The sequence below is a fragment of the Centroberyx gerrardi genome, chromosome 14 (assembly GCF_048128805.1).
Source record: "Centroberyx gerrardi isolate f3 chromosome 14, fCenGer3.hap1.cur.20231027, whole genome shotgun sequence".
NCBI lineage: Eukaryota > Metazoa > Chordata > Actinopteri > Beryciformes > Berycidae > Centroberyx > Centroberyx gerrardi.
In genome coordinates this window covers 14,444,145-14,559,683 of record NC_136010.1, presented here as the reverse complement: position 1 = coordinate 14,559,683, position 115,539 = coordinate 14,444,145, and the positions used below count along the sequence as shown (strand labels likewise).

Below are 115,539 nucleotides of genomic sequence, written 5' to 3'. Positions count from 1 at the left end.
AATGGTGCAGTTGCTCTCTGACAGACACAAATCAGCCCTGGTCCTTGTAAGCAGAGAGACTTAGGAAAACCAGATGGCCTTCCATACTCCACTCGCGCTCCACAGACCCTCCACTTTACCTCTCAGTCCACTGTCACTGGAAATTTAGTGACAATTTAGTGATTGCTAGGCGGAAATAAGTCCATTACTTTCACAAGGAATGGTGTACAACTTGTAAACGATTTGTTCATTTTGAACTTCAATCTTTTTGATTAATCTAATAACAATTCCTCTGTGACTTACGAATGAGGGATTGAACAAATCTTAACAAAGTACTGCAAGAAACCAGCATATAATCAGGCATTGTTTGGAATTAAAAACACAGTCACATTCATGACCTTTCAAAAGAGAGCATTAGGCGATTGTATGAGATGAATCAAAAGATTTGCTCACTCTACTTTTTAGCTCAAATGCATCAGCTCCCAAAAAAGAGGCAAACTTGACATAATTTTTCTTAAATAGAAATCTAGCTGCTGAGTGACAAACTCTGAAACAATCCTGTCCAAAATTGCAGTTCTCCATTTACTATTATGGGAAATAGTAGGCTTTGAAAAGCGCAACCACCTAGAAAGCTACACAGGGACTAATAAAACCAGTAGTTTAATATAAATCTACTTACTGGCTGGGTGTGTTGTGTGTCCAGGGTCCATCACTGAGTAGAAGCTCTATCCAAGGTAATGACAGTGGGGTTGCACTAAAGCAGAGACCTGGGATCAAATAGGAAGAGAAATACTGAAGAGGACTGCACTGGAGAGTAAATACATCAGTACTGTGTGCCTCTGGTAAAAAGCTTGAGCGAGCCCATGGAATAAGCATGAAGGTATTTTTTATGGATGATGAATGATGAATATGATAGATGGGGGCTTCGGGTCAAGGGAGCTGGGACTGGGTCAAGGACAAGGGCATGGGCATCAAGGACTTACCATTCATTCACACTGCGAGAAACTTGTTTGATGGGTTGCTCTATTCGGAAGAATTGTGGGTGGTGTGAGAGGCCCTGATTGAATCTATATAGTGGTCCTGTGCAGCTATTAAGTTTTGAACAGGCCAATCATGTATTTTCTGCTGCTGTGGTATTGCCTTTCATAACATAACACTGTTTTATCCTGGAGAAGTTTGTATCAAGTCAACTCCTTGAAGTTCAATCTGTAGTCTTTCAAATAGAAGTTGTAGAAAACTGGCAAGCTTTTAATGGCTATAATCAACATTTGTCAGGCGGAACTGTTGTTCATGAAACTAAATCACATCAGTAAGGGAACTTGTTGACATCCGATGATGGCGACAAGTCCAGCTGTCGCCAACTTTTCTCTGCCAACAAGCTTGTTGACTGTCCACACATCGGCTGAGTTTTTCTGTTCGCTCAGGAAATAAATGGGCTGCCAGTGACTTGTTGATCATGTTACTCATAGCGTGAATGCACAGCTAGATGTTAGGGGCACTATGGTATGGCACAATGTCAGAGGTGACAGTTATTAGGACAATCTTTCCCCATGACCCATGTGAAACCCATGCTATAGGCTTCCGTATTCTAAAGCAATACTTTTGCTATATGTGTGTGTGTGTCTATTCCCTCGAGGATCACACCCAATCCAGGCTTGGCCTTCTTGTCCTGGGAGGAATTCCTGTCTTTATTAATGTGAGATTTGTTTGGCTAGTACTGTGCCATATGAAGGATTACGCTGCTAGACAAAAGAGTCTGTCTAAACCTCCCTGGGCCTATAGCTCTCCTTTAAACCAACATGCTCTAGCTCCCATGCTTAGACTGTACTGGACATTATTGATTTATTGACATTGATTCACCCATCAGGCATGATTACATTCCATACAATATTATGGCAACAGTCCTTTTGCCCTTTTTTCAAAGCCGAGTGAGAGACTTGGAGGCTCCATGTAAAGCCGTGTATGCGTACATGTGCGTGTTCGCGCATGCATAGGATTTATCCCGAGTGTGATGAAATGCCCATAGGGGATGTAGAGACTAGAGGCACTGGCAGCAGCTGTTGTGTGTTTGGTATGTGATCCATGCAATGGGGTGGTATGTAACCTTCGCTGTGTCATTAAAACACTTTTCAGGACTGACAGCAAGAGGCTCAGGGCAAAATTGAGGGGTAGAGGTCACTGTGGGGCTTCCGACACTATAATTAGTGAGTGTGTATGTGTGCATTTGTGTGATTTCATTCTTAGAAGGACAGATACAAACACAATGACATACTGCAGATGCACAAGCGAATGCACATTGTGTTGTTTCACAGTATTTAACTAATGGTAGCTAGTTTTCAATACCCATGCTTGGAGCAGGGCTTATGCATGGGGGGTAGGCATTCATGCCCTAGGTGGCCTCTCTAATAGGCCTGCCAAGCTGCCTCGAAGTTGGCAGTGATTTGAGTGCATGGGCATGATTAATATGAAGTCAAACTACTTGTTTTCACACATGACTACCGCTGTGTTGTGTTCAAAGACCTCTGTTAAGGTATAGGGCCATGGGATATCTGGGTTTCCCTGTAATCAAATACAGGGTAGCATTCAAGACTGTGAGGAGTGTGTGTGTGTGTGTGTGTGTGTGTGTGTGTGCGTGTGTGTGTGTAAGAGTAAAAAAAAAAAAATCCACATTACCACGCACTTCAAGCTTTCCAAGTGCAATAGGCAGCCCCAGCTGTGTGCAAATGTGTGTGTGTGTGTGTGTGTGTGTGTGTGTGTGTGTGAGAGAGAGAGAGAGAGACTGTTCATGTCTCAGACTCGTCAAGAAAGTATGTGCAAAAGGTTGCTGTGTGGATGTTCCCTCTGATCTCTAAGTGCAACAGTTGAGCCAGAGAGCCTCTTACTTCTCCAAGCTCGCCAGCTCAATGGCCACGTTATGTTCTCATGCTGTCATGCTCTCAAAACACACAAGCGCACACACACACACACACAAACCTACCAGTCTTGAATGCTACCCTGTATTACAGGGGAACCTAGATATCCCGTGGCCCAATACCTTAACAGAGGAGAGACCCCTAACACACACACACGCACACGCACACACACACACACACACACACACACACACACACACACACACACACAATGGCACCATGTGAGTGTACCTCCACCCTCCAGATCTCTCCCTACTCTTCCTCTGTTCTGACCCTGGGGCAGAGGCTATGAAATGAGATTATGATGTGTGAAATGAGGGCCCTGCTCCCTTCTTACCATGGGCCAGGCAGGACAAATCAGGGTTAAAGACAGACGATAGATGGAGGTGAGTGATAGCTGGAGGGTAGCGCTGCACAGGAGGGTGGAATACTGGACTAAACTCCTACACATCATTGCATACACATCGTTGTATCCCGCCTGCAGGGGGAAAAGGCTCAGGCAGGTGGAGAGAGTGTGCTTGCTTTGACCACGCGGAGCACCACGGGTGCATCCCATACAGACGAGGTGTAACAGCCTTCTCCGACTTGGGCTGCTTTCATAAATGATCCCAGCTTGAACAAACATTCATCCGGGCGTGAAGTGTGATCCTCACCTCCTAACCTGCAATTCTTCCTCTCGCTTGCAGCCCTCCGCCACGTCTGTCTGACTCTGCTGAGATGGCATTCCCTGCATACCTCCACTCTGACGGCCCCAGACCTGACGGGGGCAGAAGCACGGGGCACAAGGCCACAACAGGGAGCGGATGTATGCGTATTAACTCAAATCTCCAATGACAACCCCATTTTCCCGTTATTGCAGATTAATCTTTCCCAGGCTCTGGAAGGCAGGGATATGGGTTGAGCTGCTGGGGGGGAGGAGGGTGGGAGGAGGTGGGGGCTATTTGAGCAAGAGGGTGCAACCCTGGTCTACTGTGACCTCTAACTTCCTGATGTGAGGCTCAGGCGAGCTCAGTAGAGACCGGCCTCCTCTGACGGAGTAATTAGCGTGAACAATAACGCACAATTGGTTACAGTTGGATTAGCTTGAACTCATCTAATAAGGCATGCAATGCACCAAGTGGCTCAGTGAAGCGCTCAGGTTGAGGGGAATGATACACACTCTTTGATGTTTTAATGAAAGGCATCTCTCTCTTCTCAGCTCACTGGCTGTTTGACCGCCATATGCACTACAGCTGATGATAGAGGTATTGAGTTTCTGGAACAATAGGACAGCGATGAATGACCAAACCTTTAAGAAAAGAGACTTTTCACCACATATTTTACTTTATTGCATTTCTCGTTTCATTCTTTATTTTTTTACTGATCATTTTTTGCCCTTTCTCTCTTTAATGTCATCAAAATATCTCTGTTTCTCTCCTTTTCTTCAGCACAGATTGTGTCTACACCAGCATCTCTCTGTTCGTCCTCCACTCCCCTCCACACTCCCCACTGATGCACAGTGTACAATGCACTTCATTGTAATGTTCTGTTGTGCTTTTCTATATGAAGGGTTTTGCAAACTTTTTTCATGTCTAGGACCCACAAATAGAAACACGTTAGTCCACAGATGCCCATGTGATGGAGTTTAATCCCTGGGACCCCCACCTGAATAGAGTTTGCAGGCACACTTTATTTGTCCAGTGCTGATACTCAACCTTCTCTCAAGTGACTATAATGTATAAATAAAAAGTCTACTGAGTTTCAGATTACATAAAAGTGTGAATAGTAGTCTATAGATTTTCAGTGTCAGGGTTAGGGTTTAGATTAGATTAGATTAGATTTAGATTTATTTCGAACATGTTAAAAAGACAAAAAAATAATAAATATATATATATATACACATACGTAAGAAAACAAAACAAGAATAACCAATAAAATTAACAATCCTAGGGTTGGGTTTAGGGTTGAAATTAGGGTTAGGGTTACATAGTCTGTAGATGAGATGCATCAGATAGGCAAGTGACACTTTGTTGAACACCTACTTTTTGTCAGTTCAATATCAATATTGGACTATCCAATAAAGTCTTACTGAGTTTCAATGTTACATATGATTTAGTTTAGAACTATATCTCTACCGTAAAACTGAGAAAACCTGAGTGCAAGTGAATTAAATATTAGTTAAATTTAACTATTACTATTTTTTTTCCCACTTTTTGAGACCCACTCAAATCTCTTCAAAGCCCCCAGGAGGGACCCTCTTAAGGAAATACTGCTACAATGAACTGTACTACACTTTATTTTACTGCACTATGCTGTACAGTGCTGTACTAAACTGAAATTATAGTACTGTATTTTATTGCGGGCTGGACATGAATGATGAGGTGATCACGTTGACTGTACACACACATTCACATCGCCAAAGCCTCCAGTGGCAATTTGGGCTGTTTACTGCCTAACATGCTGATTGATTGCAGCTCTCTCAGTGTTTACTGTTGTGGAGCTGACTCAGGCATTATAAACACAAAGGAGTGGACTCCAGACTTCTACAAACTCGCCTCTGGTGAGTATTCAATTTGCTGCACAGCCATGTCTTCATCTCCTGACCAGCATCCAACAAACTGAAGCCTCCCTCCCCTCTCTCCTCTCTCCAGTCCCCCTCCCCGAATGCCTGAACGGAATGCACTTGATTCATTTCAAATGTCTTGCATTTCCAACTTTGTATTTCCAACTTTTCTTTACTGCATCCTATTAGCATGTAAAGCAATGAATGTGCCTCCAGAACTTAAGTTACAGATTTATCATAAAGTCTCTATACTTCTTCATCCAGTTTGCTTCTCAGATAATTTCAACAGTTTCAGCCAATAACAATACACAGCAAAGTGGGGTAGACAGTCCAAAGAAAAAAACACAAGTGTCCCAGTTTAACATTAAATCCCTGTGCAGAGATTTAATTCCTAGCAGTGGGGGAATGCCAAGGGGCAAAAGGAGCATGCCAACCTGGGCCACGGGAGCTCTTTCCTGGGGAAATGACTGTTCCTGGCCCTTCTGGCTCTCTGTCTGGCTGGATCAGGAGTGTATCACCAGTTCCACATGCTGTCTCTATTCACTGAGCTCCTTCAAACGCCAACTCAAAACCTTTAATCTTTTTAACTTAGCTTGTATTTAACACTGCCTTTTACCCTTTACAGTGTTTTTTATTCTTTTGTTCTATTGTTTGCTTGTCATTTTATGAGTCGATCATTTTAGAATTGCTGTTGTCATTGGCATGGAGGGTCATTCCTATGCTGGACTATTTTTGATTTTGAAAGTTTAAAGGTCCCATATTTTGTGTAAGTTTGTGTGGTGTCATGTACCAAAAACACTCTCAATCTGTTTTTATACATTCATTTTCCAGCATCTCTCTGAGCCTTACCAAGAACAAGCTGTTTCTGTTGGTGTATCTTTAAGGCTCATTAATATTAAAGACCCTCTGTTCTGATTGGCTAACCGTTTCAAGAGTGAAATGTGAGACACCGCAGCCCGGCAGCTACAGGTAGGGAAAACTCTCCGGTAATAAACAATGACAACCGCTCAACCGCTTTGAAAAAAACATTTTGTTAGCCTATTATTTCTTACAAAAATGACGAAGCTTTGTGACGCCACAAAGTTATGGAAGTCCAAAGAGCTCGTTTAGAGGCTCGATTTTCTAATATGGATTGTGTGGATTTAGTTGCCGACCGTGCGTTTTGATACTTTCACGATGTTTAGATAGCACATCTAACTCCTTTATAATCAAAGAGGCAAGGGAATTCCTGTTTTACACGATATGGGACCTTTAATGTAATTTTGATGTAATGAAATGGTTTTAATTAATTAACTGTTTTTAATCCATTTATTGTTTTAATCAATCTATTTTATCTTTCTATATTTCTATGTATGAATGGTACTATATAAATAAACTTATTATTATTATTTCATGCTACCTCAGGTCTGCATGCCCTTCCCTGAACAAAGAACATCGCCTTTGTAGAGTGTGAATTGTAGCCTGTATGTTAGTGGATGCATTCATATATACAGGGACAAAAAGTGAATGAGGTAACAAGGGATTGAGAACCATTTTATTTCCAAGTTTTACAGACATCAAAGTCATACCAATTATACAATGAGACAGAGATCCTGCCCTGATATACAGGAATGAGCTCCTTACCTTGATTACTTTACCCTAGTGGAAAAACACAACAATTTAATGTACAATTACAGCATGCACTGTACAATTACAGGGTCAGGTCATGTGGTCCAATGCAGAGGCAAGACCAAGTCAAAAAGTCTTAACCCCCAGTGGAATGAACCAACCAAGGAGTTATACTGTACACAGCCAGGACCGTTTAATTAGAGCAGGGGTGTCAGGGGAGGACAAGCCTCTATTACCTCTGATTGGTCAGGGTGAAATTATTTCCATTCCTCCATCAATTAAGTTCAATGGTAGAACACCCATCTGTTTGTGGTTACAGTGCCTGGCTCTGAAATGGATTCTGCCCTCCACTATAGTTCTTTTATTTTAATGCCGAATGGGCGTCATTACGGTCGGAGAATTTTGCAATCCATGCTTTGGGAATTTAAAGCGGCATACAGTGTGTGTGTGTGTGTGTGTGTGTGCTCTTAACTGAGAGTAGATTCCCATCCATTTGGCGGTTTGAAGAGAAACTGGCCCCTTCAGCAATGCTGTGTGAGATTTCATCAGTGATTATGTTGTTTGCCATGCTTTATTTTCACACAGAGCATTCAATAGTGAGTTTCTGGTCAGAAGGATATTATCCATCTAGTTAATCAGGTTTATGAAAGCAGGATTATGATATTAATACTGGAACTGAAAGGATTATGAAGAGATTGTGAGGAGATGTGTCAAGATAACAGCATTTTACTATGGCAAGGACAAGCTTACTGCTGCCTTTAGTCCAATGTGCTTGAGTGATGAAAGAGACACAGAGCAACAAATCTTAGAGGACAACTGGAGCTCTGTGAGCACAAAAACTCTGTACTAAGAGAAAAAAAAATAAATTGTTCTTTTATTTGGTCCCTTGATACCTTACACACAGTTTAATGCACAGAAGGTTCCTGTCGATCTCGCAGTTCGGAGAGTAGAGTAAGAAGGGTGAATGAGTGCACGATGCTGAGCGCCCTGACTCACTGGATTGAACATGTTTCGAATTCTTGAGCGCTCTCCAGGAGCGATGGCTTTCATTGTTATGATCAGAACCATAAACATATTGTTGTGTGCGACATCAGCTTGGCCCACGGGGACTTTGACTTTGCATTTGGGAATAATTTGTTGTGGAGCATTCAGTCATTGTGGGAGAATTCCATCAATGCTACTTTTATATTCTCACTAATGTTTGCATGCAGGTATGTTAATGACTTGACATGACGTGTGTATCTTTTCATGTACGAGGGAGAGTGCAAACAGTATTACAGAATGAAGCCATTACCAAGCCCATTTGGAGAAGATCTAAACCTACGTAACACGCTGCATGTGCCAGTTGGATGCACACACCCATTCAGCAGATATCACAACACATATGACCACGTTAACGGTTTGCGCACACACACGCCCCCTCATTCTTCAGCTTTTGATTTGTGGATCCTGCATACGGCAGTCATATTGACTGGGAGGGAGAGAGGGATACTGCAGGGCTGTTATGATGTGCTTGGCCAGTAGCCCCTGTGAGGAGGAGTTGTGTGGTTCTGTGGAAGTGACCAGAGATTTTCAGTGATTTTCATTTCCAGGCTGCCTTTTTCATGTGGCTCCAGAGCTTATGTAACAGCCTGGCCAGTGGCTGCTGTTACATCAGCACCAACAGGACAGCGATGTCCTTGGAATTGCAAGCACAGCTGAAGTCACTCTGAACAACACACAGAGGGGCATTACAGAGCCTAAATGGCGCTTGACTGTTTTCTAGCACTATTTGGAGCCATCATTGATAGGTGGGCTTCATTTCAATGGGCTTCCATCTCCATCAGATAGGCCCAAAGTTGCAAAAACCTAAAGTGATGGGATTGGCTAGGATGGTGATTGGCTGATGATGGACTGGATGCAACGCGCTGGTGGAAAGTAGAACTTCCTTGGCACAGGCCTTGAGTGAGGTTAATCTATAATATGGGGAAGCCAGGACAGCATCTGGCTCTTGTTTGACCACCAGGCCATAGAGCCAGCCTGTATCTCAGACCCATAGTACCTCTGTTTGGCTGTTTAGTTCAAAGTTTACCTCTCTATTGCCCTTCTAAACAGCCAGCTGTGTCAATAGATGTGAGTGTTTATGTAAGACAGCTATCAGTCTTTGTTACCCTGCCAACGGAGTTGGACGGGGGTTATGTTTTCGCCCCTTTCTGTTTGTTTGTCTGTTAGAAGGATATCTCAAAAAGTTATGAATGGATTTGCATGGAACTTTGTGGAAAGGTTGGTCATGGGGCAAGGAAGAGCTGTTTAACTTGTCATACCAATTTGCCAAAGGGGGGCGTGGTGGTGGGCGTAGCTTCTCACTAAAAGGCATATAACTTCTGAATAGATTCACGTAACACCATGGAAATTTGCGTGCCTATCAGCAGACATAAGAAGAGACAAACCCCCCATTAGTGGCCCAATCAAACAACATGGGGGCACCAGAGAGCTCATTTCCGGTTTAGACATAGCCGCACTGCCAATTTTTCCAAAACTTGGCACAGTGGTAGAAGGGCAGTCCTAATGACTACTGAACGAATATAGAGCTGATTGGCCATGTGGTGTTGTGATAATCAGCTAAAATTATTTAGCTTAAGTGGCAAGAAGTCTCATTTCAGGTCAAGTCAGGAAAATGTGTGCACCTCCTGATAAAATGAAACAAGTTAGTAACGGGGCATGGAAGAAATTAACTTTTGGTGAAAATCCGACATGTGGAACTGGTATATCTTGCAAGTTGCATAGTGTTGGCGGAGGTATGCGCTCTACTGAGTGCCATCTAGTGAGAGAATGTGTCATTCAAACATTTGTTAGCCAAACTGCTTGATAAATATGAGTAGAAATCTCTCCAGTGGATACTGCAATTGACTAAGCCCAACACCAGCAAATGTTTATAACAATAGTCACAGTCCAGTTGTGAAATAGGCTGCAGATTGAGGTTCTCACCTAGAGTTATGTCAGCTTTCCCCTCACACCCCTCTATGAACTCAGCTCTGCAACTGATCCTTTCATTACAACAACTGAAAGCAAGGTCAGCCCACTCTGTCAAATTAACCAATGATAAACTGGGGCTCAACCTGAAAAAAGGCCTCACTAACTATTATTTGTTGCCCATATATCTGACTCCACGTCAGTGTTGCCCCGAAACCCACCACAACAATGAAACCCGCCCTTACCTCCATACAGAGACAAACCAGATGTATGGCCAGCATTTCTCATCATAACCTTGCCAATGTGCTCCCTCCCTCCTTTGTGAGACAAGGAGATTTACAGTGTGTGTGCACTCAATAAGACCTCCATTACCCTGGGGTAGACACCACTCTAGTGACTGTGACTCTAAACACACTAACAGGCTCGCAGCCTCTCCATCTACACACACGTGCACATGCAGCCCCCCTCCCCAAATACACACACACATATGCTCAAGCTGTTCCCGATTGCACTGAGATCTTGGGAATACCTGCTTGGATAATTGGAAATTTCTCTTGGCGAGAGGCCATACAGAGCCAGGAATACTGGATCATTATTCCTCATTTCATTGCCTCTGCCTTGATGGATCAACTTAACCTTGGACACCAAAAACAGAGATGGGAGAGAGCCGTGCTCAGCCAGGCGGTCACTGTTACACCATAGCAACTGGAGGAGCTGTATGGAACACAACAGAGGAGTGGCGCTCAATTGTCCGTCAACAAGGCGAGTTACAATGGATGGCCTCTAACAAAGCATTTGTAGATAGATGGGAAAGAGAGAGAAAGGTGATCGAGAATGAAAGAGAGATAAATTGAAAATGAAGACCAAAGAAAGAGGAAAGACAAAAGAAAAGGTTTATAGCGTTGAATACCACAGGTGGTGAAGGGAGAGGTTAAGCGATTGAAAGAGGGAGGAACTGAGGACTTACACGGCCCGAGAGTAAGTCACAGTGTGGGAAAGACATAATGCAGACAAAGACGGATGTGTAAACCCCAGGGACAGAGAGAGAGAGAAACCAGTGGCTAAACTAACAGTCAATAATCAGGTCAAAGGTCAAATCACTGACAGGACCTTGGTGGTCCAAAACAGAGATGAAGCGGTCTTGAGAGGTCAGTTGTATTTGTAGGGGAATCCAATGTGTCACTTTGCATTAGTGCATAATTCAGAAAATTTGTTTTGCATGTATATGGACCCATTGATGAGGAAAGGAGTGGCTGGCAGGAGAAAAAAAAAATGTTTAGCTGAATGGGTCACGAGCTGTTTGTGAGTCAGTGAGCTGTGTGACAGTGAGTCTAACAGCCCCACTGCGGGACAGACCTCCACCTGCGACTTGGAACTGGATGGTTTCAAAAGCGGAGGACAACTCTGACCAAACTCCAGGCAAACACGAGAGACAGAGACAAAGAGGGTAGTAAAGAGACACTGAAATGGAGATTTCTAGGAAGGAAAGGGAGGCAGAAGGGAAGGAAGTGGGGCTGGGGTTTGGGGAGCTCGCTGTCACCGTACAGGAACCACTTTGGAATTCTGGAATTCCAAGATTCCAGGCTTCCCACAGCGGCCTGGGACCTAGGAGCAGGGATCAGGTCGTCTGGAAGTGACAGGACGGTGCAAAGCCGGCTTCCTGAGAGGATGTGCCTCTACAGAAAGGGGGAAAGTGATTTGTGTCTGGAAACTCCGGCTGTTTTATTCTCTGCACAGTTTATATCCTTCTCTCATCTTTGTTTCTGTCCTCCATCCAACTTGAGCAGTTGATCTCTGTCTGTTTCCCTCTGTGTCTCTGTGTCTCTCTCTCTCTAATGAGGGTTTGTCACAGTTTGAAAAATTACCCAGGGTTTTTTTTAGCGAGGCTGCCATTGTGTTGGGTGGTCTCGTGAGTGACAGCTAAGCAGACAAAGGCCTGCTTCAACAGGACCATAAACATACAAAGGGATGGCTGTAGCTTTGTCATTGTCACAAGTAACTTATATGCACTTCCAGCGTGCTGTTTACTCTCTCAAAGCAATGAGTCATTATTGGACAACATCCAGTCTGACTGATTTCTGATTTTTTGGAAAACATACTCATGCTGGTGTGTCCATAAACACAGGCAGTCAGTCAGGCAGACAGGCAGATGTACACACATACTCACACACACACACACACACACACACACTGCTCATACAAAACTGCAATTTGAGAATGACACATGACATTAATGGACCATGACCAAGGGAAAGCTGCAAAACTGGAAGGCGGGCCAGAGCACAAAGCAGTTTGGGAACCGCTGGGAGTGAAAGGGCAGAAAGGGGTCAGCACAAAAACAAACACAACTGTTTTTTTCCTAGCTCCTCTGGGAAAAAGGTACTGGTGCATTGTTCTGATTGCCTCTATGTTCCAATGCTCTCATTCCCTATTTCCCATTAGATGCTATTGATCAGGAAACAGCTCCATGAGTAACCGTGAACAAAAGGAATGCTGCAAATACAGGTTTGCTGTAGTAAAGTTGCAAAATCGACCTCTCTCTTGTTTGTAGTGAGGAAAATCAAACAGTGCATATGTACTACAAAGCCTGAGTTGAGCAGGTGCCCCACAATACCAACATTTCAAACATATGGAAGCAGTATGTGAAAGAAACGTTTTCGGTTTGTTGGCCAGACATGAGACAGATGCAAAAGGAGGGATGAAATTCGAAACACTAATCTAACTGTAAATTCAGAGTGCAGTTTGCTGGTTGTAAAAGGTGCATATAGTCAGGCTTGGACACCCTCAGATGGAATAGTTGTTCATATTTCACACATGACTCTGCTGTTAGGTACCAGCAAGGCATTTGACAGGGTTTTATAGATGAGGTTTGCAAGCACACTGGTGTGATGTATTACATTACATACAACAGCAAAAAATGTGTATCAGACTTCATACAGCTTGATTCAACTCTGTGTGCGTGTGGGAGTATGTTTGTGTGGTTAGGGGGGAGGGTGTGTGTGTATGTGTGTGTGTGTGTGTGTGTGAGAGAGAGAGAGAGAGAGAGAGAGAGAGACCATGTACTGGAGAAACAGGGTGTTTTGCTCCATTTTCCCAGGGTGGGTCCTGATTTCTGGCAGGGATGATGAATATTGTTCTCTTGATTAAAAAAAAAAAAAAAAAAAAAAAGAGCAACATCAGAATCTCTGGCTGCCCACAGCTTAAACCTCTGTCTTTTGAAAGAATACATAAGTGTCCACACACACCCCATCTCTTTAATATCACATATAGCTGACTTTCATCGTTGTCCTCTCCCCTTCACAGTGCAACCTGTTGGCTCAGAACACCTTTGAGATTCCAGAGCAAAAATAATAACATTAGCATAGCAAGAGATTTTAATCAAATTATGGGCAAAGTCAGCACCATTTGAAACTCTTTCCCCGCAAAACAAATGTTCAGTGACATGGCTTAACAATGACATTATCCATTTTGACATTTGGTGGCAGTTTGGAGTTTCAGCCATAGCAGGTGCCAGGTGCCCTGAGGCAGGTGTGTTTGGAGTTCAATAGCATAAACATGCCAGAGGGCAGACATTCAGAAATGCTTGTCAGGTGATTTTCTAACACATTTTTTACTCATTTCGCTTCTCATCTGAAAAGGCCAAGCGTAAAGGGATTACAGGGTACAGACATGTCCAAATATCCCCATCATCACCATAGGCTCCAGGTGTCAGGCCAAGTTAATATCAGCGCCCCCCACCAAACACATCTGTCCCCCTGCATTAAGCTCCAAATCTAACCCCAGGCTTCCCAGGCCCAGGTCAGGCCACACCTGGCTTAACCTGTCCACAGATGTCTACTCTGTTTGGGAGAGGGAGGAGGACTGCTGAAGGCTGCTGAAAAGTAGGATTGAACTTATTCATTGGCTGAGTCCCAATGTTTGATTCCATTTTCTAGTATCCTCAAGCTACTGTCTGAGGAAATTATGAGGAAAAAGTGTTTGCTAAGTGGCTGCTCTTTGAACTGTGATGTATGCATGTATACAAATTACAATTCACTTTTTCAAGAGCGAGCCTTTAAAAAAAATTATCACCAAACCCTCGACTCGTTAATTACTGCTAGTGTTTGCGGGTGCCTCGAGGCATTCAAGAATATTATTATTATTATACTATTTAGAGTACTGAAGTTGTGTAAGATTCTTGCCTCTCTCTCCATGAGTGATTGGGCCTATTCCTCATTTACAACCTCCTTTGCACAAAACCAGAGACAAGCATGGGAAAATAATTAGCTCATACATACTGGAAGTGTTGTATTGCACTACGGGGTACTGTGTTGTACAAAGACATTCTGTTTTGTAGTCAAACACAGCACCAATGATGCACATACACACTCAAGGCCTGCTATAACTGAAGCTCAAACCCACATTACTCTCAGCAAACACACACACGGCACCACATCTCTCTCCTTTAGCCTATGACAACAATTCTCTGACGCTGGCACTCAGGTCGTATTTTCATAGTTGCCTATTGCTCCCCCCCTTCACCTTCATTCTGGCTTAGATGGACCCATAGATCAAACAACTGGTATAATCCACTCAAACCCCAAAACACACAACCTGGATCAGTTTCTAAAGGGCAATATCATCCCGCTCCTACCTTCGTCCTCATTCCTATATGTGGGCACTGCGGATGAGTTTAGAGCTCAGGACCGGTCGGATCCCATCCACGGACCACATCTCCTGATCTGCTGGGGCCTGATGGGTTCCAGCTGCCCCCCCTTTCTCCTCTCTCCTGGGTCCAATGCGTCCCAGATGTCTCCTGCTGCCTGGCTGGACAGACTCGCAGCTGGCTAGGACCAGAGGGAGAGACAGAGAGAGAGAGAGAGACACAGAGGAAGAAAGAGTGAAAGAATCCAAGGCTAGATAGCTTAGACTGTCTGTCATATTCTACACTAAATAGCTATCTATTTTAAAAGCAGATGAAATACAAAATACACTATTGTACACACTCTGGCAGATAAGCAGCAGTGATTGTTGTATACTTCCCAGTGCCAAACATCTTTCACGAACAAGGAATATAGTGTACACAACACTGTATAACTACTCTGTTTTATGAGATAGGAATCCGTCATGGTTATTGCCTCATGTAACCCATAGACGTGCGCACACACTCGCACATGCACACACACACACACACACACACACACACACACACACCGACATGGGATTCCGTTTCTTCTCCTGCCCATCACTGTTGCTTTCCCCTTGTTGTTGCTCTTTCACTTGCTTTATTTCCCAATACAGAAAGTACAGTAGGCAATTGTGTTTTAGTGGTTGCTATCATTGTCCTTGGGAAAACATTTCATTAGCTGTTACTGCCATGGTTTCTCCAGCAAGCAGAGCAGAGAGGGACCTGAGAGCCAGCAGCTGCCTGCTTCCAGAGTCCTGTCACACCGGCACTCCCTCACTAACCCAAAACCGCTTCTCCTCTGTGTCGCATAAAACTCCTGCATGTGCTGCATAACCTGCACACCCACTCACCTACACACACACACACACACACACACACACAGAGACACACACAGTCAGGCAGGAAAGCAGGCTTTTAGTCAACCTCTGTCCCATGTGCTTTTGTCTGGAACAGTCTATTAAATTGTGGAACACACCTTTAAATTGGTCTCTTGGCAATGATACCTAATGCGCATTTCATTGAATGTTTTGACATGTTGTTGTTTTATTTATTGCACCAGTCATAAGGAAGTTCTCGTCAGACAACATTTTCCATTAGAGAAGGCAGATGTGTGTGTATGTGTATGATCACGCAATAATATGTGGGTGCAGGAGTCGGGGTTGCGTGGTGTCAAAACTAATAAACTTGGCCCTAAACAGCATATGTGTCTGCCAGTAAAGTCCAGTAAACAGCCACTCAGAGAGAGAAGGAATACAGTTTTGGGTTCCAAAGTTCTGAACACATCCAAAATGTAAAATGTTCATAGGCTTCTGCAGGAAGCCATGAAAACAAAATATAAGCTGCTCCCTCCATCCTAGAGTGGAGAGCTCGGGGGACCAGTTAAAACTTTGATCCAGTGTTGGTGCAACAGCAGTAAAGGGGAAATACTCTCTCCCAGCTATTCACACCACAGCTTTTAAGGTTCTTCCGAGGCTTTCTGATCACCACCGTTTTACAACAATGCATACTTCGCTCGTTGGATCATGTGTTTGGGCATTGAGGAGATGGTGGTATTCACGTGCGTTTGACTGAACCATGTCGGTCCTCCCTGGGAGCTCATATGGTCTTTTAACAGGAGACATTTGATGTCAGAGGCCCTGTCAAAACAGATGGCCCTTCAATTACTTTTCCCAAATCAACTTCAGGACCAGAGATGGCAACACGTGGAAGTTGCTAATGACATGTTGACATAAAAGTAATGAAGAGGAATGCATTTCTGCTGCCGTTATTCCTAAAACAGATTTGTTTATGGCCACATTTTGGCATACTTTATGAACTATCACATTTCAATGGCTTTTGTTTGCTTATAGGTTTAAGTCAATTATTGTAAGGAATCCTGACAATGGGAAGAGTTTCTAAACCTTTTTTAAAATGTCAAATATAAAGTTTTCCCATTCCGTTGGGCAATAATCAGGGACAGAACCAACACAGAGAATCATTCATCTTTTGCCTAGAGCCAAATTATTTACTTATGATATCAATCAGTTGGAGCTTTTTCATAACACTCTTTCTGCTCTATCTCTAAATCACAATCGCTCCCTCTTAACCTCTCACACTGACTACTGATCAATCAGTACCAGTTTTTGAAGTCATCCATGCAGAGTCGTATCTCAGTGGAGGAAATGCATTACCTGGTCATGGGTAATGATTTAGCAGAAATGTTAAAACATTTTAATCAAGCTTGAAAACCAAGTGCATGGAAAGCAAAACACAAATAATCCATATTGCTACAGTATATCAAGTTAGAAATAATTTAAGTTTCAATTGCTTATCAGCTGAGGCAAAAAAAAGGGAAATAGAAACAGAAAGAAGCGGAGAGAAGGAGGTGGAATGCGGGAGAATGTTTTGTGATGTACAGATTCCTGGGATCACATGTAGCTGTAAGCAGCAGCTACATGTGTGAAAGAGCTCTTTGTCTGCAGCCCAGGTTCCTGGGTTCAGCTAATCAAATGGATTAGAGATGGCTTTGAAGGTCCGCCCATCTGAATTGGCCATCCGCACAAAAACAAACACACTGTAGTGGCTGCAGCCGTCGACTTTCACCAAGGTGCCTGGTTTGTGTTTGTGCATGTTTGCGTCTGTCTGCATACCAGTGTGCTTGACCCTTTGTGTTCCGATGGGTGTACTGTATACGGGCGTCCATGTGCATGTGTGTGTGTTATTGAAGATGAACAAGCAGCAAGGTTATCTTATGGTAGCAAATATACCAAATGTGTCCTTCAAATGTCTATAAAGCTAAACAGATTAGTAAGATTCCTTATCATTAGCACTTTGAGAAAGGAGGCAGTTCTGACAGATGCGTACAAGGTGCTGCTCCCTCTCTGATCCCTCACTCCAGTGCTTCAGTCCAATTTGTTGTCTGTATCGGTTTCTGGCATTTTAATAAGACCCAGATCTCATTATTCTCTCTCTTCCGATCTTTTCAAGTGGAGCATCTGCTTCTATTGCGATGTCAAACCTAATCAGGGTGTATTATGCACAGCTAAATGATGTGCACTCAAAATGTTGCAGGACATGTTTCTGCTTTATTTATGTGAATAACAATGAGGCTAAATCAATGAAATACTTGGAACTATACCATCCCCAAACAAACAAGTAAATAAACAGATACGTACATAGTTGAGGTTTGACGTTACAAGTTTTTTTTTTTTTAAGAAAGCCGCAAAAAAAATCCAAGAGGGTTACTCCAGGGTGACACCACCTAGAACACTTTGGGAACCAAGAGGTCAGAGCACAACAATGTGTCGATGGAGACAGGCTCTGCCTTATCAGTGAGGATACAGACATGTAACACTGCTCCCGATCCCAAGGCTTGATTACTCACCTCTCCCAAACTGGGAAACACTAGCACTTTCCACTTCATCCACTCTGTGTGCATGTGTGTGTGTGTGTGTGTGTTTGTATGTTCTTTCCACTGTGCTGAGGAGTTTCCACTGAGTGTTTGGTTAAAAGAAGGAAAGGTCACATGATGTTGGCTCTTTGCAGGACTCAATTTTCTCTCGTGTATCAATCACGGAGTCACAGATCCCTTTATCTCCCTGTTCCTCACATGCTGAACCACAAACACAAACACACACACGCGCACACACACACACACACACACACACACACACACACACACACACACACAAACACCACTCAACAGCTGGAGCTCCCAGGTGGCCAGCTAACTGCCTGGAAGTGATAAAGTTGTGAGGCCCACAGAGACAGTCAGAGGAGGAAAAATAAGCTTTGTCATCCAAGAGATGGTCTGATACAGCAGCACGTATCAACCCCCCCCCCCCCACCCCTCTTCTCTGTGTAGCCCCAATGGAGCTCAAACAATCATGATCCACACACGCACAGAGACACACACATACACACTTTCCCCCAATAAGAAATGACAAGTCGGGATCTGTTTACTAACACTAGCTTCAGCTCTCACATGGCTACAAATTGGATAAGATGAAGACGAATGTATGATACTGTGTGTGTGTGTGTGTGTGTGTGTGTGTGGGTGTGTGTCCATGTGACTTACAGATAAAAAGGTAAAAGCGGAACTTTCACACCCTATCTTCCATCTGAATGAAAAGCATATCATTGAAGACAACAACAACAACATAACTGTTATCAGCAACAACAACGATGGCAAAATCCTTACTTGTCTTTACATTATTATCAGCTGAAGAAGCAACTGGCTACTGTGTCTGTGTCCAATCAACCACATTGTTGATTTTCTGAGCTTTGTGCAGTGGAATAATTCATGGTTGATTGCAAGTTGCTGATTTCTGCTGTGTTTATTTCCAGTATATGATGCAAGATCACCGTAATGAAACCCGGCAGACACCAAGATACACTCTCTCACTTTCACTGTCCTTTCCTCTCCTTATTATTGCATCAGGAAATGTAAACGTGTCAACCTTCCTTTCTCCCTGATTTTCTGTGTGTGTGCGTGTGTATGTGTGTGCGTATCTGGTCCACAGATGTGACTAGTGGCTGTTGAGGAGTTATCTCATCTTTAAAGCTGTGTGATGGATGCCTGTGAACCTAAAAGAGCGCAGGGAGTAAATACAGACCTAACTAGATAATTGTATCAGGGTCCGATAGTATTGTCCTGGCTCTATCTGTGTCCCCGTTTGACCATGATGGCCCTTCTGGAGAATGTGACCATGTGAACTCTCTGGAGGAATACTGCATTGCATTACGATTATGCGAAGTTTTGTTGGAAAGGAGAGGAGAGGAGAGGAGAGGGTTAGGGTTTGAATATGATAAAAGGGAGAAAACAATGAGTGAATATAGTCTGAGGTCCTCTAATCTGGAAAAATGTGTCTCACTACCTCCAGATGGCTGTAATGACAAAAGAGTTAAGTTCTAAATTGAAGATTGGCCGTCTGGCGTCTCCCAGTCCAGCTCTGTCCCCTCTGAGGCAGAATGATGGCTGAGGACTTAAGCTCCTGTTCTTGGCTTAAATGGACCCTTCAGCATCCATGGAGATAATGCTAGTGCGATGATACTAATAGACAAACATGTAGATAATGGGGAAGTACACAAGAGCGTATTACAGAGAGAGAGAGAGAGAGAAAGAAAGAGAAAGAGATGTGATTGACATGACCATACAGCCACACAGCACTAGATATGCGAAACGTGACAAACATACACACACACACACGCATGCACTCACTGACAGACAGTCGGTGGTGGGCTTTGGGGGCCTTTGGAGGCGCCAGATGGGACATTCTGCAGTAATTGAGGTAATTTGTAGAGGCATTCGGCGATACTGACGCAGAACTTTGGGTTAGAATCCAAACTGAGAGCGCCGAGAGCCTTTATAATACCATCAGTATTATAAAGGCTGTCACTCTCGAGCCAATTCTCTGTGTATTCTCCATGGCTTCCATTGAACTTCATATCCCCTCCTCATTCATCTCACTCTGTATCGTCTCCCTCTGTTTTCGTTCCACAATTGAGAACAGTGCCAAAGTATTCTGTTACCGCTGGCTTTGTCTTCAGTCCTCGTTATCAAAGATGTCACTAATCCTATGGATGTTCAGAACCATGCCTCTTCTGCTACTAATTCTACCGATTATACCACTAAAGCTGCTCTCGCTCTCTCTCTCTCTCTGGCTGGTGTCCCTGTGGTCCCAGTGGCTCCCAGGGCCCCGCTGCATCCAGCTGGCATGGCTGAGGGAAGTGGGACAGCTGGGATCCTTGACCACCCGGATTACACCAACCCACTCACCATCATCAACAGCCCATCAAGACAAGGAGTTTTCCACTTCAAAACCTCACGGAAATCGCTCGCTCCAAGTTCCCAGCCATCACTCCAATTGTTGTTTCATACTTGGATACAAAAGCTGAGCCACTTCCCAAATCCTTAACTTTCTATAATCACCTCCTCCAGCGACCGAGCGGGTTAGATGTATCACTGATTTGACTGTTCGACTCCATACCTGGCCCTGAGGAGTGAGAGAAGAAGTGTCCTTTTTGATGCTCTTTGATATATGAGGATGTTTAGACTAAGCGCTAGTTCTGGCATTCAGGCTATGTATTCTCTGTGGATATGGCTCTCTCTGTGATCACAGCATGGCTATGGACCTAATCAAAATCAAAAACAGGAAAAGGCTTTCAACGATAACACGCTATTCCAAATCTTAATTTGAGAAGCATGCGGCATAAAATAAATGTAATCTATTGACACTGATAGTTCCCAAAAGTTTGTGTTGGAACCAAGCACTCCTCAGTTAACCATCTGAGTATGAGTTGTGTAAGTAGCAAGGAAGTGTCTAGATTTCGGTCAAAGTATGAATTTGGAGTAGGAACGAAAGGGAAAGTTCAGTGATATTCTGTGAAACCTTCCAAAGTTGTTTGTCCGTCATTGACGACACATCAGAGAGAGAATCAGACTGAGAGCTGTAGAGCAAGAATGTTCCCATCATGTATGTTGTTATTGTTGCTGATTGTCTTTAATTATCTTTCCACCAACACACAAAGTCATCCTGCACACACTCGGCCACTATCCAATCGTGTATCCATAGACTCTCATTAGGTTTGCTGTCCTGCCTTGTCCCCGCTAGTCACACATGGGCAGAGGGCATGGATGAGGTGACCCCGGGCCCCTGTTTGGCATGGCTAGGGGCCTCTCTGTGCAGACTAGCAGACTCCTGCCTTTGTTGGGCGCTGCCCTGTGAGAAAGCCTAACGGCCAGGGTCTGAATGTTGACCCTACGCGCTAATGGTAAACACCAGCCAAATGCCAAACAAACAAAAGCAAAACGAGCAAAGAGCCACTATACTGTCTCTGTAATGAGCCTCTCTCTCTTTCTTTCTCCTTCACTCTATCTCCTCATGTCCTCTGGAAAGCCTCAGTGGTTAATGTACTAATATAACATCGGAACATGAAGTGAGAGGCCAGCACCAGCAGCAACCCAGAGTTCATTCAGATGTCTGATGGAAATCCAACTCAGCTTTGTTTACATATTCGTTCGGGATCATTTGGCTCCAAACCATTCCATTTTCTTGTCCATGTACGTTTTTTTTTCCCCCTCTTTCATTTATTTCTGAGAGCTTTGGGAGCTATTTGGACATGAACCCGTGGCTTTCCTTTCTGCCCGTTTATACCCTCGAAAGGACTCCCAAAACACACACACACACACATAAACACACACACACACACACACCGATGGGTATGTGGTTCCATGAGTTCAGCATCAGCAGCTGCTATGGTGGTTAAGAGTCTATGGCTTTGCCTTTGCCTGTATTCTTGCTGAAGGACAGTGCCAACCTCTCATCTCATCTCACACATACAACACTGATGACACACACACACACACACATACACATACACACTCACCAGTGCCAGCCCAACCAAGCCAAATCCTGGTTATGAGGTAGTCTGTGGCAGGACTCCATTAGCTTTGGCCCAGCGAGGGTCACTGTGTTCCAGCCTCGACAAGCAACATTGGTTCACTAACCTCTGGAGCTGTGACCTGACTAATGCCTTGTGGATTTTCACTGATCGACTGGAGTAACCACACTCTTTCTACATTCCAGTGTTCTCCTGTAACCGAGACTAATCCTGTAAGCTCTAATAGATATTATCACTTTAAACTGAAAGGCACACTCCATTTAATTAAACCCGGCTGCTCTGATCCTACAGCCAAGTAGCGGTCTGTTTAAGAGCAGAGACATTCAGTATGCATGTATTTCTTTTCATGGTGCAATTAATTACGAGACAAGTACAAGTCTACAGGTGTTAACCAAGTGATTGTTCGTTACTAATGATAATTGAACAACATACTGTGAGGTTCTCCATTTCCTCTGTCTGTCTCTGTCTGTCTTTAACATTCTGTCTCTCTCTCTTACTCAACTCTTCTGAGCTCTGTGCCTGTTGTTGCCCATTCAGAACTTTTAACTGGATCTTGCCTTTCTTTCTCCCAGTGTTTTCCGTTAGATGGCTGTGCCTGCTGTTTTTAAGCTCTGCTTTTCATTGGCTTTATGAGACCAACTGTAAATTCCTGAAAGCCTTGTGTCTCACAATGCGCTCTATCCAGTTTTCTCTTCACCCCCACCAAACCCCTCCCTCTCTCATCTTACAGTAACTGCCTGGCAAGCACTTGCCCTGGCACACCTTTTACACTCTCTGTTTGGCTTGTGAAACCTGCACTACTAATTATGAGGTGGTCATTATTGAGTGTAGAGCTGATGAGTGGTGTACTGGTGTTGTCTGTCTTCCCCATCAAGCCATGTGTTTCCATGTCAGAGGTTCAATGTGGTTCAATGTGACACAGCAGAAAGACAACAAAAAGACTACTGAGCATCTTTTATATGATTTTGCCACAAAGTAGAAATGAGATAAGCAGGTATTTTTCTCTTCAAAAATACAAAGATTTGATGGAGTGAAAGGTTAAATAGGAACGGGACAGAGAATTGAACTATTAGGAAGTGGTGCTGTCACAACTTCAGCATATGATGTGGTTCTGGAGATCTGCCACAAGAAAGCGCAGGAAAAAGACAGATGTGTTGAGTTGTTAACAGAGTTTAATGGTTGTACTGGTGATCATGGTTTTGTTGGAGTAGGATAAGCCTCACACTGGAGGAAGGAGCTGAGCAAAGAGGTGTGTGTGTGTGTATGTGTGTGTTTGTGGCATGAGTGCATTAGTATGTGCGCAGTGGGGATGGAATTGAGGAAATGCAGAAGAGTGGAGCCAGACACAGTGACAGAGAAAATGGAATAATATAGCGAGGTAGAGAGAGTGTGTGTTTGCGATAGCTGGCTGAGGGAGGCTCTTTAGACATCTGTTAATGATTTTGCAGATGTGTGTTGGGGACAGAGGGGGGCTAGTTTCACTGTAACAACAGAAGCTGCATTGTGCTTTGTCTAATTTGGGTGCATTTTGTTCTCTTTTGTGACCCAGGGGCTGCAAGCGTTGGCTCGCAATGCTCACTGAATTGTTACCATCACACAGTGTCATATCTGCATGCAAGGTAGTACACACACACACACACACACACACACACACACACACACAGACAGACAGTATCCCCTCACAATAGTGGCAATGTCAGTAATGTCTCTGGTATGTCCTGTAACTCTTTGAACTTGCTGCCACACCCTCAGTCTAACAGACAGGAGTCAAAGGTCAGTGCTGTAGTCTCTTAACAGGAGTGTATGACATGAACTTAGAGGTTTGGTCAAGAGTAGCCATTGTCAAAAGTCGTGGGGTAGACATTTGACTTGAAACAAAAAAAGGTTAGACTTCTACTGAATGCTATCCTAGGCCATGAGGACATACAGGACCCAAACAAAGCCATAGTTATGAGAGACCTGAGTCAAAGCTCTGTATTTTCAGTCGGGTTTTTAGTATGTAAAAAATGCCACACTTACTATGGTTCACTTGAACCATAGGAAGAGGCTTTGAATGGCATTCCTCTGTCTGTCAATGAACCCACTGAAATCTGCTACTCTCTCTGCCCCCATGAAAGAGAGAGGAGGGGAACGAGAAAGAGTAAATGAAAGAGGTATAGAAAGAGAGAGGGAGGGAGAAGAAAAGAATGGGGTAGAGGGGGGGAAAGAATGTCCTAGACGGGGATGGTGGAGGGAGCGGAGGAGAGGAGGGAGGGTTTGGGGGAGGAATGAGGCTGAGCAGTTGAAGGGTTGAAGGGTTTGGGTCTGATAGCTTGATGTGCATCAGTGATCCCAGTCCTCTCCCAGTCCATACACACTCTCCTCCCCCCCCCATTCTCACTCTGGCATTCAGCGGCACTTTCCCACTGGGTAGGTCAAAGCCCCATTAAGAGAGTATTTTGTTGCTATATTGTGTTTGTTGTGGGGATAGTAAGCGGAGAGGGCAGCTTGGCAATAGAGAGAATGGGGACTTGCTTCAGCGGTCTTCCTCTCTACCAATTCAGGCTCAGATAGTTCCCACTCGAGTTGTCAATACTAACACACACACTCACTATCTGCCTATCTGCACTGAGGCTTTGAAACGCGTCTAGACCGAGTCAATTTGTGTGTCGATCTGGCAAGTTAGTACTTTCTATTTCAGCATATAATGGCACTATAGAAACAAGTTAATTAGGCTTATTCTGGAAATAGAGAGAGAGAAGTAGTGAAGAATTATGATATTCTGACGTGGTCTATAGCAGCTTGTTCATGAATGTATGGTTTTATATCGCAAATCGATTTTATTGAGAAAAGATACAAGATTCCAGCCAAAACTCAAGAAGCAGTGACACAATTTGTATTTGCTAGGATCTTAGGGACTGTGGAGTGTCTTCCTTAAACTTCATGGTGTAATGTTAAAGAAAATAAATATGTTAATGTTTGGGGTATCATTTCAATTTAGCACAATTTATATGTTTAAAACACAAAGTACTTATGGCTGGCTAATTATGCTTATGTGTGGGTTTGTGTGTTTGTGTCCGAGCGTGCACGTGCATGTGCTCGCATGTGCACACACATCTGCTGATGTTATGCTCTGGTGTTTATTGGCACAGGTGCATGCTTCGGTACAGTCCAGGACTTTGAAGATACCAGACCAGGAAGTCAGGAGAAATAGGAGGGGTCTTGATGAAAGAGAAGCCGAGGACCAGAGAAAGGTGGAGGTGTATGTTTTACATACACCAGATGGAATCTACAAGTGGTTTTAATATCCATGGCTAATCAACATATTGGACTTATTCTGACAGTAAAATTTTGAACATAAATTTATGACTCCAGACATTTCTAACAATAGCTATGGAGTACAGTTCCCTTACCAACAGCAGTAACAGCAGTTGTGTCGTGTTCTCTCTACAGTCATTAGTGTGTCCAATAGTGTTTCTGTTCAGACAGTAGCTCTGCTGTTTGACCCCCATACTGTGAAACCTCCTAATTGCGGTTTAAGAGTTAAGGGAAACAGATGCAGCAATTACACTCCTGTTGGGTTTAGGTAGAGGAAGAGTCCGGGAGTCTGCGGAGCCAGGCTGGGATCTCTGCAATGGCAGCTCGAAAAGCCCCATTAGAACATGCAATACATGAGCTGGGCTTTAATCAAAATCACATAACAGCTTTTTAAATTCAGTTTTCCTTCTGGTAGGGTAGTATTTTTGGTACTCAGGCTTTGTTCTTCACAAGTCTTGAAATGTAGCCTGAAACCTCTCAGTTTGGGTCTCTTGCAACATGGTGACTGGCACCAGGACGGGATTGGGCGTGACACAGGAAGCCCTATTTTAGGTCTTGGTCTGTGTCGGATGGTGCTGTTTGAATAAGAGGACAGAAATACCCAAACACCAGAGTCAGGAAACGGTCCACAATGACTCTGAATGGACATTTATACTGCACAGTCTCTAATCTGTAACGCACGTCAATGGGATGCGTCATATTAATGCCAACTTTAAAAGTCCATGATTCATGGTGTGTGTGTGTGTGTGTGTGGTGTCGGTGGCATGCATGCAGTCGTGTGTGTGCATGTGTTTGTACTTGCGTATGTCTGCCTGCAATTACACTGTATCTGTCCATTTGTTTGAGTGCGCAGATCTAAGGTTAACATCCTAAGATTAAGGACTGTGATTGCAATCTATGCTGAGTCTGAGCGCTTGTTAGCCTCTGGTGGACATAAACAAGGATGCAGTAACTTAAGCTGCATCATTCACTGGAAAACAATGATGTCATTTCACAGACCCAATACTTTTTTATCCGTTTTTCTTTCCCACTCTGCTGGAGTCTCCGGATCGCGGTCTCTTTGCGGTGAGGTTTAACATAGCAATGGCTGCTGGCACCAGCCAGTGTGGCCTTTGCTGAGTTTCCTGGTTTTCTTTTATACCTAATTGCTCACCACATATGTGACAAATGACGCCAGATGCCACAAGGGAGAGAAATCCAGCTCTCTAAGATTTATGAGCTCCAGGGAAATAGTGGGCCTTATTTATAGAAGCCTTTTTACTAGACCTGGCCCCAGGGAGTGGAGAGTGGCTGGACCTAGTGCCAATACAGACTGTGGCACGTGGGATCCATTAGGCATACTGGGATAATTCACTCAGGTGTGGAGAGCAGGTTGTCCCGTGTGTGTGTGTGTGTGTGTGTGTGTGTGTGTATGTGTGTGTGTGTGTGAGAAGAGAAGAGAAGAGAAGAGAAGAGAAGAGAAGAGAAGAGATACACAAGAAACGCTACAATGGTTCATTCTACTCACAAACACACAGATACACACACACACACACACACACACACACACGTACACGCACCTGCATCCCCCACATAGATGTCAGAGCAACCACCAGCAAGGCTTCGTAATCTGCCAAATTACACTTTCAGCCCTTTTCTGCCTGTGGCATGTGTGCTGCTGAGTCTGTTCTTTGAAACTCCTCTCAGTGGTTGGATTGCCGCTCTCGGAAAGTGGACATCCTTATTCCTCCATATATCCATTACCCTTCATTTGTCCTCCCTGTTTCCTTGTTTCCTTATTTCCTGTAAGAGTGACCTGAAGTTAAACCTCTAGCTGTCCTGTTTGTCATTGTCAGGAAGAGAGAGGAACACAAGCCCCCCCCCCCCTCTTTGTTCACAGACAGACCAATAGACCAACAGACTGACCAACTGGACATGCAGTATTTTCACAAGAGACAGTGTCACCAATTTACTGATCTGACCTGTGCTGCTGTTTCACATGAACAGCCTAATTGTGGCTCGGAGGCTGGTGAGCCTCAGCCTGGTGCGGCGTTTGAACTGAAGTGCGGCGTGTTTGATGCTGCTCCTCATGCCTCCTCCATCCTGTCTCAGCTCCCTCAGGTATGCAGGCCAGGGATTCTTGGCAATCGCAGCTTCAGACTGCAGCCCAGATGAGACCCACTTTACTACATGTCTGCCTCCCTCCCTGCACTCACAGGAAATTGAGAGAGAAAAAAAAAAGAAAAGAATCAGGGCTCAAACTCAGAGACATGATTTGACTATTTTGATTTGGAGTTTACTGTATGTGAACTCAGTTGACTGGGTTCTCCAGTAGAAGTTGAATGAAAAATGGGGGGAAAAGTGTTAATTATCCCATTCCATTTCTACTTACTTGATGAGGAGTGAAGTGAAGTGATGACTTGTGCTGCTCACAGATCACTCAGCATCCCATTTGTCCTGTGAATGCTCAGAAACTCATGAATCTAGCTCATAAATGTCACTGAAAGCAGGCTGCTGAAGTATTTTCAGGGATAGGAACGGTAGAAAATGTTTGTCTGTGTGTGTGTGTGTGTGTGTGTGTGTGTGTGTGTTTGTGTGTGTGTGTGTGTGTGTGTGTGTGTGTTTTGGGAGTCCTGAGTGGGTGGTGGGGGGACAGACAGAAAGACAGATGACAAGCAGCAATGTTATTTCCACTGGAGTGATAAAAGCCTTCATCGCGGTCCTAGATCACAGCGTGGTAAAGGCTCCCCCTCGGCCCCCAGCTCCTGCCAAATCCTCTTCTTCTTCTCTTCTTTGTTCTTCTCCTCTGTCAGTAGTGTTTATAAATCATAAACTCAACACACAGGCAGACTAGGAGGAGCGCTGAGCTCCACGGACAGGCATTCACAATGCTCCCTGTGCATCTTTATGTGTGTGTGTATGTGTGTGTGTGTGTGTGTGTGTGTGTGTGTGTGTTTGTGTGTCTGTGTCTGTGTCTGTGTGTGCATATGTGCTTCCATGCGTGTGTGTGGAAGTAACAAATTATATTTATTCTTGTTAGTGTAATTTGAAGTATTTTTTAAGTCAATAATTTTACTAAATTTAAATTTTGGATCAGAAACTGGCCAATGCAACTTGCACTTGCATCAAATGTTAATGTAGCCTAATGTTAAGTTGTAAAAACTGTAAATGTTTTAATTGAACCACAATATAGCTAAAAAGCCACCCATCCAACTGCAAAATTGTTGGTTTGCTAGCTTGTTGGAAAGCTAATAGCAAAAGAAACTACAATGTTAATGTTACTGAATGAAGGGAATGGGCATCTTCAGTTGTTTTTAATCAAATAAAATAATGATATGAATTTTAAAATAATATTTTTCGAATGCTCAAAATAGTCTCCAAAACATGCAATATCAAAAGTGCATTGTAGAGTCAACAATAGTCAAAGTTGTGGGAGGAGAGAGTCATGCACCCGTAATTTTTGTTATTTTGTTTTTACTCTTATGTGGACTGCCACACACTCTCCTAACTTTTCCCACAGCAACCTTTTCTGGATGATTGAGGCTGGCTGGGGTTTCCCTTGGGTGGTTGATGAGAGCAGGAAAGTGAGTGGGTAAGGGGAAGATGGAGTTGGTGAGTGAGGGATAGGATGAATGGGTTAGGGAAAGTCCGTGAATGTCATTACATCCACAGCAGCTCCCGGCCCTCACCTCATGGCCTTGGCCTGTTGAGATCTACAGGTCTGAAAACACTGAGGATGCTAGTGATGAAAAGAGAGATGGTCTGTACAGAAACCTCCATGAAAACATCCTTTAACTGTTGTGCTGATTTACTTGGTCGATACATTTTATTTTGTAAAAGGTTATTTTCAATTAAAATAATGTAGTTTACTGTCCTCTTGTCCTTTTTGCATTGCATGGGAAAGATCATATGTAACACAGATTTTTGTCATATTATATGGAACAATTTTTTAAGTAAAAAAAAGTAAAGAATACACATGATTTTACTGAACTAATGGCACATTGTAAGCAAAGAAACTCATTTTTGTTTTCAGATATTTTTTCAGCCTTTGAGCTCCTTTTTGTATACTTATCTATTCCAGCAGTCAAAAAGAAAACTGCAGGTAGCAGAGCTTTTACTTACCGTGCTCCTTTTCTTTGGAATGGTCTCCCTGCTGCGATGAGAGAGCAAAGTCTATTAATGTCTTGAAGTCAAGGCTTAAAACCTTTTTTTTTCACTATAATTTGGCCAATTTAGCTTTGCACAATTACTGAGAGTGACTCAGTCTCCTCATACAGTAAGGTTAGACTAGTTAGTTAGCACTAGTTCAGGTTCCTGACAATGGTAATTTAGTTTGTGTCATGTTTTCAGGGTCTGTGTGCACCTGTTCATTCATGTTAGTCTGTGTCTGTTTGTGTGAGTGGGAGTAAGTGAATGAGTTTGTCTGCCTTGTGTATGGGTGTGCCTCCTATCTCTTTTCATTTCAGATTGTGGCTGCAGCTGGGCAGAGTCGGTGTCCTTCATGGTGCCTGACTCTTCCTCCCTCCTTGCCTCCGGTGGTAGTTGTTGTCCATGGTGACCGAGAAGGCATTGACACCCTGCACCGCGTGTCCTTCCTATGATGACCTTGATGACGGTAATGACGATGGTGACCGAGTTGGTGTTGATGCTCTGTGACAGATCCGGACATTCCCCCCAAGCGTTCTTAATGTGTTTATTCTGTGTATTTTCTTTATGTTCAATTTTGTTGTCAGTATTTAATCTTTGCTTGCTCACTCTGAACGCCTGACCGTCCTGGAAGGGGGATCCCTCTCTCTGAAGCTCTTCCCAGGGTTTCTTACATTTTCCCCCCAATTAAGTTTTTGTGAGAGTTTTTCCTCGTTCTCACTGAGGCTCTAAGGTTGGGGGGGAGTGTTGTTTTCATTTATCGTTTGAATTTATTGTTTTATATTGTGGGCGTTGTGAAGCCCTTTGAGTCTGTAACTGTGATTAAAGGCTATAAATTTAAATCGTGGACACTGGTGTGAGAAGATCGCCAAACGCAGATCAGATTTTCTGAATTCCTATCGAAATTGTGGTCTAGATGCTAGAAGATTTTTAGAGCTTTATTTATGTCATGAGAACATCTTTGACTTCATTGCTAAGTGTAAATGCACCAAATGTCCATGACATTGAGAATGTATATGCATAAATTAAGTGCCATTCAGCTATATAGGCTACAATTTGTATTATTGGGTGTTTGAAAACAGAATAAAGTGGGAAACCTGTAGGCTGACTAAATGACTTTGTGAAAGCTTCCCTATTCATTCCCATGGGCCCATTCAGTTGTGGGATGGTTGTCACTGAATCCATGGCTTACTGATGAGGTTTGGACCTTGGCAGCCAAACTTTACCTCCTTCATTCAGGCTCACTCCTAGGCTATTTTAGTATCTATAGATCAGCTATTTCTGTTTTCTATCTGGGAATCCCTCTCTCTCTCTCTCTGCATTGAGACAGCATTGACCAAGAACCTTTGATTTGAGCGCTTTCTGTTTGTGGAGACCAGAAGTGAGTGGCTGGGTGGTTGGAGTTTTGTTTTTGGACCAAAGCTCTAAAGGGCTTTTCAGCTGAAGGCTCTCTATAGACAGGCCAGGGGAAACCTGTTGGCATCAGTCGTTGGAGCTGTGGACTAGTGAAAGCTTATTGTGACTCTTGGTGCCAGGTCTCATTGTAAAGTGTGGGTTTGGACTGTGTCCGAGTGTTTCAGAGGGCGGTGACACTGGTACCGTTCACAGTTAACACACTACAGAATCAGCTTAGAGAGCGAGCCAAGCCGGGGCTGCGGAGCTACACCGGTCAGCCTAAAGAATTAAATCCCTCTATTATGATGGAGTGATGAAGGAGGAAGGGGCGAGGTGGGGGCGGGTGTAGGTGGGCGTCTGGGGGGCCGGGATGGAGAGAAACTGGGTGACGGGTGGGGTGGAGGGGACTGAGCAATGAGGACCGAGGAGCTTTTGGCCGGATGAGTGATGCTCAAGGATATGGGCAAGGAAAGGCAATGATGGCTTTAGTATTGTGAATTTATGATGCACTTAAGTGTTGACCTCACGTGAACCATAGACAACCCAATGTGTGTGGGAAAAGCACACACTCAAACACACACACACAAGTAAGGACACACACACACATACACATACACGCACAGACACACAAACACCACACACAAACTTGTTAGAGTGATAGGCCCATTCCTGTTGTTTGACCTCAAACCACAGTAAAGAGAACAAACAAAGGAATACAAGGCTGTCATTGTGTGTTCCAGTCTCCACCATAGATAAGGGAAGGATAACACCAGTGGTTATCAGTAATAAAACTCAAGTCTACTTGATTTATTCCCCCCAGAGTGTGATAACCTAATCTGAAGTGATTTGAAGGACTTGAACTAACATCGGTGTGTGAGTTTTTAGTTGCCCTTCCTGGTGCACACTGGAAGTAAAGACACAAAAAAGTGTGAGACACCTATTCTCTGAGTTATGGCTTAGCCTTCTTCCACCCTATCACCCACTTAAACCACAGCAAGAACCCTAAACCCGTTGACCTGGAGCGGGCCAAATGCTGTGGAACCCTGTTTCAAGTCTGTCCAAATAACAATGATCCTTCTTCATCATGTGTGTCTGTTTTGCTGCTGGAGAGAATTCAGAGAGAGCGGAGAGAGAGTGAGGTAAAGACCACATCTCACACACACATGGAGAAAGTTATGCCCGTTCACACAGCCTGCAGTGCTATCATAAGACAAATCAGCTCGGGGTGGTATTCTCTCAGCAAACACACACAACCTGTACATACCAGTCTGAGCCCTGGATACCGGCCGGCTGAGGACCAATAATATTTAGCCTCAGAATATATTCATTTCATATATTTGCTTGTGTTGTAGCAGCGAGTAGCATTTAATCTTTTCTTGCTTAAGGCTGGTAATGAAATGATCAGCGGTGATTTATTTGTGAACTGTTGGGGCATTTTTAATAATTCTATTTGCTGCAATTTTATCCAAGTAAAAAAAAAAAATCTGGGCATCCAAAACCTGCATAGGCGTCAGTGCATAACCAGTCACTGTAAGGTATAATAAAAAGGAACACCTTACAGTTTATACTGCACTGCAAAATTGGATCAACAGTACTTTATGGCCTAATTCATATTAAAATTCAGCATTGCCAATGCTAACATCGGCCGTCTTTTTACTCTGAATGAAGAAGGGGAAACTCAAGAACAGTTTTTATCTCACAGGGCTGAGTGAAATGAGGACAGAATATTGAGAACAGTCGGCTCATTCAGGCAAAACTGCAGAGGAAACGGAGACAGAGAAAGTCTTGGGGAGAATTTCGCCTTGGTAAGCACAGTCCTGTTTCCTCTCTTCTCCTTATCTACTGGCTGGTGTAAAACAGGTGGAAGTTGCCCATAAAAGCAGCGTCAGTCATCACTGTGAACTACTGCACCGTTGCATTTATACCTTTTGCTGCTTCAGTAGTGGTTAAATTAAAGGTTAACGCTGAGCCGTATTCAATGAACCTACTGTTGAGTCAACTCATTCATGATTCTGACTTCACTCCAATCTTTGTGTCACACAGTTGAGTAGCTGGAATTATTATCATTGTAAGGTGGGCAGAGTACGGGCCTCATGCCTGGTGCTGCAATAACGTAGTGTGTTTTCCCTCTGCCAACCCTGGCCAGGGGTAAATGATGTGTGTGTGTGTGTGTGTGTGTTCACGTGTGCCTGTTTATGTCTGCCTGTGCGTGCCTGTGTTTGAGCATGCCGGTGTGTGTGTGTGCCCATCACTCAGCCTTGAGCAGGGCAAACCTGGAGGATTGCGTCAGAGGCAGAGAAAAGAGCAGCCCTGGCCAGTAAACTAGCCTTTAATTGCTTTGCAACTGAGAACACATTGCTGAGGAAACAAGGGGCTCATTGTGAGTGCGTGTTCATCTCAACACACCTCATATTTTCTGCAGACCACTGACCCCCACCAGCTCTCCAGCATTTACAATAAAACACAAAGCTATAGCAATTAAAGTACTAAGTGTTTGCATGCACGCTCACATGCAAACACTCTAACACGTGTGCTGCTACTTATGTATGCTGATGTATTCCAACGGCAAGTCAAGATACTGTATCTCACAGTGTTTTAGCAGGGGGGGATTCATGTGAAGACAGCTTGCTTGCTGAGGATAAAGGACAACATTGTGCCTCTGTGTTTCACCCTGAGAGGGCTGCATGATGAGGTATGAAAAATGGGTGAGATGGATTTGCGTGTGTGTGTGTGTGTGTGTGTGTGTGTGTGTGTGTGTGTGCACATGCCTCATGATAGATCTGGGCCGGGTGGTGGTGGTGGTGGTGGTCTGGCTATGATGTAAACCAGATGTGGAGTGGATGCAGACTATCGTACCCACTGGAGAGAGAAGGAGGTCTGTGTGCGTGTGTGTGTATGTTGGTGCATGTGGAGCGCCAGCATTGATTAGAAAATCCAATGTCGTTTTGCGTTGCACCAACCACATTTGGCAGAGGGTGGATGCCGTGCCATAGCGAGAATGAGCTCATGCTTCATATGAATGACCCATAAATCATATCGACTGCATATAGCCACTATTGTCACAGAGCTCAGCGGTTGGAGAACAGCGATGTTATGGATTTGTTATTATGGTCTTTTAAAAGCCCCCTTGGATAAACTGTGTCAGTACACGCTGATTTAATCTATTTAACCTGTAGACCTCTTTATATGTATCGTATTTCAATTGATGTAGGGATTATGATGGGATAACGGTGATGGGATTTATTTTAAAACCACTTTCGGCAGCAAGGCCACCGGTGTTGAGTGGATATATTTGAAATACGCTGTGCAATTCCATAACAAGACCAACTATTATGTATGGGCTGAAGTTCTGCGCAGAAGTTCTAAATGAACAAAATCTAATCAACCTATCTGCCCTGGACAGTACATTGTGTTGATCTGATAAAGCATTTTGGTAACACAGTCAGTCCCTGTGTGTATGGTTATGTACTGTATGTGTGTGTGTGTGTGTGTGTGTGTGTGTGTGTGTGTGGGTGGGTGCCAAGAGCCCTGTGATATGGAAAAACCCAAATTGACACATCCTGACTCAGAAACACAATTGGAAGGGAAAGAATAGATTCATTCAAGCAGTCAGATGTTTCCAATCCATGGAATCAATAGGAAGAAGCATGGGATACTTGAAGTGGGATAGTTGAAGAGCTGTGTTAATCATGTCTTCTGTCTATAACGGGGGAGCTGCATTTTTGATCTCAGACTAATTTAATCAGTGAAAAACGAATAACTAAATGCTATTTCTGGTCTGGTTGCCCTGACGTTATGAACAAGTGTAAGAATTGTGGCAGAGGAAACCGTTCTGGGAGTTTTTCATTGTAGCTCATCACTTCTTTATGCTTGTGAGTATGCATCCACATAAATAACACACACCGTCTGCCCCAACTGTGCTATCCTTTCAGAACTGAACATATACTAGCATGTGTTACTGTATGCTACTCAGTGTCAGAAAGAGTAAATAAAGATCTAAAGTTCAAACAAGGAGCCATAGAAATTGATGGATCATGACAAGCTCTCTCATTTCTCTCAGAAGGAGGACTCTAGGGATTTCACAGTCCATCTCCAGCTCACACTGGGACTGTCTCAGCAGCAGCAGTTGTCACATTCTCACCCAGAGCGAGGATGCTGCTGCCGCCACAGTCACAGAGAGGTGCCTCTCTGTCTCGGGCCCTATCCACCCATTTTGTGACAACATATCCCTTTTCCCTCCGTGCCCCTTCATCCCCATACTCTCTCATTTTGAAGACAGAGGGTAAACACTGGCGCATACCTGTCACAGTGACATCGAGGAGCGCTTTGGGACTATGCGCATGAATGGAGCAAAGAGGAGAGGAAAAAGTGAGTATTGTGCATTGGAGTGTACACTCTGAAATGCCATTCCATTCCCACACCTACGTCTTTATGAGTTCATATCCTCCTGGTCCTATTGTGGAAAAGGGGCTGTTTCCATCACAGGAAGGCCCCTTTGACCCCAGTGAAAATTCTGCGTTTGTCCCCCCTATTTGAGGGCCTGTAATGGGTCAGTCCACAATGGTTGCTCTTTGGTCTATTGTTTAAATAGGCCACACTTAAGCGCTCTCAAAAAAATGCTCTTTGGAAAAATACTGATGGAATTATCTGATTTTCCAAAATAGCCCGTAATCCAAGATCTAAGCCGTCTTTCATGGATATCACAAAGGTCAAGTAAGTTACAATTTTTCCTTTGAGTGGAAATTAATTTCACCATGTGCCACATCTTTCCCCATGATAGTGGAGTTCCTGACGTACCATCCCAAGCCAATACACAGTATTTCCTCTCTCTCTGGGTGGAAACCACCGGTGGGTCTTTAATACAAGCCCTGTGGAGAGCGGGGGGGTAATTTATCACCGTACATCGTGAACTGTTGTAGATGGAGGTCTGATTTTACTGCTGGTGTCAGATGTTAACGAGCACAGTTTATGGTGGAAGTGATGGAGGGTCACACCACCTAGGAGTTAACACACCAAGTGGCTTAATTGAAAGTAAATTTCTTTTAGTACGTTTTTTGTGTGTGTGTGTGTGTGTGTTGATGAACATTTTTCATATTGTAATTCTTGAAAACACTCACACAAAGTTGTTTCGTTTACAGAGCTTGGAGTCAAATTGTCTACTGAATGTTCTTCAGCAGAAACTTCAGTATATCTTTGACCATTAGGGATGATTGTGTACACGTGTGCACCACCTCTAGCTCTCTCGCCTCGGGAACGGGGAAATAAATGACAGCTACTCTCCTTCTCTTTGCTACTTTATGAAGATCGGGTCGCTTCCCAGGTCACTACTGTAAGAATGGATAAGCAGGTGATGTCACCAAACTGGAATCCATCCATTTTCTCTCCTTCTCCCTCACTATGGTTATGTCCCATGTGACTAAATCTAATAAAAGTATGTCCTGTAAAAATCCTGGAGAAGACTGATAGCAAACGACGGGGATGGGTCATGTAGGGGTTAGAGCAATGAAACTAATTGAGTGGTGTCCTGTTTCGCTAAAGTGGTTTCATTAACTTTGTCTCTCATCACTACAGGACTGAGCTCAGAGACTCATATACTGAACTGATGGCTCATATCAGGCACCCGGGGCTCAATGGGAAACTGGACACAGACTGTATGTCACTGGGAACACGATACATCACCCTGACTCCAAACTACATAAAGGTCGGGAAATTACATACAGTGCAGTATAATATTTTTGGTCACTGTCACTGACTTTTATTAAGTATAAATGGCCAAAGTGTAATATTAGCTGAAGCTCAAGAGGCTAACCGTTTTAGAAATATGTTGCATTTTCTCTCAAATTTCCATTCAGTGTATGGAATCAATCTTGGAGGATGCTTATCTGAAACGACTCGCAGATGTTGCACCAGAGAAGTAAAGACCAATATTGGCAGAATGGTCATCTACTCTACATAAAAACCCAAGGAAATAAAAAAAAAAAAAAGAATATGTGAAATGGAATGAACCCAGACTCATTTAACTGTACAGGAGACCCATATGCATCTGCAAAAGTTTGATCAAAATGCAATGTTTTGACTCAATAATTAATCATTCGAACATAAAAGACCAATAATCAATGAAAAACCAACAAACAAAAATCTACTATACCTCACAATATGCTTATTTTTCCATGTCGGGTCACACACACAGCAAATTTATTAAGTGTTGATTTTTCAGTGACAATTATTTGGAGTTGACAAGTGTTGATTGTTTATTCATAGAGCTGATATGGCTCCATGTGGGTGTTCAACACTATCTAAACGTGTTAAATTAACTAATAAACACTGACATGGTGTTTATTTTTACACTCTCAGAGTTAAATTAATACTTTTGCTCTGGAACTCCTCAGAAATCAACAAGGGCATTAAACATAGCTGAGAGATTAATCTCACAGTATCTCTTTGAAAAAGGAGTCTTTAGCATCTGGACTTGTGTGTCTGGACAGACAGCTGCTTCAAACTGTGCCAGTCATTTCTGTGAAAGATGGCCTCTCAACAGAGTGCTGTCTGCCAGAATAGACAAATATTTTGAAATAGTTTCCTTTTTACTGTCTCCATCCATTTGCGAGGTGACAGTTTCTGGGGCGACAGGGTGAATCTTCAGCAGGACACTATGCTAAGCACTTCAGCAGCCACGCACACTATATCTCTGAACCTGTGTGAGGAGTAGATCAAACTGATGAAGAGGACTGCAAATGGGCTTGAGGTATCAAACAGGGTAAACACGATTCCCCACTACAGTACATCTTGAATCCGCTGAATAAAGACGGAAGGATATGAATTACTGTAACCCCAAAATGCTTTGCAGGGTTTTGAAGTCTTCTGAAGTTCTTTTGAAGATTAGTTCATTCTTTTATCTGGCAGAATGCACAGTATTTGATAGATCTGCCATCTCCATGTGCGTTTGAGACGCGGTAAGCTCTCTTGGGTCTGGAAGATATTTGGGATCTCTTCCACCTAAGTGATGCGTGTCTCTTTGCTAAGGCTGTGTGTTTTCCTTTCACAATGACCGGGTAATGAAGAGCAAATAGAGCGGGGCAAATGGTGCGTAGTCCACACAGAGGTGAGAAGGAGATCCCAAGCCAGCCATCCAAACAAAGGGGCCATTTCAGACACCTGCCTTTTCCCCCACCATTCTCAAAATCAACAGTCACACCCATTGATGAGTTATGCTACGACTGGCCAAATAGTCAGTGTTTTCTTATTGATAATCTGGAAAAGAGAATGATCCAGGTGATGTTTCACAATGTTTATTTTGGACCCACTTCCTAACACTAGAGAGGCTGATGGATTTGGGGGGGTCTGAGAGAAGTGGTAAATGGGGTAAACATTATTATATCTACTGTTTCATTTTGGTTTGTACAAAAAGTAAGTGTGGGGAAAAGTCATGGAGGGACATTTTAAAAACTAAATATTTCAGCTCCAAAAATCAAAACAGCATCAATTGACAGCAGCTTGGCCATTCTGGTGCTAAAGGTTGTTTTGTGGTAAATTTGAGGACATAACAAACATTATTCAGACTAAATAACACTGATGCCCTCTGAACTTATTTGAGTAATTCACCGCGCAAGCAGTCTGAAAGACACAGGAGGCAATTATGCATGAATACATGAACTACATGGAAGTGCGGTGAGAGGTAAGGAGGAGGGGGGTGGGGGGGGGGTGCGGCCGCGGATAGAGACTGGAGCTGTGGCTTGGATTTATAATGACTGACCGCAGTGATGCAAGGAGGAGGTCCATTGTGTCCAGATCTGCAGCGTCTCAGCCGGCTACAGCCACAGCCGTGCACATGGCACCGCACACTGGGACTGCCCTTTGATGCACAGCTGCTCCCAGAACAGATGGAGAGAGAGAGAGAGAGAGAGAGAGAGAGAGGGGAAGAGAAATAAAAGTATGTTAGAGAGGATTAGGGAGACAAACTCAGATTCTAAAAGATAGGGGAGAAATGGGAAGACAGGGAGAGGGGATGATGGGGAGAGAGAGAGAGAGAGAGAGAGAGAGAGAGAGAGAACTGGTAGCATTTTTCTTCTTTTGAATCTGATTGTCAGAGTGGGTGTGTTTGTATGTGTATGTGTATGTGTATGTTAGAGAGAGAGAGAGAGAGAGAGAGAGAGAGAGAGAGAGAGAGAGAGAAGAGAGAGAGAGAGAGTCATATTAGCAGTCATCCCCCCTTGTCTGGAGCAGAGAGTTGGGGTGGGATATGCAAATGCAGGCTGTCTGTCTGCCTGCCCCTTCGGAGGCAGTAGAGTAGCATGCTACTTCTCTCCCTCACACACACACACACTCATGCACAGTGCAGAGGACTTAAGAGGGTCTAGCCTAGTCAGCAGGTCTCACACACACACATGCATGTGTGCGTGTGCGGAGCTGAGCCTTTCCTAGAGACGCGCTCACACACTCTCCCTGTCTCACTTGCTCTGCTCTCTGCCTCTCTTGCTCCTCTCTCCCCTCCTCCAGCACACCTTTGTGTTGTTTTCCTTGCCCCTCTTCCTCTCCCCTCCCTCTTCTCCCTCACTACTTTTCTCCTTCTCCTCTTGTCTGTGCGCTCAGAGCGTGGTGAGTGGTGGGAGCTGAAGGCGTATAGGGGCGAGATGCTGCTGATGCTACAGCTGTTTGGGCTGCATGTCTCCTTCAGGGCCCGCTGAAGACAAGACAGCACGCGCACCAGGGAAACTTCAACACTACGCCTTGAGGAATCTACAACCATCAATTTTTTCCTCATTTTCTGCACCAGCCAGTGGTATTTTCAAGACTCTCTGGAACTAATCTTTAGAGCTTTCTCAGACTTCCCAGAAAAAAACAAAAAAAACAATGAGGACCAAGTTGTGTCAGCTGGTGGCACAGTCCTATCTCTTAGGAGTGCTGCTGTCTGTGGTGGACGGTAAAGGAACCTTCTATGGAGGCCATGTCAACCCCTTCTATGGAAACAGATACAACCTGTACAAGGCTGGAGCCAACCCTCACTACACCCCAAACAAGCCCATGACCCGTCACAAGTAAGTTCTCCTTTTTAGACATCTCACAGGAGCTAATGCAGCTTTTATTTGCCTTACCACACTGCAGAGTATTGGGTTTAAACAGCATTCCAAGTAGTTGGAGAGCTTGATATTGCAAGCAGGACCTACCTCATACTGTATTTCCCCTGAGTAACACATGTCACCAGCGAGTTAGAGAAATATGGTTTTGGTTAGGGTATCGTCTCAGTAACAGAGCCTTGAATTGACTCTCTGTTTCTCTGTTACTTGCCATCAACCCTTTTCTGTGGTTCACACTTTAAACCATCTGTGGCTGAGGATAAACATTAGGGAGAAACAATGACATGCTGCATTATGAAAACAAAGCCTTCATTATGGTCTTTATGGTACAGTGGAGGGGAGTGCTGAGCTGATGACAAGGGTATTGATCTGAGACAGGGTGTGAGTGTGTTTGTGTGTGTGTGTGAGTGTGCATGCATGTCTGTGTGTGAGGTGGAAGGGGGGCTCAATTAGAAGCAGACTTACAGTACAGCTGGGCACCCACAGCCAGAAGGGAGTGGTACAACTAATCCCCAGTCAATACTAAAGCAATAATACAGAGGTCTCAACTCACTTTGCATTGAGATCACTATCGAAAGCTTGCGTCTGCTTAATTCTGGTTTCATCCAGTAACAACAACGTGTGGTGGAGTCAATCCATATTCTCCCGTTTTATCATGGAACTAGGCCGTATGTAAATACATTGGACAGATATTGTCAAACCACATGAGCAAAGAAGGATAACAATCACATGTTATCCATTTGAAAGTCATGAAGCTGTGCGATGAAACAGAGCCTTGTGGATATATTTTGCCTGGATAGAGATGGTTGATGTTTGGCCTGCGGGGCTTTTCGGTTTTTCTCCTTCCCCCGTCTCTTTTGCTTGGCTTCCCCTGAGAGCTGTATATCTTTGGACAGCTCCCCAGCTACCTGCTGCTTCACTCAAACTGCCTCAGCATACTGCTGATGACCCAGCCCTGCTTAGTCTGCCATGCACCCTCACCTCCGGGGAGCAGACTCCCCTCACCCCGAGCTTCAGCATCCCTCACCCCTGGGCTCTATCTCCCTCGACCTGACTCGCACCCCCACTTTCAGTCTCATCCACTGTCAACTTTATATCTGGCCATCTTTCATCCCCCCCCCCCGCTCATCCTCACTGACCATATCCTCCTCGAACTTCACCTAACTGTATCTCCTTATCATGCTATGCTTGCTCTTTTCCACCTAAGAATCTTTAACCAGATTCTCACTTTTGAGCCTCCTCTTCATCACACCTTGACTCCCATCTTCCCTGTCAATCAACATTTTCTTTTTTCCATTGTATTAACTTACCCATTTTTTTACTCTCCCAGCTCTTCTTCTCATCTTAAATGATTCTCCCTCTGTAAATCAGATGTTTTCTACCACAGTCCTATCAGTATCATCCCTACTGCTGTCAGTCCTTTACTGTCATGCATCTTATCTTTCATCAGATGTCTTATTTTGTTTTGTTTGTCATGATATTGCACCCGCCACAACTCTGCCTAATGCATGTTGGTGACATGTGACAGTGGCTTCTGGCATGAGAGAGTGTACTTTGTGACAGCGGCGCCAATCGGTTTATTTATAGACACACACTCCACAATAGTGAACCAATTTATCTCAGATTCCCGGATGCGCTCATTTACAGGCCTGAATCCCAAGGAGATTGATAGGAGTCTCAGGCTAATCAGACATTATGGATCTTTCTATTCAAAACTAACAGATCAATAATGATAGATGATCGGTACTTGCTTGTAGCTGGTAGCTAGTAATGTTCCCCCAGATGTGTCTATAAGTCCAGCTGGAGTGTTTGTGGACACAGTGGGCCCTGGGGATGCGTCAGTGTCAGACCACCACCACAGATATATGAGCTCAGTTGTTGTCGGCCTGCCTGGTCAGTGGAAATAGAGACTTAAAAATAACACGTGCTCTGACCTGCCTGTGTGTGAAAGTGCGTCTGAGTGTGTGTTTGTGTGTGTGTGAGAGTGTGTGTGCATGCATGTGTGTATGTTTGTTTATGTGTATTTTCTGAGAAGGATTTCACTCATGTACTTACACTTAACCGTGCCTTTTACTGACCGTACAGTCGTCAGGACAAAACACGCCCGTTTCCACTGGGATATCTAAAAAATTCTCAGCTGTCGGTGCACCGCAGATTCTTTTCTTCATATTAAATTGTTATCTGTGTTTTGGCAGTGAAGCATGTGATTTCACAGTCGTCCGGTCATTCGGTGCAACCTCTCTGCTGCTGTGAGAAAATATGTCCCTCCAGCCATTGACTGTGACATCTCAGACAATTATAATACTAGTCACGGATTGACTGTATGGAATTGATATAGTCACATGAGTGGAATGGCAATAAAGTGCAGAGTAGAGGCAGAGGGAGTTCACTGGAGTTCCTTTAATGTGATTTGACACCCCCATGCATTCTTTACTATCAATCAATAAAAAGAGGCAATAAAAGAGAGTAAAAATGTACTTTATTTGTTATAATTTGTAAAGTATTCTCATGTTAAATGATACATAAGGATCTGTTACATACTATCTCTCTGGCTTCTTAAATATACACTACAGCACATTCCTGAGATAATTTTATATAAGAAGTCCCATGGAGCAGTGCAAACCTGAAGTCATAGCCAGCATCTCACAAACATCTGTCACCCTGTCACACTAATAACAGGTGAAAGGTATTCATAGGTTCAAATCCCCTTCATCAGGCATTTGTATAAATCAATTAGGATCCGAGCAGATGCCACATGACTTCACTGATCAGATTAGAGATATCTGAGGGGTTTTTGATGATGTATTGGACAGAGGTCAGGGGGGGAAAGGTCACTGAGTTGGTAGACGTCAGGGTTCATGAGTTTGCGTTGTAAGTTTGTGTTGAGTGTCCAGTGGAGGACAAGAATGGAGCCAGTCTCCTGCTAAGGGTCAGAGAGGCTGGGCAGTAAACTCCCAAGCTCCCTACCAACGCATATCCATCTAACCTACTGCCTTCACTGACCTTTCCGCTGAGATGTTTGGGATTCTTATGTAGACACATGGTGAAGCTTGAACCTGGATTTTGGCATCCTGACACACTAGTACTGACTCTACATCCCTGATATATAATCACAATAGAGTTTCAAGCTTTCTAGCTTTTTTACCACTCATTTTGCAATGATATACCTGATAATGTTACCTGTCTAGAACTGTATTCTCTTGGTTTATTCAACAGCCGCCACATCTAAGTGAAGCATCACATTGGCATGGATTTCACTCCCAAGGTATATACAGTTGAACTATAATATGAAGCTATTCTGTTTAAAAACACACACACACACACACACACACAAAAAACATACGGAGACCGTTTCTTAACCAAAGGAGATTATGTGCTTTGGGAAATGCCAGAGGATAAGCAAAGTTGTTGTATAGTTTTGCACTACCGGTCTTTGAGCCTCATATTCTGCTTCCAAAAGAAAACACAGCAACAGAGATGTGACTGTGTTGAATGAAGCAACTTATGGAAAGTTATGCGTGGAAAAGGGTTTAATTTGTCATATTTTAACCACAAAAATTATAACAAATTGAATTTTAAAACAATTTCCATATCCAATTTGTAGCAAGGATTAGAGGCTAATAGCCACAAATTGAACATATGTAAAAGTAATGGTCTGCCTTTAAGGCATAATAACTAGAGCTGGCTTGGAGCTGACCTTGTCTATGAATGACGGAGTGATCCCCTTGGTCCTAGAGCTGGGAGTATCACTGCCTCCCTTTAACCCTAATCAGCAGCCACAAGAGCAGCGTCAATCAACCCTGCACCATGGGGCCTTCAAGACCTGCCAGTTGGCCAGAAATAGGTTTCATTAAGAGCATATAGAGGGAAGAGATGGGTCCTGGAGGAGATTTGTTACCCCATAGAAACGGTTGTTAAAGGTCCCATTAAAGATTGCATGGTTTTCTATCTGGCCCACCCCAATCATAAATCTGTCAGAGGCAGCAGTACTGGTCTGGGTTCAAACAGTCAGGAACCCTGCAGGTGAGAGGCTGGTTAGTAATGAGGAGGGTCAGCCCTTTAGTGTCAAAACAACCAAGGCAGTGGAGGAGAGAGTGGCCGGTTAGAAGGCCAGAGATGTCGGGGGGCAACACAGAGGGGCTTCGTGAGAAAATGTGGGGGAGAAAAAGGATGATATGAGGAATATAGAGAAGAGCATGACTGGCACTGCTTAGATAATTAAACAAAGATTGCTGGAAGATTACAGCTACGGCAGAAGAAAAAGTGAAAAAGAAAGTAAGTGCATGAGAAAAAGGGATAGAAAGGTGAGTTGTTTTGGGCCCAGCAGAGGGTGGAGGTCTAGCAGCAATAATATTTGCCAAAGCGCTCCACATGAGAATCTGAGATGGGAATTCTGCTTTCCCCCGGGGAGGCTGTGAGGGGATTTAAGAACTGTAATGCTATACTGGAAATATTTACAGTGGGACCAGACTGGCAGTCAAAAAATGACATGCTCCAATGACAGAAAAAAGACAATATTTTGGCGTTAAGAGGGAAAAGTGTGTGGGGGGAGACGGAGGGACAAGTGAGGCAGGAGAAATGGAGAAATGTTGCTTTTTTGTCAAGGCTAAAGGAGGTGAAGACAGTGTTTTGATATTAATTGGGGATGAAGAGAGTAAGGTCAGGTGAGGGTTTTTTTTTTTTTACACTGATTACTTTGAATCAGCTTTGTGCATAGGGTAAATCTGAGAAGGGAGGTTCATTAAGGGTATGGATCAACTGGAGACATTTATTTTTCACACTTTGGAACTTTTCTTGTTTACAGTGGGACAACTTGTAAGTGTGACACAAAGAAAGCTCTGTGTTATTTTCACACATGGCACATGGGACAGAAATATCTAAAATATCAGACATTTCTAAAATAGAGTTTCCAATGGTTGTATAGCAACGCTTGGGAAGACAATTTGCATTTTTGGCTCCGAAAAAACATGGATGCGTAGTCTAAAAGAGTCTGTCTTGTAGGCACTACAGGGTTTATTGGAATAAGGAGGACAGGATAGACAAGTTGACCAGGCCTGGGTCAAATAGTATAAATAGCAAATAATTCTATTGTCAAATAAGCCTAATTTTGTTTTAAACTGCATGAAATACCAAAATGGTTGGAATATTTCTGATAGTGTCCCAGTAGTCCCAGAAAAGCATAGTAAATTGACTTTTAAATGCTGTCTTGTGATCGTCTGAACTTTCTGGCACTCACTGCATCATCCTATGTGGCCAACCCCACCCATCTGTCACCCAAGAATGCTAAAACAAACCACAAAAACTATTTGCAAACACTATTTAACCCGGGTCCCCTTGTGCCACAGCGGTTGAGAGGCGAGGTGTGAAAAAAGCTCGGAGTGGAGTTTCTGTTCTCCTGCCGCTCTCTGTTCCTTCCTCTGATCTCAGATCATACTGGATCAGGCCTTCTCATCCTTTTTCCCCAGTGTCGAGATTAGCGCTGCCTTTTTCCGGGCTGGAGAGCCTCCCGCACACAACCAGCGCAAACAAACTTCTCACCTATACGCTACAGCAGCTGAACCCGGCTGAGACAATAACACACACACACACACACACACACAGAAAACAGACACTTTATCTTCACGTTCCATCCATATCTCCGCCCCCTTTCTCTCTTTCTCACATGTGACCACTTACACACATCCACACCATGGGCTCGTATTTCTGGCTATAAAGCTCATGTAATCCCTCTACCCCCCCGAGCTGTGTGGTCTCCCTGGACGTGAGATAAAAGGACCAAGAGCGCCATTCCTCTCCTGTGTGAACATATAATATGTATGCATGTGTGTGTGTGTGTGCGTCACTATCTCTCAGGGTGAAACTCAACATACCTCCAATAAAAATCTGTTTGTCTGTTTCTCATTTACCCGATTTACACACAGCGGTCCACAGTGGAGGAGGTGACCCGCTGTTGATCTGAGCCAACACTGCAGCGCAGAGGGAGAGGCTTTATCTGAGCACTCTGCTTTGATTCTCACAAAGCCACAACTCCCCTGTCTGAGAGACACCTGCTAGGATAAAATATCACACACAGACCCAAATGACATTGACAGACCCGTGAAAAGAGGTAAAGACCGGACTGGAGAAACAGAGAAAGAGAGTTTTTCTTTCTTTTTTCCTCGCGTGCATCTGGATTCCTGCGCTTACGGCCGTTGTGTGTGAGTCTGAAGGTCGCTGGCTCGCCCCAGATGTGCACCTGACAAACAAATCGGGGAGCATGGTCAGTTTTCACTCCTCTGATCAGCCCTGTGCGTAACGTGAGAAGGGTCACACAGTTACTGCATGCGCACACACACACACACACACACACACACAGACAGTCTGCTCTCCATCAGCTGTCAGACATCCCTGTATGCGTATAGCAGGTTTTTCCCACTCTCACTCAGTACACAGACAACAAGTCATAAAGTATATTTTCACTGTCAATAAATCTGCCATTTATGAGGAGGAAACTATAACCGTTAAATCCCATTTAGATTTTACAGTATAATTCTTAAACCACTCACTATAGTGCCTCTACTTTAACAGAGATTCTCTGGGTAAAACTACCTTTGCTTCACTCCATTACTACGCACCATTGTCATGTGAATGTGGTCATAATATGAATAGAAATATGAATATATATTTCTCTACACATCTGATACATAATAACAATCTTGCCAAACCAATTTCCTAAGTGGTTGTTTTTTTTACTGAAGTTCATAGTGATTCAGTACAGCGGCTATGTGAGTCGCAAGTGCTTAAGGACATCCCATAATACCACATCAGGTCAGGTCATACCGTGGCTAACCACTTCCTTAACAACGCATGACCTGGCAATAGGTTGTCAGGCTGGTATGAAAGGAGCTCTGTCATTCTAACTCCTGCCCTTTTCCTTCCACCATTATTAACATATGTCAACACAGGGAGGGTGATGACACACACACACACACACACACACTCTGTCGACACAGTCAGCGGTGTTATGGTGTAGTGGTTTCTCGCAGATTGTGACAGGCTGTCCTCTCTGTTAACCCTCTGAACCTGTTAACTTGGCATATAGACACTGCTCAGCCCCCGTCTCCCTCCCTGCTCCCCCAAACACTTCTATTTGTCCTGAAACAGCTGCGGAGCACCGTTAAGTATTGCATGTGTTACTGAATGCTCCCCTCTGAACGGGAGAAATGCTTCACGTGTGAGTCTAAAAGGCGCAGATCATCGTTTCCTGTGTTGTGCAGGGGCCAGGGAACATTTAGCAGTTGCTATAGCTGCATTGGCAATGAAGAGAGAGGGAGAGATAGAGAGAGAGAGAGAGAGAGAGAGAGAGAGAGAGAGAGAGAGAGAGAGAGTCCAGCATGATGCAACAACTGTTCAGAGATTTTATAGTGAAGTTATTATGTGTTGGAATCTGGACACATAACACTTCCAGGCTTCAAAGCAACGTTGGCCATGTCTCAGTGATATTTATTGTCTCTTTCCTTGTTGCATGTCATATCATATATTATTCTTGCTCAATGTACATAATTCTGTAGCACTGAGCTTATCAACAAGGCGTTTCTTCAAGTTGTTTTCAGTTGGTGGTGCAGGTGTTGAAGTATTTAAATAGGAGGCTGCAAAAAACGAGGGAAAAAAAGAGGAATCAGAAAGCAACCTCAACTTGTTAGAAATTGGTCTTGCGACAGAGTGAATACCCTCTGTCATCATCCTGAACCACAATGGTGAACCTAAAGTTGTGGTTTATAAGATGAAGTATTGAAACGTCCCTCATTATTTAGCAATATATTAAGCTCCTCTGTGAAAAGCCCTCCAAAGCCTCCAAGATCTGCTTTCTAGGTTGCAAACCGAAAAATGCAGTTTAAAATTAATACATCTCCAGAGGCATCCATTATCATGGAAAACATCTTGTTTGTAGCAAGATTCATTGAGCACAAAGATGACCATTAAAGAGTGTCAAAGACGCCTGTATGAACCAATCTGTTGTTGCAGAACTGAGCGATTAAGGTTTTGATCAGGTCAGAACATTGTCAAAACTATACCATCCCTTTCCTATCATCGCCTCTATCACCATTTTTATCACCATTCTAGACTTGCTTCAGTTCAGATAAGGAAACCGTTCACATTTTCCACTGAAACAGACTGAGCCGAGGTAAGGTTTCATATTCGAATCAAATTCTTTTCAGGAAGGAATAGGTGTCTCTGATTTTGCCATCACCCAGCAGGAGGTGGTGTAGCACCGGTGCTTTAAACGGAAATATCACTGAATGGGACTGAGTGTTATCTGAGTTCTTGTCACTCAGCTGAGCAGCTGTGCGTTTGGTTAAGAGAGTGCAGTTCATTTTACCTGGACGGACACGTTTTCAAGACATTGAGTTTGATGGGGAAGTGCTGTTGTCTCTTTATTCATTTTTTCACATTCTAACCTCTATTCAATACAAGTAGTATTGATATTATCACTGCTGGAAAAAGATGTTTAACTCTGATCTCCCTCTCTTGTTCCCACAGAAACCACTGCGCCTATGTGGTCCAGAAGAATATCACATGTACGATGCAGGATGGAGTGGCTACCTATGTGAAGGCTGAGTACACCACCAAGTGCATCTGGGGCCAGAAGTGTCCCGTTGTTATGTAAGTTTTCAGACAACCACAACAACAGCTCTTATAACAAAAGGTTAGATAAGGTTAAAGTTCCGCCTCAGGCCTAGCACATTACAGTCTGACTGCTCAGTAGTTTGGCTCTGAATTTGCAAAATCTGTAATCAATAATTTGTTATTTGCACTTTACATTCAAAAACTGAAGTGTGGAGTACATTAAGTAGAGTATGTATCGGTGCTGCCCTCTAGTGTTCATATAATGTACTGTTCATCTGTGTGCCCACAGCTGCGTGCACATCTGTGTTTGTAGTCAGTGATTCTCTGCAGAGAGAAGCCGCTGGGGGAGAATGGTGTTAATGTTCCCAGTTTTGATAATAATTGGATTGTTTCTCTAACTGAATAACGTATGGGCGAAGGATATTAGCTACTGTGTGTACTGTTTCTGACTCTCTACACATTCAAAATGCTTCAAAGCTTCAGGAATTGAATGATTATTGTTGTTTAGAGATGTGGTCACATTTGCTTGTTTACTGATTCTTGTCCTCAAGGTCTGAAATTATAAAATTCAATCAAAATCAAATTATCAGAATAGTAGCATTATTTCTGTATCATGATAAAAAAAGTTCTCAAGCAATACTCAGGCCTTATATGTGTGCACAGGTGCAAGCGTGCATGTGCATGTGTGTGCATGTGTACATATATGCATGCAGACATGCTCTTGAAGATATGTGATTTTGAGATTCTCTGTGATATGTCTTTCAAAAGCCCCCTGTAGTAACATGCCACACAGGGGAAATTAAAGGAGAGTGGATTTTCACTTCAAAAAAGACAGATGAGTCACTGTGTGTGTGTGTGTGTGTGTGAGAGAGAGAGAGAGAGAGAGAGAGAGAGAGGGAGAGGGAGAGGGAGAGAGTTATACTTTGATTCTAAATCAAAAGGAAATTCAGCTCAAACAAGATAACACTCTGAAGTGGTGCTGACCCCAGTCCAGTCCTCTGATGCCACATCATTTACACTACACTTTATCTTAATCTCCTAATCTCTCTCTAATCCACGCTTAATCCCATAGAGAACAACTTCATCCCTTTATCTCTTTATTGCACCTCCCATCTTCCTATGCTATGTCTTTGCTCCATGCTCCTAATTCGTACACACAAATGCAGCACATCTGATAGGATCTGATATGATGTCACTATGGCAATTGTAAAGCACTCTTCACCTCTGATCGCACCCATGATTTCTATTATGTTACCTCCAGGTACAGGACCTTCTACAAGCCCAGGTACAAGATGGGCTTTAAGACAGTGACGGAGCTGGAGTGGAAATGTTGTCCCGGCTACTCTGGAGAGAGCTGCTACGACGGACCCACCTCCCTGCCTGACATCATGATACCCCCTTTCAAGGGCGGAGGTCTGCCCCACCGCCCAGGGATGAAGGGCTTCCCCCATGGCCCCAGACCCCCCACAGGCCACCTGGAGCCGGGCAAGCCCTTCCCCAGCCTGCCTGACCATAGACCCATTCCCACTGGACAGCTGCCTGCTGGGAGTGGCAAACCCAACTATGGTGAGAACAGACCTCAATGGTTTTATAATAATGACTAAAAAGTATAGAAAGTCATCATCTCTCCTTTCAACCTAACATTAGTGTAATACTGCATCCAATACTACAGCATTGCATCTATCCAAAAAATATCTAACATGAAAATCCTTCAATGGCTACATGTGTATATATTCCACTATTTATCCATATTATCTCCTCTCTGTATGATCCTTGTGTAGGAAATAAGTTTGGGGTTTCAGGAGTGACTGGCGAGCGTTTGGACCGTATGGAGGAGGACCTGCGTCGCCTCACCCAGGGCCTAGACACTCTGAACGGGGTGGTGGCCGGCCTGGAGGAGCGTCTGCGCACCTCCCTCCGGGAGGATACCAACAAGATCCTGGGCTCCCTGCTCCCCAGCGCTCCCCGTCTGGCTGACTCCACGGTGGGCTTTGGGGTGATCCCAGACGGAACGCCTGATGGGCTGGAGGGAGGAGAGGGCTTCACTGGCTTTGGAGACTTAGCAGGAAGGGTAACAGAAGTGAAGGATGAGCTGCGGGCCAAGACTCACATGTTGGAGGAGATTCAGGTACTGTGCTACTCTGCTTATACTGAGATCAACTGAATTAAATGTTACAGCTTGATTGTGTTGAGCTTAATCAAATAAGGCCTCATTTATCTTTATCTCTTTCTCTCTGTCTCTTTTTCTTATTTGTTACTTTTTCCTCCTCCTCTTCATCTGTGTTTCTCTTTCCCTCTCTCTAGGGAATGGTCCTGGGTCATGATGGCCAGCTGAAGAGGCTAATAGAAGCAGCCAGCGGCAGGCCCATCCCTGGCTCCAGCCCCACTATTCTCCTGGAGGAACTCCTGGACGCCAAGCTGGCCGGGGTGCGGGCTGAGATCCTGGATGGGTTCGAGCGCCGTCTGACAGGCCTAGAGAGCCACTGTGAGGAGAGGATCGGGGAGGTGCAGAGGCAGTGCCACAGGGAGCACATGGATGGCCAGGAGCAGATGCAGCAGTCTCTGGATGGAAGAGAGACCGGGATCAGGGAGGAGTTGGGCTCTCTGCAGGCTCAGATCCAGGGCCTCACTCTCACTGAGAGCTGCTGTGGACAGGTAGCTATAACACTCACATGCATGTGAAACTACACTAGGCATTACTGTACTGTAATACAATCAGGATGCAGTTCAAACTCATGACAATGCACTCAAATTGTCAATTCTACTGAAACACACAATGCTCAATTTAATTTATTGCTTAGGCTTTTGATGTAAGGGCGGACATTATATGGCAACTAAACTACAATTAGGGTAAAATAGTGATAAGTTGAAAAGGCAAAGTCTTCAAGAACACAATGTGAATATACTCAAACTTTAAACAAAACATTTAGCTAAGTACATTTCAGACTGTTTCTTTAAACAGCTGAGTGGGCCACATCACTACATTGTAATCATTAATGACTTGAAGTACAAAATTACATGCCAGTGTTTTGACTATCATTAAACCTTTGATTTGACTGACATTTTCATTATATGACTAATGAACTAATAATTTCCTGATTATTACAGGTGAACAGCCTGTCCCAGCGGGTGCTGTTGCTGGAGGAGTCAGTCAAAGGTCTGACAGAGTCTCAGAGACAGCTCCAGACGGCCCTCACTGACCAGAGCATCCACGTGGAGACACTGATCGAGACCCGCCTGGTGGACATGGAGGGCCGTCTCAACGCCACCGAGGGCGGGCTGGACGGAGCGCCGGGGCTCCCTGGCGGTCTGGATGGCTTCAAGACCATGCTGGAGGACAAGCTGAAAACCCTGGAGGAGAGAGTGTTTGTGGCCGTGGAGGAGCTGAGCAACGCCACCGCCCCGGCGCTCCTGGAGGGCCAGGTGGTCCCGGCCCTGGAGACAGAGATTGAGTCGGTGAGGAGGAGAGTGGAGGGAGACCTGGACGGCATCCAGAAACAGCTAATCGACCTGGAGCTCCTCTGCACCTCCTCTTGCTCGCCCTCCACCCCACCAGCAGGGGGTGTGAGTGTAGCCGAAGTGGAAGAAGAGTGTGAGGGGATGGAGAAGAAGATGACTGGCCGCCTGGACACCCACGCTGACCAGCTGGACCGTCTCAACAGCACCCTGCAGAACCTGCTTTTCCGTATCGCCCAGGAGGAATCAGAGGGCGCCGTCCAGGGAGAGATCACCCTGCTCAAGGTCAACATCAACTCCGTGAACCGGACCCTGAAGGGCCTGAGGGACTCTGTTAGCTTCATCGCTAAGGAAGTGGGCCACGCTAACGCCAGCTGGGAGCAGAGAGAGAACCAGCTAGCCAGCCAGGTGCATGGCATCACCAAGCTAGTGGGCCACCAAGCCTCCCTGCTGGGGGCCGGGGACAGGCGGCTGGCCCAGCTGAAGGGAGAGCTAGTGGCCTTGAAGAGGAGGCTGTCCGGGGAGCTCCAGGGCTGCCGGAGCACGGCGCTGGGAGTACAGAAGGAGGTGAAGGAGGTGGACAGCAGGGTGAGCCAGGTGGAGGGCCAGTGCAGCAGCCTGGGGGAGCTGGCGGAGCACCTGGAGAGGATCAGGGCCGAGCTGGAGAGACACTCAGACTCCTACCTGGCCCAGGTGAACGGCACGCTGGCCAACCATTCAGACCAGCTAGCTGAGCTGAAGGGAGAGATCAAAGACTGTGTGGCCAAGGGAGCAGCCAACCAGAATGGAGACCAGTAGCATCTGAGCTACAGAACAAAAATGAAACTTGTGTGTGCATCTCATTAGGCTCAAGTGACTTCCTCTGCTTCTCTCCTCTCTCTTTCAACCCCCCATCTGCGCACATGCAAATTAACTGAACCAGTGAAAGCAATTTCCCGTAAGCCCCCAGCCTAGAGCCTCCAGCTGTCCTGGGTTTTCAGCTCAGTGAAGTGAGTAGAGGAGATGCAGACACAAACATTAGAGTAGTGAGACACACCTATGGTTGTATAGCTGGGCAATATTTTCCCTTGAGATTTTATTCTATAGGGCATTTGTTTTTTTTCTCTGATCATGATTGTTTTGTTTTCACATTTTAACTTTTTTAACTTATATGAAGTGACTGCATTGTTATGATGTTAAGCTGTTTGTATTAGAGGTGTTTGTGTAAAAAAACGATAACAAAACAAAGTGAATGATATGGGACTAATACGCTGCTACGGGTTTCTACTGACAAGCACACTCGACACCCTTTGTGTGGACTCTTGTCTGATCCTTTAAAAATACTGTACGTCAACTTGGTGCTATACGTTTTTGTAAACTTTTGTTTTACATAAGTGTAAAAATGAAATGTATTTCTCCATTGAGTGTTGTGTTCATTTCCTGCTGCGTTGCTCTGGTTTCAGCGAAGTTCCAAGATCCACCATCAGGGGACAGTAAAAACACATTAAATGGCAGGGTAGATGGAAGAGCAATAAAATCCAAAACGCTTCAATGATTTGCTTAGAATGACAGTATTTTCAGACACAGTTGTTTAATGTAGTCCAAAACACACAGGGGCAGTCATATTAGAAAAAAGAAAACTGAAGGCTAAATGGTTGAAGGTTCAAAACTACAAGGTTCTGATCTCGATGTCCACATGACAAATGACATCACACAGTTGACCTTAAAATGCTGAACTACTGAAAGAAGTTAAAGGCATGTCACATTTATTTCCCTCCATATTTGTTATCATGAGGGCTGTTTTGCCATCCAGAATGAAGACTATAAACAGCTTTTGAGTTATGACTAAGCCTATAGTCAGGTTGCACTGTCTGCAGGTTTCACAGAGCATCAGCACATAGTTTAGGACAGCAACATCCCTCATTGATTAAAGCTGGCTGACAGCTTGTAATGGGGACCAGAAATGTATCATTACTCCATGCTGCATACAGCATATTGGCTGGAGGAATTTGAGGTGTGACTGCACAGAGTAAGCAGTTTTGGAAGAGGAATAAGTTTTTGTTCAAAAACCCTGACATCACCAAATTGATACATAGAGTAAACAGTGCTCATTTGATATCAACTTCACTGAAATGGCAAATGAGCACATCTTATTACGCTTGCAAACCACATCACCTCGAGTTTCTTTTTCATCTCATAAGAACTAGTGCCAATAACACATCTGTAGCAACAAGACATGGTGGTCACATGGAGGAGGAGGTGGAGGTGGAGGTGGAGGTGGCGGTCAAGTTGTTGAGGTGAGGTCAAGTGGCCAAGGGTCATGAGGTGAAAGTGCGCAGGATATTAAAGTGTGTGTCGAGTCAGAGGTTAGGTGAGGCTCGGAGATAATGAATGGGGCAGAGTGAAATGAGCTGCGAAAATTGGTTGACCTCCCACCACTGAAGCACCGTCAGCAGGTCCTCTGTACCGCATCAGCACATGCCTTTTAAAGACAACATCTCTCACTAACCAGAACAGGATGAAGCGATCACAGCGTAATGAAAACCAGAGGTTAGATATAAAAATAAAAATGCTGGAGGAGCTATATGTACGGAGCGGATGGAGAGGGTGGAGGTCACAGGAAAAGGGAGGATGGATATACGGGAAGACAGGACAGGCTGGGAGAGGAGGAGGAGGAGGGAATGGGAGCAACGATGGTGAGATAATGGTGAGCACGAGAGAGGGGAAGTGGATGCGGATTGGATGTAATGAGAGATGAAAACGTATGGTGAGATGGTATCAAAGAGAAAAAGATGAGGAGAGACAATGGATGGTGGTGACAGTCGGATGAGGGAGGAGGGGAGCTGAGAGGACGAGCGCGGCTTGCTGAGGAAGAAACCTCAAGCCGATGGGCGGGGATATGACGAGGGCAGGAGAGCAGAAGATGGACAGTCAGATGGAGGGAGCGATAGTGTCAGTAAAGAAGAAGAAAGCGAGAAGAGGAGGAAGCGGAGGGATGGGGAGCAGATGGGTTGACGCTCTGCTCGTCCCTCGGTTGCATCACTCGTCTCCCTGGCAGGAGAGCAGGCAGGAGTCACAACAAGGCTCTTGGAGATCTTAGCCAGGGAAAATACACACACACACACGCACACACACACACACACAAACAGTACAAATGGGCAAACAGCGGCAGCGTGAGTTTAAACCCCAGGGGCAGGGAGGCAGCAGCTGGGTACCCTCTCCCATCCCACTTTACCCTCACCCTCCCTGGGGAGGCTGCAAGACACAGAGGGCCGTCCCATCGGAGACCTGGAGGAAACACAGCACACAGGGGGAGGATGTGGGAGTGGGGGGAGGCATGGGGACAGAAAATAGCATGAGTGAGACAGAGGGAGCAGGTTGAGTAGTGCTGTAATGCTGGGTAATGCTCACACCTCAGACCATGACAAGATGTTATGTAATAGTGATATTACAAGCATGAATTCATATGACATCCACACGTGGGTACCATAGCTTCCCCTCTTTCTCTGTCTCTTTCTTTCACACATGCATGACGTGCACACACATACACACATAGTATCCCGTAAGGCACTGTTGTTCTCCATTACTCAAACATCTGACTTAACCAGACATGATAGCATGGACCCTTTAACACACAATGTCAACATATACAGCATATAGAACGTACACACAAAGCTAAAAATTGTGTAAAGCTAAAGGGCATGTCTCTCTGATTGTCTCTCAGTGCGGATACTGTGTTTGGAGGGGGTCATGGCTGACATTGCAGCCTACACACACATAAATAGACACCCACACACACACACACACACACGCTGATACACACACAAACAGTACACAGAAGCAAAGGCGCCACTGATGCTGGCATCAAAGCCTTTGAGTGGCAGACGAGGGTGTGGATGTGGATGAATTAATAAAGGATGTGCACGAGAACACAGTGTGTGTGTTGGTGTGTGTTGTACATGCGTGCCAGGACTACTCTTAAGATCTTAAGAGCTGCCCTCTGTGTGTGTCTGACAGCTAAGTGACAGTGGTGTTAGCATACCAAAGCCTTGTGTTTCACAGACTCCATTAAGATGTGGCTACTCCAGCCGGGCTTTTACTCTATGCCTCTGCCAAGCATCTCACACACACACACACACACACACACACACACACACACACACACACACACACACACACACACACTGCGACTACTGTTACAATGCAGAAGAGAAGCTGGAGCATTTGCGGTGAGGATAAATGGACGTTTTGGGGTACACATTTTATATATAATTGCAGTACATCGTATTAATAGTGCATCTGTGAAAGTTAAATAGTCAATGATTTTTTTCCTCATTTACTGCGGAGGGAAACATAGAAAACTATATACACTTTGTTTCCACAAATTCCTTGCAATGCGTATGAACTCACAGCTAGATGTCCCATCGCTGCCACTTAACATTTGCTTCTTCAAGCCCATAATTAAATTATCAGCTGTCAGTCCTGTTAACTAGCAAAGATGCGCTGTTAATGTGCTAAATGCCACAGGGCTGGAGCTGCTCTGATTCATTGCATCTTAAGTGACCTCTCGTCAAAGCATCTCATTCTGCTCCCCATTTTCCATGCTGCCTCTCTGGATGTCAGTGGCTGGACATCCCAACAAGCAGCATCTTTGTCCCGGGCTCAGGATGTGTACATGCTCACACACATTCATACCCACAATACCCAGCTGTCAACTGAGCAGTCTGCATGACAGAATGGCATGGGGGATTATAAAAAGAAGTCTGGTAAAAAGGAAGGCTCTGGTCCCGAGACGATGGGATTTTGTTACTATCTGTGGATCACAAGAGCCATAGCCCACTGTGTCCGAGCCAAAACCACAGACAATAACGCTCTGTTAGGGCGAGAGTGTTTAAGAGGGGACGTGATGCTATCTATATCCCCGCTTACTGGATGGAGCCAATTCCTGTTGTACTCCTCAGTGCTCAAGCAGGCCTTCAGTCTGCAGCAGAGGTATCTACTGTATTGTATTGCAGGGCTTCTTAATTTTTGCTGTGTCAAGGACTTGAGATTAGCAGGATATTTAGCCAAGGACCCCCTCGTAGAAGGGCATTTTTCCAAGGAACCTCAAACAAATAGATTCTGTCATTGCATAACTAGTAAACAACAGTAATATTATTTTGCGTTTGTGCCGAGGTCTCTCTGGGACTCTCTCAAAGACAATTGTGCATCTCCAGACTCCACCTTTTATCACCACTTCTGAGAGTCCGTACAGGATAAAGCTCCGACAGCAGTGAGCTTCTGTGAGCATTAATCATTAGGAATTATAATACTCCCAGTGGCGCGGTTTCACCAGCAGCTCAGTGACTGTGGCCAGTTTGTGCTCTGTGTTTTGTCACTGTAATGAAGTCTAAACTAAAACTCTCTTAAGAGGAAGCGTGTGTATGTTTACACACACAGTATTACACAGCGGCAGTATTCTGTAAACTGGTTATTACTCTGAACATTTCAAATAGAGACACCGAGCACATCAAAGGCAGATGGGGCTGTAGCTGGGACACAGAACCAACCGTACAGGCAAAAAGATATATCTTTTCAAGTTTCATTTTATTGGTGTACTTTGACAATAACAATGATGGTATAAAAGAAAATCTCCATCATACAAATTTTGATAATCAAAAGATAATATGCAGATACACAAACGGATACACATAAGGCTGACATCAAGTTTTGACAAGTGGCTTCAAATGGCTTCAGTTCAAGGAGAATGTCCCTCCTTACAATCAGAGAAGATATATTTTAAATTTAGTCATCTTTACCTTTTTTTTTTTTAAGTTAGCTTTCATACAAAAAAAACTCAGTGTAGATTTTGGAGTGGATTGTGTCGCTGGTTTGGGTGCCTGTGTTTCATTCTAAGCATTATAAGCATATGGTGTTTTTTGGCTGACATTTTGCTCTCTATATCCTACAGTGCTTTACTTTGACCTACACCCTCCCCCAACAGCTGTCACTATCAAAGAGACATCGCACACAGAAACGAGGCCGTTCATCTGAAGATCGATGCCTACGTCTCCCGCAAAATGTCTCCTCAATCGCTACAGCATATGAAGTACGGGGGGAAGCTTGTGGAATGCAGAACACTTCAGATTGCGAGAGGAATCTAAAATTGATGGACTAATATGAGGATATTCCTAATAAAAAAAGGCTGTGCTGGGAAGCAGTGATGTAAAAACATTGATGTAGCTGTGTGAGCTTCACTAGCACTTAAATGGCACCAGGTAGATCCCCAGCCAAACCACTCCAAAGCCTTGTTCATTATGCTAGCATCTGTAGTGATTTAAGACCTTATAGAATTTCTAGAACACTACACACAACAATATTTACAATGGTCATTATCTTGATATGCACTTTTTTCAATTTAAATAGATTTTGCTTATAAAAAAAATAAAAACTCGAGTGAAAAACACTGCAATAAATTAACAAGCTTTAAGGCTGCCAGTCTTGTCAGGTGTCCATGGAGTGGTCCCATCATTTAGACTGGCACAATGGATCAGAATAGGTGAGATTATGGTGGGATGGAGCCTATATAGGGAGCAGCAGGCCTGGGTCTGGGTTGAGGCCATGCACGTAACGGACCGAGACTTGCCAGCTACTGCGGCTCTTATCACCAACTGAAAACATAGCCCCATTTCCTGTTTCAGATAAAAGCATGGGAATGCAGACTTGTTTACCCCCGTTACTAAAGTTATCTAATGGACATGAAAAACCCATCGTTTTGAATATGTGTTTGCTCGCCAAGCCACTGGTTCTACATTGTGGAGTACAGAGCCCAATACTGACTCTAAATATAGCTATGACATCCAGAGGGCCTCCTCATGTCAAGGGTCACCTCGGTGTCAGAGTCTTGCTTCTTCAATTCAATACTCAAACTAAACTCATTTGGCTTTTACTACATGTCCATCTAGCTTTTAATTTCAAGCAATGAAAAAGAAAAAAAGGTAATATACAGTGTATCATATGAGTGTCAAGAGCTAGAAAAGAACCTGCAAGTTCTCCTCAACCAGGTCACTATAAATGAATCTCTTATCAGTGCTGGAAAACAAAGGAAAAACAACAAAAAAAAAAAACTCAAATGTGTATGGAGCACAATAGACGTCTGCACTGACAGGTTCAGCCATTTCACTCAAACACACTTGGAAAAGAAAACGTATGAACACACATGCTGCTGTTGTCCATGACTTCCACTAGGCACCTCCAGAGTGATTGGCTAGGAGGTAAACACGTGCTTCTGGTTGTGATCATGAACCAGTGCAACAAGCATTGATTAGTTTCACCTGGCAGGATGGAAAGGCAGCGGGTTTACAACTGGATGCATAAAAATAAAAAACGTGACCCTCTTTATACGCAGGTTGCAGTTAAATGAAAGTGCTGTATGAAATTAGAGGGATGTTTTACCGATCCATAGTAGCCTTTATGATGTTGGGATTGGTTCCAGTAAGCACGTAGTGAGCGACTCCATCAAAGGGAGCTCTGGAAGGTCAGCACCATTGATTATCAATTAGGATATGGGAGGTGCTTAGTGAAAGGCAGTGACTACCAGCACTTCCTGATTAGGTGTCTCTCTTTTCCTGTGGTTGTCAAACAAAATGGCTCCCCTCCGACAGTGTCTGTTCAGCAGATTAATACACACCAGGCTGTGGGTCCCATTCCATTTCATAAGGCCAGTTATTCAACTTCTTTTCACTTCTAACGAAGAAATCACTTTGTGACTGAATGAAATGGAGCGGCTCCCGTTCACACAGGCCTGAACCTCGCAATCCCACACAAATATACATTAACTACAAGTTTCAGTGCATCTAACACAGTCTGTCTTATGTCACCTACTAAATCATCACATCAACCGCAAGAAAAATAAAAACTAAAACAATCATAGAAAATAAAAGATCAAATAAATAAAACGAGGTCCAGCCTCTTAACTTCGTATTTCATTGCGGGAACACAACAGTTAGTCAACCATCCACATTTCCCCCCCAAGAGATACATCTTAAGAAATGCATACAAGGCGATTTGTGTGAAATGAAGTAGCTGTATGACTAGAGGGCAGACATAGTGAGGTGAGAGTGTCTGTATAAATGTTTCTAAGAGTGACTGGATTTACAGTAATGGGACATATCACTCAAAATCAACACTGTCAAACACACAAATAAGAGAGGGAAATTTTAGCAACTGCTGTGTACTGCCAGTGTGCTGCCAGCCTGTTTCAGTGTGTAGTGTTAGATCACCCCACCTAACAAAAACACTAGTGAGACTGACACCACAAAGCAGTACCTCTGGCCAAAGCATGGCCACATGCTAACTAAGCAAAACAGTGGCTTATTATATGACCTCTTAGAGATGCATTCAGATCTGTTTTCCCCTATCCAAGTCTAGACATGAAAGTGTCAGTTAAACATAAAGGCAGCCTTAGATCAGTTGTTGAAGAGATAATGTTTTCACAGCAGCTGCATAGAGGGAGGGCTGGCAAGCGGTAGCACAAACACTTGTCGATCTGAAAATAACATCGCAAAGCTGCTGTAAACACCAATGACAGTGATAGCAAATAAGTATTCTCTACCTCCAATTCTCTTTCACAAAAATGAAGGTGAGTAAACATTAATGAAGGATGTGGGATACAAAATAATAAAAAAAAAAAAAACGGACAAATGTTTATCTCTCTCTGGCCTTAGACTTAGATATCACACACAAGGTGAGGTCTAAAGTCAGTCTGTCACAGTTTCAGGGGTGAAGTCTCCGGGCGGTCACCTTGAAGACCCAGCACTGACAACAGGATACCTACATGGCCATTTGCATAGCTCTCCCTCACTTGTATACACACAGACACAGACACGCACATAGTTTCTGACTGGGTGGCATGTTTGCTTAGGCAAAGGTGTGTCGATTGTGAGGTTTGCATACAGAGCAACACTTACTAAAGTCACTCCTTCCCCGCACTCCAATCAGGGTATGCTAGCACCCATGCTACTGCATCTGTATAGTGAGGAAGTCGTGTCTAAGTTCTGCTTTACAGCTTATTGCTAATGTTATGAGTGTTGCTCTCCAACATACAGCCATTCCCAAGCAGCCAGAACATCCGATACAACTATGCAACACAAGCATCACAGCCGTTTTAAAATGGTATGCATACAGGACAAAATATAGTTGGTAAGAGTCGGTTAAGGTACTAATATACTCTAAAATTAAGATAAACTATTTCACATATATAAGATTGAAAACACTCACTCTTTCTGTCATTCTCTCTCACTCTCTTCACTTGTAGATTTGGCATACCTTCTGCAGAACCAGCTGCAAGAGTCCACTCTGTTAAGTTGCTATGTGGTTGTGTGTGCATGAACGTTTTCACAGGTTTACTGCATTGGTGAAAATAAGTAGTGCAAGAGCAAACTCAAAAAAAACCCAAAGCCTCAGGGACCATATCAGCACACATAAGTCAAAGAGAGGGAGTGTGTGTGTGTGTGTGTGGGCGCGCGTGTGTGTTATGTGTGTGTTACAGCCTATTTTCATAACCAAACACAACAGCGGAGGAATTAAATCATGACAGATTGAATAAGCAAATGAATGAAAGAATGAATGTTGAAGGCCAAAATGGTGCGAAAGGCATGTGGAGACCGAAGACTAGAGAAGCCCGAATGAGAGGAGTGATGGATCGTGGCACAAAAAAAGTGCAGCGTTTATACCTATTCTCTAACATGATTTACCCAACATACTTGTGTGTCTCCATGTTTTTTTTTTTTGCATACAAACAAAAGAAACAAAGCAAAGAATTGATCAAATAAAAAGTCCTAAGCAGTGCTGCGACTGGTGAGATATGGCTGACGTCCCAGAGGACTTTGATTCCCGGGTGGGCTTCGCGGCCCGGCTGCGCCTCGGTCAGTAGTCGGCTATGGGGGCGAGTTTTCTGCTCAAGCTGACTGAGACGTTGGTGTAGAGAAGCCTCCTGGACACTAGGGGGGAGTAGTTTATGTTGTTGAGACCATCCACTCTCTGCCTCTCCTTAGAGTGGCGTAGTAGAGTATACCTGCAGGAATAAGCAATGAATGAATCACTGATCCATCCACAAGGCCTTGCCTCTTCATTTCAATACTAGGAGTTGTTATATTAGGAGAGCAGAAAGAACAATGGAAAACGGTATGCAACATGACTCCCATGTAATTGAAGTCGAAGCAAACTGCCAGTGTTGCACGCATAGGTCAACAAAGGTCAACATGTTAGCCAAAGTTGGAGTTAGAGACACTTAAAAATGAATAAACAGTGATGTAACATGTTTGCAGTGGAACAGATTTCATCATCCTGCTTACTGTAACCAGATGGCAAAATTGGGTGATTATTGAAATTGCTAGCTTCATAGTTTGTGGTTAAGACAAACTGACTGAATGTTGCATACATGCAACATTGGAAATGTTTCACCGCACAGCATTGCAACATAGCTATAGTAATAGATGAATCAGTAGGAATTTATAGAATATGCACAGGAAAAGTTGAGAGAAAAAAGTCCATTCTGAGGAAAGATTCTCAGATTTCTTCCCCCAGAATCAGCTCCTTGGAGTTTCCAATTGGAATTTTTTTTTTCTTTTCACTCCACAGGATCTCGTAAGTAACTTAGAATTTGAGCAGAGAGAGAATGAATGGAATTTAGCCCTCAAGCATACAAGCATATCACATGCAAAGTCTTTAAAAGAGCAGAAATTCCCTCAAAGTCACTGTTCTGACTTTTCATGTGACTGGCTTACATCACATGGTCCTAAGCCTCATTCCAATTATCTGCTCCCACCCTTAAAACCAAATCTACACCCTTCAGACTGCGTGCGTGCGTGCGTGTGTGTGTGTGTGTGTGTGTGTGTATGTGTGTGTGTGAACTGACCTTCCCAAGAACTGGACCTCTCCACGATGGTGATGTGGAATTGACATGTAGCGTCCCTGTTCTCCATGTGGCCTGCTGACTGTGTAGTTGGCAAACCGCACCCTATACAAACATATTAAACGCAGATTAACACAGAATTTAAATAGACAGGCATAGCAAACATCATACTGGTGACTTTTATACTCGTGCTCTCATGTTATTTATTATGTCAGTAACATGATATGACAAAAATACACCAGAAAAAAGGGCTTAACAGTAACAGCAAACAAAAGAGTTAATTAACTATAGCAACAAGCATAAAAGCCATTCAGCAATAATGGCAGTGTGCACTGAAAGCCCAGAGTGTGTACAGCTGCCTGGGAGATACGTAGGCGGGTGGAGGGACAAAAATGGTGTTTGGCAAAGACTGACAAAAACACCAACAAACACAAAAACGAAAAGCTACTGTGTGCCAACTGACCTAACCCATCTCTTGAGCAAGCCTCAACGATACTGATAGGCCTGCGCTGCAAAGAGCTGTCAGACAGGACAGAGTGTGTGTGTGTGTGTGTGTGTGTGTGTGTGTTCTCCTCACCTGTTCCAGAGGTCATCGTCCTCTCCTCCCCAGCCCCAGAATGCATTAGGAAATCCATTGATCTTTTTGAACTGCTTTACAGTTAGGCCACTGACACCGCCGAAGAACTCGTTATATGGAAGCCTAGAAGGGACACAAACGCATGATGACTGTTTTATAGACTCAACAAAAGTACATATATTCAAATGAAGCACCCGAGAAGTTCATATCCCCGTGGAGGCAGAATGAGGACTCACATGTAGGAGTACTTGTTGAGCTTGACAGCAAAGTGCCGGGGCATGTCTGTACAGCCGTAGTAGTTTCTGTCGTTCTCCATCAGGTGGTCCACATCATGGAAGATCAGACAGTCCCAGTCCAGGTCCTTCATAGCCTCTTTGTAGCCCACGTTGAACAACATGGCTCGGTTAAACGGCTCTGCACCCATCTGGTGGGTGGGAGGGAAGGAAGGGAGGGAGGGAGAGAAAAAATGAAACTAAGAGAGACTTTGATGTGGCTGACAATTCCTGTTCTTTGTGGCTTGATCGTTAGGCTCGAACAATTAACTCACTATCTACAGCTCTATTATTGTTACAGTTATCGCCTGAGACACAGAGTTTACACTCACTGTATCATCCCCAAGGACCATTTCAGCAAACACCAGTTCATGTAAGAAAACTGCTTGGCCTTCGCACATGTGAATATGTTAATCCCTGCCAATGACTGCAAATGTGTGTGTGTGTGTGTGTTTGTGTGTATACCTGCTCTATGACATAAAAGGCAAACTGGAGTCTCTGTTTCTGCAGCACTGGCACCAGGTGCCTAAGGAGGATGGGTAAGTGTTCATGGCGGTTCCTGAACGGGACCAGGATTGCCACCTATGGACAGAGAATGGAATAAAATGCAAAAAAAAAAAATGAAATAACATGCATATGTAATTACAAACACATGCAAACAGATGCACAGTGACACTCACGTGCCCACAGAACAATCTGATCTATAAAGCTAAATAAATTGTAGCAATTGTACAAAGTGCATCTGTTCCTCCTAGTCATAATCTCTCAGCAGTCAGTAATTGGCAAAGTGAGGGCAAAGTCACCGCTAAACGACACTAATTCTAATGACAACTCATGACAAAAGAGTGGCAGGCTCTTGCCATCTCACTTCCACAATGAGATCTGACATGTATCGATCGCAATCTGGAAAAGGCCTAGTATTTTTTTTATTCCTTTTTTCCCTGAGAGCGGTTGCTATAAAAGTCCAGCTTTTTGAGAGCAGATTCACTGAAGTTTCCTTTGAAGCTCAGCAAAGAGTAAAACTGTCACAGGGAGCGACAAAAAAAAAATGAGAGGAGGAGAGAGCGGTTGAGAGAGAGACTACTGCAGTAAAGACTAGAGGCAGAATGCAGGTTAGTGAAAGGGAAAGAGAGAGAGAGAGAGAGAGAGAGAGAGAGAGAGAGAGAGAGAGAGAGAGAGAGAGAGAGAGAGAGAGAGAGAGAGAGAGAGATTTGGTTGTCAGAACACACACAGTCCCTCGGGGCAAATGAATGAGAGACAGTCAGAGGCAAACAGACAGACAGATGGCGGGCAGCATCGCTCTGTTAGACAAAAAGAGGGATAGTGATAAAGAAAAGAACAGAGTGGAGTCGTCGCTCAGTCCGCTGACTAGCTCAACAATGAAAACAGCATCTCTCTCTCTCTCTCTCTCGCAAAGCATATTCTGATGAGGCTTGCTTTCACGGTTTGCCTGCCTCATGCACTTTATTAAATGTTATATGACCGTATGTGTGCATTTTATTATGTGAATGTCCCCCTCTCTCTCTCTCTCTCTCTCTCTCTCTCTCTCTCTCTCAGACACACACACACACATACACAAATAAACACACACTGAGAGTGAATCCTTGCCAGAGACTAGACAGGATGAATTAGCAAGTTGTATAGACATGTAAGGAATTTAGCTATACAGAACCTGGGCCGTATTAACCGCCCTTATTATCCTGACTCGCAGAGTGTATGTATATAGCATGTATATGAACATATACATGGATCCGAGGCCATGTTTCAGGTGCAAGGTTATGAACTTGTCCACTGTCTGCATCACTGAAAGCTCCGAAAGCTGGGGACGCCGATTCTCCTCTCCACCAGTCGTTTTTTTTTTTAACATTAACCTTGTCACATGCGCACTTACCTTCCAGCGAGGCATACAGTCTTTGGGCTTCCAGAAGCCTCCTGGGGCCAGGCTAGGCTCTGCCTCCAGCAAGGACCTCTCCACCTCCTCCAGAGATATCTCAGTCATATTCACCTGCAGCCTGCCCTCTGAGAGAGAGAGAGGGGGGGGGGGGGGGGGGGGGGGGGGGGCAGTCCAGCCACAAGAGAGAGAGAGAGAGAGTAAGAAAGAGAGGGAGTCATCCATGCATGTGATTGAGATGAGGAAGAAGTTAAGGGGAAGGTGAGGGAAAAAAGAGCAGAGGAATAAGGTGAGAAAAATGTTAATGACAAGGAAAAAGAGAGGTGGGGGAAAGGAGGGGGAGGGGAAGAAGGAACGATGCTAGTCAAAGCCTATAACAGTTGAGCAATCTGGGACATAAATTGCTGGGTTAGGCTATTCTGTGCCATTACAACATATTTGTATGCATCATCAATCAAAGCTGAGAGCATGGGCTCCCGACCATTTTACTACTCATAACCCTAAATGAATAGGCACAGAAGCACTACGACAATTCACTTAATGGAACTACTTAAAGAGGCCCATGGAACCTGAAGAAGGGTATTTTTAGTGATTAAATGTCAGCCTAAGAGACTGAATGAAAATATTCTCATTTGGTGCCTTAAATATTTTACATAAGGATTAAATCAACACTTCGAACCAGTATACACCTTACATAACAAATGGCAGCATTTTTCTTATCTAATATGTAGGGTTTGCATGCATGCGTGTGTGTGTGTGTATGTGTGTGTGTGTATGTGTGAGTACTTACTCATGGAGGACAGCCTCTCAGGGCAAACCTGTGAGGGGAGGTAGGTGAAGCCCTCAGGTAGGTATGTGGTGGGAGGAGCATCACTCTCGCTCACGTTGAAGTCATAGGGATAGTCTGGACACACACACACACACACACACACACACACACACAATATTATTAGTCGCTCACAGTGCATGAAAGCTGGGACAGACTCAACTAAAACATGGCCCTTTTCCCTTTATTCTCATCCAGGGTGACTTGACTTAGCTCAGCTCATTGCACTTACTTTCTGGATTCCACTGAGCTGCATTAGTGCCCATATAATTGCATACGAGACAGCATGAGATAAATATTCCTAACACATTTAATCACCCATGTGCTTATCTTTGTGAATGAATATGTGTGTGTGTGTGTGTGTGTGTGTGTGTGTGTGTGTGTGTGTGTTTACCTGTGCCATTGATGCTGTAAGCCCCTCTCACCACCTGCTCAAGAACCTGAGCTCCAATGTTCCTCACGTTCTCTCTGATCTGGATCCCTCTGGCTTGGACCATGAACACATACTCATTCACTGTGGACAGAAACAGAGAGGGGGAAGGTGGAAAGTTAGTCATTTCACTCTCAATTGTTCCGATCATACCGCAAAAGTCAGGTGGGCGTTTCTAGACAGCAGAGCGGAAAAGGACGTCACGAAAGTAATGAGGGTCAACATGCCAACACAATACAGCAAGTTTACCGAATACTCCTCAAAAGACAACTTGCGTAATGGACGATGATTTTTTTCTCCTTATCTTATCGCTCACTCATGACTAACTTGTTCCTGCTTCCATACCTCCTCTTTGGTGGGAAACAACGGAGAATCATCCGTATGTTGGAGGACGATAAGCGTAGAGAGCTAGCAGGTTAATGCCGGTTCAGTTGTGAGCGCTACTCTTCCACCTGATCTGGACCAAATTGATTATCTGCCTTGGTAATGACGTAATGAAGGGAGAGAGAGAGAGAGATACTGTAATGACTCTGATGTGATTAATTGATTCATGTCTTCATAGCTTGTTAAATGCTATGCACTGCCTTGTTATGCTGTACCATTTTCACTCATTATCTACAGCAGTTGTCATAAATTGTGTTTTTTAATGTATTTATTTGTCTACTTATCTTAGAAGAAAATGGAGAAGGAACAAATAGGGTGAGGGTTAAATGACAGTGTAACAGACAGTACAGCAGTCAGGCAATGAGGAAGCACTCACAGATTTAGCCAGTCTGTGTGTGTGTGTGTTTTCCTCGGTAGGTAACAATGTAGCACCAATGTAGCCAAATCACCCATCATGCATGAGAATACATCACTAATAATGAGCAGCACCAAAGGTCTTCAATCAAACACAAGACAAAAACAGCTGATTATACCCTCATATCTCTTAGAAATGTGTCTTTATCAAGACATCTCTATGCATTTGGCACTGACTACCCATTTTCATGTAGTGTTGTCACATACTATTGGGAAACTCCGCCAGGAGAGGTTTAGTGGCAGTTTCTGTCAAATGTGGTTTGACCTGAATATCAGCACGGCAACACTAGAGGTCAACTGCGCAAGCGATCAATCTGGTGGAACAAACTGAAGGGATGTGGTTTAACGGTATGACAATCTGAACACCCCCCCCCCACCACCACCCACCCCTTTCTCCTTCCCTCATTCTCAGATTGCACACAGATTATGTAGAAAGATATTAGCCCACAACTACAGCACATCTAGACACTCCCATGCATGCATGTGTGTGTGTGTGCTCCTGGTTCACTATAACAATGAGTCACAAAACTTGCCTGCTACAGCAAAGACAATAGAGACAATGAGCATTTGTGCACAACTCCAGGAATAACTCCCAGGACCATTGACTACTCCTGTCCCTTTTATTTGGAGCAGCATGCCAGTGCAATGCTGCCATAGTGATGGTTCTCTGTCTCTGTGTGTATCCAATTATACAACCTGCAGACATTAATCCAATCAGCATTTATCTTAAAGCAATCCTATGATCCCCACCCTTCCATATATGTCTATACGCGTGTGTGTGTCTGTGTGTGCACGCGCCTGTGTGCGTACCACTGCTAAGCTAGAAGCCATGAGATGTGATTTGTCATCAGTAATTGTATTACCGTTTCCATTACATTCATCTTGTTTTATACAAATTGCCTGGCTTGCAGGACCAGAGACTAGCGGCTACGCAGTAACTGAAATCAATGTTCTCATCTTACCCGTGCAACACACAAATATTACAGTATGATCGAGGCAAATCCGCTGAGGGTGTTTTTTATCATTAAAAAAACAACAACAACATGAGAACATACATTATCTTGTGTTCACTCTCACTGCAACTCACACAGAAGTGGATCAACTGATATGCGCGCGCGCACACACACACACACACACACACACACACACACACACACACACACACACTGATGTCCCTCTGAGGCGCCATATGATGGAAAAAGGCTAAGAGGCTTCTGGAGTGTGATCCAGTCCTGCAGGCATCAACATACTTTGACACATAGCCCTCTCCTCCTCATCCCTGCCAGACTATGGAGATCTGTTATCTATGCATAACCCAACCAGGACAAGTCCTGGGCTGCAATACACATTCATAGTTGCATAGAGAGAGTAACATGCCGCACATTCCAAATGCCTGAAGAGCAAATAAAATCGAACAGATGCTATAAATTATCTCTTTTTTTCCTGAGACATTTCGACGTCCATTTTCACTGAGCCAATTGCTGGGTTCTAAATTGTTTCAAGGGTCAAGCTGGCTAGACATGCTAGGAAAGGTCTTTATGCACCGAGATGGATAAGGTCAACACTTTATCTACTGAATACAAAGCAGTGGGTGTGCGATTCTTCCCCCGTGTTTTTCTCTCCTCCTCTTGCTCTCTTCATCATTAAACGGTGGTCTCTAGAGGCTGGAGCAGTGGTCAGTGCAGAGGTATTCAAGCCTGCATACTGTGACAAATGCAATTAGACACAAGAGACCTGGAGTCTAGAGGCAGCCAGTTGCCTACAACACAAGGCTATTAGCCTCAGACACACAAGCATGTGGATGCACACGCACGCATGCATGCACACACACCCACACACACACACACACACAGCACTCCACTCTGTCATTGGAATGGGAGATCAAGACCCTTGTCACATGCATACACATGTAGACCGGCAGGCAGGCAGGCAGGCAGGCAGGCAGGCAGGCAGGCAGGCAGCCCCCCCCCCCCCCCCCCAAAAAAAAAAAACACACGAACACACACATCCCATCAGAAACCCCCTCTCTAACCCTTCAAGCGTGACAGGAGACCTTGATCGACCTTGTCCTCCACAGCTCTCACAGAACACGCTGTGCTCATGCCAAGCCTGGCCCTCGTACCTCTCTCTCTCTCTCCCCTTCTCCACATCCCTCCCCCATTGCACTTATCCGTCCTTCCCTCTATCTCCCCTCTTCATCTCTCTGTGCTGCCGTCTCTGTGTAATGTGGTTTGTATCACTTTCCGTCAAGTCCTTTTGTTCCTATCGTTTAAGGAAATAATCTGATTGATGGATTGCAGGCTTTGAGGGACAATTCCAGGAAGAGGCCACACACCATATGCTACTATAACTGAGGTCATGTTAATCGGAAACAAAAAAAGAAGAAAATAAACAAACAAGCAATAAAAAAAAGCACACAAATACACACATTACCCCCCGCCTCTGCCTCTGAAAGGCAATTAACTCCACATTGATAGCTCAGCAGTGGGAGGTGATCAGTCCCGTTCTGCTAGCTCCCTGATAAGAGCTGAAAGGCAGTTTTTCCTGCAGAAATGCTTGGCGCATGCACACACAGTGACACAAGTACACACTCCATACACACACACACACACACTCATAGCTTTCAGGGTTTAAAGCTGTCAATCTCGAAAAGGGTCATTTTTACTGCCGCCCCATATCAGCGAAACCCACACACCCACATACGCACACACACACACACACACACACACACACACAGAAAGTAGGGCACTATGGGCTAGAATCCATCATATCTAAGTGAATGCTGAACATGCATTATGTCAGTGTAAAAGCTGAATTACTGAGACTATCAGTAATGTAACACAGTGAATAGGCCACACATCATTTAGCAGCCCATTCCAACACTTCATCGGAAAGTAAATAGCTGATTACTCAAAGCATTAGCACAAAATCTCTTACAATTATCTGGAACAACCACTATGATTAGAGTGTATTGATTTAATGAGGATGCTGAGGATTGGCATGAGGTGAAGATTATGGATTTCCATTTGGATTTAGGTTGGTTTTTTTTTAAACAGGTGAAAGATTTGCGTTGGTTTTCAACCATTATTGGATCTCATCTGAGAGGACAAGCATATCATTGCCTCCCTTGACCCTTGTAAGTGATGCCGAGAAACCCTGAGGCTGTGGTGGATCGATACACACACGCACGCACGCACACAAACACCAGCCTGTGAATCAATACACACATACACACACACACACAGTTGGCAAAGCCATGCCTTACCATATGGGGAAAAGGTATTACTTCTTTCTCCTTGTCCAATTTGTACCTCCAGCAAAAACATGAGAACAGTGTGATAATACACTCTACTGCACCCAGAGTGACAGTGAAGCACAAAACTGCAGCTTTTAGAAGCTTTTGTTTTCAATCTCACCTGTACAAATTAGTAACTTGCGTCTCCTCTGTGTTTTTAAAATCACTGTATTTTATGAGTGTTTTTTTCATCACTTTGCCTCTGTTTTGTCATTGTGTGAGGTTTCTTTGAGCTTCTCTGTGTAAATATGGAGAAAGTTCTGATTATGTTTCCCGTGGGAAGGGGACAGGTGTGTCAGTCAATGAGTCACTCACTCAGTCAGACAGACAGATGCAATAGAAGAACAAAGGGAGAGATGAGAGCTAAACTTACATCCTGTGTTAATTCTGCAGCAACGCCCACTCAAAACCACACTTTCACCCACACACACACACACGTCTACATCTTCAAATAACACTTACACGCAAACTCACTCTATGTATAACTCACTTTACCATTTCATCCCATTATGTATGTTTTTAGGAGACAGGAAAGCTTACAACAGAAAAAAACAGTTCCATAAATTGCTGGATATTATATATAGCACAATAGGGGGTTGGACAATTATCCTTGAGGAGTGGTGCAGTTCCTGGGCGGTCCAGGGCTGCCTACACTCGTTGATGACGAGTTGAATTTCTGAGGAAATCACTACCATTGTTAGTACATTCTTCAGATACTCTGCCAAGGCAAAAACAGTGAGGCTGGGAGCTAAATCAGGAGGCCTCCCTAGTTCCTGCTCTGTATAAATGTTTGTGTCACTGATTAGCTGCCGGTCCTGTACTTTCTGCTGATAACACTGACAGTCACATTTCCTTTCCATATTTACCATGGACACTAAGAGCAAGAACTACGTGGAGAAATGATTTTCTTTGATTTACATCATCGTTCAATTTTACACTGTCCCTAGGAAAAGGAATCGTCATCTTCTTGACTGGAAATTATCACTTCCTTTTTTTGTAACTGTGTTCACTCACTCTCACTCACTGCCACTTATCTTTTTCTCTCTTTATCTTTCCCTCTCCCTCTTCCTCATATCTTGTCACCCCCAGCCCCCCCCCCCCCCCCCCCCCCCCCACCACCACCACCACCAACACCCCCCATCACCCCCCCTCCCCTCCTTCTCCCCCCTCCCTTGGGCAGCCTTGTTGTCGTGGGTAACTTAAGGTTATGTAAGCAGCAGTGTGTCTTCCCAAGGAGCCGTTCTGCAAACACCTCGAGAGACACCCTCACACATGCAGATGCACAGAGTCGCTGCATCCGCTTCGGTTCTCAAGAATATATACCGACATGACAGACAAAAAAAAAATGCTGCATTTAGCTTGGAATGACAGGAAACAGAATTGAATTCCATTAAATTCCATGACATTCCATTTCTAAGAGAGGTTGACTTGCTATACATTAATAAATAATAAAATACAGTTCAACAAATCAAATACATTCAATCATAATGTATGTATTACAGTTACATGTTATGCATCAAATACCACCTGAAAGGTTCCTTTAACATTTTATATTCAGCAGGGCTCCAGACTAACTTTTCAACTGGTAGCACTGGTGCTACCAACTTTCTCAGTTGGTCGCACCAGCAAATGATTTGGTCGCACCCTTTTTTTTTTTTTTTTTTCCTTCGTAAATCTTCGTATTTCTCATACGCCACCGTGCCCCCGGGAACCTCCGGGAAGCGCCGACCAACGCGTCGAAAGCTCCATGCTTCTGTGGCTCTCTTTCCGCCGACAGAACAGAGGGCTGTCAGGTGGACAGAGCTCGCGCATGTGCATGGAAATAAACGGCAATATGATATAAATGTATAGACTGTGTGTGTTTGTTTTGACTTACCGCGGTCCCTCTGTCCCAAATGCATCAAGCCAGCCGGTAAGAACTCTGCAATAAGGCTGCGTTCACACATAGCGTTTTTTCCCCAACCGCCAGCGCCCTTTTCTCATTAAAAGCAATAGGAAGCGGCCACTCCCGAAAAGCGCTGCAGCGTCGTTTTTTTCATCAGAGCGGAGCGCTTTCAAAAGTTGAAAATGTTCAACTTTTCAGAAAAGCAAAGAAAAGAGAAAGTGAAAGTGCCGGTGGAGAAATTTGGACGTTGTAATAAGTGAATTTCCGTTACAGCAACAGCGATCTTAAAGGCAGTATGGATTATACTGGACATGCATTGGAAATATCTGGTAAGCCTTTGCTTGTTGCACAACACTGTTTTGTCTGCTAGAAGTGAACCAGCTGGTTAGTGAGCTAGCAGCTGCTCAGCTAACGTCAGGTGACGTTGCCTTGATCCACTTTTGATTTCTCCTAACAAAAAGCGCTCCAGGCAGCGCTTTTTTCCACATCAAAAACATCAACGCTATGTGTGAACGCAGCCTAATAGTCCATACATCCATACTGATCTCCGTTCCAGTGCGTCCCCCCCCCCCCAATTTATGTATTTATTTTTTTCCAATGGGGAAGCGAACCCCTAACCCTGGCAGTGTTTGTGTTATGCTGTACTCTCTCAGCTACACAGGGCCATCTGCTGGATCACTGGGATAAGATTCATATACATGACCGTACCATCCTCCTCCTTGTAACTCAGTCTATTTACTTCAGAACATCTAATATCCATTTGTTAGTCCACCCACCCAACCATCCACCCGCCCTACATGCCCTCTGTGCACTGCAGACAGCATGGCACCTCCACTGCTCGGCTAGTCCGGCTTCTACTCCAGAGGGAAATTCTTTCTCTTTTCCATGTACATTCCCAATCAGCAGTTGGGAGGGTCATACATTGCAGGGAAGGACTTGTGATCCCAATGAGAAATCAGCTGCAGGATCAGCCCATGAGATCCAGCCACAACCCCCAGCTCAGGGCAGGAAGAAGTGGGTGGAGGCGAGGCAAAGGAGGGCGGATGGATACATTGGTGGCGACGCGGTGCGATTGGCCAAGGGGAGTTTGGAGTTTTGCAACAGCCAGAGACGACTATCCAAGCACGTAAAAACATAATTTCATGTGTCAGTTTGCTCCGTGGATAGTGTTTCTGGTTTTCGATTTCTGATTTAGAGAAACACACCAACACACACACACACACACGCACGCACACACACACACACACACACACACACACACACGATGATGATATTAGTCCGGTGCTACTTACGGTCACATGAGGCCCAGTCATAAGTGGATCATGAGGCTTCCTCCCAAACCACAGCTGCACTCCACTCACAAGCATATACACACACGCAATCCCCGTCACGCCACACCCGACTGCCCTAAAAGAACTGTGCGCAGAAAACCGTCATGACTGTACTGCCTCCAATTCCCAGCAATGGACACAAGAATTCAAAGCATCTCCTAACAACCGTATTTCACCATATAGAGCTTGGGGAGGTAAACAGTACGTTAGGGAGAGAGGGAGGGAGAGGGAGGGAGAGAGAGAGAGAGAGAGACAGAGAGAGAGAGGGAGAGGCTGGCTGACAGAGAGGAGGGAGAGAACGAAAGAAAGCTGATCCTCAGACCAGATGTCCCTTTGACAGGAAGACCACTCTCCATTTACTGCTTGAGGAATGACGTCAGCACCCATCACATTCCCTGGCACCGTGCCCACTTGCTGAGAGCATCCAAACCACGTGCACTCAACCCTTCCCTCCCTCCCTCCCTCCCTCCCTCCCTCCCTCCCTCTTCCTCTTGGCCAGCCAGTTTCATCCATTCATCCATTTCTTTATCTATCTCTCCTTCCCCATCCTGCTCTCCTTTCCCTTCCCCCAATCTACCAGATGCCTGTGAAGGATACATGAAAAAAAACCAAAAAAAAACAAGATTCCTCATCACCTTAAAGGAATACGCAGAGTTTTTGGGAGACTGGCTCGTTCGTCGACTTACCCGTTTTGTGTGGGATATTGTATCATATTTCATTGAAATTTTACCAAAAATAACATACTGTTGAACTGTCATTCCCTGTCCAAAGGTCTTCTGCACTCTCTGACTTCTGCTCAATGCACTTGTCTTGTCTTGTTTTTATGATTTCTGCACAATGCATGCTGGGATAGGCTCCAGTACCCCCTGACCCCGAATAGGAATAAACAGGTAAAGACAACAAATGGATAATTCTGAAATGTATGAATCTAAACGCCACATAATAAAAACCACTAACAACTTTATTAACAAAACTTATTTAGGTAGGCTAATGCTAGTTGCATATTATGATTCAACATAGTGTATGCTAATGTGTTAGCATGGAACACCAGACTAAAAGATCTACCGGGGACACACGGATGATTTTTGTGTCCATGTTCTCATCACTTAAAGGATAAGGCTGGTGTTTTTTAATGCATTGCTTACCGTCAACAAATCCTATGAAAATAACAAAATCAGCAATGATTTTTTTTTGCCAACAAGTCTCGTCCATGTAGCCGGTGCCCAATGAAGCCATGTCCCAGGAGCCATAGAACTCCATTGTATTAAAAAAATGATTAAAAACAGGTCAAAGAGCCATGCCGTTGCTCTGGGCAACATATTTCACCATCGCGATGCACCGGGCCGGCTGACTTTTTCCTCAAACAACTTAATAAGCCGGCTGTAAACACTTTGCGATCTCAAGAAAGTAGTTCCGTAGTACCGAAAATAGTCCCTGGCGCAGAATTTGTTCCCATTTGAATTTGATTTGGTAATAACTACAACAGTCTGACTTTTCGTGGTAACAGTTAGCGATTTTTAAAATTGAAACTATGTCTTTGTGAGCTGTATTTCAAGGTTTTTAGCTTACAATTGGAGCCAATGACTTCCGGGTTGACGGCTAAAAACGGTACGTGGGAAGTCAGAAAGTAACGGGAGTAGAGCAAACGCATTGTTGATTTTGTTATTTTCACAGGATTTGTTGACGGTAAGCAATGCATTAAAAAACACCAGCCTTATCCTTTAACCTTTAACAGCTTGATTACAGTCAAAGTGAAACCACACCGCATAGCTGTTTCTTTTTTTAACCATTAGAGTATGAATCACAATATTATCAATGAAACTAACTTAACCTTAAAAGACATGTTATACTGTAAGCTGTTACTCATCACCAAGTCTCATTCTGTTGCCTCCACCCACACACTACACTGTGTGTACACCTACTCTGTGTGTGTGTGTGTGTGTGTGTGTGTGTGTGTGTGTGTGTGTGTGTGTGCGTGAAAAGACTTCAGTAAAGACAACAACCAAAATTGAAAAAGAAAAGCATTTCTTTCTCTCTCTATCTTATGGAAAAGCTACGAAACAGATCTCACACTGCACTGAATTAAAATTCCAATGCTCTGCCAAAAGTTAATTCAAGTGGGCAGCACAGTAGTTAACGCAAAACATATACAGTCGGAGAGCTATGCAGCAGCACACGGCACGTCTTGAATATTCACACTAACCATTCTGTGAAGTAGTAGAAGTATGACCCACTGTGAAAAGCCCGATGATGCAGCCAAGAACAGCCAGAAGACTTTGGCCAGATCTATAACAACAATGCAAATTCATAGAAGGCAAGTGAAAGGAAAACATTTAACCGTCGTTTGTTTGCATGGGAATGGGTGTTAATGTGAGAGACCTCTAAAAGTTCACAAAACCAACACAAGATAGATAACTCATGACCAGCGGTCAACAGCTGTGAAGCATTATACTGTACTTAGAAGCTATTCTTATCTATAGACACAGCAGCTTCCTTCTCAGTTAAAAGAGGGCCTGACTACACACAAGCTGCTTTCACAACTCAATTCAGTTCTTGAACAGCAACATTTTAAATACATATTTGCACTCAGTGTTTAATCTCAAAACCCATATACTGTATATTATCAACATCAAATTCACCAATATCCTCACAGTTTTCCCATCCCAACCTCTCAGCTTGGAGGCTGGTTTGAACCTAAGATTTAAGGCCAATAGATGCTCTGGATAATCAATGACACTAATCGATTGATAAACCTCCAGACAGGGAGAAAATAGAGCTTCCATTGTAGCTGAGAGACACTGAGGAGTATCTGTGACTGTCAGGAATGCTAATAACTATTCCCATTGAGACTTCTGAATACCAAACACCGAAGATTAAGAGGGGAGGCATTCTGCTGCTGATAACATGCAGATAGTAGATCAGTTAAAAATTTACTATTGTGTTAAGTGTTATTGGAAATATCCATGACATCATTTAAATGAAAATGCGTCATGGAAAATGTATTGTAAGGTGTATGTAATCGAGATAAAAATAAGACATCACAAAGATAACACATCACACTCACACACACACACACACACGCACACACACACACACACACGCACACACACACACACACACACAGACAGACACACGCCAGCAGGGACAGCATGAGGTGTAGTTTGAGTTCATTTTTGGTCTTGCACTAGTCATTCTGCCCCTCCATCTGCTCCGCCGTCCCAAGTGTGTGCATGAGAGTGTGTGTGTGTGTGTGTGTGCATGTGTGACCCTCCCCTGAGTCACTGTGTCTGCCGAGCCACAACATGGCAGAGAAACACGGGGACCAGACGCGGCGAGGGGAATTACATAAACAACACAGTGGTGCCAGGACCCCTTGTTTTCACTCTGCTGCAAACAAATACTGGAAAACAGATCTGAGGGAGGAAAAGTGAGAAAGAGAGAGGGAGACAGACAGACAGTGTGTGTGTGTGTGAGAGAGAGAGAGAGAAAGCGAGAGAGAGAGACTTCTTTTCTTCCGCAAGTACCACCTCACTTTCTGTCCAAGTTTCTTTTCCTCTTCTCTATTCCACTGTTGGCCTTATTCTTTGCTGGGTGAAAAACAGAATATGCAGGTGGAAATAGATGGGTTGTTGGTATGTATATAGGAAGGATGGGGATGGAGAGAGAGCGAGAGGGAGAGGGAGAGAGAGAGAGAGAGAGAGAGAGAGAGAGAGAGAGAGAGAGAGAGAGAGAGAGAGAGATATTAACTAACCAGAGAGGGAAGTGGTGGGAGGGTGAGACGAGTTCCTGTGAGAGAGACAGAGATAAACTACAGACAAACATGGTTACCACAACAGCAGCGGCTCTGTAGGCCGGGCTCTCTGAACCTCAGTGAAGAGGAAACTCATTTTTTAATTCATTGCCCAAAATATGAAACTATCAGAAAAATCACCATTCAAGACATTGTGATTAATACTTGACTGTAAATATGTATGACTCTGTAAATGACATATATATACACATATAAATAGAGAGAGAGAGAGAGAGAGAGAGAGAGAGAGAGAGAGAGAGAAGAGAAGTTGGGGGAGGGTCAGAGACGAGTTCCTGTTTGTTAATGCCAGGTAAAAGCACAATGTGAAGTAAGATATGATCTAGCAACTCCTGCCAAATGCAAGTCGACTGCAGTTCATTAAATCACGTAGGGCACTCGAGATTCATTCCAATCTCACTTCCCTCAGCGTTCCCTCTCCTTTTCCTGCCTCTCAGCCGCACCTCGGTCTCTCACTCTTTCCCCCCGCCTGTCTCAGACCTCTCGCCTCTCACCCAGCCCCTGTCGCATCCCTTCATCATCTCCGATTCCCAAGCATACAGTGTTCATTACTAAATGACACTGTCTGTGCACCCTAAATCCCCTTAAAGCCGGTTAACCCCATACTCTGTCACATACATACACACACCAACGCGCACCGGGTCCCGTCGCACTCTCTGAGGGTGTCGCTCTGTAAGTGAGACAGGTTGTGTGTGTGCGTGTGCGTGTGTGTGTGTTGGTGGGACCAGGCCAGTGAGCAGTGATTCATTCCTGCAGTACCCCCGCCGCTCCCTTCTGCCAGCCCATTTCCGCCTGCTTTTACATTTGGCAGCTGTCCAGAACATTCTTGTCTTATTGCAGTGGCTCGCTCGCTACTACAATGTAGGGAGGGCACAGAGGACACATGCACCCCCCCCCCACCACACACACACACACACACACACACGTGCACACACATACGCATGAGTACCTAATACCCCCCGACCCCCAATCGCCAACACACACATAGACACACACCCACCCACCATATTGCCCCTGCCTCTTCTTTCTGCTCATTCCATTTTCCTGTTTTCCCCCCAGCAGAAGGGTGAGGTCTCTTCACAGCTGGGGGTTACTCCTGTTGACTGAACAAATGGGCCAGAGCAGACAGCTAGTGTACTACGCCGCTACAGCAGCTACACACACTTCAGCAAGCTGCGCAAAAAACAGCACATCCCCTGCCTATATGGCCCATTCGTCCGCTATAGGAACTAAGCTACGCGTCTGCTGTAGCTCACCTCAGTGCTTCGGCTATTCCACCAAACTAGTGAATTGCACACAGTGCTGCAGTGTGAGGACACACCTAAAATCACAGCCAGATACTAGCTAGTCTGGCTAGTCGGATGCATGCCAAATTGAAACCTTGATTCTCGCCTCTTGACTAAAAATATAGGAAGATCTGAATTCAACTTAGTAAATAATTAATTTAAGCAAAACCCTAAACCTATATGCCCTCGGCAATACAATATATTACATTTGATTATGTAGGCTATATATAATGTAATATAATGTATATCAACGAAAACATATATGAAGAAATATACAGTAGTTGTATTCTTGAAGAAAAAGACCACAGGCTTAGACTTACACACATTATAGCTCTGGAGCTGCACTTAGTGTAGTTAATATTTAATGAGAAAGACTAGATTTGTTGCTATAATGCACTAAAGGTTATGTAAATAACTCCAGAAGTTGTAGTAAAACTGATGAATGAACTTAACTACAGTGACAGCTACAAAACAATTCATCTCCACCAACAAGAATCAGGGTCATAACACTGATTCTGTTGGTGCTCTATGCATAAACATGTTTAACAAGAGAGGCTGGTGTCTGCTGAAATTAAACTGTCTTTGCATATAACAATAAAGGTGATGCCAAGCTTTGACATGCAGCTGGGAATTTAAAGATGAACTAGTTACTGGTAGCTATCATGTAGTATAGGACAGCTAAATGAAAATGAAGGAAGATAGACAGAACAGATGGAATGTCTCTTCCATTAAGCAATAAGTAAAATGAGTCAGTGCTATTCCTGGAAGTTTTGTCCACTAGAGGCCATTAGAGATGCAAGGCATCTAGACTGCCAAACAATCACCACTAAAACTAGTTCAAAAGCTGCGCTGTTTGTAGCTTCCACTGTTGGAGCTAACTCTACCTGAAGCTCTGATGAATGGTTTGCAAATGTCAGCTAATAAAGCATGTGTCATCTAGCTACTTCACTACCCAGCCTCTTATCTGTAGTGTCCACACCAATGGTGCACCACAAAAGCAGCTGGTAATTAGCACTCATTGACTTGGCACTACTACCATGGGGTAGCTGTAAATCAGCTATGCCTTGCTAATCAACTAAGCTGCCCTCCTGAGGATTTATTAGAGGAGCCTTCTAACGAGGCTCCTAGGTTCCGTGTTGAATGTTTGCATTTGCTGCCATGGCCAACAAAAGGGCTGGACCTGGATACCTGGGAAGGTAGGCGTGTGATCCTGGAGAGCAGCATCACGCCATATCCATGTTGTCATTGTGAATAAGAATTTATTTGGATAAAATAAAGGAAAAAAATACGCTGGAGACATGTAAGCGGGTATAATACCCGTATGAAAAATAACAAGCTGCGAGTACGTATCCCAGAAGTCAAGGTCAAGGTTAGACAGAATTATGCTTCGTCATTAAACCCTTATCATGAATGATCTTAATAATCTACTTATGCCAATGTCCTCCTACTCAACATGAAGATCACAGGTACGCCCATCACAGTCATCATCCATGCTATCAGCAGCATATTAGTTATTATCAGCATCTGTGTTTGGATTTATGCCTCTGCCTGGCGTCACTGCTGTACATTGGTCCATCACCACTTAGTGTTCGCAGTCCTCAAACACATGACCAGCGTAACCACGGCAGCGGTATCAGTCACAAAGGGAGGCCCAGACCAGGTGAACAAAGAGTGGGATTCTCCTCAGCATGATTAGGTTACGTAGATAATTAGTGTCTCAACGCAAGACCTTCAATCAACCTCTGACACGCCTCACAACTCTCCATCTCAACATTCACCAACACCACTACACTTCCACCCCCTCTCCCTTCTACTGCGGCTCCGCCATCTGTCTGTGGTCAGATATCCAGAACAGTAGGATGCAGGGGTTGGACAGGGGTCATCTTACAGACAACAACATAAGGACATAAGACCAGCATAACTGCGTGTGTGAGGACGACCTCTGAATGACAATAAATGTGTAATCTTTACAGTTATGTCAAAAAGGACTGCAACTACAGATATCTACAGTAATTGCTAGAAACAGGAACTCAGGTAGAGGGAAGTTGTGGTTGTGAGTTTGACAAGTATACAATGAAAAATGAAGAAGCCGGTTGTGTGACAGGGCGTAAAAAGAAGCATGATGTAGAAGAAATGCTATAAATGGCCATTGAGTTCAAGTTAAATCATGAACTTGCTGTAGCATAGTACACTTTTAGAGAACTGGAAATAAAGGAATGGGCCTATAGACTGTACCGTTTTGGTCAGTGTTTTCAGGTAAGAGTCATTTACAGAGCAAAAGAGGAATGCCATGGCTGACTGTGCAAACAGGAACACGTGAAAACTCCTTCATCAAACACACATTCACCGACATTATGAGCAACTAAAACGACTGGATGCAGTATGTAAACAATAACTACAATCCTCCATACAGGAATGGCTATAAGCATGACATTAAAAGAGATGGGTGATTAATCAATACATAGGATCAATGGGTTTTGACAGGTGTGACAACAGAGCAGGTTCTACCTCAGAAATCTGACCCTGCCCCTTCAATAAAGGCAAACATACCACATATATTCACCTGGTATTTCTTTGGCTTAGGTCCAATAACTATTTGTGAACACGATCAACTCTCTTGTAAAGCTAGAAACCAGAGAACCATGACTCTATCCTGTCATGTACCGCCTGATGCTAATCCATTCACTTCGAAAGGGAGACTGATTTTCTGGGCTCGTAGAATTGCTTGACCGTTTACATCCAAATTCACCTCATTATGTAGCAGCACCAACAGAACCTGAACCAACTGAACCAGATAAATGCAACCCCTGGAAAATACTCTTGATATTATCACAGGAGCCCTTTCCATCTCTTTGTGGTTGTTTCTCAGTGGAATTGTGCATCGTATGACATTACAGACTAGGTAGGCCAGACTCCTCTGCTGTTTCCAGGTATGTGTGCTACTGTATGAATATTCACAAATACAAACTGAACTGTCTTAGGGAATGCCAAAACACTAGAGTGCTGAAATAAGGTGGTATTCCCATTAAATCTGAGCTACATGTACTGACTAGAGTGTGTTTCCTCTGGATAAGGCTGCAGAGTCCGAGTATCTCTTGTCTACTACAATGGCAGGAATAACAGAATGTCCTAGATATTACAGTGGCACCATCAATAAAAGAGTTATGTAATCCTTGGCCTTTTCAGGGTGACGTTCAGTGTTCCCGTAAACTCCAGTAAACCATATTTCTAGTGTGTGTGTGTGTGTGTGTGTGTGTGTGTGTGTGTGTGTGTGGTTGGGGGTAGGGTATCACACGGTCGATGAAAGGCTGTAAGAGGATTGCTTGTGCCTCTGAGTGACTTGCAAGGTGCAATGAACTCTCACTCTATTGATGTTTAACTAAATTCCATTGTTAATACAGCATTTAGCGTCACGTCCTTGCACCATACACACACATTTACAATGCAGGAAGCAGGAAGTAGAGACTAGAGAGCAGCAGTAAAGCAGTAAAAAGGTCCAGACAAAAGCAAAATATGACCTTTTTTTTTTTTTTTTTTTACATTTATCTGAATGTGACAAGTATAGTTCTCACCTGTCAGCAGTATAAACAGCAAGAATGAAATACTATAGTAATTTAAAAACCTGCATAATTATCTATATTGTTTTTACTAAAGGGCCTGGTGTATAGTGACTGCATGTCACAGACCGACTAAGAGAAAGACCATGGCCCAGGCCCGAATGATTGTAAATACTATCCTCAGGGATTTGTCGTCACCCCACTCATCATGGGAACAAGGATGGCATGTTTCTGTGGTTGCTGTGACGATAAAAAGGAGTCAGTCCTGGACGGGATCAAGCCCTCAGGGAACCATGGCAACCGCAGTGAAAATGTCAGATGCCAGACCTCAAGTGTCACGGCCGGAGGAATCTCAAGGATTGAACTCTTGCCCATCCAGATCTCTACTCTGGTTTTCTTTTCATTCTGTTTTTATTTCTTTTTTTTTTATTCCTTATTAATTACAGAGTCATATATGTTACATTTTTAATAGCTTCAGAACTCTATAGGAGCTAAAAAAAAATAGAGAGGCTACATTATTGATCACTGTGTAGTAGGCTTGTTTATTCACAATGGGATCCAGCGGGGCAGCCTGGCACCAAGTTAATATTTCACCCTGCCCAGCCCCAGCCTCTGGAAATTAGCCTTAGGAGGCTGACTGGATTGATCTAAATGGATGGATCGATTAAGCAGCAGACGGGGAATTAGAAAACTAGCACTACAGCAGGCCTTGAGGACTAGACATGGATGGCATCAAGAGTGCCAGAGAAGCTCTACTGTATAAGCACAAGCTAGGTATCAGCACACAATCAGCACACTGGCCAAACACACGGGCAGGAGTATCTCCATGCACACCAATCCACACTTTAAATCTACACAAATATGCACACAAATACTGTTCACCCATGCACACACACACAAAAACGAACACTGCTGTTACCACAACGGAGAAGTGGAGACGACATGTGGCCGTGTCTGTGTCTGGCCAATTCTGAGGGCTATGGCAACCACAGAGTAATGTTACACATGCGAATTTATAACCTATAAACATGTCCAGAGATAAAACAGCAGCAGCTTTACAAGACTGGGGAGGTGCAGCTAAGTAACAACTAGTAACAACTTGGTGGTGGTATCCTACCAGCGGTGTAAAAAGAAGAGATCAAACATTATTACTTCATCAGACATCATATATTACATATAAGAAGTGTGTTCAGCCCTTTACCACTGCATTATAAAGCAGCCTCTAAACTGATCCATCTAGAATGATGAATCCAGATCTATGAAGACAAAAGTGCAATGCGTAGTAAGTACAATGCTGCCTCTTTCTCCCCAAAAAAGTTAATCATTTACCCACATTAACCTTAATGGGTGAGCTAGTTAGCATCTAAACACCTGCGCTGTCACCAGCACATAAAAACAGGCTATGGCTAGCCTCATGTAGACTCTTCCACTGCCTTGCTAGAAATGCAAAGCACCAAGTTGCATAGCAGCAGCATCCAAACACCACCTGTCTGATCTATACAAACCCCTTCCTTCTTGTCTACCTCTCCACGCCTCCTGTCATTTTTTACCCAAATCAGGATTCAAATGTTCCCAGGGCAAGGCAGCTGACTATTGTTATGTTTAAATGGCGGCTTTGCAGGAAGTGGCTGCACAAACAAATTGACATATAAGTGAATGGACACTCACACTCTTTTGTGGTTGGGTGTGACAGGGGGAAATGTTTAAAAAAAATAACAAATAAATACCTCTGGGGAAAAAACAGCTTTCTCTGTTACACACTGGGAAGGAAGCAGAGTGTCCATCAGCAGTGAGAGAAGAGTACCAGCAGGACTGAGACAGCAGACTGATACTACAGGCCAACACGAGACCGGCCTAGCTCTCTATGAAAGTGATGACAGGGCACAAGGCAAGCCCAAATCAAAAACCTATAGTCTTTCCTCTCCAAATTCCAGTAAATTAATCTTTTAAAGGCATGGAGGCACTGATACAGGAGTGAGAGAAAACATTCAACAGACTGTAATTATCAAACTATACAAATATTTCACTTGCGTAAGACAGTGTCTACCTAGTTCAAAAACATTTGGCATGTTGACCTGCAATGTTTAATTTTTAAGTTTTGGCTACAGCATCTTTCAATGTTTTACCTAAGAGGAAATACTGAAAAATATGGTCCAATCTCATGAAGGCACAGGCCACTGCTGCTACAGCAGGCTGTAAAACATAACAACAGTAAAGACAGTAAAGGTTAGGGACAGCACTGGTGCTATCAGTGAAACTTGTGAAATTAATGAAATCTGTTGGCTAGTGAAAGTGCGTAGTTCATATATATTATCCAGCTGGTTTACGTTATCATAAGCAGGATGTTAATTTTGGCTGTGATTTTAGATTTTGTCATATTCTTTTGACTCACATTTATTAGCTTTTTCATTTTTTGTCATTCATCCAATTTACTTATTTAGATATGATAAACTGACATTTTAGTCCGTTTGTTAATGATAACACATGTGCACATTCATGCTTTCACTGACAAAATGAACACTGGGCTTATCGTTCCATATTTACACTATGCAGGCATATTCTCACACTGGAAGAAGTGAGAATGAGGGCCAGACAAATCTGCACTGGGTGGTGGAGAGTAAGTTTATTATTACTTATTCTCAGTATAGTAGTTGCTAAGTGTTAGACCTCATACTGCTGATAAAGCTGTGACACCTGCATATCTCCAATTATTTGCTGGCGGTAAGGTAGGGAGTGTGTTTACATGCAAAGCCAGTGGTAATCATTTGGGTCTGTGGTGGCATGTACTTACTGGCAGGTTCCTCCCTCAGTGAATTTGAGGCAAGAATGACAGGAAGACTCAGAAGCAGAGTGTGAAAAAAGTGTTTGCGTGTGTGTGTGTGTGTGTATGTGTGTATACACTAAAGAGCTATAATAAAAGTATGGTGAGGTTAGATCAAAGCCTTGAGGGCCAATGGCTGATTACTGAAAACAAGCACAAAGTTTACATTGTTGATGGCCTTTGTCCTTCTAACAAACATTCCTTAAAAATATTCTGTTTCTTGTGCATTCATGTTTTGTTCTTAGAGTCAAGATGCTAATTCTATCAAAGTTCTTCTTCTTAATACAAGTTCTGCAATTGTACTGAAGCCATTTTACAGATATACAGTGATAATACACTGCACTCTATGTAACAAATAACCATGCAATTACATTAGATAGTGCTAAAAGCCAAAAGGAGAGCAAGGAAGAAACATGTTCTATTCTCTGTGTGTGGTAAATATGATTTAAGCCACATAAAACTATGCAAAGACACTGTACTGGCTATCAGCCGGCTTCACCTTGAAACAAATGTGGCACACACTACAGTATACATTACAGAGAAATATACACAAATCTTACACACACACACACACACACACACACACACACACACAAGCAGCCTTTCAGACAGGAGGATGAGCCTGGTCTCCAGAGACAAAGGGAAGCACCTGGCTTCTTGTCTTCCTTGCTCTCCCCGGGTGTGGAGGTGTGTGTGTGTGTGTGTGTGTGTGTGTGTGTGTGTGTGTGTGTGTATCTGTGTGCATTCCTATAAATAGTCTGTGTCTTCCCTTAGCTCTCGCTCCTGTGGGATCCTCTCATGTTTTAATTAAATAAACTGCTGCAATCAGGCCCAGCTGTGGCCCGCATCCCCAGCCTGCATCATTCAGCATCCATGCTCAGGGGCAACAGAGAGGCTGAGGTGCCAGTGCATGTAGACAGGGAAACAGAGAGAAACAGAGAGAGAGGGAGAGAGGGAGAGAGAGCTAGAGAGAAATGGACTACACTGTGAAAAATTGGGGCATTCTACATTGAAGCCACCAGGGTATTATGGGAAGTCCCGCTCAGGTGTGCTGGATGGGTTCCCCAATGTGCAAACCAGCAGAAGAAATGGAACTCAGCTCATCTCTTTCATCCCCCCCCCCCCCCCCCCCCTTGCCCTATCCCATTTTTTATTATTTATTTTCTCCTTCCTCCTCTGCCCTCTTTCCTCTGAATTATTTGCTCTACATCTTTGCATCGCCCCTCCTTATCCGATCACTTTCCACAAATCTGTCCACACTGTTTCACCTCCAAAATGCTGCCGGCTCCATACACTGATATCTTTAACACCCTCAAATAAAGTAGACACATTTCAGGCCATGGATCCCCATTTGATTTATAATGTCACAGGAACCTGTAATTGGGAAGATTTTTGTTGTTGTTGATTTAATATAGAACAGTATAACTGTATAGAATAGTCATTGTTATACACTCTCTTATTTGGCTAATTTGTAGTGAATTAAACTATAGTGAAATGACATTATTCCTCATTTTGATCAGTATGGACCCTCTGAAAGCCCCTCAAGGACCCCTGGGCATCCTGACCTGCTCATCATAACCCCCCCCCCCCCCCCCCCCCCCTCCGACCCTGCCTGCTAGATCTCACTCTAAGAGGCCCCAGAGTGTGGAAGGCTAAACTGTAGCTTTTAGCAAGAGCGGCAGAAGCAGCCTTGTTCCTGGTTACCATGTATAATTAATGGACTGGTGCTACTGGTCCTTGTTCTGTTCCTGAACTGACCCCCAGTAAGCTACGTGGCCATTAAAGCCCTACAATCAACACCCAGGAGGGCGGACTTGGCCGAACGCAGCTCTCAATCAGGCAACAGACGCCATCAATAATTGAGCTGGAAAAATAGTGGTCATGTGAATGAAGCGAGGGATTATTTTTAAGGGAGTGTACCTCATTGTTCAAAGATTTATTTGCTCTCTGCTATTGGGACCTACACAGGCTATTCCCGTCAGTTTATGTGTCCTCCACATGAGAATTGATTCAATTATTGATTAAGCCGGCCACAGCAGGTAAAAAGCGTGAATGGATCGATACCCATTTTGATGACTGAGAGGGATCAGCTTTCCCTCTGATGTTTTCGAAAGTCTACACATGTGTGACTAAAACAATATTTCACTCATGTAGTCGCTTTCCAAACAGCCCACCTCTAGAGGACAATGACAGGCTTTCCTTCTTTTTTTTATGCAGTGAAAACTCCTGACACACAGAGGCGTACTACTGTGTTTAAAAATGAAAATGTTTTGGGCTTGTTTCTGACAGGTACAACACGGGTCCATCATAGTATTTGGGCTAGGATAGATTATTCATGTCCTGGTTGGTACTGGCAATTTCAAGTAGAGCACATACACAAACATGTTCTGGGTAAGCCCAACCTCAATCATGCCTGCTCAGCAAGCACAACAGGATGTCCAACCAAGAGAGTGCCACATCCTGCTTTGAAGGTAAATAGGAAAAGGTCCCAGTAGCCTAACTCTTGAGGAAGTGTTACCTGCACCTCATGTTTCCTCAAAAATGTCCTCGTTAATTTTCCTCATGCATTGCGCAAAACAATAGAATAGAGGCAACCGTTGCATTGCCGCTCACATGTACATTCATCATTAGTTGAATCACCATTCAGGCCCTTCAATGGAAAATGCAGGCCCTTCAATGGAAAATGATGACAGTTTTGGTTGGCATAGACCCAAGGACAGAGTCAGGTGAAAGTCCCAACTTCACAATAAATGCTAGGCAACAAGATAAGCTCTGCCCATATAGCTGCAATAAAGTCTCAGATGTTTGGGCATCACGTGGGCAATAATGGCAAAGATATCTACAGCGGGTGATAGTGGTGAGTGGACCATGCCCTTAACTATGAGACCTTCAAGAGAACATCGGTGGGCCAGCAGACACACACATACACACACACACACACACACACACACACACACACACACTCAAAGACAGAGGGAGAGACAGTGAGAGAGACACAGAGAGGGAAAGATGGAGAGAAAGGGGGAGAGACAGAGAAAGAAGGGAGGGGATGAAACAGCACATTAATGATTTAGGAGCAATTCAGGACATGAGATACTACAGAATTGCATGTGACTTGGTTTCCCGGCAGGCATGCACAATTTGGCATTACACCAGAAAGCTGATTGGTCACCAACCACAGGTCACTCTAATGGAATGCTACTTAGGAGTCGTTTTGCAATGATCCCTACGTTCAGACTGACAAATGTAGCCTCTGTTTTCAACACAAGGCAACAAATCATTAATGTGTCCCTTGACTCATAACTTGACCTATAGCCCGCCATTCAGCCAGGATTAGATGCCTTCCCGTGTGTAAAAAATACATTGGCAAACTTCAGCTATTCTGTGGATGCCAGCAATGACCCCAAAACCAAAACAGCCTCCTGCTTGTGGCCCCAGCCTTAACAGTAACCATTATAATCATGGCTGCTGCTAACATCAGCATGATTATAGTAGCCGTGATTGTCATCAGTAGCACGATGGTTATCATGGTCAGGTACATGTACATTATAGGATTGACTCCCAGCATCCAGCCGCGTCTGAATCGTCGACTGGGGAGAGATCAAGGCTCAGCAGAGGCGCATGGCTCCTTCTCCTGTCTAACAATCCCAATGGCAAGCCGAGCTGTCACACATGACCTAACAACCCATACACACAACCTCGCATCACCCGAACATCATATGTTTTTTAAAAATGTCATCAGTATGAATTCACTTACCGATACCGGGGGCGGAGTAGATGAAATACAATGCGGAGGTGGACAGCGAGAAAAGGAATATAAGCCCAAGGAATGACCTTCTCCGGAACCGCAAGTGTGTCGGCATTATACAGGCAGCAAAAACACACACACAGGCACGTTTGCGTATTTACAGTGAAGATACAGCAGTTCCGATGCGCCCGGATGCCAGAGCCAGTGCGCGGACAGTCTGGATTTAACGTGCCGAGCGGAGCGGTCGGTCTGCGGCAGGGTGAGGGACCAGCAGGCGACTAGGAAGTCAGTCTGTTTCCGCGGCAGGTTGGGCACAGGAGGGGAGCTCCAGTATCAAATCAATCAGGACATTCAAATTCCGGCCCCGAAAGGATGGTTTCAGTCTTAGTCGATGATATGCTCAATTCGGAAACCGCTAACTGCGAGAATGCAGTCGAAACTGGCCTGGTATCTTCAGTGAAAGCTCATCGTTTGGCTCACACCGTGCGACGCTGATGGAGTACGGCCGCTCCTGCGCTTCGCCTGCCTACCAGCCCTATGAATGGAGCTTCCCCTCCGCAAAATGAGCAATACCTAAAGTGGGCGTTGAAAAAGTAGCTAACATGGGGCATGTGTTTCCTTTCCTCCAGTCTCTCGGAGGCCTTGCGTATTGATTAGTCACTCTAATAACATATGGCACCATGAATATAAATTAAGACAATTAAAACTGAGAACGGCCCTTGTAAACGGCTAATTAAATATGATATTTAGGGGAATAAACCTTTTTGTGAATAAATGTCCGAACATTTATGGCCTTCACGGTGCGATGCTCTTATCCAGCCTACCTTATTTATCTCTATCTTTCTTGGGTCAAAGCATCATGGGCACATAATGAGATGCAAAGTTCAGATGTATAACAGTAATCGTATGCAGCAGTAAGTAGCCTACTGCAGGCAAACATCTCTCTCTCTCTCTCTCTCTCTCTCTCTCTCTTTTTTTTTTTTTTTTTTTTTTTTGCAACAGCAGAACCTTAAATACTTGCCCAAATACTGCATTCAGCCACCAGTTCACATGACACTCACTAGTATGAAGCAATGCAATTCAGACGATCCTATTGAACAAAGGTAGGCTATGTGGTTCCAGCCTGATATCTAGGGCCAATAAATCAATTTTAGGTGAAATACAGTTGCAGTGAATTTGTGTCTGTGTGACAATAATGTAAAAGTGTACGCCTCTTGTTAATTTTCCTACAAAAGGCAAGTCTGTATTTGCCTTCTTCTATACACCTTCTGTTTGTCTCATTATTTTCACGGGCAAGCCTGATCAGTGTTTCTTGCATCCACAGATAACTTGCAATCAGTGTAACCAACGCCTACTCAGCCTAGAAACTACAATATCCATAAAGCAACATTTTTTTTAACTCGACTGCAATGGCTTATGGGAAATTGAGTATATAGGAATTACCTTGGACCGTCGACAATTAATTTGCATCGACTGAAATTGAAATCTTATGGACAGGACAAACAAAATACCTATTATTAGAGGGTGATTGCATCAAATTGTGTCCATTTTTTTTAATTGCTTTTCCTAAACGCGGTTCATGAAACGTAAAGACTACAACTCCCTGCCAAAGCTGAACCAGGAAGTGGAGTTGTGATGTGAACACATACATGGAGTCGTCGACATGGAACTGCCAGTCCTTTTTATTACAAAACGCTGCATTCGTGTTTAAACGCGTTGGTTTAACGATGAAAGGTGTCAGCTGTAAACTGTTGTTGTTGTTGCTCTTGCTGTTATTTTTAAATCCGTGCGTGCCAGCGCGAGCTGAGGGAGAAAAGTCGTTGGACCTGCACGAAAGAGATGACGGAGATGATGTGGATCATAGGGTTATTACTCCGGTTGACAACCAGGAAACATTACTGAAGCATGAAAATGAAAATGGACACGATTCAAACGACCCAGATAAAGATGGACAGTCTATCAGGTTTGAGCTTATTGATTTCAGTTCTTTCTCTTCTGTTCCTTCTTTGGAGTAACGCAAATATAGCTTCACTTGCCATGGGATTTGTTGTAATGCAACAACTGCAGACACAGTACTAGCCTACTTAATAACTCTCTATCCATCTATCTATCTATCTATCTATCTAGTAATTGATATGCAATGCTTAGTTAATGCCATATTAACCTACATTTCCTTAAAGAATTGCTCTTAAATTAGCATTGCACTGTTCATGACTGCTCAGCATGAAACCATATCCTGATCCTTTCTCTCCCTGCAGCAAGTCCAATGACACTGATAATTACAGCAATGAGACCCTCCACTCTACAACCCCTGCTGCCAAGGCGACGACCCCGGCGCCCCCGACCCCCAAGCCCATCCTGCCCGTGCAGACAGGGGTCAAGGCCCAGGAGGAGGAGCAGTCCAGCGGGATGACCATATTCTTCAGCCTGCTGGTTATTGGTTGGTAGTCTCTCTGTCTCCATATGTCTGTCTGACTCCGTCTCTCTCGTTCTTCCTCTACTCTCTCTGTCAGCGTAAATTCCTAAGAGCCACTGTTGTCCAGTAGGATCCTCACATCCCTCTGAAACCATATGATAGGAAAGGAGGAGAAGTAAATGAATCCCCGAAGGGAATTGTGTTCACTGTGGTACACGTAATCTCCAAGATGTAACCATTGTCCTGTTCACTGTTTTACAATGTCAAGTGTGGTTGGTGGCCCCGGAAGATGAAGGATGTGGGTGAAGGAAAAGGATGTGGTTACACATTGAGATGTGTAAGGGCATAGAGTGCATCTCCAAACACACAAAGTGTCCATTATGCACTTTAGTTCTCTGCAGGTTAAGTCACATGTTTACCCCTGTAAGGTTTTAGACTGGGTAAGTGGCATGAATCATGCATAAGTTTACCAGTTATACTCATTCACTTCATGGATTCGCATTACAAATGTTCTTTTGTGTTGACGCAAGTATTTCAAAACTTCTTTGCTATTTGATTGGATATGCCTGACTTGGCCGGAGGCACTAGATGTGGGAAATTCTTGTTATTTTTTCCCGATCTAAACAAAGCAACAACATAGCAGTTTGACTGGAATAGTATAGGCCTAGGACAGTAAATGATAAACTACATCCTGGCACTTACTGGAGACACTAGTAACATCATGTACCGTTTCCCTCTGTGTGTGTGTGTGTGTGTGTGTGTGTGTGTGTGTGTGTGTGTGTGTGTGCGTGCCTTAAGTCAGCTACTTCCTCATGAGAAAATCCACACTTTGAGGAACTGACCGTGTCTAGGGTCACCCTTGCATATGTGATGATTAGCTCATTTGTTGCACTACCTGCTTAGCTTGAATTGCTATTTGCTGTACTCTTTTCGTTCTGTCTGGGCTGACACACAATGATTATGCTAATCTGCGTATCCACTGATTTAGTTCATTAGTTCACAAGCTAATTTTATGTTTTAATTGGTGGCCATTATCTGCCTTTTTATTATTACTAGTCTTAGAACTCATCAGAACAAACTTTTCAAAGACATTTCTTATCTGTGTATTTGAAGTAATTTGCATAAAAATTGTCTATCCACATGTTTTCATAGTTAGACTAAGATGCTGTAAATTCAAGCAGTAGTTGTATCCTTTTAGCCTTGTAATAAGAGGACATTAGATTAGAGTGAGATGTGTTTTTACAGAAATTCCAGCCTAGCCCAGTCTACAGTCGGCTACATGCCGATAGCAGACAGAGATAAGACTTTAACACTATATGATGTGGTTGCTATTCAGATGACATGGGCTGGCCTGACCTGGTGTGACATGATGTCCAAGACGTGGGTGTATTTGTCCAGAATAGTCACTGTGGTCTTTGTCCCCCCCAGGTATCTGCATCATATTGGTGCACCTGCTTATTAAGTTCAAGCTGCACTTTCTTCCAGAGAGCGTGGCTGTCGTGTCCCTCGGTGAGTATTTATTATGTAACATGGACATGATTCATGACACAGTCTAGACCTATTCATAAACCTAAGATTTCTTCCTGAACAATACTGTTCCTGTATTTAAAAACACTCTGGGACTTCCTGCTCTTTGGCAAGGCAGTGACAGTTTTGACTAAAGCAAAGACTAATGCAGAGACTAATTTGGGAGTTGGCAACAATGCTCCACTTGTGCTTTTTTCAGAACATGTATGAATAATGAAGACGAGCTCTCAATCCAAACTGCCTGTTCTCGTTCTTTTCATCTCTTTTCCTCTCCTCCCTCTTCTCTCTAAAGCATACTGTGTGTCACAGTAAACTCCTAGGCGTATTGCCTAAATGTGTGAACTCAGCCTTGAAGTAGACATCCACATTTAGATCTGTGCAAGGTCACAGTATGGACAGACAAAAATAGCCTATCATTTTTACACAGCCTAGTGCAAAGATGCGCTGTTAAGATGAGCAAAGGCAAAGCAAATGTATTGGTAGCCTCACCCAAGACTCAGGGAATGCCTTGTTATAAAAAAGATTTTTAAAATTGACTCTTTCCCTGGAGATAAAGCTTTGCTCCTTTTGCAAAGTCACTTCAGGTCAATTTTATTCCTTCAGATGCCCTCCGGGGTCTCGCTCTTCACACACTTGTACAGTTATGCTCACTCAAACTCGGTGACACACATCTATCTTGACCTCGCAGACCTTTTGCCTTCCTCTTGCGCGCCCAGCATGATGCATCCCAGACAGAGCTCGTCTCAGTGTTTGGAGCAGGGGACTCTGCTGAAGAGAGATAACACTCTGCTTACAAATCAGGAAGGACTGCTCTTCCTTCCTCATCACTTCCTCCCTGTCATCTGCTCATTCTCACCCTTCCTCTACCCCCTATCCTTCTCCATTCTTCTGTGCATCAGGGTCTCAGACCTTGGTTTGATCCTTGTCCTCTATTTTTCTCTCTCCCTCTCTTTCTCCACCTTATCTCCCTCTCTTTCTCTGCCCTTTACATGTCTTTGTGTTTTTCCTCCCCTTTTTAATTAATGTGTTCTGCTGGGCTGTGTAACAGGAGAGCTACCCTCCCCTCAACCCAGCCTGAGGGGACTTTTTCAAAGACATAACTAAGACAATAGGTCTCTTACACTCTGTCTATCTAATCTATCCCTAAACTACAATGGACATTGCCAAGGCATCTATTTGCTTTAACCACATAAATAGTCCTCTGTCTCAGGTTTGCACTGCGTTTGAATGCATTTATGCTGTGGTCTGTGGGATAGTGGGCATGCCGGTTCCATTGAAATTTTGATATGAAACGGTAAAATATTTAAACAGTGGTGATTTTTTTTTTTTAGTGTTGAGACTGTCTCCTTGTTCTTTCCAGGGATCCTAATGGGAGGTTTCATTAAGATCATCGAGTTCCAGGAACTGGCCAACTGGAAGGTACAGTTTGACTGCTTGCTGACACCCTGCTCCATAGCTCATTTTTACCCTCACACACGAATAGCCTTTCTACATTACAGGGGCTAGATGGTGTCCATGCTGCACTGGCCCCAATTATTCTTGTTCACAGCTAACTGTGGTGGTGCTCAGTTCAGTTCCTTTTGGTCTGATTCATTCAGTGTGAAGAAAAACAACCACAGACACCCCCACCCCTCCTCCCACTTCCCGCTCCTCCACACACACATACACACACACATACAACACACACACACACACCAACCACATGCACAAACACGTTTGCTTTGCATGTACTTCTTGCACAGGTTTGGTCTGTGGAAGCATTGTATCTAACTCAGTTGAACCCCTTAAATTACACTGTAACACGATCCATCGCCTAACAAGATTGTTCAAAGTCTATTGACAACAGAGCCACACCCAGTGCATTCTTGATATTAACCATAATTTATGACGCAATTTATCCCACAGCTAATTCCCAAGGCACCCTGCCCCCCAATACACATCTGCCATCCCTATACTGTAGCTTTTCATCTCTCTTTCTCTGCCCATCACTCTGCTCCGTCACTCATCCCCTGGCCCCCTCTTTTTGTCCAGAAAACTCATCTCTCCATCTCCTCTCTCTTACCTCTCCACAATCGCATGCACTCTATCCTTTGCTTGATCCTCTTTCTCTCTGCGTCCCTTTGAGCCCTCCTCCTTTCTCCTGGTTCTCACAGCCTTTAATTAACATTCCTTGTTCTCTGCCAGTGAGTGAGAGAACGAATGAACAAGAGAGATAGAGAGAGAGAGAGAGAGAGAGAGAGGGAGCGAGGAAAAGAGAGAGGCAGGTTGTGTCAATGTTTCTTGCACACAGGGGCCCATTGTTCCTTAGCCTGGGGGCCCCAGGGTGTTGCTGAGTCATCGGCCCTAGTAACCAGAGCCCCATGAGCCCCTTTCCCCCCTTTGCCCCTATCCTGCTCCCCCTGGCCTATGAGCCTCCAGACCTCTATCTGCGTGTGTGTGTGTGTGTGTGTGTGTGCACGTGTGTGTGTGCGCGTGGGTGTGGGTAACTCATATCAGTGAGTCTATCATTCAAGCAGACTAGCTCACCTGTCCATATACTCAGCGGCTCCATGGCCTGTTATCACTATACAAACACATATAACCTCTCACAGCAGAGCATAATGAAGTTCCACTGTGATATACAGCAGCTCCTTTGCAGGGGCATAGATATGCTAAGTGGTTTATAGGCCCTAGGAGACTTCAAAAGACCCAGGCCTTAATGCAAATCCATTATGTCTGACCTATTTGTTTTTGAGAGAGCTTCTGAGAGCAGAGAGTAACCTGTTCAGTGAGTAACACCGCCAGTGGCTAAACTGGGATTCTGTCAACATCATTGTTTTCAACTTCAACCCTTTTGAAATTGTGCATACAGTGCACTAGCTTAAGGTCCGTGCTTTACCATCCAAAGCTAATGGAGGGCGTCTGTCTTTCCTGCTCAACTGTTTGTCTCGCTCTCTCTCTGTAGCTCTCACACTCTCTCTCTCTCTCTCACTTTCTTGTTTTGCAGGTTTCCGTCTGTCATTCTCTCTCTTTCTCTCTCTAAACTATGTACAGCCTCACGCCCCTAGCTATCTTTAAAGCTGGCTCCATCTCCTGCAGCTAGCCCGTTTCTAAAGCTGGCCCACTCAGCTAAGCTAGCAAGCCTCCAGGACAGCCCTACTAACCACCAAGGGCTTACAACCCCCTCAGGCAGCAGCATCCTGTCATCACTGGCTCTGCTCTCTTCCTTGCCTCCGCCTTCCATCAATTGTCTGTCTTTGCTCCTTTGCTACCAACCCCGCTATCTCCGGTCCTCTCCTTTCAAATCCAGCATATGTGGAGAAGCCTTTCCACTTATGTGCTTTTCTGGTACCGCTCACTGCTTTTCCTTTTCCCTCATCTGCCCATCTATTTCTCCCATGTGCACTGACACAGATTGAAGAAGACTTTGGACTGTGTGCAACTGAGCATAGTGCTGTAGCATGCTGGCAGTAATTTGTCTCATAGGCAAAGCACAGAGAGAGATACAGAGGTGAATATATTTGCATCCGCAGTGTATTCCAGATAATAATTTAGTTTCCCCTCTGTGTTAGTATTAAAGCCTCCACTGTATCTGTAGCCAGGCTCATCATTTTCCCTCACTGGCTGTAGTGGTGTGTTTTAAGCCCCATGGAAGCAGCACATACTTTTAATAGATCTCTCCCACGCCTGGGAGAGGGAGCGACACAGGGAGAGCAATTTTAATTGTGGTTTCAGGGGGCTTTTTCCCATGTGGTGATGTCACCGCTGTGTGTCAAAGCTGAGCCTCGAGGGAGCCTGTACTCCGAGCGAAGGTCTCTCCATCGTTCTCTCTTCTGTTTTTCTGTTATCTCTCCATCCTCTTTTAGCTGCGCTCTCTTCATCTTTGGCATTCATCTTTTCTCATTTAGTTCAAGCTCTGTTTCTCAGAACCTCCCCAGAGTACACTCATCCTTTCCTCTGTTTTTCTATCCATTTCATCTTTCTTTCTCTTACAATGTCTATTTCTCTGCTGTCTATCAATATAATTCTCTCTGACATCTCCTTACCCCTTCTCACTCCACAACTTTCTTCATGGCCTCTTTCCATCTCCACATGAAGAATCATTCTGAGGTCAAAGGTGGCCTAAAATCTGCCTCTCATTGACCAAATGCTGAGAAGTGCTGGCTTGCAAACATCTATACAAATAACTCCATGTATAAATATATGTATGCATGTAAGTGTATGCATGCTTGTTCATTTACTCCCGCACATATTCTTACATGTGCCTGTGAAACATGTGCATGCATGCATGCAGGAGTACAGCTGTAGATGTCAGAGTGTGGTGCATGTATGGCTTATCTTCCTCTGTTCAGGATGTGAATATTCATCGCTGACCTTTCACCTTCCCTGCTGGGTAGAGGTCTACCGGAGTGAAATGTCAAGGCACTGTGATAACTTGGAAATGTTCCTTGTAGGGCTGCGTCTGCTGAAGTTTGAATGCATAATAGGCTAAACAGCCCCACCGTTATGATTGACCTAGATTGAAAACCTAAGGGCTTGCAGCCAGAATGGTGTAAATTGCTGTTGACAAACTAAATATGAGAGCCAACATTACCACCTTGAGAGCTGAAGCATGGTTACAGTCTTGAATTAAACATTGTGCTGTGGCTGGCACTGCTTCAACTCATTTGCCAATGACTTTGTGCTCCTCTGGTTGTTAGCCCTGAGTGATTGGTTAGATGGGAAATAATAGAATGTAAGATCAGGAGATTATGAAAACCGTGATGCTATCTTGTGAATTGCAAGCCCTGATCAGCCCTATCCTTTTTGAATTTTTGAACTGTTCCTCAGTCATGGTTTCACATTATGTCGGTTTATGTAGTTGTAGGTTAAAATTGTCAGACGGAAGTGCCTCTGCTGTTTTGTATAGAAATAAACGGATGCTTTACATTTCCTAACTACTTGGGAAATCCTGAAACTGTGACCAGAAGTCAAATGTAGGAGTAATTGCCTTCACCCTCATCCAGTTGTGGGGGTGCTGGGGTTAGAGTCAAGCTCCACCCAGCTGCCAGAAACAGCTCCCGCAACACAATGAGAGAGATTGTTTGATAGTGTAAATAATGCAACATGGGCCTGCCCTCTTCCATCTGCCTGACTGAGAGCTGACATGACATTAGTGGCACCCATGGCCCAGAATAGAGGCCCTCCCCATGCACATGAGCTGTGAGTCAGTCACACACACACACACACACACACACACACACACACACACACACACACACACACACGCACACACATGAACACACATTCACGCACAAAAGTGTACACTCACTTATGTGGAAGTGAAGAAACATAACGTATATGCTTCTAACTTACTGACACAATATGCACAATACACACACACACACACACACACACATACACACACACGCACATTGGGTAATACAGTAACACATGGTGCATCATGCACAGACACACTGGCAGCCAGAGCGTAATGCACGGGCACATGATGCCTACGCCTGATCTGGGAGCTCGGCCCATTCAGCTGAGAAGCAACAATGATTTCATTATATTGCGGAAATGATCAGAGAGCTAAGGTCACTAGGATACAGTGTGTGCGCGCGTGTGTGTGTGTGTGTGTGTGTGTGTGTGTGTGTGTGTGTGTGTGTGTGTGTGTGTGTGTGTGTGTGTGTGTGTGTGTGTGTGTGTGTGTGTGCTTGTGTGTGTGACTCGGAGATAAAGAAGCATATGTAGCTACATATGCATGTGTCCTCTTAGAGCCTGTGTGTTAGTATGTGTGTTTGAATGCATGGATGAGTTGGTAGGCATACATTTGCCCTGGATAGGCATGCATTTATACTGCTTCTGGTGTGTGTGTGTGTGTGTGTGTGTGTGTGTGTGTGTGTGTATGTCGTGTGTGTGTGTGTGCTTGTCATCCTGAAGTCAACATCCTAATATATTTTGGCAGATGAAGGGCTGTCTCCAACATAGTTCAGGCATCTTCTCTCTCTTCTCCCTTTCCTCTAGTCCATGACTAAGTGTCAAGTCACCTGATGAACAGAGAACTGACTTCAGGCATCATTCAAATGGAAAATGACTGCGTAATAATCACATCTTGTGCTTCTATCATTCAGTGAGACACATACATACAGTATTTTGCTCATATACTGTATACTCTGATTAGCATTAGCATTTGCATTTAGATGAAAGACTGTATGTAGGCCGGTCCAACCCTTGGGCTCATTCAGGATGACAAAATGTTACAGAATGTATAAGAAACCTGTTCACTGACATAGGCTTTTGGAATTGCTTCAGTCATTTGTTGGATGGAAATATGTTGCCTGTTACTTGTACTTAATAGGCTGCTTTCCCCCCTATTAATTTTGTTAAGCTTTATTTTATTGAACCTGAAAAGGATTTCTGAGTACTTACGCTCATTTACGCAACTCCCAGCTTCACACCCACTCATGCAGTTACCAGCACTTGCACGTGGCATTTGCCCTGTGCTTCCGCAGTCTTCTACTGTTGGCCAATGAACAGCCTCACTATAGCGGTTGGCAGTTAACTGCCTTGCTCAAGGTCACTTTATCAGAAGTGAGTGGGGCGCGTTGCTTATGTGGGTCCCAACCAGTCGAGGGATTCAAACTGGCAACCTTTCCTTTCACAAGCCTGTGACTCTAACCTTTAGGCTAACCACCGCTACATTTTAACTGTTGAAATGTGGATTAGGCCTAACTTTGTCTCTGTCTTTCTCCATAAGGAAGAGGAGATGTTCCGACCCAACATGTTCTTCCTGTTGCTGCTGCCTCCCATCATCTTTGAGTCTGGATACTCTTTGCATAAGGTGTGTGTGAGTGTGTGTGCATGCATGCACTTGTGTGCAGCTTTGCTCTGTACTGTTAGTCAAGTTTTTCCTGTATGTATAAGCATTTTTAATTATTCTTATGGCATACCTTTATGTGTTGTAGCCCTCATTCTTATCACCTTTGGCATATGTTCTCATAACTAATGTTAAAAAATGAAGAAGAATAATACAAAAAACTGGCTCATGAGGTTTTCTTCTTCTTCTTTTCTTCTGAAACCATTTACCATAATCTCAAACTGGTTTAACAACAGATGTTTGTTGAGATAAAAAAAACCATTCATGACCATTCTTCTTGCTCACAATGATATGAGCACTGTTTTCCCTGTACCTGTAGTATGCCCTACTTTTCATTTTAATGCTACAATGTAACATACAGTGTCTTATCACTAAGCACATTATATATTTACGCTGTGTGTGCATGTGTGTCCAGGGTAATTTCTTCCAGAACATTGGCTCCATCACCCTCTTTGCTGTGATTGGCACAGCCATCTCTGCCTTCATTGTAGGAGGAGGCATCTATTTCCTTGGACAGGTGAGGATGCTAGTAATATAACTGTAAAACAATTCTGGTGTTGCTGGGGTTTCTGGATTCAGAGAAAATAGTATGTCTTTGCAAATGTGTCTTGATGAAATTGTTCCCAGTGTCCCACCTTGACTATCCTGGAACAGCATGTTTGGAATGTTGGTGCGAAGAGCCTCTCAGGATTCAGATATTATTCATAACTGCGACTGCCAATCCCTAATAAACAGGCCTCCTCCTGAGGGTCTGGGAGCGGTTTAGGAAGGGATCAAGCCCACAATGGGCCAGCCCCCTCCTATAAGGGTCTGGGGGTGACCCAAAGCGGGACCAACATCAGACGCAATAAATAAAAATCTCCACAAACAAAACAACAACATTGGAAACATAGTAATAACGGCACAGAAATGACATTCATAGTAATAGTCTTAAAAGGTAGTAATAAAAATACTGTTGACCCAGCAGGCCTGACGTTCTGGAGCTCCCGGGTGGCCCCCGACCCTACTTCACTGTCAGTGGCTGGGGCGGACATGCTGCTCACACCCTCCCTGACTTTATTATTATTATCGTTATTAGTGGTGGTGGTGGTGGTGATGGTGGTAGTAATAACAGCAGTAGTATTATTTTGTCAGGTAGTATTAGTATTAGCGTTTTTTTTTGTTGTTTTTTTTATATTCTATTTATTTATTTTTAATACTTAATTTTATATTTTTTGTTTGTTCCCCCGTGCTTCCCCTTAGCTCGCCACCACCTTTTCTCCCTTTCTCTATCTCCCATCCACCTTATAGACTTTTTCCTAGTCTGACAATGTGGGACACAGGCAGGCGCGCGCACACACAAACACAAACACAAACACACACACACACACACACACACACACACACACACACACACACACACACACACACCAGATCAACACAATACCCGACAACTAATGTCACTTTGCTCTCTTGTTTTCTGGCTAGACTTTTATTAATTGTCCTGTCCTATATTTATTGTTTTGTTTTCCCCGTGTTGTCCTGTCAGTGTCTTTTGTCTTGCAATAAAAAAAAAAATTTAAAAAAGGATTCAGATATTGTAATTGTTGCAAAACATCAGAGAAACATTCCTTAGCTAATAGCAAACAACACTTGTTAATTGCTACATTGTTCCTGCCCTTGCCTGCTCTAGATGTTGGCACATCACCAAATGTCCTTGTTTTACTAACTGTTTTAATTCTGTGTGTGTGTGTGTGTGTGTGTGTGATCTGGGTGTGTTTTCCTCAGGCTGATGTGATCTACAAGATGAGCATGACTGATAGGTGAGTGTTCCACTCTAATCAATATAATTTATGACATGTTGAGGAATTGGCACCGACAGGACAGCAAGTTAGATTTGAAAGCAAATTTCCCCATGAAACTGGCATAGTGGTCGAGTTGTTTCATTCATCCCTCTTTCACATATCAGAATTATAGGGGATTTCTCAAGAACTCTGGGGATTCAACTCTCACACGTGTTATATTCTGACGTAGGGTTTTCCAGTATTCACAGAAATTACATCACAGGAAAAGGAGTGGTGATATTTCATATTGATGCCCCCTACTGGCCTGGTCTAGCACTTTCAATCTCCAATCTGCTGTACAGTCTGTCCATTAGTGTGTTCCAGTAGGATATTCCTGCTAGCAAGACATAACCGAAACTTAAGCCGTTTCCTACCCACACCCATTTTATTTTTTTAAGAGGAGGAGAAGCCCTGGGTTTCATGTGGGTGTGCTTGTTTATGCATACAAATCAGTATGTGCATGAGGTGTGTCCTTAAAGAGTTCAAACAGGGCTTTTGACAACCAAAACTATAGCTTATTTGTGGGTGTGTGTGTGTCCACTCATAACTCAATGTATTTATTTGTGACTCATTCCTGTCTGCCTCCATCTGACCTGGTTTGCACATACAAATGCAAATGGGGTTTTGGCTGTGGTGATGATGTTTCCCTTTGTCGGTTGTCCACATGCATTCGTCTGTATTCTGTTGTATACATTTGTGTCTTTCTGTTTGCAATAGAATCTTGCGATCCATCCCTTGTGATTTATCGGTGAACTCTGCTTATCCTCATTCGTTCCTGCTGCAGCTTTGCCTTTGGCTCTCTGATCTCGGCTGTGGACCCCGTAGCTACCATCGCCATCTTCAACGCCCTCAACGTGGACCCGGTCCTCAACATGCTGGTGTTTGGAGAGAGCATCCTCAACGACGCCGTCTCCATCGTACTCACCAAGTAGGAGTCTCCCTTATGGCTTTTTCATTCTCCGTCCATGCTGATTGCACATGCCTTCCCCCCAAAGCATCTCTAAGGAACACGCCAGCAAACAGCCTGCTGAGGATGTTGCAAGCACAGACATGCTAACACTGTCCTGAAAGCAATCAAATGCATACACAGACATACGTACACGCTCTCAAACACACACACTGACCGCGATGTCCCACTGAGACATCATATGATGGAAAAAGGCTCGGAGGCATGTGGAGTGTGATCCAGTCCTGCAGGCACCAGCATACGTTAACGTGTATTATCCCTTTTTTACAAGATAGACAGCGTATTCCACATAGGACAATATAATGCCAGAGCGTCAGATGGTTTAGACAACCACAGTATTCGGAAGCCAGTTTAGTATACTTCTCTGTAACTCACAAATTGCCTAACACAGTCTCTCAGAATTCTTTCTAGCCAATAGGAATTATTAAACAGACTGATGAAGACGTATCTTTAGTCTTCGGTATTTATTTTATTTTTTTTATTCTTTGTTTTAATTTTCCCTCAGGGATCAATTAAATTCATCTTAATCTCAATCTGAATTGTCCCGGTACAGTAAATCTCACCCATCTGGCAGTCCACACAAATGTTAAGAACTAACATGCAAATGCTGTTTGACCGAGGGCTTATACACACACACACACACACACACACACACACACACACACACACACAATATGACACACAGGTTGGTCACCATTATAAATGTCAGCTGAGCTCCCACAGCCCCCTAGGGTGGAGTCGGGAATCTCCCAACCTTTGAACCCTGTCTGCTTTTTGCTGATACAACAAGCAACAGTGACCTATTTTATTGCGGACATACTTTCTGCCCACCGCTCCTCTAACCAACACAACTTGATCTCCACATTAGTAATGACTAATGCAGAGATCAGCAGGTGTTTGTGATCACACCAGCAGTCCAAATGGTATCGAACACAGAAGCTGTGTATAGTTGTATGAAGTCTACAGACGTGAATTCAGATTCCACAGATGTGAATTCTGTGGCGTGTTTAAAGTCTGTATCAAACCAGGAAGTCAACTTTTGAGTAATGAGAGAGAGAAAAAAAAAAAAAGCACAGCTGCTCTTTTTTCCATTCATGTCCTTGTAACACTGGAAACTTGTTGTACACATGGTGGACAATGCGAGACGGTCCTTAGACAATCACTCTCTCAACTTCTCCCCGAGACTGTATCAGTAGACTGGCGGACACACACACACACACACACACACACAGAATCTTGACAGACAAGTTTGACGGAAACGGACTGTTGGCAGGATTCCCTTGTTTGTATGTATCACTGTCAGCCTAGCTGATGTCTCTGTACTCACTTCATTCCTGCCTCTATCTCTCCTTCTCACACCCAGCTAAATGCGCAAAGCGATCTCAAGTGTCTGCATGCCCCTGTAGAGTAAATGAATCCATGAATAATAGATCAGCTGAGCAGCCCAGGCAGTTTGCTTGCTGTTAGGCCAGCTTTCTTAGAAAGCTGCTTTACATCTTCGACCCAGTCTTACATTACAACCACACGGCTAACATCTCTCCTTGCGAGCAGGCTAATAATGGTTAACAAGCTGGTTAATAATTACAGTTTGTTGTCTGGAGATACTGGAGAAAGTGAATAAAGGCCCATTTACATCTAGAATGATACCAATAAAGATAACTATAACTATAAAAAAGGTTTAAATCATTCTAAGCAAATAGAATGCCTGTGTTCACACTACAATTATAACTATAAAAACATCCAAATCTTTAACTATATTTTTGGTTCGATCAGAACCGAACAGAGCAGTTTTTGTTTTTTTGGATGCAGAGACGACAGTGAAACATTTTCAACCAATCAAATTCAAGTTCTAAGAAAGAAGGGGGCGGAGAATTCTGAATTTATCCCAGATGTTGTTGTAGTGTGAATGCTTGAGCAAAAATGCATCGTTATAGTTCATAGTTATCTTCATAGTTATTGTTCTAGATGTGAATGGGCCTTAACAAGACTCTGTGCTCTTGGAGGGACTGCAGGATAAAACCTGCATTTGATATTCAAAACACAGGCTTCTGTCTCAGATTATATCCAAATATATTCTGCATCTTCATTTCCTTTATCTGCAGGTGACCCAGGAAATTCCCTTAAACCTCCTTCCTGTTAAGTCATTGAAAGGGTGATACAGTAGAGCCAACTGCAGTGTAGCAGTAGATTTTAATGATGGGTTTACACACACACACACACACACACAAGGAAACTGTGCTTACACACTAACACACCCACTTCCGTACAATCATAGCTGCGGGTTTGTAGGATTTAGTGGTGGAGCGTCACTGCCCTCTAGGGCCAGATAGATGTACTACAACACAAAATGTGTGAGGGTGACACTGCTGTAAATAGTCTTTAAATAGTACACAGAGGCTCTATGTCTCATTTCCCTCTTTTCTCTTTTTCTCCTATTATTTGTCTTTCAGCACAGCAGAGGGGTTTTTTTCCCGCTCAGACAACTCCATGGTAACGGGCTGGGAGACTTTCGTGCAGGCGCTGGGCTACTTCCTTAAAATGTTCTTCGGTTCTGCTGCCCTGGGAACCCTCACCGGGCTCATCTCTGCTCTTGTATCCAGACTCTGTGTGTGTGTGTGTGTGTTCTTATATCGATGTGTGTGCTCTCTTCTGGTCTCCTCTTGTTTTAACCCCTTAACTCTTTGACCAGTTTCTGAAACACTTTGACCTGAGGAATACTCCTTCACTCGAGTTTGGCATGATGATCATCTTTGCCTACCTACCTTACGGCCTGGCAGAGGGCATCAAACTGTCTGGTGGGTACACATGCACACGCGCACATACACTCACACACAATTGACCGGAATTGTTGTGCATCTTCGACTTCACATGACGTCATATGATTTTTGTTTGTTTTGTTTTCTCTTCCCCCCTCTACCCTTCTCCCTACCTACAGGAATCATGTCCATCCTGTTTTCAGGAATTGTGATGTCTCACTACACCCATCACAACTTGTCTCCTGTCACGCAGATCCTCATGCAGCAGACGCTGCGCACAGTGGCCTTCATGTGTGGTCAGTAAATCTCCACCTCTCACTCTCCCTTCTTTATTATCCCTTACCTGCTCCTCTCAACACCACTTTTCATTTCTCTTTCCCTCCAGAGACGTGCGTGTTTGCCTTCCTCGGTCTCTCCATCTTCAGCTTCCCTCACAACTTTGAAATCTCCTTCGTCATCTGGTGCATAGTAAGTGCTATTGCCTTTTTTGAACTTCTCTAAATGTTTTAGTCCACCGAGCCTAAATCCAACGATTGTCAGTGTGACAGAGCTGCGGTTCTCTCTGTACTGCAGGTGCTGGTTCTTCTCGGCCGAGCGGTGAACATCTTCCCTTTATCCTTCCTGCTCAACTTTTTCAGAGACCATAAGATCACACCCAAGATGATGTTCATCATGTGGTTCAGTGGTGAGATGATGCAGTGAACCTTTTGACCTATGCTACTGTAAGAGTAGATTCAGTAAGAGAAGGCGCTCCGGCAGCTTTTAAATTAATTAAATTTTAATTTAAATCAGGTTTTGCCTGAGGATAAGCGGGCATTCTTTTCAAGTATGTGTCCTCCCATCATCCTTTGACAGTCACTTCCATCCCTCTTTCTACCTTTCTCATTTCGTCCGGTAGGTTTGCGAGGTGCCATCCCCTACGCCCTGAGCCTCCATCTGGGCCTGGAGCCCATTGAGAAGCGGCAGCTTATTGGCACCACCACCATCATCATCGTCCTGTTTACCATCCTCCTCCTGGGGGGCGGGACCATGCCCCTCATCCGCATCATGGACATTGAGGAGAGCCAGTCACGGCGCAAGAACAAGAAAGACATCAATCTCAGCAAGACCGAGAAAATGGTAATGGATGAAGCACTTTGATTTCACTTGGAACAGATGTGTGTACACACACACACACACACACACACACAAACAAACACACACACTCAGTTCGTCGGTTGCATTGATGCTAGTTATGCCAACCTCTCATCTGGCATCAGACTTCCTGTTTTTTTCAAAGAGAGACACATCAAAGGATTGATTGTGGTTTGCGTCAAGCACACTGCATCAATGGGGAGTGGAAAAACTCTCATCACAGAGACACACACTCAGCAGTGCAAGCACTTGGAGAAGCACAAATGCATACTTACAGTCCGCATAAGTACAATTGCCCAGAGGCACCAAAATACAAGCCGTCATGTTTCTTATTTCAGCTGACTCAGTGCAGCTCTCACTCTGGATAACGGGTCCCACATGAAGGACGGGCAACATTGTGTTCTTTTGAAGTACATTGTATCATTCAGATCAATGTAGACTAGTTTTTGTGTGTCTTGTATGTGTGTGTGTGTGTGTGTTTGATGTCTTCAAAGCTTAGTCTTGCACCCTGAGATACCAACAACAAAATCTAAACAAGCCCTCCTTGTCTCCTTCTTTCTCTTGTGTCTTCTTTGATGTAATTCCCTCTCTCCTTCCTCCCTCCGCTCTCTCTCTCCCTCGCTCGTCTCTGTGTGTGGTTTCGCCTCCACCGCCCTCGCCGCTGTCCTGCCATTTTGACTTCGCCCTGCACCCCTCCGACTCTCCTCCACCTCTTTCACCCCTTCCTCATTTGCTCCTCGCTCTCCTTTGTGTCCCTGCATCACTTCCCTCCCTCCCTTTCTCTCTCTCTCTCTCTGTCTGTTTGTCTGACTGTCTCTGTCTCCCTCTGTGTCTCTCCCTCTCTTTCTCCTTTTCCTCTTTCTCTCCAGGGTAATGCTATCGAGTCGGAGCACCTATCGGAGCTGACAGAGGAGGAGTACGAGGCTCAGATCTACCAGAGACAGGATCTGAAGGGCTTCATGTGGCTTGATGCTAAGTACCTCAACCCCTTCTTCACGCGCAGACTCACCCAGGAGGTAGGAGGGAGGGAGAGGGGGAGGGACGGAGGGAGGGGAGGGAGAGAGAGAATCATTGTGTGTAAGTGCTTAGCTTTGCTGTGTCATATCTCTGTGCTCTGGTATTACCCAGGAGGCTGCATGATTTTATTCACAATCCCTTATACATATTTCATTGTTTTCCAGTCATATTGGTTTGATAGGAGACTGTCCCTGCTTGGTTTTCCACTCCTCTGCTTACAACCGCTCCTTCTGTTTAATCCCCCCCCTCTGTGCCAGGGGGTGCATGTGATCTTTTATATATATATATGTGTGTGTGTGTGTGTGTGTGTGTGTTTGTACATGGATTGATGTGTTGAGTGCATGTTTTCAGTCTGGAGCGTATATGTTCATGTGTTGATGAGCAGGTTTGTTATAATAATAATAATGCACTGTGTGTGTCACAGGACCTGTTACACGGCCGTATCCAGATGAAGACCCTGACCAATAAGTGGTATGAGGAAGTTCGACAGGGACCCTCGGGCTCTGAGGATGATGACGATGAAGCAGAGCTTCTTTAAGCTCAACACACACTTTGAGTGACTTTGAAAAGAATGAATGGACATTGTGTGTCCTGGGCTGAGGGGATATCCGTGTGTGTGTGTGTGAGAAGACGAGTAATCTTCTGTGACGGTCACACCTCTTGTTTGTTCACCTGGCTCAAGTTATGTGACCACTGTGGATTTTACCACTCAGATTTTCACCCCCCACCGCCACAACCCCCCTTGAGTGTCCCACTTTACCTGAGCCCAAACAAAACCCGCAAAGAATACAGAGTGGGATGGAATGTGTCAAATCATAGTGTGCCGTCAGCAAAACTGGAATTGAAAACTGGAACACTGGATGAAGCAGCAAATCCATCAGTGAAAAATAATGTTCCTCCTACAAATGCCATATAGTTGCTAGCTATAGCAACATCTATGAAATGTGTTTTCTCTGGTGCGCTGTTCTACAGAAAAGGTACATGGGAGTGATTTGTTGATCCGGAGAAATGTTTCTTTAGAACGGTTTAGGTTTGTAGGGAAGTTAAGAGGGGGGAAAATTCCCATATAAAGCAATACTAGAGCACCTTCTCACTTTTTCTGTTCACTTTTGTACTGTGCTTTTACAAATTGTTTATTGCTATGTGGCAATACCTTTTTTAAGGTCTGCTTGAAGTATTACATTATGTCTGGGGAAGGAATCAAAATGGTTTTGCCATCAGTCAGTTCCAAGCAAATTCACTTTTTTTTTATTTTTCCCTAACCTTAAACATATATATTTATATTCTGGGCTGCTAATAACAAAATAGACCAAATCATTTTCATAACATTCTTCATAACATTCTTATAAGCATAACCAAAATGTTATGTATGGAATGAGACACAGGTTGCTGCTTTGAATTACTTTTCAACGATTACATTTAGTTCTCTATGGCAAACCACATTTGTAAGCATAACATTAATGATTTTTAAGTACATTCATGAAAAATGCTGATTTCCATACATATGTAATGAAGGCCGAATGTCATAGTGGTCTATGAGCTACCACTGCAGTCCTGTAGTAACTAGGCAACCCGCCTAGTTCAAACAAGCAGTCAACACTGAAACTGATAGAAACTTTGAAGTGTTTTTTAGGGCTGCTGTCTTGGAGAACGTCTTGTACAAAACACTAATTTCCGGAACATAAAACAGCTGGTTGGAAAATTATAAACAGGAAAAAACAGGAACATTATATAATATGCTAATAATATGCTTCAGAACATTATAAATCCCTTTCGTTCTGAGGTATGGTTCCTCAAAAATATATCTTTTTTTTTTTCAATTTTCGTTTTCGTTCCCTGAACAGGTTCCTTCCCCTGCATTGAGTATACAGCAGAACTTGAAATAAAGTATCGCTATTGTAATTTTCAGTGTGAATTTGTAATGAAGATTGATACCAATGAATGTGTGGGTGATGGGGAATGAAGTCTTGTGAAGGTCTATGTATTTAATTTTTTTCTATTTATTAATCTAATGTTTCTATGTGTTGTGGCTGGGATAAAGGCTTTTATACAAGCTCTATGAGCGTTGCAGAATTATAAAAATATATGATGTTATATATAATAAATTGTATTGGCTAAACATCCCACATGTTGCTTCAAGTGCTGTGATAACAAGAGACAAAAGATTCACCTTCAAAAGATTTTGTCGGGTGTTTATTTTTAAAACCTTTTACTGAAAACAATATTACACACATTGTTCAAACACAATCAAATATGCATACACTTCATTGAAAAAGGAGAAATTCCCCATAATTTATTGCAAGACTCCAGTGTGCATGTGACATAACTATGTTTACATCTGTTCTTTTCTGTCAGCTTATTGTCAGGCTCAGCATTTTGCAAAAGTTGCAGGAAAGTAACAAGAGAATACTATGATAGAGCAACTTTACTTTAAGAATTTCCACATAGTGTTTCATGCAGTGGGCGTTTAATCACCTTATGGGCCTACATGGATATTGTGTGCATGCACAGGAAACATAATCTGTAATTCTAACACAAAATATCTGGGAACTTGGTACAAGTTGTCAAAGTTAGTGACTTTAAAATACAAGGCAGCTATTTCTGTAAATCTCCCCAGTTCACATTTATGGATTAAGGCTTTGGATTTATGAGGATGTCTGTCAACAGAATATTTGATGGTGCTTCAAGCTGAAATGGGCAGCAGAGGGTAATGTGAAATTATACAGTCTGTTCTTAGTATTTGGACAGCAATATATCATTTTTTTTTTTTACACTAATTTTCTCTACCCACTTAATCTTTTTCAGGGTCGTGTGAGGCCGGAGCCAATCCCAGCATACACTGGGCGAAAGGCAGAGTGCAATACACTGCTTGACAATTTGGATCATTACTCATAGGACATTGGATTCAAAATGACACATCGGAGTTAAACTCAGTCGCTGTTTTGCTCATACTCATTTAACTGACCATATAGAAAAATATTCAGTGCTCCCTCAGAGAAATTCGGAGTGAAGCGTAGTTACAGAGGTGAATCATCATTGAGATACAGTGAAATGCAAAAACACTGGACATTACACTAAGATATATGTGCATCTGGGGATGTTTGTTGACCTCTAAAAGTAATTTAATAGGAATACGTTTTGGCTGCATATGAATTTAAAGTCATGCTGTATACAGTGAGCAGAAGTCATATTGGGTAGCAAAAATGCATTAGAAAAATGACACATAAGCAAAAATACTTGTTTCATGTAACCCTCACTTTCACCCTCATTCCAATTTGACGTAAATATCCATACAATTCGGCACATAGGACACCATTTCCATATGCTAATTTCAATATTGACTGTATTATGGTAGGAGGGTGTACCTCCTCAAAAGCATCTCATGCTGCATGGGCCAATTAGTCCATAGGTTGTGTGGAGTAGAAGGTTATAATGTGTCCGGCTTGGACCATGGGAGACAGACCTTTGGAATCATTAGAATAGTTGAAAAGGTTAATGTGTGGTCATGCTGGGTGCAATTTCCTGTAACCTATAGACAAAGCCTAATTGTTCAACCCCTATGGACACACACACACACACACACATGTATCCTTGATCCACCTCACAGGAACTCATTATGGCGAGGAGAGGACAGTGTTAATCTGGAGGAAGAAATTACATCACGCTGTCCGAGTCTGTTGTGTAATAAATGTTGACAGTTGCTCCACAGTGTATCTCATGGCAGAGTCTATGCACTGTAAGGTTAGTGGACTCCTCAATGCAGGCCCTGCCAGTTGGGAAATTATATATTCATTCTGTGCGTTTGTCATTTTGTAAACAGGCATGACCACACAGTTTAGAAACCTGAACATCAGATTAATGGAAAATTGAATTATAGCGCAGGTGCTCTCTATATTACATTATCAGCTTCCATTAGAGGAAGTGTCACACTGCCACCCCTCCCCTCCCCACCCTACACTCATGAATCTCTGAAATACCATGGAATGCAACTGTCTGTTTGAATTAATAATTATGCCATTACTTTAAATATCTAATGTAATGTCAGATCCAAATAGTGCCTCTATTTGTTTGTGATAATTAGGTTTTGTAGTAAGGGTTTAACACCAGTAGGGGGGGTCTCGATCCAGAGGATTGGTTCTTGCTTGACAAATAAAAAAATCACACTTTACAGTGGATGACGGTGCTGCATTTATTACTGTTCATTACTCAGTCATATGCAATAACTGCAGGACTGTGCATTATATATAATCCCATTGGAACTGATTGAGATGTATGGGATCTGTTCAGCCCAGTAATCAGGGTGTTGTGATGGTGGAAGAAGAGTAAAATACAATGGAGCGTATGGCTGGAAGTCTAATGATAATCTGGATGAAGTCTAGACAACACCTCCCACTCCCTCTATGGTGAACAGATGCGGCTACGGAGCATCTTCCGCTTCTGGCTCATAACCCTAAAGTGCAACAACTCTTACTCTTTTGTGCCAGCAGCCCTCAGACTGTCCGATGCATCCTGCCCAAATGGCCTCAGCCTCAGCCAACTAGGAGGGAGCTGAGGCAGAGTGCACTGCACTGCCTACACAAACTATCCTGGACTACTTTTCACACTCCTATGCTCCAGACTAATCTATATCACACTTGCTTGCACTGTTTCTCTGTAAATATTTCTGTACATTCTCTACTACTCTGAATTGGCACACTAGTCTGGACACTTTATCCTCCATCTAACAATGCACATACACCTTGGACATTGTCACTCTTCTGTACACTCGGTGTCTCCATCTGGAGTTTATGATAAGGTAGACTGCTAGTAATGTGCATATGCAAATCTGCACATTCTGTTCATGCTGTCTTCATCTGTAATTTGTATATTCTTGTGTATAGTCTATTTTTTTTTACAATGTATGTCTATACATCCACGCAGCAGACACTTTCTGATCAGATGGCCCTTTGTGGAGCTGTTTTTAAAAAATATTTTTTTCACTTATTTCATACTGAACTCATTTCATTAATTTGTATATTCGCATTATTGTACATGGTTTCATTTGTTTTTGCGTTGCCTCGGGTTCCGCTGCTACTTCTGCTGCTGTTTTGCGCTCCATCTTAATTCATACCCTTTCATACTTTCTTCCATACATTTCTACCACGCATTTTCTAGTGTTCACGTGATCTTATCTGTCCTTTAAGATGGAGACCTGACAACTGGGATAACTCAGCGGGAGGGAGCGCTTCCTACACCCCCCACTACCCTCCATTTACTGTTCTCCCTTAGACACCCACTGTCTTTCTCACTCACCTCCCTCTTCCTCTTTACCATTACTTCTCGCTCTGTTCTTTCACCTTTGTTGTGCTCTCTCTGTCTTTCTCTCCCACTCTCTCTCTCTGTCTCTGAGCATGGAATTCCACTCTTTGCACTCGAGGTGATATGAAGCTTCGTCTGCCTATTTTTGTTGTCACCCTCCATTTCTTTTCCTTTCCCAAATGACGCAGAGCACTGATGTGTCTTTCTCTCTCTTTTTTAAAAACACAGTCACATCAGTGCCATGAGCCACCCAGTAGTACAGATATTTTGTCATGTTTATGGGTTTGACAGCAGTCCCCGCCAGTCCTCCTACTGTATGCTCCATCCACTGTCCTTCGCCTGAGCCCAGTCTTCCAAATCTGGCCAGGGTTCAAGTATCATCATCCAAAAACTAGTTTTGGCAGCGTCACCATGGCCTTCTTGGCCTCATATTATTGCTTGTTCTACAACTTAGTGTTATGAAAGGAGAGGTGGAGAGACGCTCAGAGAGAAAATGAAAGATTAGAGAGCACTCAGTGACTGCCAAATGAGAATGAGTTGGTTAAGCTTAATAAATGAGAGAAAGTAATTACCATCCTGGTCTGCATATAGGGGATGAATTAATATCTCACACTTTCGCGCAGGCAGCTTGTGTTTGTGTGGTGTGCGCACATGTGTATGTATACAGTATGTGCAAGTGCCTATATGTTGATTTGTGTGTGCATATATGCATGTGCTATAATTAATGGAGTGTACACTACAAAGGTGGCACTTAATTTAGTTTACTGTGTGTTGTTGTAGCTATTGCAGTATCAGATTTAGCAGCCTTGAATTACCATCTACTACAGTTTTGCACCTTGACCCTACACAATATCAGTCTTGATGGCAGCATGTAGACTGAGGTATGAAAATATAAGATATGAAAAATGTAATTTCCTCACAATGTGGCTCCAACTTTCGCCATCTTCATATTGATGTGCTGAGCAATTAATATCAGTTTCCCATAAATCAATATTTAAACTTTGTACAATAGTTTAATTATTTGAAGACAAGGTGTGTGTGTCTATGTGGGCACATGTGTGTGTGTTCGTACAGGTTTGACCGCATGTGTGTATGTGTCTTTACACCGGTGTGTGTGTGTGTGTGTGTGTGTGTGTGTGTGTGTGTGTGTGTGTGTGTGTGTGTGCTTGAGTGAGAGACAGCGGAGGTGGACGTCAATTGAAGAGTGCCCAGCAGGAGAGAGCTGAGAGGGGCAGCGGGCAGCTGCAACACAGGGTGGTGATAAGAAAAGATAGAGTGGTCACTCAGGTGAAAAGGAAGAGAGAGCTTCAACGACAGATGGAAACAGAACAGGGGAGAGGAGGGCCTTGAGGCACACACACACACACACAACACACACACACACACACACACTGTGATGGAATGACCCACAAGCATTCAATCTAAAGAGAAACTTTAAAATGAACTTCGGTGTTTTGGGAGTCAGGATTCAACTGTTGGCCCCCAGCATGCTCACCAGCAGAAATCAACAGAAATAAAGACACAGCAATTCTCTTCTTCTCTTTCTTTCTCACTCACTCTCTCTCACTCACACACACACACCACTTCTCTCTATCTCTCTCTCTGTTTTACCTCTCTCTCCCCTAGTCTTTGTTTTCAGGCACTCGCTCTTTGAATCACTCCATCGTAGTTCTCATTATCTCACTCTCACTCCCCTGCTGAATGAGTGAGAATGGGAGGAAATGAGGTGAGCTATTGACGATGGTGACTAAAGCAGGCAGAGCCTCTCTGGAAGTCCATCTCCTCCACACTTTGCACCAAAGTCACTGCAAATACAATGCAGTACATGAGGTGGAAACAATATCACAGGACTATGACCTGTCACACACAAGCACCCACGTACACACACACACACACACACACACACACACACACACACAGTATCAAGCAACCCCTTCAAAGGCATACACTTTTCAACAGGGACAGCCAGATATGAGTTTCAAACTGTACGTGTGTGTGTGTGTGTGTGTGTGTGTGTGTGTGCGTGTGTGTGCGTGTGTGTGTGTGTGTTTTATGAGATAGATCGACACGCGGGAACAGTCCTAACCAATGACCCACCACAGATCAGACTGTGAATTGGAGCGTATAGCATATAGCTCAAAGCCAATGAAGAGGCCCATTCAGCCACTGGCTTTTTTTCCAACCTTGTCATTATTAAGCGTTAAGGCAACAGCATCGTAAATGAATGAACTTGGACATTTTTATGGACTCGAAATCAGTTCTGGATGTATTTCTTCAAATTAGAAGGAAGGGAGACATGAAGATTTCCTGCCTGAAGCTCATGGAAGACTTGGAAACACAGTACATCCAGTTCTGAAAATGGGCAGAGA

At 43.9% G+C, this 115,539-nt stretch overlaps 3 protein-coding genes across 3 annotated transcripts; 2 read left to right on the top strand and 1 right to left on the bottom strand.

Annotated features, from left to right (window-relative positions):
• The first annotated feature begins 48,473 nt into the window (after nt 1–48,473).
• Nucleotides 48,474–53,332, top strand: emilin3b (elastin microfibril interfacer 3b). The gene is made up of 5 exons (XM_071907380.2): nt 48,474–48,576; nt 49,802–50,106; nt 50,322–50,668; nt 50,845–51,195; nt 51,649–53,332. The coding sequence occupies exons 1-5, from the start codon at nt 48,497–48,499 to the stop codon at nt 52,792–52,794; spliced, it is 2,229 nt and encodes a 742-aa protein (XP_071763481.2). The 5' UTR covers nt 48,474–48,496; the 3' UTR covers nt 52,795–53,332.
• A 4,216-nt stretch (nt 53,333–57,548) lies between these two features.
• Nucleotides 57,549–89,924, bottom strand: b4galt5 (UDP-Gal:betaGlcNAc beta 1,4- galactosyltransferase, polypeptide 5). The gene is made up of 9 exons (XM_078288267.1): nt 89,404–89,924; nt 66,830–66,949; nt 66,400–66,513; nt 65,610–65,737; nt 64,184–64,300; nt 63,683–63,870; nt 63,447–63,569; nt 62,873–62,974; nt 57,549–62,029 (listed from the first exon to the last, which is right to left on the bottom strand). Exons 1-9 carry the CDS (start codon nt 89,507–89,509, stop codon nt 61,882–61,884), a joined length of 1,146 nt encoding a protein of 381 aa, XP_078144393.1. The 5' UTR covers nt 89,510–89,924; the 3' UTR covers nt 57,549–61,881.
• A 1,124-nt stretch (nt 89,925–91,048) lies between these two features.
• Nucleotides 91,049–109,993, top strand: slc9a8 (solute carrier family 9 member 8). Its single transcript, XM_071898985.2, has 16 exons — nt 91,049–91,357; nt 91,653–91,834; nt 93,239–93,319; nt 94,698–94,756; nt 100,056–100,139; nt 100,591–100,692; nt 101,943–101,977; nt 102,783–102,926; nt 105,416–105,557; nt 105,655–105,760; nt 105,901–106,017; nt 106,107–106,189; nt 106,295–106,406; nt 106,620–106,840; nt 107,725–107,871; nt 108,297–109,993. The coding sequence occupies exons 1-16, from the start codon at nt 91,122–91,124 to the stop codon at nt 108,408–108,410; spliced, it is 1,965 nt and encodes a 654-aa protein (XP_071755086.1). The 5' UTR covers nt 91,049–91,121; the 3' UTR covers nt 108,411–109,993.
• The last annotated feature ends 5,546 nt before the right edge of the window (nt 109,994–115,539 follow it).

Bases quoted from the DNA above. Each gene is read 5' to 3' on its own strand.
- emilin3b (XM_071907380.2), top strand. From the start codon at position 48,497: ATGCAGGATGGAGTGGCTACCTATGTGAAGGCTGAGTACACCACCAAG. The intron at 48,577-49,801 runs GTAAGTTTTCAG...TGTTACCTCCAG, and splicing joins CAGAAGTGTCCCGTTGTTAT to GTACAGGACCTTCTACAAGC. The intron at 51,196-51,648 runs GTAGCTATAACA...TGATTATTACAG, and splicing joins CTGAGAGCTGCTGTGGACAG to GTGAACAGCCTGTCCCAGCG.
- b4galt5 (XM_078288267.1), bottom strand. From the start codon at position 89,509: ATGCCGACACACTTGCGGTTCCGGAGAAGGTCATTCCTTGGGCTTATA. The intron at 66,514-66,829 runs GTAAACACACAC...GTGTGTGTCCAG, and splicing joins TTACAGCATCAATGGCACAG to ACTATCCCTATGACTTCAAC. The intron at 63,570-63,682 runs GTGAGTCCTCAT...TGTCCCTTCTAG, and splicing joins CTCAACAAGTACTCCTACAT to GCTTCCATATAACGAGTTCT.
- slc9a8 (XM_071898985.2), top strand. From the start codon at position 91,122: ATGAAAGGTGTCAGCTGTAAACTGTTGTTGTTGTTGCTCTTGCTGTTA. The intron at 93,320-94,697 runs GTGAGTATTTAT...TGTTCTTTCCAG, and splicing joins CGTGGCTGTCGTGTCCCTCG to GGATCCTAATGGGAGGTTTC. The intron at 106,407-106,619 runs GTGAGATGATGC...TTCGTCCGGTAG, and splicing joins GTTCATCATGTGGTTCAGTG to GTTTGCGAGGTGCCATCCCC.